This window comes from Cygnus atratus, chromosome 23 (genome assembly GCF_013377495.2).
Source record: "Cygnus atratus isolate AKBS03 ecotype Queensland, Australia chromosome 23, CAtr_DNAZoo_HiC_assembly, whole genome shotgun sequence".
In the NCBI taxonomy this organism is placed as follows: Eukaryota; Metazoa; Chordata; class Aves; order Anseriformes; family Anatidae; genus Cygnus; species Cygnus atratus.
In genome coordinates, this window is record NC_066384.1 from 3,246,068 (window position 1) to 3,383,223 (window position 137,156).

The 137,156-nt window shown below is 51.2% G+C and overlaps 9 protein-coding genes across 16 annotated transcripts; 2 read left to right on the plus strand and 7 right to left on the minus strand.

The window, feature by feature from the left end:
* Positions 1–3,359: 3,359 nt before the first annotated feature.
* Positions 3,360–6,796, plus strand: MANEAL (mannosidase endo-alpha like). Its single transcript, XM_035562288.2, has 4 exons — positions 3,360–3,825; positions 4,313–4,422; positions 4,828–4,904; positions 5,381–6,796. The coding sequence occupies exons 1-4, from the start codon at positions 3,399–3,401 to the stop codon at positions 6,015–6,017; spliced, it is 1,251 nt and encodes a 416-aa protein (XP_035418181.1). The 5' UTR covers positions 3,360–3,398; the 3' UTR covers positions 6,018–6,796.
* A 769-nt stretch (positions 6,797–7,565) lies between these two features.
* YRDC (yrdC N6-threonylcarbamoyltransferase domain containing) lies at positions 7,566–10,334 on the minus strand. The gene is made up of 6 exons (XM_035562011.2): positions 10,170–10,334; positions 9,823–10,018; positions 9,563–9,677; positions 9,098–9,217; positions 8,272–8,414; positions 7,566–7,924 (listed from the first exon to the last, which is right to left on the minus strand). Exons 1-6 carry the CDS (start codon positions 10,303–10,305, stop codon positions 7,861–7,863), a joined length of 774 nt encoding a protein of 257 aa, XP_035417904.2. The 5' UTR covers positions 10,306–10,334; the 3' UTR covers positions 7,566–7,860.
* Positions 10,335–12,002: 1,668 nt separating this feature from the next.
* On the minus strand, positions 12,003–33,576 carry MTF1 (metal regulatory transcription factor 1). The gene is made up of 11 exons (XM_035562286.1): positions 33,468–33,576; positions 32,741–33,206; positions 26,355–26,593; positions 25,815–25,946; positions 25,058–25,131; positions 23,870–24,003; positions 22,914–22,991; positions 21,260–21,362; positions 20,123–20,676; positions 19,166–19,232; positions 12,003–18,380 (listed from the first exon to the last, which is right to left on the minus strand). Exons 2-11 carry the CDS (start codon positions 33,152–33,154, stop codon positions 17,992–17,994), a joined length of 2,184 nt encoding a protein of 727 aa, XP_035418179.1. The 5' UTR covers positions 33,155–33,206; positions 33,468–33,576; the 3' UTR covers positions 12,003–17,991.
* A 1,289-nt stretch (positions 33,577–34,865) lies between these two features.
* On the minus strand, positions 34,866–52,578 carry INPP5B (inositol polyphosphate-5-phosphatase B). 4 transcript variants are annotated; one of them, XM_035562287.2, is made up of 22 exons: positions 52,233–52,578; positions 52,038–52,117; positions 51,500–51,597; positions 51,076–51,105; positions 50,194–50,304; positions 45,127–45,220; positions 43,593–43,763; positions 43,017–43,118; positions 42,470–42,584; positions 41,711–41,827; positions 40,654–40,841; positions 40,133–40,244; positions 39,910–40,019; positions 39,578–39,713; positions 38,876–38,986; positions 38,033–38,195; positions 37,644–37,879; positions 36,962–37,075; positions 36,503–36,587; positions 35,992–36,119; positions 35,630–35,741; positions 34,866–35,306 (listed from the first exon to the last, which is right to left on the minus strand). In XM_035562287.2, the coding sequence occupies exons 1-22, from the start codon at positions 52,287–52,289 to the stop codon at positions 35,182–35,184; spliced, it is 2,595 nt and encodes an 864-aa protein (XP_035418180.1). In that variant the 5' UTR covers positions 52,290–52,578; the 3' UTR covers positions 34,866–35,181. The 4 variants fall into 4 exon arrangements, with proteins under 4 accessions (XP_035418180.1, XP_050571201.1, XP_050571202.1 ...); XM_050715244.1 differs by lacking the exons at positions 50,194–50,304; positions 51,076–51,105; positions 51,500–51,597; positions 52,038–52,117; positions 52,233–52,578 and adding an exon at positions 49,274–49,357; XM_050715245.1 differs by lacking the exons at positions 50,194–50,304; positions 51,076–51,105; positions 51,500–51,597; positions 52,038–52,117; positions 52,233–52,578 and adding an exon at positions 49,274–49,330 and having other exon boundaries at positions 45,127–45,217.
* A 767-nt stretch (positions 52,579–53,345) lies between these two features.
* Positions 53,346–58,862, minus strand: LOC126913560 (uncharacterized). The gene is made up of 10 exons (XM_050715254.1): positions 58,665–58,862; positions 57,062–57,126; positions 56,865–56,924; positions 56,295–56,449; positions 56,001–56,099; positions 55,690–55,843; positions 55,431–55,501; positions 54,860–54,955; positions 54,570–54,743; positions 53,346–53,372 (listed from the first exon to the last, which is right to left on the minus strand). The coding sequence occupies exons 1-10, from the start codon at positions 58,811–58,813 to the stop codon at positions 53,346–53,348; spliced, it is 1,050 nt and encodes a 349-aa protein (XP_050571211.1). The 5' UTR covers positions 58,814–58,862.
* A 763-nt stretch (positions 58,863–59,625) lies between these two features.
* On the minus strand, positions 59,626–67,129 carry SF3A3 (splicing factor 3a subunit 3). The gene is made up of 17 exons (XM_035562207.2): positions 66,965–67,129; positions 66,826–66,873; positions 66,655–66,707; positions 66,059–66,164; positions 65,501–65,573; positions 65,012–65,103; positions 64,461–64,543; positions 63,972–64,110; positions 63,591–63,659; positions 63,169–63,236; positions 62,709–62,816; positions 62,316–62,385; positions 61,479–61,643; positions 61,259–61,369; positions 60,743–60,833; positions 60,553–60,608; positions 59,626–59,933 (listed from the first exon to the last, which is right to left on the minus strand). Exons 1-17 carry the CDS (start codon positions 67,058–67,060, stop codon positions 59,856–59,858), a joined length of 1,506 nt encoding a protein of 501 aa, XP_035418100.1. The 5' UTR covers positions 67,061–67,129; the 3' UTR covers positions 59,626–59,855.
* Positions 67,130–70,962: 3,833 nt separating this feature from the next.
* FHL3 (four and a half LIM domains 3) lies at positions 70,963–99,249 on the minus strand. 5 transcript variants are annotated; one of them, XM_035561990.2, is made up of 6 exons: positions 99,098–99,249; positions 74,523–74,707; positions 74,269–74,443; positions 73,496–73,665; positions 72,994–73,180; positions 70,963–72,613 (listed from the first exon to the last, which is right to left on the minus strand). In XM_035561990.2, the coding sequence occupies exons 2-6, from the start codon at positions 74,676–74,678 to the stop codon at positions 72,462–72,464; spliced, it is 840 nt and encodes a 279-aa protein (XP_035417883.1). In that variant the 5' UTR covers positions 74,679–74,707; positions 99,098–99,249; the 3' UTR covers positions 70,963–72,461. The 5 variants fall into 5 exon arrangements, with proteins under 5 accessions (XP_035417883.1, XP_035417884.1, XP_035417886.1 ...); XM_035561991.2 differs by having other exon boundaries at positions 74,523–74,704; positions 99,098–99,247; XM_035561993.2 differs by lacking the exon at positions 99,098–99,249 and adding an exon at positions 92,832–92,893.
* A 539-nt stretch (positions 99,250–99,788) lies between these two features.
* On the plus strand, positions 99,789–104,417 carry UTP11 (UTP11 small subunit processome component). The gene is made up of 8 exons (XM_035562289.2): positions 99,789–99,965; positions 100,067–100,128; positions 100,598–100,700; positions 100,841–100,954; positions 101,674–101,767; positions 102,054–102,184; positions 103,427–103,537; positions 104,123–104,417. The coding sequence occupies exons 1-8, from the start codon at positions 99,903–99,905 to the stop codon at positions 104,204–104,206; spliced, it is 762 nt and encodes a 253-aa protein (XP_035418182.1). The 5' UTR covers positions 99,789–99,902; the 3' UTR covers positions 104,207–104,417.
* Positions 104,418–128,445: 24,028 nt separating this feature from the next.
* POU3F1 (POU class 3 homeobox 1) lies at positions 128,446–129,603 on the minus strand. The gene has a single exon (XM_035562267.1). It carries the CDS (start codon positions 129,601–129,603, stop codon positions 128,446–128,448), a length of 1,158 nt encoding a protein of 385 aa, XP_035418160.1.
* Between the last annotated feature and the right edge of the window lie 7,553 nt (positions 129,604–137,156).

Consider the following 137,156-nt stretch of genomic DNA (forward strand, 5'->3'; position numbering starts at 1 on the left):
TTCCCTCTGTTGCAGATTTCCTGCGGGGTGCCCGATTTGGAAAGACAAGAGAAGAGCAAAGGCTGCGAGAAGGGCAAGCACCCGGAGCCCCGTCACGCACACGCTCTGCAGATGACAGCACCTCACGCAGCCTGGCGCTTCCAGGCTTTTACAGCAGGAGCTCCACAGACAGGCAATTTCTGTGAAGCCATCATTTCGGGGTCAGCTCTGTGTGGATTACAGTCCATTAGCAGTGACTGAGACAGCTGCTCATGAGCAATAAAGATACATAACCATTCCGTGACACTCAGACACCGGGAAAAATCATCCCAGCATGGGCTTTGCATGCAGCAAGCAGCAGCAGAGCAGCCCCTCCGTCCTGCTCCCCTGCAGCCTCTCCCCTGCACAGGCAGCTCAGCACACAAGCTGCCATCTGCGCCGCTCCGAGCCCCTGCGCAGCACTCCTTTATGAATGTTTTTAAGCACAGGAACAAACCGTCAGGCCTGCTGCAACGCTCCCTGCGGTGGCCGAGCACTATCTAGTGGTCAGACAGGGCTCCAGAGGCTGGGAGCGAAAGGCTGTGGGTATTGCTGAGCTCACGGGCTCTGCGGATACACCTGTACTGGCGATGTTAGCAGACGAAGCCAAGCAGGAGTCATCTAGGACAAGTGTCATTGCCAGCAGTGCAGCAGTGAAAAGCGCCCTGGTTCAAAAATTTGGGGGAACTTGGGTTTCTGGGCCTTCTGCACCACTGGGGTTTAGTTGGGTGGGCTCAGGGATGGAACTCCAGGAAAAGCTGACCCACCCTGCAGCCCCTTCGATGCCACAGGAGCGCCAAATCCCACGGGGAGCACAGAGACCCTGGCTGAGCCAGGCCACCTCTGTTCCTCCTTAGATGTGGCTGTGTTAGACCCACACAGCTCGACTCGTACTCACGTGCCCCCTGCTCAACGCTTAAGAAAATTTTGTATTTAGGTGGTTCTGCCCTGCCTTCATCTGCCAGTTCATAAATTAAATGTCACAGACAGTTTTGAAAGCCATTGAACTCACAGAGGGAGAAGAGTGACGGCAAATTCACTGGTCTGCAGATTTCCAGCCACTGTCCTTGTCCTTGGCACAAGATACAGGAAGGGAAAAGCTCTTCCCACCTCCCTGGAGCATCCCTCTCTGCAGCCTGACCTCTCCAAGTAGCCCGAAGGTAGCTATTTGGAAGAAAATGACAGCAGCTACTTGTGGGATGATGGGCTGAATAGAGCAATTTAAAATTGTCCATCAAAAGGTAGTCGCACGCGGCCCCAGCGCCTCCTTCCCTGCAGCTGGGTCTTGGTGGCTCAGGGCTGCTCAGGCGCAAGGGTCTGCCAACTGGAAGGGCACAGACAGCCACGTCCTTTACATAAGCAGATGAAAGAAATGACTCAGAAAAAAAAGCAAAAGACTAAGAACACATCACAAGTGACTTCCTGAGCTAGCTGGCTCAGCACAACTCTCCCTGCACCCACATGTGGCGGGCGTGAAATTAGATTAAAAAGTGGCCTCATCTCAAGCAGATGACAGCAAGTGAGAGGCAAAAGGGAGAACGAAGCCCACCAAGTCCCTGAAGAAGCCCAGGCAGATGCGAGCTGATGAAAAAACGTACCAGAGTGCCAACCCCAAGCATGAATCAGGCTTCCAAAGTTGTAACACTGATCTTAAAGAGAATTGAGAATTAAATGGGGGAAGTAGGAGAGGCTTTATGATCTCTGAGCCATTAAAGTACACTCGCCCCATGGTTTCCAATCTCTCCCTGCAATCAGGAGGTCCAACAACTTAAAATACAGCTGCATGTCTGTTCTAACTAATCAAACCCACAAACTGGCAAGGTAGGAGTTAAGTACCTCTCTCCACTGCTGAGTCCAGCACTGGTACAGTGAAGCATCCCCAGAGCAAATCCCACGTGTGCAGAGTTCAGGCCCCAGCAGCTCTCGTGCCGTACACCCCAACGAGAGGACAAACCTGAGGCTCCCTGTTTTACAGGATAACAGCCCACCTGAGCAGGGAGATGTCCCTCGCTGCTTTTCCAAAGCCGGCTCTGTGCCGTCTGCAGCAGTCACATGTGGCAAAGCACGAGATGCAGCGGGGACTACGACTCGAAATACCTGCTTCACACGGGATCCCCAGCAGGACAGGTGCTTGGAAGGAACTGAGGCACCAGAGGGGGGACCAGTGAGCAGCAATTGCTGGAGGGAGGTGCGAGAAGCACGCACACGGCGCTTCAGCCATGTATCAGCCATACCCGGTTTGTTCTAGGTGGTGTCTCAGTGTCGTCTAAAACATGGGACTCTCTTTGAGTCCAAGGGGAGTCAGTCAGCTGTGTACAGACCACTCTGGGCATGCCCGGTATCTCACAGCTAAGGTGTTTCTTCCCATTTTTTAAGTATCACACAGTCCAACGACTGTGCATCCAGTTCCACAGTCAATGCACACATCTAACGCAGCCAAAAACCACCTAAAGCTCTCAAGGGCAAACTCCTGGTGGTTTCTACAGGTAGCTCATTGCTACCCCTGTGCCTCCTGCAGACCACGACCCTGGCTGGGTGCCTGGGGTGAGGAAACACTGCCAGAAGGTTCCAGCGGTGTGGGGTGGCACAAGCTTCAGCCAAATAACGGATGCCCCAAACCTGCTGGGGAGCCTCGAAAGCCTGTTTCTGGTTTACAGGCAGTTGGTTCCCTCGACAGGTTTATCTCATTACTGGGTTTCCATTTAGCAGGCGTTTTATCGCCTGTAACATTTGTGCATAACAGATTCACCCAATTAAAATGTTATTTCCTTTAACAGCTCTGATAGTCACATTTCAGCGTTTGCTGGAGCGTGTTTTCCTTCCCTTCAACGAGTTTAATCCTTCACCAACCACTCGTTTCAAGGGTTCCACTCGGGAACCGGGCATGAAGAGCAGCCGGCATCCCTCCCCATCGCTCAGCAGCCTCCCCTCTCCCCCCCTAGGCCCCCATCAGCCAAAAGGCAAGGATGCGGAGCATCACAGGCAAGGACGCGGAGCATCACCTTCAGGTGCCTGGTGCCCCCCAGCACCATCCGCAGCCCCCCCCAGGGACGAGCCTCGGCCTCTCCAAGCAGGAAACCGCGAACCCCCAGCTCCTGGCACCCCGGGGCACGGCTCAGCCTCCGGTGGAGCCTCCAGGACCGGGACCGGGAGCGGGGGAGGCGAATAGCGGCCGGCGGGGGGGGGGCAGCGGGGGCCGGGCGGAGGCTCTGCAGCCCCGACCGCGGCCAACAGGGGGCTCCGGGGGGTACCGAGAGCCGAGCCGGGGCGGTGCGGAGCCGCACCGAGCCCCCCCCCGCCCCGCCGGCAGCGCCCAGCGGAGCGGGGCATCCTCGACGGGGCCGAGCCGGGTCCCCGGCACCGAGCACCGGCTCCGGGCGATGCTGCGGCGGAGGCGGCGGGGGATGCTGGCGCTGCTGCTGGCCTCTCTCTTCGTTTTTGGCACGGTGATGGCGCTGCGCACGCTCCGAGCCGCCGCCGGGCTCCCCGCCGGTGTCCCCGGGGTGGCCGAGCCCCCCGAGCCCCCCGGTGCCCGCGGGATGCCGCCGGGGGCCGCTCCGTCCTACGACCTGCACGCCTTCTACTACGCCTGGTACGGCAGCCCCCGCTTCGAGGGCCGGTACCTGCACTGGGACCACGCCCTGGTGCCGCACTGGGACCCCAAGGTGTCGGCCAGTTACCCCCGGGGGCGCCACCGGCCTCCCGACGACATCGGCTCCAGCTTCTACCCCGCTCTCGGCCCCTACAGCTCCCGCGACCCCGCCGTGGTGGACGAGCACATGGGCCAGCTCCGCGCCGCCGCCATCGGTAAGCGTCGGGGCCCCGCGGCCCCCCTGCAGCCCCCAGACCCTTTTCCCGGGGAGCCCCCGTCCCCTTGGGCCACCAGCCCCGGGGAAGGTGGCCCCCAAAACCCAGCGCGGTGCCTGGGGCTGGCAGCGCTGCGCTCACCGGGCTCTGAGCTCTGCTGGATGGCAGCGGGGGCTGCGACACACGTTGCTGCCCACCCCCGGGGGTGCTGAGATAGCCCCCAGCCCCGCATCAGCACCTCCAGGGTGCTCTCACCTCACCCGCTGCTCCTCCTACCCCCCAGGCCCCTCTTGCAGCCTCAAAGAGCTCCCGCCACAACCCCGCAGCCAACAATTCAGAGCAGGGTCTCCTAACCAGCCCTAAAACACCCCAGGGCTTCTAAAGTGTTAAAATGACACGAAACATTTACTGCGCTGCTGATGCAGGGGATGAGGAAAGGTTTAGAAAGAAAACGCATCTGAGCGAGACCCGTTGCGTGCCCCCGCAGGAGTGCTGGTGCTGTCGTGGTACCCACCTGGCCTAGCCGATGACAGCGGGGAGCCCTCGGACAGCCTCGTGCCGTTTATACTGGACGCTGCACAAAGATATGCCATAAAGGTAAGGCTCTCGGCTGCTCTTCGAGGCCATGAAACTCATCGCTCGGCTCCAGCATGAAGCTGCTGCTGTGCCTGGGCAGAGGCCCTGCTCCTCTGCTTCAGCGTTAAAAGAAAAGAGCACTTAAAATTAGACAACGGGAACCGTTTTTAAACAGCTAAATACAGCGTTTCTTTTCTTAATAATTCGGCTCCTCAGTTCACTTTTCACTCGCTTTGGTGAAAATAGTGCAAGCTCTGACTCCACCGAGCAGCCCGCCGTGTTCTGCGTGGGCCTTGAAGGGGTCCCCCGGCACCCAGGGAGCGGCAGGAGGCCCTCCAGCACAGATCGAGGGTCCTCTGGGGGGTCAGAGCACAGCGAGCGACGTGACAGTGCTGAAAATAACCACCGCCACGGTCTCTTCTGCAGGTTGCCTTCCACATCCAGCCATACAAAGGGCGCGACGACCACACTGTGCACGAGAATATCAAATACATCATGGACAAGTAAGCTTTTCCTGCAGGGTAAAGCCAGCTGTGCAACGCTGCTTTAAGCAGAAGCAGCGCGCGGAGCTCGGAATGAAATGCATCAGAACAGTACCCAAAAGAGCAGCGCACAGGGGGAGCTGCCTAGAGCTAGCCAGCAGGGCAATGCTGACCGGGGGTCATAATCAAATCCCACTTTCTCTGGCACTTCAATGCCTTGCCTTCAGAACCCCAAACTGCTTTCTTCTGTTCGGGTTTCTAAGCTTATCGCGTGCAGGCCAGCACCTCTACCCTTTCCTTCAGAAGGAAAGGAAGGACACAAACACCACAGTTAAAAAACACTCCCATAAAGGAGATAAAGGTTCCAGAGAAGGGTTCTGAGAAAGGAGGCCCCTACGGCAAGCCAAGTCTCACGTCACGCTTGCCTTATAATGGCAAAACCTGCTGAGGGCTTATCACCCGAGTCTCTGAAAAAGCTTTCTGCTCTCTCTCTCTAGATACGGATCACACGCAGCTTTTTATAAGTACAGGACCAGCACCGGCAGGAGCCTCCCGCTGTTTTATATCTACGATTCCTACTTGACACCAGCCGAATCCTGGGCCAACCTTCTCACGCCATCGGGCTCCCACTCCCTCCGCAACACCGCCTACGACGCCGTGTTCATAGCACTGCTGGTGGAGGAAGGACACAAGAACGACATCCTCTCCGCGGGATACGACGGCATGTACACATACTTTGCGTCCAACGGCTTCTCTTTTGGCTCATCCCACCAGAACTGGAAAGCAATCAAAACTTTCTGCGACTCCAACAACCTGATGTTCATCCCCAGCGTCGGCCCGGGCTACATCGACACCAGCATCCGCCCCTGGAATAACCACAACACTCGGAACAGAGTCAACGGGAAGTACTACGAAACCGCTCTGCAGGCTGCTCTCATGGTCAGGCCGGAGATAGTCTCCATCACGTCTTTCAACGAATGGCACGAAGGCACCCAGATCGAGAAAGCCGTCCCCAAGAAGACACTGACGCGCCTTTATCTCGACTACCTTCCCCACCAGCCCAACATGTACCTGGAGCTGACTCGCAGGTGGGCGGAACATTTCAGCAAAGAGAAAGAGCAGTGGCTGATGTGACTTCGGCGTTCGCCTGACTCAGAAAGACATCCCGCCGACAGAGCTGCAGCACGGAGAAGTGCTTCAGAAAAAAGCACGCGAGGAAACGCAGCCACAGAACCTTCGGCCTCGCCGGGCCGCTGAACGCAAGCAGCAACCTGCAAGTGTCCCAAGGACTGCCCAAGTCCCAGCTACGAACTCACGGGAGGAAGCGTTACAAGGAGCAGGAAATCTCTGAGGAGCAGCTGAATCTCATCTTCTGCAGATGTAGTAGAGAGGAGCTTTTCAGAGCTCTTCTGGAATTCGCAAGGGGTGCTGGCTTGTGGGCCAAAGATGGGGTTTTCCTTACGGTGTGTATGTTCGGGGACGTTTTACGTAGGTAGCTGGGTTCCAGCATGCATTTAACTTGAAGCCCCTGGCCCGCTGCCTGCCATGACCACGGATCCCTCACTCCACTAGCAACCTTCAAAAAATTTCCCTATCAGTTTACTGGTAAAAACAATAAAGATTTCTCTAAATTGTCTACTGTAGATGAAACTAAGCCATGCAGTTACATACCCTTTCGCTTACCCAAGCGCTTCTATGCCAAGGAGTTTCTGCGCTGCGTGTTGTTACCGTGGGCCACTGCGTCCAAATAACTACAGAGAATTAGAGCTGGAACGGCAGTGACTGTTCACTGCCACTACTGTATGTGCTGGAAACCGAGGCAATGCAACCATCTATACTAAAAGCTCCTGACTGATCGCTTAGTGTGCCAAGTTCTGAAAAATTCAGAAGCTGCTTTATCCCCTTCCGAACCAATGGAAAAAAGCCACTTGCAATAAAAACGCAGCTGAAAATACCGTTCGTTTGTTCTTTGAAAGAACTTCAGCTCACGGTAGCTTTCCCTTTTTCTGTCATTTAAAACACGGTCAGACCCTTCTAGATTTGCCATAAAATTACTTTATACTTGTCCATACCAATAAAACGAGAAGCAGCAGCTCTGGACGTGAAACAAGGTTCTATTCATGATGATTTCATACATGTTCTAGCTAAGCACTTAAGTCTGTCGTAAGCGATGGACAACAGTAACTAAAAATAAGCATTTGTAACGAAAACACGCAAGTTCCTTACCAGACAGCTCCATAAATTTTACTTTTCCTTGAAGAGTAAATAGCAGCGCAAATTTTCATCCATTCCCTATTCAGCTTAGCCACTGGTTACAGAACAAAATCAAGAGAGGCAGACCCACATTAGAAGATGACGACCAGCACGCTAAGAGCTTGGCATTAATCCTCGTGCTGGCAGGGAGTCAGGTCTTTCCGAGCAACACTTTTCTGGGGAGGGGACACGAATACCGTTAATTTTCAAGAGCACCTCCAGTTTCACCTTAGTAGCAGACTTTGATTCTACTTCAAACAGGGAAAAAGCCAGAGAACAACACAGCTGTAACATCACAAAAGCCCAAAAAACCTCTTTTCCACCCCTGTTTTTCTTTTGGCATAGATACAATAAACAGACACGTGGATAAGTTTTATGGGGAGGGAGGATCAGTGACGCTGTCTGCATCATCGCATCCTGAGAACAGTCCAACGTCCAAATTATTTTATTTCAGATGAGGTAAATAAAACAGACAGGTTCGGGGGAATGGTACAGCAGCGCAAAGAGATCAGCATAAATACCTGCGTTGGTTTCTCAGGCTTCAGCAGATGTAACAGTAATTAACAGATCCCCATCAACTGTCGCTCTCATTACCCCTTGTTTATTAACCTGCCATAACCCATCGACCTCATTAAACAAGGCCATTAAACGCCAGTTCCTGCACGCACAGGCACACGGTGCCCAGCTTCACCAGCTCTGCAGAGCCTCCTCAGAGTCTGAAGTCTTAGGATGACTCCGGTACCAAGCCATACTTCTGCCTCAGGATTTCAACGGTAGATTGCAGCGCACTGTGGGGTGAAACATAACTGTCAGAGAAAAATGGGGGGGGGGTTTAAGGATTCAACTGCATTTTCTGGGAGAGTTATCAGCTAAAGACGCAGTAATCTTGAACTAAGGAGAACACAAACTGCAGGTACGAGGGTGTTTCGTGTAGAAGCTTCCAGAAAGGGATCTCCCAGGTTCAGTATTTGGAGCGCTCCTTCACGATTCCTGAGTGTGCTGGTAATTAAGCTAAACAACATTAATCTGAAGGTTTAACTGCTACAGAGAAACAAGCGAAACGTGCCCCACCCCAACACGAAGGCTTCATTTCAATAAAGTAAAGAAAAAGGTTCATGTAGCAGAGAGCGCTCACCAGCCAGGTCGAATGACGGTGTACTTCCCCGACACAGATAAGTCGACCACGGTTGACCCCAAACGGCACTCTGGGCTCTGGACATCCCCTATGGGGCCTCCATCAATGACTAAGGACAACTGAGGCCAAAGGTCTTGGAATTCCTGGAAAAGAGAGGTGTGGCTAACAACCCTAAAGACGGTTTGTGATCATGTTGTAGCAGATACCACTGGGCAGTCTGGTGTCAAGGGAGGCGGTCTCTTTTTTCTGTCAGATCATCTCTTTTCCCTGTCACGAGCACGTCCCGTTTTGGTATCTGACAGCAGATTTACCTCACACATGCAGGCAAGTTACAAGAATTCGCAGATCACGAGTGCGTAGCCGCACCGCCGTTTATCAAAGAGCGCGCACACAAAACCAGCAAGACGTTTTGGACCAAAGGGCGTCGTGGTATTGTACCCATCTATCCCCTCAAGATAAGCAAAAAGACGTCTCCTCGAGTTAAAGCTGGTTCCCAGGCTGCAAGGAGCTGCACAGACACCAGTAGTCTTGTTCCACAGGCACCCCTCCTACAGCCATTTCTGTCTTTCAGATTTGGCACCCGCTTCAAAAGCGAGCACAAGCACGTAAATATCACTTTTAAGCTCCGCCTTCCACACTTTTTAGGGGGGAGATCACAGCCAGCCAGCTGCCCCACACCGCAAGTCTGCAGGTTGACTGTCACTTAAAAAAAGGAAACGGCTGAGAAATCCTTGTTTTAGTGCTAACACTGGCTTCCAATCACGAGCGCCCAGGGCTCTGACAGCCTACCACAAGAACCTCGCTTAGTAGCAAAAAAGAGCCTTACCGAAACCGTCAGCGTGCTCGCCTGACTGCTGATGTTAGCGCTCGTTAAAGCCAGGGGTCCAGAGCAAGCTCGTGCCAGCTCCCTAATAAAAGGGTGGTTTGGAATGCGAACACCAACCAGCTACGAGGAAGAAGAGAGCACAGTTATACATGCAGTCACCACAGACCATTTTAATATTGCCTTGCTAAAAGCCTTTGAGCTGAAGTTGACAGCACAGAGAATTAATATTCCAGCACCTGCTGCACCAGCTGTAATAAGAGACGTGCCTTCATGACGTAGCATGTAATGCTGCGTTGTGCCATGCTCAGGTAAGCCACAGGGAACACAGTAACATGGGAACGAGCGTCAAAAAATGACGCTCATTGCTAACCGTACTAAAAACATGTAAGAATTAAAGCTCCTAACCCTAAGAACAGCACGCCGCCCATCAAAGACACAGAGACGCGTCCCATGGCGGAGACCTACCGACGTGAAGGGATTCAAGTCCTTGTTGAGCTCTTCCGACCGCTTCAAGACCAGGGTTACAGGTCCGGGGAGCAGGTCCCGTAACAGCTCGTCTGGCACGTTCACGTGGCAGTACCTACAGAGGGAGGAGCGCGCTGAGAAGGACGGGTGAGAGGCAGCCACGAGAGCCCTTCCCCGTCGGCCTCACGCCCTGCGGACCGGTAAGAGGAGAGCAGCCGCTCCCTGCCCCAGCCCGTCCCGACCCCCGGGGGGCAGCTCACCGGTAGATGTGCTCCACGTCCCCGAGGCAGATGGCCAGCGGCTTCCTCCCGTTGCGCCCCTTCAGGCCGTAGATGCTCCGCACGGCGCGGGGGTCCTGAGCCAGGCAGGCCACGCCGTACACCGTGTCGGTGGGCACCGCCACCAGCCCGCCCGCCTGCAGGGCACCGGCGGCGGCCGCCAGCGCCTCCGCCCAGCCTGCGGACAGCGGCGGGGCCTCAGCAGGAGCCGGCCTCGCCCCCCCAGGGCCCCCCCCCAGGACCCCCTCGGGGCCCCCCCAGCCTCTCACCACCCCTCAGCCCAGGCCCGGCCGCGGCCTCAGCCTCTCCCCGCGGTTCCCCCCACGTACCTCGGGGGCTCGACGGGGCGGCGGCGGCACCGGGGAGCACCAAGGGGCTGCTGCAGGAGCGGCCCGGTCCCGGTCCCGGTCCCGGTGCCGGTGCCCCCTCCCCGCCCCTCCCCATCCCAGCCAGAGCCCTCAGCATCCCAGCGCCTCTTCCGCTTCCGACCGGAAGCCCCGCGGCGTATTTCCGGCCGCCGTTGCCATGGCAACGCACGCAGCGGCGAGGCCTGCGGGAGGCCCGGCATGGAGGCGGCCGGCGGGACCGAGCCGCGCCTGGTCGGTGGCTGCCGGGCTGAGGGAGGGACGGAGCGGGCCGGGCCGGGCCGGGCCGGGCCCTGCCCGGCTCGCCCTGCCCCGCCGTGACCCGCCGTCTCCGCCGCCCGCAGGTGGAGCGGCTGCGCGGGCTGCGGAGCCTCCTGGAGGCCCGGCAGCGGCACCTCCGGACCCGCATCGAGGCCTGCGAGGAGCTGGCGGCGGAGCTGCGGGGGCTGAGGGCCGCCCTCCGCGCCGCCCGCCGCTCGCCGCCCGCTGTAAGCGCGGAGACGGGGCCGGCCCCCGCCCCAGAGCCCCGTAGCCGGCTGGGCTGTGCTCAGCGGCGCTTCTCTTTTCCCTTTCTCGCCCCCCAGGAACCCGCCCCGAGCGGCAGGAGGGCTTCGCCTGCGGAAGAGGAGGAGGAGGAGGAGGCCGACCCCTGAAACGCCCTTAAGGGACTGCGATCTGCCTGGTCCGGGGGGATTTCTCCAAGAGTTTGACTTCGTACGAGGTCTGGGATTCGAGCACAGCTGCACAAGCACAACTAAGAGGGACTAAGTCTGCAGCTAAAGGCTCCAAAACTTGCTACGTAATGCCAGGAATAAATAATAATAAAACTCTGTTAAGTCGGGGAATGTAGCTTATTCCCTCAGTTGTGGCCTTGGAATTTGCTTTCTTGTTTTGCACTGATATCTTATCTCGCTAGATTTGCACTTAAAGCAAGATTGGGGATTGTTATCTGATGCCCTGCCTAAGAAGAGGCTAGCTGCTGCTCATGTGGAGGCCACAGAGCTTCTAAACAGATTGTGCTGGTTTGTCTCGAGTGTTGACTCTTTCCCTGAGTCCACTGTTAATAGGATCAGGAACAGTTAATGACTAACGTGATGTTAGAGAAGCTTGAAAGCTGTGAATTGTTCTGTGGGCAGTGACCCCGCTATCTCTGATCATAATGAGGCTCCTGAAGTAAAAGATGCGTGAGCTGAGATGCGTCAACAAGCCACAGGTTGCTGCCTTCGTAGGTCTGGAGCTGCCTTTCGCCTGCAGTTTTTGGCCAGAAATATTTTGCTGCACCGAAGCTTGATTCGTGCAGTCTGTGTTCCTTATAGCTGGTAACATCCTGAGGGTTCCCACTGTATTTATTGCAAAGTACTTAACAACTAACACCTTCTACTCAAGGATGCTGACGCTGCCATCTGGACCAGAGGAGACTCGCTTTTCTCATCTGTACGTCTTCAAATGGTTTGTGTTGTGTTTATGTTTGCCATCGTGAGCCCTGCCCCGAGCACAGCTGCTGTTTGCAGGAAAGGGGCTACCCAGGAGCTTGCTGTTACCAAAAGTGAGCAATTTGTAGATTCACAACAGCTGCTCTAACTCTGATCCATACCTGACTGAACTGGGGTTATGAAGTTTGTTCCTGAGTGCTGCTGGGGGGGGGGGAGGCAGGAACTGACTGGGTTAAATGCTGTTGGCTGTCAGAATGTGGAAATAACTTCGTGTCCCGATCCTCTCTCTGAGCAGGGGAAGTGCTCGCGCTCATCTCCCAAACAATGGGTCAGTACCCTGAGGAAAGACTATCGTAACACGATGTTTAAATAAGCATTTAATTAGGATTCCATTAGTATTAATATTGCTTTCAATTCCAAAAAAAGTTAATTTCCACTTCTTTGTAGATATTTCAAAGTACAATATTAACTTCATACAAAATGAGCAATTAAGCAAACACCATTATTTCACATTTTACATTCTTCAAAAAATACAAATTCATATTTACTCTTTTTTTTTTTTTTTGGGTTTTGGAGATGCTCTTCCTTTGGAAGTACTGTACCTGTAACTAACATCTTCACATTGCTCAATGTAAGCACATTTGTTCCCATGTTTCATAGTTAAATAAATTCCTTTAATACCTTAAACACACTCTCGAAAAACTGGGGTTCGTTTCTTTTATCATCTCCAAGACCGTTGCCCAGCTCCCCGTACGTGTCAAACAAAACGAAAGCAGTAAATAGCCTAAGGTTCCCCTGGGCTCCCTGGTCTGACGGTTCTGCAGATGTCGATGCCGAGGACGACTTCAGTAACCAGCCAGGCCTGAGGTTAGCACGTCCCTGCCCGCCTCGCTGACGCTAGTCAGTGCGAAATAGAACTGCAACTGCAACTCTCTCCCCAAAACGAGGGTCCGACAGAGAGCTCTGGTTCGAAAAGCAAGCGGAAGGACACAAAGCTACGCGGCGAGACACACCAGCTACTGTCGCTACGGTACTGCAAAAACATACCCTTGGTTTTGCTGAAAAAGATCGTATGAAAAAAACTTCTTGTAAGAAAAAGTAGAAACTGCATTTATTTGAGAAAAGTGTACGCTGCATAACGAACCAAATTTTGGCCAGCTTGCACACCACCAAAAGCATGGTGTGGGATTTTTAAACTAGTTCCAAGAACACACACACTTAGACTATGTACACTACTACATAAATATCCAGTTTAATTTGCATTTCTCAGTGCAGACACAGAATCCAACTTCTAGAACAGAGGATACATATCGAGACAAGACGCAAAAAAGTTAAAAGTTCAGCCCTGTCCATGAGTATCGACTACAGGTAACATTTATAAAAACTTGACGTTGCTTCCAAAATAGGGTAAGGAGAAAATAGTTTACCAATTAAAAACTACACGATCAGAAATTTGTAGGGTTTGTTAAAGACGTGCTATTTTGTTTGTTTTTTTTTGCCTTACGGTCCAAATCGGCTCTCACAATTCTGTCCAGCTAGCTCCCATTACTACCGCAAAGGACTTTCCACTCGTAGATCTCAACGCGTTTTACAGAGAAAAGTTTCAACGTCCTCGTTTTACAGGGAGGAAACTGAGGCGCGGAGAGGTTAAGTGTCTTGCCCGAGGTCACAGAGCCGGCCAGCAAAACAAGGATCCCGACACCGAGGTCCCGTCTGCTCTGCGTCCCGGCCCTGGCCGCCTCCCGTTTCAGCTGCCACCTGTGTTTCCAACCCCCACCCACCAGCAACAGCTCTTCATCTCCAATCAACTTCAAGGTCAATTACGCCCTAACGAATTTCCCCCAGCAGCTCCACAACCAGCAGGCCGCTCGTTAATTGGTTCTCCGAGCCGTGTTTCTAATCGGTGCAGGACGAGTACTGTAAACAGTTCAACAACGTTGCTGCAGTTGCACGAACAGGAGCTGGGATGACTGCGGAAGCGCCATCCTCCGCGAAGTAAGGCAGAGAAGAGGACATCGAAAACGATCTCGTGAAGACAAATTGTAAAGGTGCAACATGCCTGCTCCAGAACGGCTTGTCACTTCTGTTCACGCTCGTGGGACAGGAGAGAGGGGAGGAGGAGGGAGGAGGCGAGGAACGGGGTGGGAGGAAGGTACGAATTCCCTGCAGAAGTGACGAGCGGCTCCCCAGAAAGCGTGAGAGAAAAGGCCCGCTAAAGCACAGTGCTCTCCGTGGGATATTTGCATAGATCGGACGTTTGCTAACGATGCATAATTCCTCTCGGGTACAGGCAGGGTAGGGCAACACGTCACCGAGCTAGTCACTAAATACGCTCCATCAGACAGACACAGACAGACCGACCACGTGGGACAATGATCTTTAGCTACAAGTATTGCACCAAGTTAAGTGCTCATCTTTGCACACCCCTGTTAACTTTTACTCAGAGCAAAAATAAACTTTGTGAAAGTATATACAAAAGAAATTGCAGCAATTGGGTTAAAGATAAAATAACCTAAAGTGCATTTTAGATACCAGTATGAGGTTCTGCGAACTAGTCTTTCTGGACACAGTTAGCATTACAGAAGTGCCCAATTCGTACTTTGTTCTATATCATTCAGTACCAGCATTTAAACAGTGCTGATTTTCCGCCCCTCTACCAACTACGAGCATGAAAAGCAACTTCTACAGCCTTCAGCTGCGTGCCAGGTTTGCTTGCTTGGGTCGCAGCTTGGCCACTACAGCTACCGACGGTGGCAATTGGACCCGTTCTACACGTTTAAGCTCCTGCACCCATCTAGAAACTCTAAGTCACCAAGTCAATCCCCACAAGCCACCGAAGAGCAAATCCTTTAACACAGAACGACCCAGAGCAGTTCTGCTCTCTGACTGATCATTAAAGGCGTTTGGGAAATGCAGATTTCGCAGAGGGAGGGCACGCTGGTCTCAGAGGCTCCAGCACACGAGCAGAACACGCCCCTTTCTGGGAAAATCCGACATCTTACCAGACCTGCAACGGCAGAAACTCCGTTCTTGATTAAAGATCTTATTGTGAATATGTGAAATGCCTGGGCAACGGGGGGAGAAGGCCGGAAAACTCCCTGGCACCGAGGATCTCAGGGCTTTGCTGTGACTGACTGCCTCCCCTTGCCAGCCGCTCACGCACCTCCTCCCAGCCGAGCGTGTGAGCGACCACCGCGGCGGCACAGCGTTCGATCCCACAGCACTGGGGGTAACGCAAACGGCCGCTGCGAGACGTACCGGGTACGCGCAGCGTGGAACGCTCGGGAAAACCGGCCGACAATTAAACAACAGCAGCACGCAACTCTACGACGCGACGGGCGGGACGCACAGCTCGTGGCGGAGCAGGCTCTGCGCTCACAGAACCACGCCGCTTGACTCGTTACAAGCTCTAATGAGTTTCACCTAAATTGCAGCCCGTCTGACGCGCACGCAAGAGGGTAACCGCACACCCGAAGCACCCAGAAGTCAGCATAAACCTGGAACACGTTGCTTTTCCTAAAACACCGACAGGAAACAGTAGCTGTGAAGAGAAAGCAGCAGAGGGGTTAACCTCTAACCTCCACTCGGAAAGGATCTAAGCAGCATCCTATTGCTGCTAATTACCACACCTCCAAATTGGCTTCCAATTTCAAAGCCTTTGGTAGATGTTTGACTGATTTCTACCAGGAAGGAGTTTCTGAAGATGCTGTCTAGCCTAAATCACCGAGTTTTAGGTGAACTAAGTCACGAGTAGCAAGACTAGCGAGGAAAAATGCTTCCCTGAAGGCTGGAAAGGCTCAGGAGAGGTTGCCAAACCCCCCAGCTGTCACATTTCGGGGCACATCTGGTACCCTTGTCCCCCTCAGAGAACACCCCACGACTCCAGGGGAACCTATGTGCTCCTGCGTTAGCAGACTCTCTCACACGCGCACACACGCACGTCCACGCACCCTCAAACACCGCAACGCCGAGGGAAGGCAGGAGGCCACTCGGTGGCCTGTGTCCCCTGGTGAAGCCCCACGCACTCCAGGCGCCTCTCACGCTCCTTCAAGGCCAAGCTCTACACGAGGGAACTGCAGGACACTCATCCGTGGGCAGACAGTCCCAGCCACGCAGACTTGAGGCTGGTTTTTTTTCTGTGTTCAAAGCAGTTTCTTGCTGCCATGCAACCAAACTGCATCACAAGATGATACTGTAGGGGGGAAAAAAAAAAGAGAGGAAAAAAAAACCAAAAACCAGAGGGCCACCACCACGCTGTCCTCGAGGGTTAGCATGACTAGAACAAAACATCAAATGCTTTGTCAATCCGCATTTCAAGGACGCAGACCTTATTGCTGCAAGACCCACATCCCCTCTGTGATGGGCTGCACAGCACCGCAGCTGAGCCGACGCTCAGAGAGGAAACACAAGCAGCGTGCTTCCAGCTCAGCTGATGCCCCGAAGCTCGTCACTGCAATTAGCGAAACACCACGCGCTCTGCCCGAGTCGAGTGACACGACACGCAGCACAGCCTCTCCTCCCTCACATTCACCCTAGTGGCACAACCCTAGTTTCACCCTTCGGCGCGTAACAAGTGGAAAGGAGATGTCGGAGAGGTGAGGAGCCAGCCCCCTTCAGCCCACTTCCATCTGTGCTGTGGCAGTGCATTTGCAAGGGAATCGAAAGAGAGAGAGCTTAAGCCACTGTTCCAGCTAAAACCGTGACAGTGACGGTGGTAAGGCTACACAGAGCATGTCACCAAGGGGTTAAAAACCTCCAAATCCTCAGGGATCCTGGGGAGGTCTGGCTGCATTCGTGCGATTCTGTCCCCAGCAGGTGCAGCGAGCAGCTTTGATCAAATACAAGCAAAGAGCAGTGAAAGATCTCTAACCACTAGGAGTCTGCATTCCTAAATTTAGTGCACAGAGACGCTCCCCGTTAATTGGCTTACAGTCGTTATCTTTGTATCTCACTAATAACAACACTGTAAACTGAATAAAGACTATTTAATATTCTTTCCTTTAACACAAAAAGACTGACAGGCAAAGCCATAAAGATGGATAAAACACTATAAAATTACATCTTTTAAAATAATGCAGCATAAATAAACCATTTAGAATGAGACTGCATTTATTGCAACATTACAGGCTTTTTGGTGGAAGGGGGGTTTGTGTTTTATTTACCCTGAGTAGGTTAGAATATAGACTTTCAGTTTGATATGAAAAACTACTATGTCGTGTAACATCTTTTAGTCAAGAAATAGCCCCGTGCACAAAAGCTGGCACTGCAGTAGGTTGGAGGCAGATTCAGGCAGAAATCATATAGCTTAACAGAAAGGAGGAAGCATCTCTGGACAACTGAAGGATAAACCTCACTGAATTCAAACTGAATTTATGTCAAATCGTTCCGGAATTTTTCCTAGGTTTGTTCTTGACAAAAGATGATAGTAACCAGCAAAGGCACCATGCTCCTGATTAAACAGTCGGAGGGCTTGTTTAAGAGGATGACTCGTTTCTGAACAGAGCCAAGTAAATCAAAAGAGCAGCAGACACCGATCTGACTACGTCTGGAACTCACTGCATCCTTCAAAGAGAGGCAAAGAAAACAGACTCGTGAGTCTGAGCGAGCAGGGGCTCCAGCTGTGTTTCCGTGTTGTGAAGCAGTGTATCTGCCAACACATCTCAAGTCCTAACGAACTTAAAGGAACAGATCTATCAGGAGCACAAGCACCCCGTGCTCTGCTGAAATAAGCTCCCCAACAATTTCTGTAGGCTTTAGTAATAGCGTTAGTACAATGCAAATCCAGGCATCACCTCCCAACACAGTGATGTGACAATCACATTCCAAAAAAATTGCAGATAAATCACCTTCTACTACAATGAAACCATTTTCTGCTACAGCAATTTCCTTTCCCGGGCTCCCCTTATAGTGCATGGTTAGTATCAGACATAAGAGACAAAAGAAAATTATAGACCCAAGGAGTTGTAACAAAGACCCACTCGCTGCCAGTACCTTAAATTCCAAACATAAGTGATGTGCAATTGGAGACAAACTAACCCCCCTTTTTCTTTTTAAAATCTTTTTGCACACGAGTAACCTTAACTTCCGTGTTCACATATGACAAGCAAAAGTGACAGACAGTGCAGCCAAAACAGTTCATATATAACTTAGCTTTTTTTTTTTTTTTTGACTTTTCTTTTTTTAGATAGATTCTCAAAGATGGATGTACCTGGGATGTGACTAAGATGACATCTGTGAAGCAGAAATAAGCCACAAAACTTCCAGAGAGGAAGGAAAAAGAATCGATCCTTCAGTTTCTGCTTCTAAGGAGAAGGGTTTTACCCTCCAGGTGCAAAAGAAAATCTGGAACATCTTCATTTAGAGAAGCTGCTATTCAAACCAATTTCTTCCTCACCCTGCAGTAGTGCTTCAATTGGAATTATATTGGATGGGGTTTCAGGGCTTTGGAGGGACAGGTAGTCCGATACATCCATGGCACTTAATGTTTCAGTCTGTGAGTCTGACGGGGTAACTATCTGACTGCTCTGCCCACACGAAGGAGAAGGGGAAGAGGAAGGAAAGGTCTGAGGCTGCAGCTGGGGAGCTGGCTGCTCCAAAGCTTTCGGTTCAGGTGAGGGACATTCCTTCTTACTGGTGGCTTTGTCCTTGGCAGAGTCTCGGCAGGCACACTGACACTGGCAGGCCTCCTCCTGCTTTATGATGATGACAGGAACGCTGAGACCGATCTGCTGAACAGGGCTTCCTGAAGGGGAAACAGAGTTCAAGACACACGTAACCAAAGTGCGTAATTTCACCACGAGGAGAGACCATTCTTTGTTAGATTTGATCGTATACACCTTGCAGAAGAGATTACATGCTATTTTCTCAAGCACAACGAATACCCCTAGCAGATGGTAAATAAATAAATGAGAGGTACTCTCTCCTGATGAGCAGCCTGTACAGGTTGAACCCAGACATGAGAAGCCTGGTCTAAAGAGATCTTACCTATCTCTTTTGACTATAATTGATTTAGATTTGCAATACAATAATACTGTAGGGAAAGCACGTTATAGAACAGAACTTCCACGGCTGCGTATCATTTAGATGAATCTCGCAGATAGTACTTACCAAAAACAATTGCTGAAGAACTGATTAAGTTTACCACTTTACTGCCCATTTAATGTCTTCATTTAAAAGAACAAAACACAAATTATGTCCTTGCACTTGTCCTTTGTTCTCCTACGTATGTTCCATTAAAATCCCATTCTACTTTTATGAAATACTTATTTTTATACAGTACATCTTTTTATAAATCCTAGATCTAATTTATGGTTATCTTACAAGTTGTTAGAAAAATACTACAGGACAGGTCTCAGCACAAAGCTGTAAGTCTACTGATAACACTTAAAACCTCAGGAACATTTAAAAAATTGAATGTTTTTCTTCAAGACTTCTGCAAGCAATTAAATCACCACAAATCCTGGTTAAGCTAACATTACTGCAAACAAGCAAAGAGAGAAAAGAAGGTTCCATGTCGAACATGCTTACCTGTGTTGCCAGCTACTGGTAATGCAGTGGTAAAAAAAACTTTTTCTACTACTTTCGGAACTTGTGGCTTAAAGGAAAAAAAGAAAAAGAGAGCATGAGCCGATTCGAAACAGATTTCTACGGTTGAAAACTCCAAACAGCTACAAGCAAAAGAAACATATATATATACACTTGCCAAAGAGAACACATAGGGAAACTAATACAAAAATTAGCATTTGGCTTGGTTCTCTGCTATGTTCTGGCTATTCCAAAACTAAGAGTAATATTTCAGTAGTCCTAAAGATGGCGAGTAATATCCCTCTGCACTACATGCCTGTTAACACAGCTTGTTTTGACAACTGAATGACTGAACTCTTAAATTGCCGCGCTTGCTCATGCTGCTTGTACTTGCGGTCATTCATTCTTACCTATTTGCAACTGACAAAACCTAAAGTTGGCAACAGAACTGCTTTAAGATAAAACACAATCTTCAATATCCAGATTTACTGGAGAACCAGAAACATCCCGTTTTCCCAGAAAACATATTATCTTTATGAGGCTACATTACAAACAGACAGAGATTACAAAGTGTCTGAATGCTGAAATTTTACAGTGTCTTTTGTACTTGTCAAAAGAAACAGAATAAAAAACTTATTCTCAGGCCATATGGTGCAGTGTCCTGGATAAACCAGGTTGCTACCTTCTGTGAGAAGTCTGTCACTGGGCAAAAGAAGGAGAAAACAAGATTTCTATGCACTTGGGATTTCTCTGCATCTATTCTCTACTTATTTCTCTATTTTAGGGGCTGCATTAGTGACATGTTTATCAATATTAATACGATAAGCTTTATATAATACCGCATCCTGGTTTGGATCTTACGATTCCAGGTTTGATCCCCTTTTTTTTTTCCAAGGGGAAAGACTCTATGAGGAACAGGGATGGTTCAAGCTGTTTCAAAGCTAAGCTAGATATACTAACCATTTGTTCTTGGCTTTGTGGAGAACCAGTGGCACCATTTAATATCCATTGCAAGTTTTGCTCTCCCATGACAATGCTGGACTGCAGAATAGCGGCGCTTTGAGAAGGAGTAATTGTTATCGTTGGATTACTGGTCAGAACAGAGTTCGCACCAACAGGCACAGTCTGAACTACAGCCGGCAAGGGTTCAGTGGCACTTGGTGCTGTCGGGGCAGGTGCCCCAGCAACCACTGAAAGTCCTTGTACAACGGGCTGCGGTGGTGTCTGAGTGTGCTGCAGAAAGTCTTGGTGACTGGCTGGAAACTGTGTGCTGTGAGGAACAGGCACTTCTGGGGATTGTAAAACAGTTGCAGGATTTCCAAATGCAGCTTGCTGTGAGCTGGTTCCTATGGAGGGAGCAGCAGGTGCTGCTGAGGCTTGTAGTGCTGAATGCGAAGGCTCAGAGATGCCAAGCTGCAGTACAAGTGGAAGAGACAACGATGCTGAATCTCCTGCAGAAGGCGGAACAGCAGTGACTGAGTCTGCATGACCATTAAAAGCTTCAATCAAGGCAGCTGCCAAAAGAAACAAAATATATAAATACCTCAGTTCTCATAAGATCTGAATAAACAACCTTTCCAATAAACTTAGCAGCTACCTAATAGATTTTTGCTCAGTAAAGCACTACCACTTTTCACATCTTCAAACTAGTGCTCAAAACCAAACAATACTAGGCAACAAAATCTAAAAGAAGGTCCAAATTCAGGAAGCTGATAACACTGAGTAATACACGCTAGCTGATCAGCCCCATTAGCCCTCTCTCCAAAGCCTTTTCATCAACAGGCTCATGCAGCTACATCAAGAGAGGAAGTTCAAAGATAACACAGACATGAAGTCCAAGAGCATCAATGTCGGCACTGTACAACAGCATGTGTAAATACACGGCCAGTTCCCCTCTCACTGCCCAAGTGTTACACCATCTGTGAATGTATTTCAACACAAAAATATTTCAACACTGAAGCTGAAGTTGTCAGTTTGCTACTTAAACTTATGTGGGGCAGTAGTCTTCAGTCTGAGTTGCTGATTCAAACACTTGTACGCAGCGAGGGAAAACTGTCAAAAAACTCCCTCTTAAAATAGCGCAGCCACAATTTGTACCTGTCTGCTTAGAGTCTTCCTGATTTGTGGTATGATCTGGGCTCTGAAACATAGACTCAAAGATGCTTGCTGGTGAGATTGTGCTCAGGTCTTGTCCATGTGTCTGGAAAATAGAAAAGACAGGAAGATATCAGATAACATTCTATCCCAGGTCTCCAGAAACTTTGCACAAATCCCAGCCAGGCAACATATCAATGTCAGAAACACATTCCCAGTTAACCAGCCACCTTCAGGAAAGGTACATAGTTCAGGTACCTAGCGTAAAATGTAAAAATGATGCTTAATTTTTATTACCCAAAATCACATTTACCAACATAATGAGCAAATCCTTACAAAAATAAGTCCTTTAAAAGTCAAATATATTCTTGTCATATATACTTTGTTCAACCTTTATTTGCTGTAATACTCTACTAGAAACCAAAACGGACATTAATTTGGGCTTGTTTATTTGCAAAACCTTTTCTGGAGCAGAAATAAATAGCTCTGCTTAGATTATATCCTGAACTACGCACTGCTGTCACCCACACTGCTATCAGAACAGTATATATTAAAAACCTGCATGCTGCTTCCATGTTGAAGCACAAAATAAGGACACAGTCTCATCAGCATATAATTTTCCTCCATGTAAAATTTAAGCTCAGTCAACAGTTAACTGCAAGCAACAACATCATTACGGTAAAATCAGATGCTGAGCTTTTAAAAACAGCTTGATTTAATCACTGCATATTTTGGAAGAAAATCCTTCTCTCTCACTTGGCTATTCTGCTGTTAAGACGTCAGAGCCATTTGCAAAAAATAAGCCAAAGCTCTGTGCTGAAAGTGCCAGTAAAGTGCAATTGCTTCCTGAACAGGCTCTTCAAGTACTTACAAGTTTATTCACAGATGTGTTTGGGAAAAGATGCAATCTATTTAAATGACACCTGGCAGCTAATATTTAATAACCTAATTAGGTGACTGTGTCACTCAACAGATTATTCTATACAAGTGACCCAACTTAATACCGAAAACCAAGATCTAAACAGGAAAGACCAGAGAACAAATCCAAACAGTGGGTATGAACATGGTTTAAACATGTCATACTAGTTCTACTCCAGAGTAAGTTTTTCTTCTTCAGCAATAAAGATCTTACTCAGCTGTACAAAAACAATAGCTTGCCTTAATATCCGCTTATCTGTATTCCTGTCTGAAGCCTTCGAGAAGTGAGCTTGTCACGCTTAGTCTGGACATGCACAAACTCCCCCACTCGAACCCAAGAAACATGCTAGATAGTGTATCAACTAGTTACCTGCTTCATTCACTGCTCAGCTAGCTCTAATCCTACAGCTCAGAGCTGATCATAGCCGCATCTCTGGCACACATCGGGTAGTACTGTAATATCTAATTTGTATGTATTATTCACTTCAAATGATTCATTCTGACCAAATGTTATTTTCATACTGAAAATGGATGCTAGAATTATTTTCTTTTGTGACAGAGTAAGTCTCTTCCACTAGCGAAAGGGAAGTCTAAAGGACAGCATGCTGGAGCAAGTGAACCAGAAGCAAGCATGTCATACATATCTAATCCGTGTTCCACTCAACAGGACAGATACGTTGTTAGGAAAAAAAAACAAAACTCAAATTATGGGTGAGGCAATTCAGGGACAGTAACTCACTAGATTAGAGTTCTCCCGCAGTTCTGAATCTGTTGATATGAGGCTTAAGTCACTCAGACAGAGCGAGTGGCTTGTATCCTGTAAAGAAGAAGAAAAGAAATGGGGTTAAATATTAAACAATAGTGGCAGAAATGTTTCAAATTACTTTTTAAAGTCCATTCAATATAAGCAGAGCTATTCTGTCTACACCAATTTAGTTTTTTGTTGTTGTTGTTGTGTTTTTTTTTTTAACCTGTGGATAACCCTAGTCTCAGTTCTAAAATCTAAGGAACCATATTGCTAAGCAAAACATATTTAGCAGCTCTCAAGGATCTTAACATCTCTCACATTGCTTTACAAAAAAATTAAGCAACCTAGAACTCCAAATTAGCATATGAGCAAAGCAGCCTGTAGAATATAAAAATTCAAGTCACTAACAGTTAGTGTTTATTTTACTTCACACACTTATTACATAGTGTTGAGTGAAACATAAGAATCTACAGGGAATAACATCGTAATGTATACAACTGCCTATACACTTGTGCCAGTACTTGCTATAGTCATCCAAGCAGCAGCAGCCCAAGTGTTAATTTTGATGTGATTAAAATGAATACACAAACTTGGACATGCTTTTCTAAATAAAACTTCGTAACCAAATGCCGTGCTAGAAGTTTCAGAAATGCTGATGCCACTGCTTATTATCAGTGCACTGTAAACACAGACTATGAGAAGAAAGCCTACATTTCCACCTTGAATGCCAGCAGTTTCAGAATCGAAATTGAATTCTCAGTTCAAAAAAGAGAGGCTACCACCAGTGCCTTCGTGGGAGATGGACATCAATTAGTTACAATTTCCTTTGAAAATCTCAGCTTTAAATGTTACACCTTTAAAACAAGTTATGGACCAAATAATCATTTCACCAAAGTAAGGTTTTGTCTCTACCTAAACCAGAAGCATTAGGAAGAAGAGCTACTAACCTCAGACACATTGTTATTGGGAAGTGCATTATAGGAATGTCCTTTCTCATGACCTTTCATGTGACTCTTGAGACTATACTGTGTACTAAAAGTCTTCTCACAGCCATTACTGGGACAGAAGAAAGGTTTCTCCCCTATAGGCAGCAAAAACCAGACAAAACAAACATACAAACTTACATAAGATACTTTTAAAGCACATAGAACAGCAACAGTATTTTACACAAATACCGTTGTTTTTCTCCAACACAACTCGTTATGACAAAAAGCGAAACCTTAGCATAGGTTAAGTATCAGCAAACTCTTTCTGCACCAGAGCACATCTTGGTAAGAAAAAGAAGCACCTTGCTTTCTATACAAATTGCTACTTACGGCCAAGCCAGCAGCACCAACAGCTAACTGAAAGAGCAGTTCCTTAACTTGCTATCACAATGGCCCTATTCAAAAGACTGGGTCCCACCTTATAAACAGTCTTAATGATACTCTGCAAAACAGTCGTAATTACTATACGACATGTTGGAACTTGTATGAATAGATTTGAGAGTCGTTATAATGCCACATAACACATTCATCATTCTTGGAAAGAGGCTTGTAAATAAAAGGTTCCATTTTATCAAGTGAACTGACACAAGAACAGAACGTTTAATTCCTGTGCATCGCTGCTGACACATCTGTGAAACACGCTGATGAAATTCAAGACCTGTCAGGCATAAATGGAAGTGACTTTTCTCTGTGGTTCAGTTTCTTTGTTCTCAGCTGAAACACGAGCTGAATTTTTGATTGTCCACCCATTTTTTTTATGTTACCATTGTGCTTGATGCAGGTCATAGAGGAGAGTCAGGATATGTTTCTAGATAACTCTAGGAAAGAAGTGATTTATAGCTGACTCACTGAGTTACATCTATTTGCATAGCTGTATTCAACAGTCCTGAATGTATTGCGTAACTTAAAGAACAAAACCAAAGGGGCTAAGACTGATATAGAAGAACCTTTCTTTTTTATGAACTACATCTAGATGTAAAAAAAAAACAAAAACAAAAAACAAACACCACTGCCTGACAGGAAAGATGTGTAATTATATGTCCCTGCTAGGTTATTTTATAAGCAAGTTTAAATAAATATTAAGATTCTGAGAGTTAGTATAAACTGCACAGGCTCAATAAAAGAAAAAAACAAATCTTTGGGACTTACCAGTATGTGTCCTAACATGTGTTTTGAGGTGGTGGCTTGCAGCAAAAGCCTTTCCACAGCCGTCATGCTCACACCTGAATGAGGCATCAGGGAAGAGTTAGAATCAGGCTTCTTTCATGCATTTGTTATAACCTCGTGTCATGCTCTTCAAGTGTCACAGGACTCTGAAAGGTGGACTGACACCAGTCTCTGCTAGTACCAGGTACGTCCCTACAGCTGCTATGCATGCTGCACGGACTTATCTTAAAGAATAAAACCAATGGTACCAAGACTGGTCCCAGAAGAACCTTTCTTTTTTTATGAACTACATCTAAATGTAAAAAAAAAACAAAACACTGCCCAACAGGAAAAATGTGTAATTAAATGTCCTTGCTAGGTTATTTTATATGCAAGCAGAACTCTGAACGTGACTTTAAAAGTCAAGCATGAAGTCGTCATTTGGGGTTACGGGGGTCTCCTTCGTGGAATAAACTCTACTTCATAACAGACAAACAACAACATGTTTTAGAACATTTATCTTGGGACACACTTATGTCCAAAAAAATTCTCCCAGCTTGACTATTCCGGTCACTTGACGACAGCTTCTTCACCCACTTTTACAGATAACTAAGAGCACTCTAGAAGAAAAATGCTCAAATGCTAGTCTTCTTTTTTAATGGGAATAATTTTTCATTAATGACAGTAATAGCTGCCATTTGGCACAGGTGATCCATTACAGAAGTTCTAGAGAAGCAAAAATTGCCACCCGGCAACCTACCGAAATGGCTTTTCTCCTGTGTGTGTTCGAATGTGCTTCCTCAGGTCACTGTGCGTTGTGAAGTATTTACTGCAGCCTTCTGATTCACAGTTAAATGTTTTCCCTGTGTGAAGCCTCTGATGTGCTTTCAACCTAAAAAGCATGCAAAAAAAAAAAAATCCCTTTTATGGTCTGTAGTGCAAACCAGCCCCTCTCTGAGGCAAGCAAGCCATTCATTTAAACGTGAGGACAGGATTAAAGGCTTAATGTAAGTAATTGATATCACTCCCAAAGTCCTCACACAAATCCGAGAATTCCTTGTCTTTGTGCACCATCTTCAGTACTACCATAAAACAAATAAACTAAGTATGTTATTACAAGCTCATCATCCTGGATGGTTATACCACCTTGGTATAGCTTCTTCCCTTTTTGTGGGGTTCTTATTTGCATCTGTACTTGGAAAAATAATAACAATTGTATTCAGGCACAAACAAAAAGGAGATGTAACTTGCAAAAGAGCAGCAGCCATGGCTACGAGAGAGATACGCAGAGAACCCCTACCTGTACAGTGTATTGAATGCCTTTTCACAGCCCTGCACATCACATTCAAACGGCTTTTCCTTAGTGTGCACTCGAACGTGGATTTTGAGGCTGTAGGAGGTAAGAAAGGCTTTGCCACAGCCTTCTTGATTGCAGACAAAGGTGTATTCCCCACGATGCGTCTTTTGGTGAGTGCGCAGGTTTCCGGCGGTGCTATAGGTGCGCGGACAGCCCTCGAAGGTGCACTGGTATCTCTTAACCTGGGAGACAAAATGATGCACGCTTAATTTTTAAGCATTTCTAGAATCCAGGCAGGGTAGAACGCCAGTTAAACATCAAAGACGATGTGATAGATTCTGACTTCAAAGGTGAAAAAAAAAAAAGGAAGAAATTGCAGTTCAATCATCAGACTAATTAATACGTCTGCTGTACTACGTGAAGAAGAGTGGTACACGTTGGAAAGCAGGCTGACCTTAGAGAAGAATAGGAAACGAATAGAAGAGGGGGAACAAAATAATTCAAAATAAATCTACTTAGAAATCAATAGTTGAAAAGGGCCCAAATAGGCCACCGAACCCAGCCACTGGTCTCATATGCAGCATCTGTATTTCGCTCCGGTGCTTACAGCAGAGCTCCAATTAACGGATGAAGAAAAAGGAAGATGAACCTTAACACCCTGAATGAGAACCACAGTTTTCAAAATCTCCTACAGCCTCCATCGGACCATTTACTACTTAATTTTATCTCAAAAGCAGCCTTCGTTGTGCTTTGTTCTTCTCTTCTGCTTTTACTTAACCAGTAAATGCCTGAAGTGCAGGGACTCAGACAAGGTGCTTTCCGTCACAGGTCAGCGTCACAGATTCTCAGCCAGCTACCTCCATCGCCAGGCAGCAGTCTCATACTGAACTAGGTCTGACAGCCTTCCCAGCCTCTGCTACAGGCAGAAAAAGACCACGTAAGAAGCTTCCTGTGTGCAAGTCATCATGCTTAATTAAATCTCAGTCTCTCTTGTGAAGTAGAAGGAATAAGCCATCTGATATGCTCGAATAACCTCCCTCCAACATTAATTATCAGACTGACGGCTTTCATTTGACTGCTGCCGTTGAGAAACCTTAACATCTAAAAGTAATTACAGAGCCCAGGAGAGGGCAAAGTCACAACGGAGGAGCAGAAACTTGCAGGTCTAGTAGCGTAACGACTAGACAGGAGGAAAATCTCCCAGGACACAGTCAGCAGTCCTCTTTTCCAAGGTACAACCTGACAGTACCCAGCAGTGCTGCTTAGAAAAGGCCGCAGGCTGTCTTCAAAAAATAAAACCACAGATACTGAATTGTGGGTTGATACCAGGAGAAGTGGATGAGCCTGTACATGACCCACATAAACACGGGTTTCTACCCATCTCACGTCTCAACAACTGTCCTTCGCCTTTTGCTTTACGCATACGCCCATCAGAAAGGAGCATTTGAAACTCAGTGTTTTAGTACCGCAGCTCGGGGGGTGAAAACAAACTGACACAGGACCCCTTGACCTGTGCTCAGGTAACTTCAAAATCACTTTAGTTGGAGTCACGCTCCTGTCAGAAATATCTGGAACTTCGGTGGGTGCCATAAGCAGCAGGACACCAGGAGCACATCGTTCTTGCGTGCCTAAGAATTGACTATCTTTTAATCCTTTCATAAAATAAGTAATTTGGTTAATGCTTTGTGTAATAGCACATCAGTGAAGGAACGGGCCCTCGGTAAAAGCTTTATGAGATCTCCCAATGACCCTACAACACACTGTTTTGTCCAAAACTCGTCTCCCATTCATGTTACACAATGTCATAAGAACAAGGAGAATGGAGGGGATCTGAAACACACCACGTAGGATGCTAGCAGTTGTCGGCACTGCTGAGGACTGCATCGGTGCTAGAGGGTCCAAAGGAAGGCCCAAAGGAACAGCCCTTAGTGCTGTCAGGGGAGCCGCACATGCTCAGCGTTTCCTCTTAAGAACACGACTGCTAGACCCCAGCTCAACGACACGAGGACAGCTAAATAGCCTTCCAGGAAGCAGCGTGGTCAGACAGGACCCTGGCGTAAACACAAACACTCATTTTAATTGGGGTTAAGGGCAGACGAGTAAATAGTCTTAGTTACACCAACCTATTTTCCCTGTTTCGTAGGGTATGAAATTGTTAGGATGCGATTCAAGAAAGCTTTATAAAATGTGAGTGGACAGGAGCTGCAAAATCTCTCGTGTAGCCTCGAGCTGTAGCCTCGTGCTGGTATCACAGCTGCAGGCTGCCATTTACCTACACCTGCTTTTGATAAAACCTTGCTGTTTGGAGAACATTAAAGCAGGTTACACGTACAAGAACACAAATATCCTACCTATGACACTAGAAAGACCTAAGACTAAAGTAACTAGCAGCAGTTTTCACTCTGGGTAGCGCTGAATTAACTCCTGCCTCGTGTGTATCTGATGCTAACAGCGTATTGCTCACTGCAGGTGAGTTTTCCAGGCTTTGGTATCAATGCTCGTCTCACCACTTGACTAATCCAGGGCGAGACTTTACTCCGAACTGGAGCCTTGGCCTGACAATTGCTCAGCCAAGCAGCAGCTCTCCGTGCCTCTCCAGTCGTGCGTGACAGCTGAGAAGCAACGTTATCCCCCAGCACTGTGAAACACACTTAGCTGTCACGAAGCACAAGGGGGGAGGAAAGGAGAGCTAAAGAAGTTACAGGGGATGCAGAAGAGGGAGAACAAGTCCAAACTAAGCTTTTTGCCACAGAGGAAGAAATAGTATGGGTAACTGTCTCACAATAAGGGGCTTATTTATTAAAAACTACAGCTGAAAAGCCTTGCCAGAATAAAGGCTTTCCTTTTTCCGAATATCATCTTCTTTCAATCCTTACTACATTTCCATCTAGCAGTGGAGACTGGACTTGGTTTCTTGTTTTTCAAAGGGACAGAGAAGAGGACCTACTGTACACGTAACCGCAAAAGCTTTAAATAATTAAGAAAAGCTACTGGAGACATGATTCAGTTTCTTCCGACACTGTATTTGTTTCAAGACACAGTTTTCCTTTTATTTCTAAGGACACTAGCTACCTCGGCTGCTCCCTACACGGGAAAGGTGATGAATTCTTACGAGAACATGTAGTACGGTGTCATGTTTGCACTCGGGACTTGACAGCCTACCATGAAATTCACAGGCTGGAGCTAAACCTTTCTCCTCTGACCCACGGTTGACTCTAAAGCATTCCACTTACTACAGTGTTACTAACCCAGAAATGCACGCGTGCGACTGCCCTGGCAATGGCGTGCTGCACCAAATCCTGCTGTCAGCGCGGGCACCTACAACTGCTGTGACTGTGAACAGCACGGTAATAAAAAAAAAACGCGCGAATGTTCTTCCACACAAGGAAACTGAGAAGTTTTGGAGATCTTCGCATTCTTATCTGGTCACTTCGTATTATTAAAAGCAGCCTCGAGGGAAGGACAGTAATTTAACTGTAAAACAACCCACCCTCCAAATCAGCTGAAGTTGTCAACAAATATCAGGGCATCACAATACGGTTACACAACAATTAATACATTTGGCTGCGTGGTGAGGCTACCAAAACACAAGGAAGAGCATGGGCTGATAAAACACGGACACAAGGGCAGAAAGCACATTTTATTAGATCAAAGCGTGCAGATGACCTTCAGGGATCATCAGATTCGGCACGGTTTGTGTCAGTACTGAGGGAAACGCTCCCCTTTAGAGTGCCAAGGCAGCTGCTGGTTAACATTTTACATAGCGCGTTACAGGATATTCTCATAGCAAAAGGGAAGTAGCACAGATGTGAGCTACCTAAAAATCAGATGAGGAGTCTAAGAAGCCTTCCGAGTCTTTACATTTACGCCTAGACAGTGAGAGGAAGAGGAGAATGTTTATTAATTAATGATTAGGGACCTGGTCCCTGCGCTTCTCAAAGGAAGGCGGCGGTGACACTTCCAGTGTAACGGTGGGACTACGGCAGAGGCCTTGCAGTCCTCCCCTTTTCTCAAAGACTAAACCTTTATTGCACGAACAGGAGGACACCGCAGACAGGAGCGATGTTAAAACCGCATTATAAGCGGACAAAACTTGTACCGCAGCAGAGCATTTAATTCTCTTTTCCCATTAGGAACTTGAGCACGTCACACGAGCGTTACACACGCAGGGCGACGCGGATATTGACCACGAAGGGCTGGCGGTTACGGCAGCGAGAACCCGGGGTCGGCGCCACATGCAAGCGACGACGACAGAAAAGAAACATGGCAGCGCCAGAAACCACAGGTGGCTGGGATACGGAGCACAAGAAATGGGTTGCTTTGGAGATAAAGGCCGGGGCTGTAGCACGTAAGCTTTTTGCAGAGGACAGCGTGCTACTCAGGAGATGCACCAGAGGGAAGCTGGAAGAGGCTTAACGAAGCGTTTGCCTTACAAGCAGGAGCTAATTGTCCAGTAACCAACGAGGCTGTCAAGAGCTGAGCCTGTCACACTGACCAAAGGCCACTTACATTGCTGTTTGCCTTTAGTTCATCTCAAGTTCCAGGGATTCCCCTTAAATTCGTATTTTCTCTTGTGTCATCACTGAAGAAAACCAAATCAATGAAACTGAAACAGAAGGCTACAATCACGTGTATTCTTACAGACAATCGTGAGAGAAGCGAACTGCAACACAAGGAAGTTGAAGGGACTTAAGGGAGCGTAACACCTCCCTCACAGGTGTCTAAGACTGACTTGAAAGTTCAGGACTTTAAAGCATTTCTCTCAACCGTTAGAACCACCTCAGATGTTTTGGAAGTACCCAAGAATCGGACTGCTGGCACACGGAGCTGACCCAAAGGCGCGGGAGTTTTAAAGCTTTTTTTTTTCTTCCTGACAACTTAACAAGCACCTGAAATAATGGAAGAAAAAGGGGTTTTTACAAGATGGAAGAGATTCTGCTTCCTTAGGGCTTATTTCCGCTTATTTCACGTTATGCCTTAATTCCTTCCCCCGGCTAGAAAATTAAGCCAAGAGCTGGAAAATAAATTCAGACAAAGAACTTCACCAGGCGGTTCCAGGTCTCGCAAGGCTTTTTTAAAAGGGCAGGGTGAAGAAATAAAGCAGGCTAATCGCATGGGTAAAGTCATCAGCCCCAATTCAGCTAGCGCACACTGTTCTCACACATTGCAGATTGCAAGCTGATCCGTCTACAAAAAGAAAAGAAAATACTGGCATGACCGACACACCAGAATTAAACGCTTTAGCGGCTAAGGAGGCAGGATTCGGCAGCTCCTAATGCGAATAATAACTGAGCAAAAGAAGTTCCTTAGACTTAAATGGGTTTACGGAACAAACCTTGGTCCAGAAGTTTCGCGACTAATTGCGAAGCCGACCTCCCACGGCCACCTCTCCTTGCTGCTGTGCGAGTGCTAATCAAGGTTCCCTGCCAATCTAAATTATTCAGAGCATTCGAACCTAGCTTCCTTCCTACCAGCGGCTCGCGTCGGCAATCCTCGCTCACGCTATCGGTTACACCACCAGTCGACGCTTCTACCCCCAATCCTAGCAAAGACACTTGAACAAATTTAACTCGAAACGAGGTCCAAAAAAGTAGCAGTCAGTTGTTAAAAATGCCTTGGCGTTGCAGGCAACCGTGTATTGCTCTTGCGCCTAAGCAGTAAGAAACCTCCAAGCTTTCACCACTCTGCATGCAGGCAGAATTGATCAGGGAAACAGAATTAAAAGCAGTTTCTATTTTAAATATATAAACCCGCTTCAGCTGGTACTCTGAATTTTCTTCTCAGTTCCCCTGTGAGCAGCACAGTAAAGCTAGAAAGCAATTTTAAGTTTGGCATCTTTGGCTTCATATTTCGGCTATTTCAAATAGGGCAGAATTTAATCAGCAATTTGGATGTGCTTTGCTCAGGAACAGGGATCTCCACAGAATAACAGAGTTCACGTTCTTTTTACTTGTCTCTGAACTCAGAAAACAGTTGTACAACTAATAAAAGGCCACGAAAAATCACATACGCTACCAACGTAAATGGGTTTTTGTTGCCACATTCTCCTGTTATCTCGAGTGTCACCAGATACCAAGAAGCGCTTCCTGGCTGCTTCACAAGACAGCAGCAGGACACGAAAGCGAAAACTGATGACGTTTGCAGCTATGCTGCTGATGCACCAACCTGTGGGACACAATCACGCCTACCTGCACGGGGCACTACCGGCACTCACAGTAACAGCAGGCGCAAGGGAGTAACTCCAGAGAACTAACTGGACAGGAACCTTTAAGAACAGGGGAATCTGCCGCCTGCCTCCTGGCAGAAACGTGTTTCCAAAGCATTTGAGGCCACCAGCTAAAAACTACGCAAAACGAGCACGAAGTTCAGAAACGTTTTTGGCTACTTACTTCTTTAAGCTTGGTTTCTGGGCATTCAGACTGCAAAGTGAGCGTTGCTCCTTCGATATTTCTTGGCATAGGAGTCGAACCAGGATTTATTGTCAGGTGAATCTGATCCGGAGAAATTATATGTTGCACGTAACCCTGGGACATTCCTTCATGATCTGCTATCAAATGAAATCCTTCTTCATGACCCTCGGGTAAAAAAGGCAAGTGATCGCTACACTGTCCTTCATCCTCATCGTCCTCCAACACGCCGTGGTCCTGCTCTATGAGCACAGTCGTCCTGTCGTACACCGTCCCGGACGAGGAGGAGACCAGCCCGTTTTTATCGGCGAACCTCATCCCGCCGTCCTCCCGGCTCAATTCCTCCTCCTCCGCCTCGCAGCACAGCGCGGTGCCCTCGGGGCTGTTCTCCCCCATGGCTCCCCCGCCGCTCACTGCGATATCCTCAGGCTGGGCCGCGACAGCTCATCTGCAACGGAGGGGCAGGACGGGGAGGGTCAAGGGGGGCCGGGCCCGGCCTCGAAACCCCCTCAGGGACCGCCCCGGGTGGCGGCCCCGGGCCGCGGGCGGCTCCTCACGGATCTCCCCCCCCCCCGCCACCCCCGGGGCCTCGAGCGGCCGAGCCCCGCCGGGAGCCGCCCCCAGGGCTCTCACGGCGTTCTCCCCCCCCGCCTCGCCCCGCGGCCCAAGCCCCGGGGGCCGCCCCCCGCCGCCCCCCGGCCGCGCTCACCGAGCCCCCGGCAGCGGCGGCGGCTCCTTCCCCGCCCCGGCGGCACCATGATTCCAGCGCACTCACTTCCGCTTCCGCCCGCGCGCGGCACGCCGGGAGCGCCGCGCCCGCCGCGGGGGCTCGCGGGAAGGGGGAGGGTGGGGCCGCGCCTCAGCGCTCGGCCTCCGAGAGGGAGGTCCCGGGTTCGAGTCCCGAGACCGGCAGCGGCGCCGCTGTGAGGAGGGGGCCGGCGGCCTAAAAGGGGCACACAGAATTGTAGAGTCACAGAATGTCCCGAGTTGGACGCACAAGGGTCACCGAGTCCAACTCTTGTGTGCTTTGGGTTCCGAGAGACATTAAAGCCCACCTAGCTCACAGAATCCTAGCATCATTAGGGTTGGAGAAGCCCTCCAAGCTCACCTGGTCCAATCGCCCCCCTACCACCACCATCACCCACTAACCACGTCCCCAAGCCCCACATCCAACCTCTCCTTGAACGCCCCCAGGGACGGTGACTCCACCACCTCCCTGGGCAACCCGTCCCAACGCCCGACCGCTCTTTCTGAGGAGAAATGTCTCCTCATTTCCAGCCTGAACCTCCCCTGGCACAACCTGAGGCCATTCCCTCTGGTCCTATCCCTGGTTACCTGTGAGAAGAGGCCGACCCCCAGCTCCCCACACCTCCCTTTCAGGCAGCTGCAGAGAGCAATGAGGTCTCCCCTGAGCCTCCTCTTCTCCAGCCCAAACCCCCCCAGTTCCCTCAGCCGCTCCTCACAGGACTTGTGCTCCAGGCCCTTCACCAGCCTCGCAGCCCTTCTCTGGACATGTTCCAGGGCCTCGATGTCCTTCTTGTACTGAGGGGCCCAAAACTGAACACAGGACTCGAGGTGTGGCCTCACCAGAGCTGAGGACAGGGGGACGATCACCTCCCTGGTGTGCTGGCTGTACTATTCCCGATACAAACCAGGATGCCGTTGGCCTTCTTGGCCACCTGGGCACACTGCCAGCTCCAGTCCCCCTGCCATGGCGGGGTGGAATATCTTTGAACCATATGCCTGAGCACAAAAAGCTCCAGCTGAGGCCATAACTGGTGCTCAGCTCATCTTGTCTGTGCCTGCAGCTGCCCTCGCTCAGCACTGTGGGCATCAGCCGGCATCTGTTTTTGAAATGACAGGTTTGCAAGAAACTGTTTTTTTTCACCTTGACTAGATCACTGCCCCATGTTGCTGCATGTTCCCGCAGGGCTAGAGTACTGGGGAAAGCAAAGAAATATTCATATAGTACATCTGCTTTGCTACCACAGCCAATGTACCACTGGAAGTACTGTGGACTGGATCTGCTCCCTGCCTTTTACAGGTGTGACTGAAATCACCCTCAAATCAAGAATCTAAACCAGCCAACACTGAAATGGGGCAGACGAGCTGGAAAAAATGCACTGAGATGCTTTTATTTAAATAACAAGGACTTAAAAATTCTGAGTTTTAATACAAGTTAAATACAATACAGTGAAAATATCAGCTTTTATAGTTTTGCTTGTCTACAGACAGCTTATTTAGAAATTCAATATATTTTACAGCTTATTAACAGTGACACCTGATTCTAACTGCCTGAGCTGCATTTAATAGCAATAGATTGTACAAAATACTGTGATATTCAAAAAAAAAGCTGGTATACTGTACAAAAATATTTTTACAGTAGCTTGATATCTAAAAATCAGATTAGCTGCATCTGGAATTCACGGTAAAGTGTCCTCTCTCAAGAGGAACTGGTGGATAAATTGCTGAGCTCTCCTCTTTTCCGCTATATCAGGTGTGGGATGTCCAGGAGGAGGTCTAAGTAACAAGCCACCAAATATACTAGCTGCATTTTTGAGAGAGAAAGAGAGAGAACACCAGTCAACAGCGGGCTATCAAAAGTAATTCCACCAACCCCACTCAGTCAAAATGAGAGAGAGCCTTGTTTCAGGACGGGGTGAGATAAAGCTGACAACACGTGCATCTCTTCTGTGTCCCTTTACAACTTTTTTTCAGGCTACTGCCAGGACAGTGTGTTTCTACGGACTGTTTGATAATTAAATGCTTCAAAAGAGTAGAAGCCATGACTGCAAGCACTTTGGAGAACCGTGTTCTGTTACACAAACTGAAACCCCCCTCTGAACAGAATGGTTATTTTGCTCTCCTTACCAAGAATATTCACATCCAAATGGTTTTTCCCTGAATTTTTCAGTAGTTCTCGTAGAAACACCATTAGATATTCAAATACATTTTTATGGCATTCTGGCAGCTTAGAGATAATCTGGGTGGAGAAAACAAACAACATTTTTAGTGAAGAAATGGCAATGGCTTAGCAGCTTTATCTACTACCTGTCTGCAAACACAACAGAAACAGCTCTTAATAACCCAAGGCACATCAGTCCTAGATCCATTCTATTACGAGATGATTAAGTTTCTTAGAGCAAAAGCCTGTTATTTGTCTAGCATAAACCAGTCTGCTTCCCCCTCCTTCCAGAACAACAGAAACGGTCTCCCAGCGATGCTGGCATTACCTGGCTGCTCAGCAGGTAGTTGTTGGCACACTCCAAACAGCTGCTGTAGAAGCTGTAGCAGATGACCGGCTCTGGCAGGCTTTCCAGGAAGAGCAGCAGGGCCTCTGCTACCGAGTGGTTGCTGCCAACTGATCCAAAGATGGTTAAGGAAGAGGTGAGCACAGTATGGTCTATTTTGGTAGTATTTCTGCTGAAACATTAATCATTGCCTAGGTCTCCAGGAACTCCTGTTGTCCACAGCTTTGAGTCCACATATCAAACTCTGTTTCCACGGGCAGTCAGACACTTACATAGTTCATCAACGATCATTCACCAGCATAGCAATGACTCTGCAGAGGCATTAGTACTGATTGCAAGTAGCAGTGAAGAGCTGCATATCTCAGCTACCATGAGATGAGAGACAGCAATTTAAAAACCATGATGGAGCACAGAAGACTGATAAAACCCTTCTTGGCTTAGATCTTTTGTTTGGGCAAAGTGAGCCCTACCAGACATCAGTCTAAAAGGATACGGAGGGTATCATGCATTCCTTTGTCCAAACAGTCTCGTATTTGCTCAAATTCAGACCTGAGGCCTGGTTGCTGAAACAGGTCCTCCTGAAAAGACCACCATCAGTCAATCTCAAGGGAAATAAATATTTGGGTAAATAAAGCACTGTCATTATAAACTGGCTGGAAAAATCTCGCTAGGTTGGTAGTTATCAGCACCAATCTCACCACGAGCAGTTCTAGTAAGGCTGTGGGACTGCAATAAAAAGCAATGCAGAAGGACAGCTGCTGGTGCATACCACACAGGAAACACTGCAACTCAGGGTACTAAGATCACTTATCTCGAAAATGTCCTTTTCTTACCCTTTACCATTGGCCACAAACATCCACAGTTAGCAACGGCTGCCATTACCAGTATCTTGTCCAAAACTAAACGTAATGCAAACAAATTATTTTGCAATTCCAGCACAAGCACTGCCAACCTGCTGGGAAGCGTTGCGGTATAGGTGATCCACCATCATCCACAGCTCTTTGGGAATTTCCAGAGGCCTTTCAGCTTGAGTAGCAGCATCACTTGTTTCTAGCGGCATCAGGGTCTGAGAGAGGGGAGGAAAAAAAGGAGCTAGCCAACTTCTTGTTCAGCTCTGCAGATTGCTTCACAGAGCTTACACCTGAGAATTAATACTTGTTACAGAACTGTGCAGCTTCACTCACTAGTCTTCATACAAGACAGGTCCAACAGGCACACTTGTATCAAAAGTGCAGACAGAAAGAACAAGCTGCTCTCAAACACGCTTCATGTACACTCAGCTCTACGGAAACGTTACATCGTGCCTCACATATGCACACATCTCCATTTAGTGTGGGGAAAGCCAAAGGCTCCAGAGAAAAGGTCTACGTTTAGAAGTAGCACACCTTTTTTAAATGTGCAGGCAGAGCAAACAGTGCCTTACTGTCAGTGATCTACGTGAAATGGGTTGCTTCATCCACGTGAAGCACTACTGCAAGGTGTGAAGATGGCGCGCTAGGGAGCACGAGCTGTATCAGTATTCTCAGACTATGGACCAGGGAAGTGAAAGAAGGCTCTGTAGTAACAGACAGGACTTAACCACCTAGTTTTAAGGGTTCCCGTGGGCTCAGAAGGGAAGCTTATCTTTAACTCACAAGGTTCTGAATGGATTCTGCTGACATGTCCTGGATCGGTTCCCGCATGTAACACAGCGTATGAATGGGAGACCCAAAGCAACTGGGCAAGTAGTTTCCTGTTACAGACAGGAAATAATCCTTCCCCCTGTCAAGATGCAAGACCAAGATATCTTCAAGTTTTTCTTCTCCAGAGTTTAGGCGCGTAGCTGTTGATTTATTAACAAATAGCTCCAACTCGATCGTGATCTCAGAATCTGCCAAAACGTAAGAAAACCATACTGATTAAAAAATGGTATTAAACCCATGAGCCTGTAAAAAAGCATAACGTTGTCAAAATAGGAGAGAAAACTAAGCCAAAAGGTGACAATATTAGCTTGTTAACATGAAATGAACAATGAGGAGCTCACCTGGTAGCAGAAAGCCCTTACTAGGATTAGCTATCAGCCACTCCTTGCAATAGGTTTCCTCATCTGGTTTGCTGATAAATTCAAACTGGCAAGGCACTTGTCCATTGCGGACTGTAAACTTCTCTATCTGTAGCTGCATGTATTTAACATCCTCAAAATGGAACTAGAAACAAACGTCAATCAACATCATCAGCCAATCCCCCCTTGCCAAGCACCACCAGCAATTCCTCATATTCCCGTCCCATAGTTTAATCATTAAGCAGCAAGATATCCAGATTAACCCTCTTGCTCCCACATCCCACCTCTTCCAGGATTAAATAGGATTACACTTGTTTACAATGTACGCTCAAGTTATTTGCATTAGCGTGCACTTTAAAGCAAATGCTCCCCTCAAATAACCTCAGTGAAACCTGAGAACAAGATAGCTGTAGCCTCAAATGTCTCAGTTGCTTGTCTGTTTTAGTTCCCAATACAAAAAGCAAATGCTGGTTTTGTGACCTTCTCCAAATCCCTCAGTATTTTACATTTTATGTTTCTAAGAACAAGCAACAGCAAGGGGCACAAACTGCCCTTTTACTCTCTCACTCTCCACCTCAGAGAGTAACAGAGCTGTGCGTTTCAGCCTGGTACCATAAATGAAATTTGCCTGCACCTAAAGCAGAAACAAATATTTCAAGGATTTGTAAACAGAAAACAGATGAAAGTCAATATACTGTTTCTTCGGAACCAGACCCCACGTTCTAGTATCCATCGAACATACTTCTACCACTAGAATACACTTCTGGTGTAGGAATAGGAATGCTCAATGTGACCAGCAAGTCAGGGCAGATGAACATACCCTACCTCTCTCTGGGAGAGGGTCACCGAGGGAATGTTGGCATTCTCCATCTTATCCAGGGAGCGCACTATTTCCTCAAAGACTTTTCGATAGAGCTCCTCATTCACAACCTTCACCTGAAAAGGACACACACAGCACCAATTGGTATTTACTGTGCCTCTACGGGAGAGCTATAACACAGACTGAAACATGAAGTGGTTCAATTTTAATAGTACGCTAGCACATACAACACATTTGATGAACGGAACCGCTTGGAGCACTAATACTCTTATTCCTCCTCAGGACCCAACAATAAAGGACCTTGCTATAAGTAGCATATAACTAGCAAGAGAGGCAAGAGAGTCACCCAGTTATTTTTTGGGTGTTTTTTTTTCCCTTTTTTTTTTTTTTTTAAACCACATTCCTGGGCTGTCAATGATGTAGCATGGCTGCACTGCAAGCTGCTGTGAAAATGATCAAGAAAAAAAAGCAAAAGAATACTCATAAATTATTCTGCCGAAGTGAAGTATCACTTAATGCAACCCTAGTTTACTAAGAACAATGATTCCACCTCAATATATTACCTAGCCCACCTTACAAGCCATTGTTCTGTGTAGGTGCCATAAAAGTGGGGATAATCCAGCATGAGAGCCTCTCCCCTCCTCCCCCTCTTCCCACACACAGGACGAGGTCAGCAGAGTTATTTCCTTAGGTACAGACGTACTTACCCCAATATCAAACACAGAGCTAACTGGCTTGTGATCACTGATCTTCAAAGCCATATGGCTGCGATAGCTCAGCTGGGCAATGTTCTGCCCTTTCCAGAGTATCCGATCGCACCATGCTGGAACACGACACTTCTCACTAGGACAGAGGTAAAAATTACAGTTTCCAGGCACAGTTCAGGTGGAGTAACACTGCGAGGCAGAATTCTGCTCTCCCAGGGATTCGGTGTTTTCCTGACAAGGCCAATTTCTGCATTTTTCTTTAACTTTATTTTTACCACATTCAGTGATGACATTAGCCATTGATGTCATCACATATGAAGCAATCACTGTACCTTGTGTCCCAGTCATCGCAGCCAGCATCATATTTGTATGTTGGTTGGAAAGAAATCTCTCCCTCTGTAAAGCCTTCAAAGACCGCTTTTGCATTCATTTGCCTCTTTAGCTACAAAAGAAAAAGGAAATTAAATAAGCTCAAGCACAATTCCCATATGAGCTAAATGGGAGCACCGAGAAGGCTAAGGAGCACCTGCAGGTAGGTGAGGGAGGCATCAGTACCTGGTCATATTGGCAAAGCTCTGAAAATGCTTTCTCATCTACAAGCTGCTTCACTTTTGCCACATCCAGTTCCTCCAGCCGATAGTTGAGGTCACCCAACCATAAGATCACACTGAAAGAGAATGTAGACCAAAGCTACTCTTTCTACCTTGGCTATTTTTAGTTCCCATTCTGCATGTTTGTCACAATCTCTTACTAACTGATGATTTTACTGTTCTTCAATGACTAAATCCTACAACCCACTGAGAAGACTGATGCATATTACTGCCTCATTCCAACTTCATACAGGAAAATAAAACAAGGCCTGGAAGACTGTAAAAACATAAACGATTGCCAGAACTCTATAGATGACCACTGTCAAAACCAGGGTTATAGTAAAGCCTTTCTGACCCTTCCAGACTGATAATTGGATCGCTAGCCACCCTTCTCACATCCCTGTGAGAGAACCTTACACCCCACCACGTTCATAAGGCTCTGTCTTGCCACCTGCAGTGAATCAGGTAATCAAAGGGGAAGCATACTCATGTTTGCTAATAGTGAGAGGTGGCAAATTTGGATCCGATTGGCAGAATTGCATCCGAGAGCAGATGTCCTTGAAGTCCTGGTTCCTCCGCTCATATTCCTCCGTGTGAGCTGCAAGGTGAGAATTCACAATGCACACACTAGTGTTATGGAATTTAAACCTTATGGCAACACCACCTTTGTTACCCTGAAAGATAAAGACAAAGATGCTGGTCAGAAGCTTTTGTTCTGTACACAACGGATGAATCCAGAAATGAGCTAACGGCAGTGGACAAGCCAGAAGACATTGAGGCAGACCATTTAATTCCAGAAGAAGGAAAAGGCTGAAAACCCAATTGGTGATAATTACTTCATAAATTTAAGCCAGGAACTCATGTGAGGATTTCACACAGCAACAGAACACGGCAAGCAAATTTATAGAACACAGTTTGTAATTCAGAATTTAGTTAATACAAAAGGAAATTCAAATCAACAAGGGAGCTGGTCAGTTGCTTCAACAAGTCCTGAAACCTGTTTAGCAACAAACAAGACCTTTCAACACAGACAATAAAAAAAAAAAAAAAGTGGAGGAGGAAGCACACGGCTTAGCTGGCCAAAAACACCTCTGCCAAGTTATAGCTGCAGTGTTCATGAAACTACAACCAAAGGGCACAGACTTCATTCCAGTGATGCAGAATGGCAAGAGGCCAATAAGTCCTCCTCAAGAAAACTATAATCTGGATAGACACGTTTCTTCTACTCATGTTTCCTCGCATTAATTGCTTTGAGCAAAATCACAGCCAGCATCAAGCTACATGAGACTGGGGCCCCATACAGCCCAGCACATGAAATCAGGAAAAAGCCTTCAAAGAAGCTTTTCCCACAAGGTCTATGAGCTTTTGAGAACACATGGTGATTCCCTCTAGCAGCAGCCTGAGCTGTCACAGAGACGGGACTCTACATTTCTAAAAGCAGCTGCCTCCTTTAGCTAGAGGAATAACCACTACATCTAAGGAGTGGAGCTCCCCAGGGCTCTCCTAAGTCTCACCCCTTCTCACGCACAGTTGTCATTCTTACCATCCTCCCCATGATGCCAGTTCCCACAGTCTCAATTTCCACCTCGGAGATGTTCAAAGCAAGGTCTGCTTTCACATACAACAGCAGCATTATTCCCACAAGCCGCACAAGTTTCACCTGAAAAATAGATCCTGTTGCATTAAATACTAGAATGGGAGAAGGCACGTTGTCCCCCAGCCCAGAACAAGGGTCAGCAAAAAACAGATGAAGGAGAGTTCCAGGCTCATCCAACAGCCCACCTCGCCACACAGTACGCAGGCACTCTATCAGCACAGCACAAGAGGGAGCCAGGGACCAACACCACGGTAAAGGAAGCCAGAGCCCAAAGCAAAGGACAAAGCACAGGCAGCCCATAGAAGGAGCTTCCCTTAAACAAGCAACAAGAGACAAAGCAGACCCACGGAGCAGGAGCCAAAACACAGGCAGTGTTCCTACCAAGATACCTTCACGCCTCGTTCCACCATGCATTATGGAGACAGACATGGCAGATGCTAAGACGCTTCCTACTCACTTCCCCCAAGACAGCAGGAGCTTCATTTATGCACGGTGCCTAGCTGCTCCCTCCTGTCCTGCCCTCTGCCTTGGCACCCTGCACAGTAACACTACCTACTTCACCTTCAGAGCACTTCTGACTGAGCAAAAGCTGCAGACAATGAACCTCTGGAAGACACAGCAATTGAAAACAGGAAAAAGCAAAGTGAAAAGAGGCCCAAGTGGAAAATGATTCCACATTCAAACCTCCCCAAAAGCCCCATTTACCTTTGCATATTTGGCATCTGGGTGAAGACTATCAGTTACAGCTTTAAACCATTCTTCTTCCTTCGGTGTGTCATTGAAAAAGAAGGCTTCTTTACTCAAATCAAGCTCCTGGAAACTGCAGTAGAAGAAGAAACCCATGTGTGCACGCACTTTTTTTTTTTTTTTTTTTTTTTTTTTTTTTTTTAATAACTCCAGCCCTTCCCTCCAGGAAAGAACTAAAACAATTTATACTCACACTAAATTTGTAACTTAAAACTCAAATTCAGTTATGCTGATTTCAGAGGCAAGTTAAATGTAAAGCTAATTGTTAGAATTAAATGGAACAGTACTAAAGATTTTGCAAAACTGCAGTGCCAAAGAGTCCAAACACTAGCAGAATAACAGCCCTTTCAGGCTACGCAAACACACACTCTAGAGCTGTGCAACAGAGTAAGGCAACGCAAACATTCCTCAGCTGTGATGTCTTGACTGAACACCTCGTGCTACAGATCACAAGCAAGCAGCCAGAGTCAAGGTTTGGAAGGAAGAGCCAGAAAGAGACACTCACCCCACGCAGTAAATGTCTGGAGGCTCCGCGTCACATCTCAGCCAGGGCTGGAGGCTTTCCCTGGGTGACTGACCATTCACATTATAAGTCCCGATAAAAAATCTGCAAAGAATTCACTTTTGTTAAATCCCAGAGCTGCAAATACCACTAGTATTAGCCCATGTACTTAATAATAATTATGTAGGAGTAACTTGTTTCCAGGAGGGATTAGGACAATGTGACAAAGTCTAAATTCCTACAACGATTTAATTACAGTAGCATCTTTATAGCCTGTTTTACAGAAGGATGCACATTTTTGCATAGAGTGTAAAAAGACAGAAGAATAGAGCTGTGCAGTAGCAGTTCGAAATGATAAATTCATTGAACGACCTGCATAAATGGATTTTAACCACAGTAAAGTTTTTGTCCTGATTATATATTTCACCCAAGCTCTTATGAGCTTAGTAGGACAATTGCAAGGCTAACAGTAAACAGGAGCGAGAGAGGTGGCCAGGGGTGCACAGAATTGATGCATTTCCAGGCATAGGAAACTTACTCCCACCCCCAAAACAAGCTCTTCTCGGGAACAATCATTACCTGAAGTTCTGGATGTACGTGTAGGAATCCTCCCTTTGTACGAGCTGAGATTTAACAATAGTATCTCTTAGTCCAAACTTTGGTTCTGATAAGATTGAAGCCATGTTTGAAACCATTACGCTGGAGGACCGCACCATTTCAGTTTTCACATCAGATTTGACTTTGCTTTGCCTGGAAGGGAAAACAAAATTGCTAGATGAAGCCCAGAATAAACACACACCCTGAGCAGCTTATTTCTGCTACTGAGGACGTGATTCTCATTTACCCGTCTGTTTCACTGATCAGTGTGCAGAATAAGCAAACAAGACTGAAACGAGCATTTCTTAGAACAGCTCAGACCTCCTCTAGATAAAACCAGTTTAACTAACTGAAATAACAACCCGTTCTCCCTAAGCTGGTGCAGCCTGTTGAGTCAGGGCAGACCTTGTTCACCTGTACACAAAGCCATACACATTTCCTGCTTACAGGAACAGGGAGATGCAGATCTCATCTCCCTCTGCTCAGCCCTTCTGACCTCAGCAGAAGAATGAAAAACTGTTTGTTTTCATGGTGGAAAAGTCCCAGCTCTATCTAGAAAGGAGGCGGCAAAGAGTAGATGGGGACAGAGGTGGTTTTATTTAGTATCTTGTTGCTCTGTGATTTACTGCAGACTCCTTTTGCAACAGTAGTAATGCCACAGCTTGGGAGTTCCCACAAGCAAGTGCATGATATAAATTTAAGGTCAACAACCTACACATGAGTGCCAAGGACGGCACAGAGACAGACTTTGAAGGATACGCAGCAAGGTCCACAAAGTCCTGGGAACTGGAAAATGAAACTCTTAACATTTTAAGAGTGTATCTATGAGACATGGTGGCCCTAAGCCAATGCTCTCTGAATTCAAAACAAACAACGCTAGCAGGTCCTGTCCCACCAAAGAGCAAAATATGCCCAAATAGGGGGACTAGCAGGACTGGCTCTGAGAGGCAGTGCTGAAATTCCCACTCAAGTTTTGACAGCGTGCTTATGCTGAGCTTTTTTTCTCTCCTAGCTAGAATCTGTGATTCTCTTCCCAAAAAGTTGCCAGCTACTGCTCTAGATCCTGCTACCTCTGATGACCGCAGCTGGCACAGTTGCCAGCACCTGGAAGCAGATAATGCAGCAGGCAGATTCCTCAAGCCCCCGTGTCTGCACAGACGTGTCACGCTGGGACCAGAACGACCAACTTCCCCATGTGGTTTCCAGCTGAAAACCAGGAAACCCAGACAGAAAGCTCTCTGCAATTTGTCTTCCCCTCGACATCAAAATATCAACAGCTTGCCCACTGCAGCTCATTCCGTCTGTGCACAATCATACAGAAGCACACTGAAGTTTGGTGCTATATATATTTACTGTCAACAAAGAGCCTCTGCAAAGGGGAGGCACAGCTGGACAGGCAAAGAAACATTGCTGCCACTTTTACACCTCACTAGACCCTCCCCAGAGAGCTGATGCACACAAGTATTGCTTCAACTACTTCAACGAAAATACACCAGAAGTGAGAGGGAAACCATACCTGGGAGCACCTTTATCAGTGCTGTCATGGCTCCAGTTCTGATTAACTGCAAGTTTTTTTCCATTCTGCTTGATGCCTTCAGAGCCAACCACTTCTGGAAAAAAAAAAATCAAGTTTCACATGAAACACAAAGTGTTCTTTAACTTATCAACACACTTAGGCAAACAGAAGGGAAAACCAATGGGCAGAATATAGTTTAGGCTTGTACAGAGAAACAATGTGTCCCACAGACTCTCTTTTTGTTATCTGATCAGCTCATCTTATTTTGACAGAACTGTTTGGTGGTGACGCAGCTTCCCCTGCAGAGGAAGGACTTACACCAGCGTGCCATTAGGCCACAGAGAGCAGCAGAGCTGCCGGCTCTCTTTCAGAGCTAAGCCAAACCAGGACTGGCACCATAAAATCCAGGGCTTTATCCTGGAAATCCAGAAAAACTAAGCTAATAATTAGTTTTTTCTTTCTGGAGCAAGATGGGAAGTACAAGGAAAGGAAGAAAAAAGACTAAACACACTAACATTTAAAGGGTTTGGGCCTCTCTGCAGAAACAGAGCAAAGCACAGGAGCCCTTCCCTGCAAAGCAGTGCAGTAGTCACCATACAAACCTGCCACAACTCAGCAGAAATAAGTGCTGCCATGTAAATTCAACGTTCCTGAAGAAGTAACAGGGCAGCTAGTATGCAAATGCAGCTAAATACAGGTGCAACGCTAAACACGTTACACCATGTTAGCAAAATCTGACCAGTCTCAGCATTTGTTTCAGCTATGACGTTCTGCTGATAAGTGGCAAAGTAACAGTTAAAGCAGAGAATTTTGCATGGGGTTTTTCCTGCTTAAGGTGCAAAAACAGCAATATTAAGGCAACAATACTTCGCACACCAGTCTAATGATGACATACAAAACGTCAGCTTGTAAGATTTCTATTCATTCGGCTGAGCTTCTCCTTCCGTGAGCACTACCCAGAAAAATTAAAGTTTTATCATTGTCATAGTACACCCTCTAGGACAAGAGCACAAACCAGAAACAGAACTTAAAGTACTTTACACAAGCACTCAGAACATAAACAAGCTGACAAGAAGTGGCCATATTCTCAGCTTGGAAAACCTCTTCTGCCCAAAGAGCCCTCCCAGAATAAAGACTCTGTAAGGGGATTAACCGGAGGCTGTTTCCAGAAGAGCACATGATTCAAGCCTCATTACAGATCACACAAGCAAAGTCCTGTGGCAATGAGCAGGAGCAGCCTTTGCTAAAACAAACTCTGAAATTAGCAGTGTGCATCTCTGCTAGCAGAAACGCGTTTGGCTTCGGATGCAGCATCACCAAGTTTCAGTACTCCCTCAGAGTTCATTCAACCACAAGCGTTTCCCAGACACCTATTTTAATGCTCTTAAACAAAAGCTTAAATTAATTAAAATTAACTTAAATTTAAGTTAACATTTAAATGAACAAGATATGCCTGCTCCTCAAAGAAAGATGAGCGTTTCTCTCTATCTGCAGTTCAGTGCTGCACCACGAAGCGCAGTCCCAGTGAGCTCGGGCAGAGCCACGAATTTTCTCCATAGGCATTAAGTGCTTAATCAGAGCTGAGCTCGAGCCTCCGCAAGTTTTCCTGATAAAGACCACGCGAGGGATCTTGACAGTGACAAGAACCAACTTGAACTTTCACAGTAAAGAGCAAAGCAACCAGACAACTGTTGCTTTGGTAGCAGGAAGGGAGCAGAGGTTCATCTTTATTACCCGCAGACGCCAACAGCACTGGGCAGCAGGCAGGAGCTGGTTGTGCCGCTGCTGGCAAGGTTTGTGTGCCTGCTCAGTGCTGCTGGCACAGCTGCTACGCAGGGCGAGATGGCAAGCCAAAGATCACAGCCATACATTGTACCTTGGCATTTAAAAAAATATATTTTTGCTGATGATGTTATGTAGGATTCTCTTTAGAAAGAGATTAGCCCTGGGAACAGGCTGTTTCCTTCAGATAAATTCACATCTAGACAGGAGGTTGCTCAAGCCAGAGGAGGTCTGTATATTAGCAATCTAATGTGGAATATTTTAGCAAGATAATGACCTTATGTAATAATTGAACTGGGCACAGAAATAAAGGGCAACGTGCAGAGATAAGAAAGCAGCAGAATCAGGATTTGCAGCTAGAAGGGACTTACAAAACGAAGCCTTTCTTATTAAACGTGTGCAGCGGCGTTATAATACTGTTCTAAAGCAGTTCGATGTCACCTCTCTTCTGGATAAAGCAGGATCCAGGCTTAGTGCTGGAAGGGGGAATTAAATTAGCCTTGCCATCAGTTGTGCCAGTCTCAGCCAGCCCACGCTTTGCGTAACGAAGTGCACGCAGCAGTCCATGCGGGACGGCGCTACGCCTGGCTGGAGGGAAGTCACTTTGTGCTTTTTGCTGTTCCAAATGAAGCAAAACTTCAGTTGTGATTGTGACCGTGCACACAGATGGAATTTTAGATAAGGGTATTAACTGAAATTGGGAACATAAACTATGGACATTTAAATTCCATTATAGATTCTCTCATTCATTAACCAGCCTTAATCCACAGAAGGTACAACAAACCAATATCACCACTAGCAAATGGCCGCATTCACACAGTATTTAAATGTGATTTGATTTGCCTATGGAAGTTGCTCACTCAGTACTCATGTTCATTTAATGACAGAGCAAGAGCTAGTAATGGAAAACAGCAGACAAAACCTCATTCTATATCAATTTATATTCCAAAAAAATCCCAAGTGATGGCAGAGAGCGCTTTCTTCTTCTAACATGAGAAAAAAAAATCCCTAAACTCCTCCAACTCAAGAAAAACATAATCAAGCCTTGAAAAGGCAACTTTGTCAAAGCTCAAAGGCATGACTTGATAGGAGAACTACTTTCCAACAAGCTTACAATTCAAAGAGTGTTACTGTGCTCCAGATACAACAAAAACAAACCAGCAAAGGAACCGGCTTGTGTTTCATTCAGCATGCTTTTAGGGACGTGGTTTAGTGGGTGATATTGGTGGTAGGGGGACGGTTGGACCACATGGTCTTGGAGGGCTTTTCCAACCTTGATGATTCTAGGATTCTATGCCCAGGTCTCCCCCAGTCAGTTCTAAGCAATGAGTTAAAATGCCATGTCTGAACAGATGTTCCCAGATCCCTACCTTGGCTCAATCCAATTTGTGCAGTTGCCTGAGGTCTGAGTTACAAAATCCATCCTTTCTCTCTTTTTTTTTTAAACACACAACTGACAGCGAAATAAAAAGAAGGAACATGGGTGGCACCAAACTGCACCCACGTGAATACGAGGAGCCCAGCCGAGCTGAAAGTGGGTAAAGCAGAAACGGTTTGATTTCGATTTTGAATCCCACCCCAACTTCCAGGAATTGTTCCAGCTCTGCGCTGACTTCTAGGAATCGCCCTTTCTCACAAACTCACTTTGCAAAGGGAAAAAGCAGCAGCAGCAGCGACCGGGGGCATGTGCGATACGCATCGAGCCGGCAAGAGGAAGAGGCCGATGCCACAGCACTGAGAGCGAGGGCGAAGGCAGCAGCGCTGCGGGACTGCTGCGAGGTGCAGCCAGGGCACACGAAGGCCAGCGGTGAAGAAAGCCAAGCCTCCAAAACCTGTCAGGCCCTGCAAGCGCTGCCTAGGCTGGCAAAGGGCTGTGGTGCCTGGACGGGGCGATCCCATAGCAGGCAAAGCTCCTCTGGCAATGCCCCCCCGACGTCCTTCTCTTCGCTGCCTGCGATTCTCTGCCCGCAGAGGAAGCCCCAGAAGCAGAAGGGCTCTGCAAGACCCCGCCAGCTGCCTCCACGCGCCCTAAATTCGCTGCCCCAACCCCCGGAGCCCCCCCGGCCCCTCAGGGAGCTGCCGAGCCCCGTGTCCGAGAGCCGAGCCCTTTCCCTTCCCCTCTCAAAGCGCTCCCCGAGCCCCACAAGCCGCCAGGACCCCCCACACCCGGCCGGGTCCCCCCGGAGCCACCGCCACCGGCCGGCCCGGGCAGAACGGCTCTGCTACCGCCGGGAGGCGCCGAGCCGAGCCGGGCCGGGCCGAGCCGTGCCAGGCGGCTCCCCCGCCTCCAGCCCCGCTCCCGGCCCCCTCCGGCAGCAGCGGGTCCCGCCGGGTCCCCACAGACCCCCGCAGCCCCCGGACTCACCTCGGCGGGGCCTCCCGCCCGCCGACATCGCGGCAGCTCCGCCGCTGCCGGCCCCGCTCCGCCCCAGCCCGGCTCCGCCCGGCATGGGGCGGCGCTCGGGGCCCGCCCGCCCCCGAGCAGGGACGGGACGGGACGGGACGGGACGGCGACGGGGCCTGGGCCGCGGAGAGGTGTCTGGTGGCAGAGCGGCAGGGCCCGGGGCGGCCGGTGACAGCTCTGGGAGCAGCGAGAGCCAGCCCCAGGGCCACGGAGCTGCCCCAGGGCCCCGGAGACATCCTGGAGGTGCTCCGGAGTACGATCCGGAGCTGCCTCAGGGCCCTGGAGATGCCCCGGAGCCGTCATGGAGCTGCCCCAAGGCCCCGGAGCCATCCTGGAGTTGCTCCGGAGTCGCTCCAGAGCCTCCCCAGGGCCCTGGAGCTATCCCGGGAGACTGCCCCTGGGCCCCGGAGTGCTCCCCAGGTGCTGTCTTCCCGGCCAGAGTGAAAGGTGACGGCCGTGGGCATAGAGATTTCGCGTGCTTGTGTCCTCCTGGAGCAGCACACACCTTCAGCACATTTGCTAAAGGGGCACCAAGCTGCAGGCACAGAGGAAGATGCTGGTGGAAAAAGTGCCAGGCTGTGAGAAAAAGCAAGAAGGGGGTGAGCAGATGCAGAGCATCTGAGGAGACAGCTTGCGGTCACTCAGGGCACGCAGAATAAATTTCCATGTGGCCTTCTGACTGCACAGTGCATGGGTTGGTCACAGCTCAAAGTGCTGCTGAGCTCTCTGATGCTGCACAATCGTTACCCTTGCAAAGCGTCACAGCTCAGCACCGGTTTCAGCAGCAGAGGCTGACGCTGCTCTTCCTCACAAGCCTACAAACACAAGCCACCAGCCAGGCTCCCTGCGCCTCTAACACCGAGCACACGCAGAGCTCGTACCTGGGCTGCACCTGCTGATCTCCTGCAGGAACGTGCGCGTGTGGGAGCCAAAGGGCAATCGCACCGTGAGTTGATCGTCTTCTGAACTGATCTGGACTGTCACATCGGAGCCTGTCAATAATGGGAGGAGAAGAGCTCGTGGTGGGTGCTGCCAAGCACTCAGAAACACCCAGCATTTTCTGTACTCTGCAGCAGCTGGTGCACACATACAGACTCTATCAATAAGTCTCCCCGGGTCTTTCTTTTTCACATTTTACATGAGAACGCCATTTAAAAATGTAAAAATCACTGTTTGTAATAATTTTTGTTCCACTCATTCAGTGACAGTGAATGCATTTGGTGGCCACTGCGGTAGGTGTTAAGCAGCACCACGTCCACTGATGCCAGCCCAAACTGCTACTGCTACCAGGTGTTTGCCATCACTGCTCTGGTATCGTCCCACCCAAATGCCTCCAAGACATTTTGTAGATGTTGTCTTAGCAGGAAGATATGTAACAGTCTCTGCATGCTCCACTAACATGTGGTTTTGCTGGTCACCCCTTGTTACATCTTGTGTGTTTTGATAACAGACACAAATAGCTGTGCCTGAAAGAAACCCTGGAAGGGCCGATAATTGATCTTTCAGCAGCTGTTTAAAAATATTTGGAGAAGCGGTTACTCTGGTTGAACAGGGGTGACAACGCTGTCTGCACGAGCAGAGTAATGGCAAACAGCTCACCCAGGAAGACAAGATCCTCTTGTTCCACAGCGTACACCTACAGAGGAGTAACCTCTGTCTACAGCTCAGAGCACAAAAGTGCGTCCTTCTGCCCCGCTGCGTGCAGCTGGTGCAGGGCCCGGGGATTTCTAGAGCACTGACACTTAAACAGCAACAAAACTCACCGATGACGTGAAGGTCACTGTCAGGTATCACTGCAAAAGCAAAAGAAAGTTCAGTCAGAAGCAAAGCAACAGGATTGCTGACTACAAAAATACTTCAAGGCTGGGAAGCTCAGCAAGGTCCTCAGGCCCCAAATGTTCCCTGCAAGCACGGGGATGGGCAGAGCAGACCTGCCGGGGCAGGAGGCCGTGGGTGATGCTTGGTAGGACACAGAGCGCTCTGGATTGCAGAGCGATTAATCTGGCGGGGCCCTTCCAGCTATGCCATGTGGTTCATAAGCTTCACCAGGGATTATAAATCGAAGAGAAAATGGGAAGGGCTGAGTAGATCTCAAGTTTTAGCCAGCAGAGCAACAAAATATGGACACCAAATCCCTCCACCCCCTTCTTCAGAGGTGGTCACTACATCCCCAAAGTGCGTTCATACCTTCTTGCACTGCAAACCCTTCTCTGATGGGGATGACTTTCTCCAGCCAGACATCCTCAGCGGTTATGGCCATCCGCCGGTGACTGTATATGTAGATCCTACAAGCATGGAGCAGACACAGAGGTAATGCCTCCCCTCTGGCATCTCTGCAGGTAGGGGCAGACCCCATCCCATCCAGCAGCAGCTGCCAGCGTGGCCTCATGCAAATCCCCAAGCAACCTCTCCACCACGGACCCACTGTCCCACTTACCCTGTCATTTAAATAAAAATGTGTTCATGTTACTGGCAACACACACCAAGCCCACATCTGCAGGGCCTGGGCTCGCCTCGTTACCCGTCTGTACAGCACAGCAGGAGAAATGCCAAGGCACAACTCCTTCCAAACAGTGCTCTATCAGACCTCGCCCTGGTAGAAAGTGCTTGGGGATAGGAAGGGATTTCAGGCATTTTCCAAGGCCTACAAAAAACCTGTCAAGCTGTGCTGCAGCCTGTCCTCCTGCCAGCAGCATCCCCCTGCCCTCCCCGCTCCGGCACCTACGCGTGCTCTCCGCAGCTCTCCACCAGGCCCAGCAGCCGGCTCTCCACGCTCTCCCCAGCAGCCAGGGTTCCCTGCACAGCCTTCGGTTGGGGTCAAGGAACAGCAAACAGAGATGGGATCCCGGCGGGGCCTCCTCAAACCGGGGTGGGCCCGGAAAAGGGAGGAAAGCCAGCATCACCGCAGCACAAAGGATATGATTCGACACGTCGCTCCACCGGCCAGGGTCTCCTGGATGGCCACCGACTGGTCCATGCTCCGCGCCCACGAAGCGAGAGCCGGCGGTCCCGAAGCAGGCCCCGAAGCAGGCGGGGAGCAGCAGCAGCAGCAGCAGCCCTGGGGTGATGCCAAGCTCCGCGATGCAGCTCAGGGAGGCTGGACCAGGACTGGGACCGGGACCTGGACTGGGATCAGGACCGGGGACCGGGGATATGGCCACGCTCGGTCCCACAGAGGCTCCCGGGCACCCCTCACTTCTTGTCCTGCTCCCAGCTGGGCTCTTGGGGCCGGAGGCGGCCGAGGCCCGCCCCGCTCCCGGCCTGCCCCAGGCGTTCCGTTAACCCTTTGCTCCGGGAAGGGCCCGAGCCCAGCTGCACGCTCCCATCTCAGGCGCCGCTGTCACCAGGGGGGCGGCCACGGGGGTCACCGGGTGCTGGGGGGCTTCGCGACGCTGTCTGGAGCGCTCCCACCCAAAGCAGAGCATGGCCAGCCAGGTCCCAAAGCCCCAGGAAACACACCGAGCCTCATTTTCCGGCCCCACTCATTGAGCTTGCAAACGATTTTTACAGCTGGCCGCACGCAGTTCACCGATATTAGAGGGTGAAAAGCCGGGGAAGGGAGCGGGAGTGATGGAAAACAGCCAACAAAAGAGGGTGAGGAACTTCTCCGGGCTGAGGATGCCCCTGTGTGTCCTGAAGGGAAGGGGAGAAAAGGAGAGGAGGAAGCTTTGGGGTCGGTAGCAGGCTGGAGAGGCTAATTTCCTCATGAAAGAGGAGGAGCTCTTTTTTCAGCAGCACTTTAAATTACTTTTCGTTACATTTTCATTTCATTTCAAGACCCAGCTGGTGTGAGCCAACTTCTGAGCTCCTGCTTTAATTATGCAAATTAATTACTGCAGAGTGTGTAAGCAGGTGCTAGGAAATGTCACCAGACAAAGTCGTTTGCATACTAAACAGAGGGAAGTTTGGTCTAAATCAGCTCTTCCCCCAGCTGCAGAAGTGACAGCCGAACTCTAGCGGCTATGAAAAAAGCAGCAGTGTTTGCTAAAGCCACCGCTCCGCCGCCTGCCTTTCCCCTCCCTCCTCTGCACTCCTACAGCGGTACGGAATGGACAAGAGCCTGCAAAGAGGAAACGAAAGGAAATCAGCCCAAAATATCTGCTGCGACCTCCAAGCCTCTATCCTTACAAGAAATGGCATGGTGAATGTTGTTTTTGAAATAGAAAAAAAGCTTGAGCTCCATCCTGTTTTCACTTTCTAGCAATACGCTGCCCGCGTGGCCTGAAAAGCTTGAAAAGAAAAGAAAAAAAAAACTCGCCCCAGCCCTTGTGCTGCGGTTTGGAGGCAGCAGAACTGCAGGCGGATGGAGGCAGCCCTGCAACGTGGAAGGGGCCGGCTATCGCTTCAGGCAGCCTCTTCTCGTCCAGTCCCACATCCGCTGCGTGCAGCTCCGCTTAAGGGCTTCCGAAGCGAAGCCTTCCTGCTGGTGGAAGCACAAGGGTCCCAGCTCCGCGGGCTGGGGTCCCCCCCTATCCCCCAGGCACTCAGAACACGCCCAGTTAGCGAGCCAGGGGACAGACATTTCTTTATTTTTATTTTTGCATTTTTTTCCCCTTAAAAGAGAGCAGTGACAGAGGACAGCAGACTGTGTGCTTGCAGGAGTGGCAGCACCTTGCCCCCACAGAGCCACCCACCAGCTGCCTGTGATGCAAGAAGGTCACGGCCCGGGCTCCTGTTCCTGTCTCTGCTCTATCTTTACGCATAGAGAATCATAGATATGAAACAGGGTCATCTAAACCACAAGCCACTTTTAGCTCAGCCCCATTTTCCTGCTTAAGAAGTGGAGATGAAACAGTTAAGAATTGTGCCTAAACAGACAGGAAGTTTTAGAGCTATTAAGTACAAACTAAACACAAAGTGGGTGTCCAGAAAGGCTGCATGGAGAAGCAGATTATTAACTAGAGCAGACCCCGTGCCTTCACTCAAAGCAGAGGTTTCTGGTTTTTAAGGCAGTCTAGTTCCTACACCCGAGGTCCCTCCATCCAGCCTCCGCCGTCCCAGCAGCGTAGGGGAACGTCTTCAAGCTCTGGAGCCCCTTGCTCCTGGCACAGGGATGCAGCTGAGGGCATTGGATGGTGACCATGGCTGAAGCCAGAGAGGGACGGGACCCTACTGAGTGCAGTGGCACGGAGCAGCAGGGGGCAGGCTGTGGGGCCCCCACCTGCCTGCTTACAGCCAGGAGGGGAGCGGAGACCCCGCTGTTCAGCAGAAGGGCGGCCCCGCATGCCAGGAGCTGCAGGAGCGGGGCCAGAGGCACCTGCCCAGCACCGTTGACGTGAATTTTGCCATCCAGCTTCAGGCAGCTGGCCTTTGGCGTGGCGGGGCAGCACTCCTGGTAGCAGGCAGCCTTCACGCCTTTAGCACAGACGGGCTTGGCAGCCTTGCAGGCTTTGCTGCATCCTGCCACAAAATCCAGGCCAGTCTTCTTCATCTGGAAGGAAGAGAGACGTTAGTGATCGTGCCTGGCCTCCAGCATTCACATCGTGGGGACGCACACAGGCTCCTGGGCACAGCCCAGCTGTCCTGCTCTTACCCCCAAGGCCGTACCTGACAGAAGTCATACCCAACGATGCATCTAGCAGTGGCCTTCTTCCCCTTGAAACATCCATCCCCATGGCAGGAGAATGCTGCACAGACCTTCCCCTACAAGACAGGACCGGAGGAGACACAGTGTGCTTGTTGGTGCAGACAGCAGGACGCCCAGGACAGGAGCTGGACCTTAGGCAGCCTGAGGGCCCTTCCCAAACCCCCCCCGCTGCACTTCAGTATTTGTGCCATCTCAGGCATTTCACACACAGAGATAAGCCCTCCATCCGACACCGCAGGAAACCTCACCGAAACACCACCACAGCGAACAAGTTTCAAGCTGCCTTTTCCTTCCTCTTAGCAAGGCTTTGCAGAGATGAGCACCTTCCCCTCCCCATCGCTCGGGTGCCCCAGCAACACCCTGCACCCATGGGTGCTGTACAGTCAGCTCAAGCTGCTTGAACCAAAGCAAGTGCTGGGCTTGGGACTCTTATGGGCTCTGTCCCTGCAAAGCTCGTTTAGGATTTGTTCCCCTTTCAGAGGCAGCTTTTGTAAAAACAGCATTGCGTGGCCCTTCCCTGGCAGTACCTACATTTCGGGGGGGAGGCCGGGGGGTGGTGGCGACGGTGGTGGTGGGCGGCGTGGTGGTGGCTGGCAGGTCACCTGCAGACACGAGAGGAGCCCCGTGAGGACACAGCCCATGCGGGAGCCACTCGGGAGCGGAACCCCAGAGCAGAGGAATCGCGGCGATGCAGCCAGCCCAGCGCAGTGGGCTTTGTGCACCCGTCTCCCTCGTGTGCAGCAGGATTAACCCCGGACCCCCAGCCCGGGGGAGCCCCGCGGGCAGTTACCGTAGGAGCTGGCATTGAGCTGCAGGCAGAGCGGGGTGTCGCAGCACTCCAGGGCGCACTGCTGCAAGCTCACGCTGCTGTTGGTCCCGCACGGCTCCGCGCCGCACGCGCTGCTGCACCTGGCTGTGTAGTTTGTGCTGGAGAAACGATAAAGCTGCAATAGCAGAGCCAAAGGAAAAAAAAAATGCTAGAAGTGTGAAGAGATGCCACTACGAAGGTGTAAAAGCGACTTGACAGATTGCAGCAGAGATAAAGGAAAACAGACTTGCAAGGTCACAGCCCCCCACACCCTGTCTCGGTGAGCTCCGTACCTCGCAGAAAGTCTCGTTGTGGCAGGTGGCCGTCTCGTTGGCATAGGCTTCATCCTGGTAACACCTCTCCCCAGAGCACTGGAAGCTCTGGCAGGTGAGCTGGAGGGCGAACGCACCACGAGGTCACCATGCAGCAAAGCCTCCTCCTGCAGCACCACCATCGCCTGAACGGCTCCCTTCCACCCCAGGAGATGCTCTCAAGGGACTCCCGGCTCCCACGAGGGACCAGGTGGGTAAAGAGCCTGGTCCTGGGGCTGTAGCAGCCCGGCCAACGTCCCCCTTCCCTTTCCTTACCAGTGTTCCTTCTGTACTGTTCACAGAGGCGTTGGGGGCCACCGAGGAGGCGTTGGGGGCCACCGAGGAGGCGTTGGGGGCCACCGAGGAGGCGTTGGGGGCCACCGAGGAGGCGTTGGGGGCCACCGAGGAGGCGTTGGGGGCCGCTTCGTGCTCTGGAAAACAGAAAGTTGCATCGTGGTGAAGGAAACCTGACTGCATGCTCAGCAAGCCTGCGTTCCCTGCTGAGCCACTGCCACATTGGTCACATCGGGGTTGGGATGCGGATGGCAGCAAGTGGCAGGATGTCCCAAACGGGAGACAAACCCGAACAGGGTTTATGCAGCCAGCAACGAGGGAGCTGCAGGTCAGGCAACAAGACCACTATGGACATGTTCCGACAGCTTCTCCCTCCCCCTTCCAGCCGCATCACATGTGAGAAAGTCTTGTCTGGTGGCAAAACCTCTAGAAAAGGTCCCTCAGTGCAGCTCCATCCTACAGATTACAGCCAAGAGGGGACAGGGACACAGCCGCAGCCTTTGCCCTGCTCCCAGTGGGAGCCCCAGCTTTCCCCTGGGGTGCGGAGCTCACCTGCTGTGGCAAGAGGGCCCCAGGAGCCGAAGTGCAGAGCCACGACGCAGAGCAGCAGGCCTGGAATGGAGGGGAGATGACCGAGACCGCCAAAGGCCAAATCCAGCCCCAGCAGCCTCCCCAGGAGACCAGGAACCCATGAGAGGACCTCCCCAGGAGGAACGCTGCTCTCCCTGCCGAAGCAGGGCCCCCGTTACCTTGAAGGGGGAGGACGAGCTGTCGGTGACCTGCCATCGTCCCCACCAGCAGCCTCAGCTGGGACCTGGCAGGGAAAGGCAGAGTCAGGGCTGGGCAGCCCCAGGGGACAGTCCCACTCCAGCGGTGGCCGCTGTCACGGTGGCACAAGATCCCTGCGTCTGCCCAGCCACAGCTTGGGGAAGGAGCAGAACAGGGAATAAAATCAGGACAAGTTACATGAAAGAGGCTGTCCCTGTTGAGGGTTGTTTTTTTTGAACCTTTCTCCCTGGAAATTCTGCAGCCTTTATTCCAGACACCCAGGGAAATCCAGGTAGTTCAGCACCTCATTTTGGTCCCCGTAGTGGTAGGACATGCTCCTCAGGCAGGAAGAAGTGCCTGGCAGTAACAATACCCACCAACAGCACCTCTGAAAACCTGCAATCCGGGATGTCTCAACAGGCTCTCCAGCCAGAAGTCATCCTGCATGTAAATAACCAAATAATTCAGCACTGGAGCCGCTTTGCCGAGGGTTTGGGCTGACAGATTTTCCCTGCCAGGCACAGTCGTCTCTCCAGAGATGCTTCCTTTGCAAGCTGCTGGCACCCTCAGTACCCAGCCCTGCTCTGGGTGCTCCAGAGAACCCCATCACCGTGCTTACCGGGCATCAGGGAGCAAGAGTCGGGCCCTTCCAGTCCCGGCTGCAGCCAGAGGAGGCTGAACAAGCACAGATGGAGTCCGGGAGCTCCCTGCCCCAGGGCCGATGCCCCCGAGTGTGCTCTTTCCCGTGGGATCGGATCCAGGGCACCCCCACAGCCTGGAGAGGCTCTCCGAAACCACCTGAGGCTGCCAGCCGATGGGGCCCAGGGGCTCGGCACAGCGGCTGGCAAGCAGGAGCCCCCCGGGAGGCCACGTGCTGCTGGTTGGTGTGGTAACCCTCCAGCCTCACGGTAACGCAGATTTGCGAGCAGCTGCCAGGAGCACCAGCGTGGGGTAGTTACCGATGCTTGGCAACACGCAGCAGTCTGCTGATGCTGTTGCAAATGAAGAAGCCTCCGAGCCCAGGACGGTGGCACCCACATCCTTGCCACACGGGATTCTGAATTCAGAGGTGCCTGCACAGCTTCTCGTCAGCCAGCCCCTTGCCCTGCTGCTCACCCCACGGTTTGGGAAGTTCTACCTGTTTGGGTGCTTTTTGTGATACCCTGCTCTCCATTGTAGGAAAATCTCTGCTCTCATTCAAAATCTTTACCGGTTTAGCTACGGAAAGTGGAGATGTGACTCCAAAAAGTGCTACAAGAACTAAAACACTTCCCTCCCGTCTTATGATTTAGGCTCAGATAGCATTGCCCAAAGACCTGGCATGGCTGAAGCTTGTGTAGCAGCCACTGCGGGTGTTCATGCAGAGTGAAAGAAAGCAATGGAGGCCCTCACCTTCCAGAGCAGGGCAGCCACCCCACCTGGACCAGGTTTGGCGACCCTTACTGAACAGGGTGCTGCTCCAGCGCAGCCAGACCCTGCTCCAGGACAGGCTAAGAACCAACGCCCGTCAGACACAGCCTCATCCCGAGGAGAGCGACTTTTCCCCACAGCAGAGGAAGGAAAAAGCTCCCAGCATTGACTCACCCTGTCCGTCTGCGCCCTGAAGCCCCCGTGCACCAGCGAAATCCTGCAGCTGCCTGCGCCTCCGAGCACCGACAGCAGCTGCGGTACCTGCAGCACCCTGGTGCCAGCGACCAGCCCCACCCTTGCCAACCACTGGCTGCACAAACCATCACCCAGGGAGAGGTGTTTGTTACCTGCTGCTCCGCTGGATTTGGAGGTGCGAATGTCTCTGCGCAGCGGAAAAAAAAAAAAAAAAAAAAAGGATTTTTCAGGCTAGAGATGTCACACAAGCCAACTCTATACCAAAATGAAACCCCGCTGGAGGCGGCCAGGACTGCCACAAAGGATGAACACGGCCTCTGCACGGTGCCCCTTTTCTCCTCACTGGACTTGCAGTTCATGTGGCGGCATGAATATTACGGAGCATGTTCAGACATCTCTGCATGGGGCTGAGGAGCATTGGGAATGCTCCTAAAGTCACAACAGTCAAGTCTAAAAGCATCGGGTTCCTGCGTCAACTCTCCTGCACCGCAGCTCGAGAGAGCCGCCAAAGAAAGGATCTGTACTAGCACCTACCCAGGTCTTCCAAGTCAACACCAATGCTGGAGAAATGAAAGCAAACTGCCCACACAGCCCAACCTAAACCAATCCCAATTATTCATTCCCTGGAAAACTCCCACTGGCCAGCACCCCAAAAGGGAGACAGGGCTGAAGTAAAAACAGCAATGCAAGCCACTGAAGTTTGTTCTGCAGTGAAACCCAAAGAAAATCATATGCTTACAGCAAGATATAGCACAGGACCATTACTCATTGGCAGCATGCAATGTTCATGTGTGCTTTAAGGCAGTCAATCCTCAACATAAAAATTTCCATCAGAACTGGAAGAAGCAAAAAGTCATTTCTGACAACTCATACCGTGCAGAAAGCTTTTTAAAAACACCATAATCAAATCTCTTCCTTCCAACATACAAAAGGAGGTAGGTTTTAGCACTTCCTAAGTTAAAATCAGTTTATTTTTCAGCTTTTTTTTTTTTTTTTAATATAAAATAATGTCACAGGTCTGCGCTTCACAAGGGGCTTACTAGAAAGAGATTCTATAAAGTATCCTTGAAATCTATGATCATGCAAATACAAAATCCAGAAACTGAAGAAGAGTCAGAGCTGCTGACACTTTGCTGCTTTTTCAGATGTCAAACCCTTCACTTGGGAAAGTTACAGCAGCCCTTGACGTTTCAAGTCTTCATAGGTCTTCTTGTTCACCACATTCCCACTGGAGTCCTCGTATTCCTCCTAGAATGAAGCGAACAGCTTAGAGACAGCCGCACACAGCCTGACTTAGGTTGTATTACAGTGTTCAAATTTTAGCTCCAGCTGCATCTACTGAGCAAAACCACCTTGCCAAGGCCCTCCCTACACGAAGGTACGCAGTGGATCTACCAGCAAGCTCCAGACAAAGATCCTACCTAGACTGGGAATAATCACAAGCTGTATTACAAAGCTACATTTCCCACCGCATTCCAGTCTTATCCGGTTGCCCTTTATACTACCGAAAAACGTTTTGAGACAGAAGCTCAAGAAAAGGCACTACTGTAAGTGAACACACTGCTCAGAACAGTTCCTTGCCCTTCTCACAAAACAAAGACAACGCTGGTACTGTAAAGCAGCGTATTAAAAGATGCTTATGCAAAGAGATGGGCCTACCCTATCAGAAGGACTTTGCAATCCAGCACAAGAAGTGCTTTTCATGTATCACCAAAAAGGAGCCGTACAACTAGCAGCGCAGGCTCCTGCCTAGCCCTCCAGCATGCAAGGGATTACCTTAATTTTTTTTTCTGACAGTTACGCAAGATAAATGAGGAGTCCCAAGTATACAGGCCTAAAAATATCCGAATGCTCTGTAACATCTCACCTCTGTATCAGGCTGCCATCTCTCCGAAGCTTTCTGTAGTTTCAGCTTTGCCCACACTGTAAATACAAAGTCACACAGGATCTGAATGTTTTGGACAGAACTGGTTAATCTGAACTGGTTAATCTGAACTGAGATAATTCTTATCTCACACGTTCCCTGTTCTGTGCAAAGAAATGCCATCAAGACTTACGTGAGACCGCATCCTCAATCTGTGTGACGTTAGCAAAGTGCGCAGTGTTGGGAATGCCCAAGCATCTCATTCCATGAGCATGTCGCCACTCCTGGGGACAAGAGGTCAGTATATAAGATGGAATGCCACCTCACCCACAACGCCAGAGACTGCAAGTCTGAACAGCAAAGATCAAAATACAAATCTACCAGTCCTAAACAACACTATAGAAATATTGTTTCTGCGTTTTAGATGGTAACAAAACACTGGTAGTCAATAAACACTCTGCACCTGGTCAGGACTGGATACTGGAATTAGTGTTCAAACAATAGGGGTATAGACTACAGAAATTGGCAGAAGAGATCTTCACGTACCCTGAATATACAGTTACAACATCATGGCTCTGCAGCATCATCGCAGACACACGTTTTAGAAGTGGAGTAAGTGCAGCTCAGGTGCTCCAGTGATTTACTAGTTACTTATTAGAAAGATTATCAGAATGTAGTACTGATGTTTTTGTAGCAAGACGTTACTTACCGCAAAGTGACGCTGAAAAGCTTTGGGCCCTCGGTAGGTGTAGTTACCGCAAATCTCACAGTTGTAGTTGATGTTTAAACCATGTAATTTATATAACCAGTATGGGATTGGCTGAGAAGGGAAGACAAACAAAGATTAGGCTAAAGGGCAAGGCAGCTTCAAACAGAAGAGTAGCGTGGAGTCAGGTGAAATCTCCCACTCATCCAGCATTGACAGTTACCTTGCCATCCCAACCAAGAGGCAGATTTTTAGGATTATAAATGATTTCATTTTCTTCATCTTCACTCTCACTCTCACTGATCTGCTCTTCTTCCTCCTCCTCCCTCTCTTCCCCTGTCCGCGCTTGCTTACGTTGCACATTCTCATGAGTAAGATGTCTCTGTTCCTAGATGCAGGAAAAGAGAAAAGAATTGTTCACGCAACAGCAACAAAGTAAGGGCAAACGATGGCAATGCAAAACACTTCCCCAGTGTACAGAGGGAGAGAAACAGAAGACAGCGCCCTCATTTTTCTTTGCCCGACAACCTAAGAGCTTTTAGTGTAACATTTCTTGCATCAAATGAATTAAGAAGTTGCACTACTATGGGCACTTCCAAGACGGCAAGCCAACAGCAGCAGTCTTCATGCTAAAAGCAATTGCCCAAAACTGAAGCAAGGACTTAAGGCAAGTATCAACGCGGACAAAGTAAAAGCTTGCAATACCCAATAGCTTAGACATAAAATAGAAACTCTCTACACTGATACGGTGCCTGGAAGGAAAATAAAATACAATAAAAAGGCAGGCTTCCCCTAAAGGCAGCCTCTGTATTTGGCTTGGGACAGACACACGATACGCCTGTTCACAAAAGCTTGCAAATAACTAACGGAAACAAAAACATAACTCATCATATTCTACTTACTGACAGAAAAAGCTATCTGCTTGCATGCACTTTTAAACATTATGACTCTGGAAATATAACTGACTCTTCTGGACACACAGTCTGCGAAGGATGACCTTCCCATCACCACTATTGATGGGTCTGCAACTGAAAGCTCAAAGACAAAATAAAATTCTTACCCCAAGAACTTCTACATACTCATATATCTGAGCTTCCAGGAATGCAAGATCTTTATTTCTTTCAGTGTCTCTGGAAACAGAGAAGGAAACTTGATTAAGACCATTCCAGAACTGCAAACACCATGGGTACACTGAGCTCCTAAGGGCACGTTTGACTGGTAAGCAGGGAGAAAACAAACAAGCATTTAACAGCTCATTCAGCTGTGGGATTCGGCTCTGCTATCTCCCACCTGGTTCAGGACCATATTGTCTGACATGAAAGGCTTCTAATACTCCAGGAATCTCTCCATCACAACTACACAGGAGTGATGTTTATAGTCACTTTTCGTACAAGTGAAGGGGCTAACCAAGCCCCTTCTCGGGCCCACCCAAGAATGATCTTTAAGAGCTCACCTTTTGCTTCCTTTTGTCTTTGGATTCTTAGCAAACAAGGAAGGATCAAGTGATTCTAGGGATTTGCCTTTGGTGCTAAAAAGTCTCTGAGCACGCTCTTCCAGAGTCCTACGGAGAAGCAGGGAGGAGATGAGACCAGATCATAGTTTATATTGCCAAAAAAAATTATTTGAATTCACGCAACTAAAATATAAATTTAGCTTTTAGGAGATCATGACATTTCCTATGATCTTTGTGTTCATTCTTTTGACCAAATTCTTCTACACAGGATACTTCAGTACAACACAGTGTTCAAAACTGTATATCGCAAAATTCATTGACTGATTCTCACTGTGTTGTCTTTTTAAGCATCATAAGGTAATTCTTGTGCAATAAAGAACGCAAAACATATCCCACAAAGAAACGCTAGGCAGGGCAACCTCAAAAACTGAAAAGAAATTATAAAAATACTGTGTCTTACCCGCCACACTTTAGTCCCAGGGCCAATAAAGCTGATTTTAATCTGTCCAGCCCCAGAGAAGCCAATTCCTATTCAATAAAGTAAATCACAGTAAGAGAGAAGCTATTAAAAAAAACACAGTATGGGTGTACATCTGTTTTAACTCATCAAAAAGGGGGAAAAAAGAGTGAACGATGTTAAGGAAAGGACTGTCAAAGGTGTGCCACTGCTCACCGAAGAAGTGACAAATGCGACAAATCTAACTAGATCCCTCAAGTTACAGCCCTCTAGTGGGAGAAATTAAATCATCAACGTGAAGTTTTATCCAGAGAGCGCAGAGCCAGAAATGAAAGCTCATAAAGTAAAATTATAGAAAAAACACGAACGGCTAAACTTCCACCTGCTCAAAATTTAGAGCTAGGTGCAGAGCACTGAAAACGTACCTCCCAAGAGGAAAATGCTGAGAGATCCAGGTGGGCTCCGGCATGAGTGAGCGCACTGCTGGTTTCTTTCTGCCAAGAAAAGACACATGCAAAACCTGTGTGGCGCTGTAAGACTTGGTGCAATACAATATCCTAACCTCAAGGAAGGCAGTTCATTTCACACAGGGAAAAAAATATCTATCACTATAGCGAGCAATGAAATAACTGAAAAGGTTCAAAGTAAGCAAGTGTTTAAAAAGGTTAATTTTAAATTCAAGTTAGCTTCAAACTGCACCTTTGTGAAGCACAGCTACACACCTTGCTATTAGACTTAACACTAATGATTCACAGAAAACCTACCACAAATACAGAAGCATTCACAAGGACTTAACGACTGCTCACCGGCCAACCAGGGAAAGTTCCGTTATCCCACTTTTTCTCAAACTCGGTCTGAATTTTCCCAAAAAGTTCGTTCTGGTCCAGTAACGGCTTCACTCGATCTGTGTACTCCTGTAGGTACTCAAGAAGCATTTCAAGGTACCTGCCAGAGTAATCATTAGCACAGACAATTCCGTATCAAATTAGTGATATAACGATGTGAAAGTCATCAAGATTAGGATAGTTTTTAAACACAGGATTTCTAGACGCAACAGCCACAATGATAAAGTAAAGTACCTCTGCTGAGTGAGACCCCAATGGCTTTCCTTATTTTGATATGCTTCACGTCTCCTCAGGGCTCATCAGATACACAACTGCATTACTACAGGTCAGCGACCCAACGAGCCGTCGAGCTTAGCTGATGTAACTATAATCTTAACAGCTGTACTACTTCGGAAGCAAATTCCTTCTTATCAAGTGTCATAAATGAAGCAGGGAGGCAAAAAGGCTTACCTCTTATATTCAGCATTTTTTCTCTCTTTGGGAATATCAAAGAGTTGGTCAAATGTGGATAAGTAAGTGATGTAATCCAGTTTCTATGAACAAAAAAGTTTGAGTCAGACTTTATACAGACGCAGCCAAATCAACAACCAATTTCCAGTTACCAGACCAGGAGAAAAGCGCCAGCTCATGCCTTTATTCTGGATGGCCTGCTTAGCGCTGGGGTTTTCCGTGTGCTTTCTAACACATGGCCTTAGATACCTGTCAGTACTTGGTAGCAGAAGACTGGATTTTTACAAGGCCATCATTACATTAAGGACAGAGACAATAAATTGAAGAGAACAAGAAAGAAGAGTCGTGAAGCAGCATTCAGAATTCATACGCTGTCAAGCTGTAGGCGCAAAAAAGTGCTTTGAAATAGCTGTTTGGAAATAAACTACTTCACATTTCAGAACAACAACAAGAAAATAAATAACCAATGAAATAAGCAAAGAAAAGAACTCTCAACCTTAAGCACAGAAGACTAGAAATAGTTGAGCGCCCAGGCTCAAGCAGCCACTTACCTCTGATGATTTTAGGTTAATGTATTTGAGATAGCAATCGTGCAGATCCAAGTATCGTCCATACCCCTCCTCATCTGTGAACTCCACTAGATCTGTAGGAAAGAATATCAAGCACTTTACTATGACCTTAATATTCTCTTCTTGTTATACACGTGTTTTGGAACCTGAAAAGAATTAACAGTGTGCTAATTTATGCTTGAGGAAGATATCTATAATGCAAGCGGAATACTTATTGACACAGAGAAGCAATCAGGCATCTGGGCAATACACCAGAACATTCCCCAAGAGGGGCACCATGATTGTGGAATATTCCAAGGTGGCTACGGTTCAGAAGAATTTAAATGAAATAAGAAGAATTGTCAGAAGTAGCGTAGTAAAAGAGAAGTACAGCTCTGAAAGACGCAAGTTCGGACAGGTCACTAAATAATAACTGTCAAGCAAGCACGGTATTCTCACCCAAACTGGCCTCAGAAAAGTGTACGGACTTACTTTGAGCCTCTTCGCTCGGGTTGTCTCTGGCCTTCAACAGCTCCTCAAACTCCACTGACATTGGAACACAGATCTGCAAGAACAGACAGAAATTACAGAAAAAAGTGATTACTTCGGCTAACATCCCAGAACTAATTAATACGAAATCAAAAGAGATTGTAAACGGTAACTGGAAAGGTATCCAAAGCGTTTCTGCAACACTATATTTGCACGAAGACAGAAGCAGTACTACCCAGTCGCCCTGACTTTAGTCAGCGCTAGACAGGCAAGACTGAACGCTCAGCAGCAGGTGGCTCCCAAACTAACACACAGCGTGCAGGGGACATGGTCAGCATCTCGCATTTTCTCCTACTCATACAGATCTCACAGGAGCTTATATAAAGCCTCCAAAGCACCATCTGTTCTTGAATATTTTCATTTCTTGAATGACATTTTAATATACTTAATACTTGTGCATTAAGTCAATTAAACAGAACAGCAACAAAAGTCTGTTTATTGCAGGGATGAGGTCGAACAGACCATAAATCGGCTATTCTTCTGAAGAAGTTAACTACTTACCTCATTTGGATGCTTCCGGTGAAACTCTTTAATTTGTTTCAGTCTGTTGTAGAACTCTGCAAATTCATTTGGTCCTGAAATGGCACTGAGCTCTTCCTTTCGTAAGCTAAGAGTTCATGAAAAAAAATCAGGTTACAAATGAAAAGGAGAACACGTTTACACTCCTAGAATTTTTTTCAAGGTCCAGCGCCGCATTCTGATTACACAAAACCCCAGCGAGACTGACCGCAAAGCCTCACAAAGACAGTTTAGTCTGCTGGGCTTATGCTTGGGGGGGGGTCTGGGTCACACCTCTCACTGAAAATGCAGTAAACTCACAAACCTTTGAGGCAATTGACAGGTGGCCCAATCCAATGATATAATGAGAAGTTTACATCCTTCATGAACACATTTAATGTGAAGCCCAGGTCCTGCTCTAGCAGGTTTAGTGTCACCATGGTGCAGTGTCTCACGGAGCAGCATTACTCCTCCTGTGTCCACACCACATTCAGAGGAGCCCCCGCATTCCTCACCCGCAAACCACGAGGCAAAACACACGGAGCAGCCGCCTGCGTGGACGCACACCTCAGGCGTTCATTGCTCGTGCCGCCACTTACCCATCCTTGTCATCGTACAGGTCCCTCAGGTTGCCGCTCACTTCCATGTACCTCTAAAAAAAAAAAAAAAAAAAAAAAGAAACCCCAGGATGAAACCGAGAGCGCCACGGGCGCCCAGCACCCGCTCCCTGGGGGCTGCTCTGGCAGAGATCCGGAGCCGGCGGCACTCACGTCCTGCATGGCCCGGGTCCGGTGGTCGGAGTTGATCTGGTCGCGGAGCTGCGGGCAGAGCGGCGGCGTTAGCGGGGCCCGCACACGCCTGGCTGCCCCCCGTCCCCCCTCCCCGCCTTCCCCCGGCCCGCGGCCCCACCGTGGACTTCTTGGTGAGCATCTCCTTCACCATCACGTCCATCAGCCGCTCCCGCTCCTCGTGGTAGCGCCGCTGCTGCTCCAGGATCGTCTCCATCGTCGCTGCCCGCCCTGCGCTCCTCTTCCGGGCCCGCCGGCGCAACGCCGAAAGGCTCCGGCTCCGCCTTGGGCCTGGCGGAAAGGTTCCGGCCGGGAGGAAAGGTTCCGGCCCCCGAGGTCCCTGTGCACGGCCGCTAGACGGTTTTTTAACGTTGGGAGCCCTCCTGCTCCTGTCTGTGGGAGATCTGGGACATAGGATCACAGAATCCTACAATCATTAGGGTTGGAGAAGCCCTCCAACATCACCTGGTCCAATCGCCCCCCTACCACCACCATCACCCACTAACCACGTCCCCAAGCCCCACGTCCAACTTCTCCTTGAACGCCCCCAGGGACGGTGACTCCACCACCTCCCTGGGCAACCCGTCCCAATGCCCGACCGCTCTTTCTGAGAAGAAATGTCTCCTCATTTCCAGCCTGAACCTCCCCTGGCACAACCTGAGGCCATTCCCTCTGGTCCTATCCCTGGTTACCTGTGAGAAGAGGCCGACCCCCAGCTCCCCACACCTCCCTTTCAGGCAGCTGCAGAGAGCAATGAGGTCTGCCCTGAGCCTCCTCTTCTCCAGCCCAAACCCCCCCAGTTCCCTCAGCCGCTTCTCACAGGACTTGTGCTCCAGGCCCTTCACCAGCTTCGTAGCCCTTCTCTGGACACGCTCCAGGGCCTCGATGTCCTTCTTGTACTGAGGGGCTCAAAGCTGAACACAGGACTCAAGGCAGGGCTGAGCGCCAACAAATCCTGCCCCAAATGCTGCCAGCAAGGCTGCTTTCCTCATGTTGTGCACACACAGGTGCAGCCTGAAGCAGCCTTGAAGCCTCTCAGAAGCTCAGCACAGGTGTAAGCACCATGCCCACCCCAGCAGGACATGTGCACAAAGTCCCTTTGAGCAGAGACAACTGCTGCCGAGCATGCTGGTGTCCCCACACGAAGGGGCAGCGCACACAGCCCCCTCCCCAGGGCCACCCTGCAGCTCTGCCACGGCAGCGTGTCTGTCAGCCCTACGTCCGTGCACTGCCCTCCATGTATTTACCCTGCCACCATGCCACAGAGCCCACACTGCAGAGACGGCAAGAAGTGGTGCTTGGAAAAGTCATGGCTTTAATTATCCTCCTCAAAATCACTGTGAGCGCTCTGAAGCTCTGCCCCTGCCTGTCCCTGGAGGCAGGAGGCAGCTCCCGGGCAACGTCAGGGCTCGCCTGGAGATGTGGTGAGCACCGCGGGTGCCCCCAGGCAGGTGCGAGCCCATCCCTGCCCGCGGCCGGGACGAAAGCCTCCAACCTGAGAGCAGCTGGGGCAGCGTTACACTCCTGTGAATCACAGTCCGAACGAGAACAGGCCTGAAGGAATGAAACGTGTCCGGTCCGGTATGCAGCCTCCCTCTCCATCTGCCTTCGGTCACAGTTCTTACTCCTACTACCTGGGGAACACAGGCTTCTGTGCCCGGCAGGCTTTTGGCAGCGTGACTGCACCCAAGTGACATGATCCTGGAGGAAGTCCTCCCGCAGAGGCCTCGGCTGCGACCTTCCACTTTCACTTGGATTTTAATTACCCCCTTCAGATCCACCCTAAATGCCAAGGAGAGAGCATGCCAGTGCTTTGCCCCCACTGCCAAATGCAAAGTTATAATTAAATTTTAACTCGTAAATAAATTATTCGTATTTTTTCTACCATGCATAATAAATTACTTTAAGCCAAAAGAAACAACAAAAAAATCGGGCTTAATTATGACAGACAAACATGATCTTGCCCTGGGAACAGTCAATTAGCTGAGGCGAGAATGATCCTGATGGTAGGAATATTGTCTTTAACTACTCTCTTGCACTACAGGCTGCCCCTAAGTACGTCACTTCTTCCTCATGAATGCCTATCTAAAAATAAAAACGGAGATAAGATTCCGAACTTAGAGTTCTTCCCTTTCCCTTTGCATGAAACTTCTTCCCGGGAAAGGTAAGGAGCTGAAATCTAGAAAGGTTCCCCCCAGCCACACGGGTCTTTGTCGGGGGCTGCGGCACTGGGTGGGTGGGTGCAGGGATGCCTGGCCCCTTCTCCTCAACCCCCAGTGGCAGCACCCTTGGGAGAAGGCAGGCTCTGGGATGAGCCGTGCTGATGCTGGGAAGGCAGAGTCAGAGCAGCCGCTGTGCTTGGCGCTGATGGGGGGGACAGAGCAGGGACGATTTTCCTGCAAGGAGAGGTGGGATGGCAGGAGCAAACCTGGCTCTGTGAGCTTCTGCTGCCTCCCTACCTCCCCGGCCCTGTGCTGCGTGCCTGGAAGAAGGGACGGGAGCTGGGGAAGCACGCAGGATGCCTGCAGGGCCCAGCCCCACTGCAGCCACATCCCTACCCTCCAGCAACAGAGACAAAGGAGACCAAGACCAGCTCACCCTTTAGCACCGGCTCTCCCACTACCCCAGGACCTGCAGCAGTGGCGAGGCCATGCTGGCGCCATGACCTGACGCTGCCCGAACATGCACGCGGTTGGGAGAGGGGCGAACGCCAGCAGGCAGCTGGGAGCCGAAAAGTCTGCTTGGAAAGAGAGAGAACCAGCCCAAGGGCAGGGAAAATGAAGCTTGCAGCAAGCCTGAGCGGGAGCACGGGGCAGGAGCCGCTGCGTCCCTCTCTGGGGTGGCTGTGCCCATCGGGACGGTGCAGGAAAGCCCAGCTCCAGCACATGGATAAGGCCAGGGGCTCTTCCTGCACCCCCAGCGCTGCCTTGGGTTCCCAGCGAGGTTCCCTGCTCCTCCCCCCAGCCCCAGCACTGCTCGCCCGGCTGAATAATATTTTCATGCCTGTTTCAGACCCGCGCTCCGGGCGTCCCGGGGGACATTTGTGCATGACATCACCCTCCCCCTCCCGTAAATCAGGCACAGGGCCGTGCACAGCCATGACCCATTCATGACAGGGATAAAATCCAGATGTTCCAGCGCTACGTGCAGCTGGGTCATTTCCTTTTTTGGCTAAAAACGTGAGGCTCTTGAGGCTGACTGAAAGAGGAGCCCGGGGGCCCTTTGTACAGAAACCTTTTGTGGTTAATCCCTGGAAACAGCGCTGCAGAAACAAGGAGTTGCGGTGCTGCTGCTGCAGGACGGGCTCAGCTGGAAACCTCCAGGGCCTGAGCTGTTTGCTCGTTGTTTGAGGCTGAGCAGCAGCAAAACCAGAACCCAGCGCAGGTCACAGGGCAGCAACAGCTACAAAAATCTTACATGAAAAAAAAATAATAAAAAAAACCAACACGAGCTGCCAGAGGTGATGTCTGCAGGAGCCAGGAGAGTGCACACGCAGAGCCAACGCCATGGTCCCATCGCAGCACCCATGGGAGCTGCCGGCGGTGTGCCGGGGGATGGAGAGGAGCGCAGGGGGCCGTCGAGTCCGGAGGAAGCTGTGGCAGCTGTTAGTAAATGAAAAGGAATCTGCGGAAAATAGTTTCAGATGTTCGGGGAATAACTGGCTCCCCAGCTGATAAAAGTGAGTAATGAGCACACAGTGCTGCGGGGCAGGCTGCCAGGAGGAGACCGCTCACCCCAGCTGGAGACCGCAGCCACATCCCCAGCAAAGCCCCCCCTGAACCGGGAGTGTGGGGCGCGGGATGGGGAAGCTGCTCGGTGTAGTGGGGTACGATCCAGTGTCCTGGCTGCTGCTGAGCCCCACAGCCAACCCTGAGACAGGACAGCCTGCCTGGACGGACAGCGGGCAGACAGACAGGCACCCCAGCGGGGTGAGGGAGCTGCCATTCCTCTGTCCTGGCCCCCAGGGACTGGTACAGCCCATGTGGTTTGGGGAAGGGGAGGCAGGAGCATGGGGAGGGGGCAGCCCTGTCCCTCTGTGGGGTTAGGGATGAGGACAAGGCTGAGCAGAGCTGCGGCACCCCGTCAGGCGGCCCTGCCCCTCGAGAAACACACGGGAGCGAGTGTCACTAAAACAGTTTATTATGGAAAGCCGTAGGAAACATACAGGAGGCTGAGGTTTAGGACACTTCCTTCTAGAGACTGCTCCAAGCACCTCAAAGTAGCAAACACACAAACTCTGATTTGCCTGCATCAAAGCTTTCAAACGAGGGTTCAACAGGGATCAGAATACAGAGTTAATAACACTTCAACATGCATAACTTTTTTTTTTTTACTCCTACATGAATCCTGGGCAGGGGGGCTAGCCCCTTCATCCCGCAGCTGGTTACAAAATGACAGATATTCATGACAAAAGAGTACAAAAGGAGAAAAAAAAAACAAAAAACACAAGAAGATGCCTTCAGAGAAGCATGTGGCGGTCTAAGCAGGAAAGCAGGGCTGGGACAAGTAACCCTGAGCAGGACAGAGCAGGGGGGATGGCGACGAGGCAGGCACAAGCACCCCCCTGCAGAGGGGCTCTGGGGGGGCCCCGGGCCAGCCCAGCCACCAGGCAAGGATGGCAGAAGCCCTTGGGTGAGCTCAGGGCGTCCTGTTGTACGCAGTTAGGACAAAGCAGGGGCTTGGAGACACAAAGCCCCTCCCCAGGAGCCCCGTGCACACCGCGGATGCTCAGCGCTGGCAGGAACAAGCTGGGGACACCGTGACAGATGGAGCCCTGCGTGTCCCTGGGGCTTGGCCAGAGGTGCCTCGGGGACAAGCAGTGGCTCGGACCCATGGGCTCCTGCTTGGGCACGGCTGGGGCAGGCAGGGGCTCGGGACAGAGCGCTCCAGACCTGTGAGCGCTGCCAGCTCCCTTTCTGCTCCTAAGTGAGCGCTCTGCCACCGAGCCACGCCGAGAAAAGGGCCTGGCACACAGGCAGCAAGGTGGCTACAGAGATCCAGAGGTGGATTTCATCGGGTGACATGCTCTGCTCCTGGCCACGCTCCAGCCTTGGTGTCCCCAAACCTCCCAAAATAGGGCAGAGAGCCTTGCATGCGTGGGCGGTGCAGCGGCGCGGGGAAGCGGGGAAGGCTGTGCTGCAAAACCACCCAGGGCACGGGCTGAAGGGCCAAGCCGCGTGGACAGGGAGCTGCAGCCTTACAGCACGCAGAGCGAGGGGAGCACCCGGGGAAAAGAGAAGGCTCGGTGCTGTGCCAAGGGGAGCGAATGCATGCTGCCAGCGTGCAGACCCAGCAGCCCAGCGCTGAAGCCGCTGCTGCCGCCCTTTGCTCAGCTCGTGCCCGGTCAGACAGGAAGCAAAAGGAAAGAGTAAATAATGGGGGATCTTGAAGCTCCTTTTTTTCAACTTTATTTAGCTTTGGCTCTGCACAGAGCCTTAGCATAGCATACTCTAGCCTTCAGGGAGGGGCACAAGGAACCTCCTGAACACACACCGTGGTTCGGGGGCAGCCCTCATCTCCTACGCCTTGTGCCCGGCCCCTGAAATGCTGTCAGGGGTTTCTGGCACAAAGACCCTGAAGAATAGAGAAAGCCCCTGCCCCACGGTGTCGTCGGAGGCTCATAGGTCGCTGCTGCAGTCGCGGCACAGGATCTCATCGTTGTCAGGGATAAAGCCCTTCCCGACCAGCGAGGTGTTACAGCGGGCGCAGTTAAAGCAATTATGGTGCCAGTGACGGTCCTCAAAGGAGACATATTTACCTCCACCAAAGCCTGTGGGAGGGACAGAGCACAGTGTTAAAACCCCTGGGGACACTCGGACAAGCTGTCTGTATAGATGTGGGGTTTGGTTCATCTCCAAGCCAGCTGCACTCTGGTACCGAACACCCTGCAGAACTGAACACATCTGAAATATGGATCTCCACTCTCAGAGGGTGAAGAGGAGCAAAATGATTTCACTCCAGATTCTACTGGGCTGCAGAAGCGCCTACAGACACCTGAGCAAGCTTGTGGGGTGGAGATGTGTGAGCACCACATGGATGTGGGTGAGCTGCAGAGGGCAGCTTCACCCCAAGGAGCCCCCCTGGGAACAGCGTGGCTCGGCCACGTCCTGCCTGGAGGAAGCGCCCTGTCACCAGGACCATCCCGCTCACCTGTGATGGGCTTTGTGCAGGCACTGCACTTCTTGGCATAGAGGTTTCCAAAGCACTTGATGCAGTAGGGGTTGTCATCCTGGGAGGTGAACTGCTGGCCAGCCAGGGGGGTCTTGCAGCCCGTGCAGACGAAGCACTCCTTGTGCCATGGCTCGTCCCGGTAGGTCACTCCTCCCTTGGTCAGGGTCTGCAGGAAGAGAGAGCACACGGGTGACACACGGGCACTGCCAGGCAGGAGGTGCTGTCAGCCAGGGTGCTGGCACCCAAACCTTTTCCTGATGGGGCTTGGAGATGTTTGGTGCACAGCCCGCGTGTCCCTGACGCTGCTGGGGCTGAGCAGCCACTGACAGGCAGCAGCCGGGCCATCCAGGAGTCCCCTGTCCTCTCCTTCCAGCCAGGGGAGATGGGGACCCACCCCAGCACCATCCCACCACCCCTTCGTAGCAGAGAACACAGCCCTGGACCACAGGACGAGGGTTTCGGGCTGCCAGGCCAGCCGTACCTTTTTGCAGCGAGTGCAGCGAGGAGCAAACTTGCTCTCGTAGCAGGGGACACAGTAATAATCCTTCTGGTCTGGGATGAAGGATCGCGACCCGATGGGCTGCTGGCAGCTGCTGCATATGAAGCAGTGCTCGTGCCAGGTTTGTCCGTTGTACTCCAGCTTGCGGGACCCTGCGAGAAGAGCCGTGCTTAGAGAGGCAGGAGGGGGCACGCGCGCTCACACTGGACACAGGAGGCTGTGCAGGACAAAACGGGGTCCTGCACACCATGGCACAGGCAAACGGGGCCACGCAGATGGCTGGGGAGGAGTCCCCAGGTCCAGCTGGCAGCCACGAGCAGAGGGAGGGCTGTGGCAACATGCCCCTTGCACCAGCACAGGCCAAGGCAGAGAAGCCTGTTGTAACCCATAGCTGAAGAGGGTGCCAAAATGGCCAAGCAAAGACACTCCTTTGCCTCGGGCTATCTGCAGAGACGCACCTTCAGCCATTCCTTCCTTTCTTGTCAGCACACATCAGAAAATGCCCAGGAAACCCTTTGTTATTTCCACCCCGGCTCACTTCCCCATAAAGAAAAGGGTTAACAGACAGACAGGGCTGTGCTGATCGCACCTCGGCATCCTGCTGTCCTGCCAGACGGTGCCCAGCCTGTGCTGTGCTCTGACAGTGCAGCAGAAATCCACCTCCCCCTTGCTGCCCCAGCGTTGGAGCCTGCAGCCCTGTCCAGCGCTGCTGGAACCGGGAGCAAACCGCAGCCCTTGCGCCTGCCCGCTCCTACCTGGCATGACCGTCTTCTCGCAGGCGATGCACTTGGAGGAGAACTCGCTGCAGTAGCAGTCGTTGCACAGCAGCTCCTCGTCCTGGCAGGTGAAGGGCTCGTCGGCCAGCGAGCGGTCGCAGCGGAAGCAGCGGAAGCAGTGCTCGTGGTAGTGGCGATCCTCGTAGTACAGCTCCTGGGGAGGACAGCGAGGTGAGGGGAGGGGGGGACGAGCAACCGGGGACCACGATGCTCAGCACGGGTCCTGTACTCACTCTGCAGTCGTGGCCGATGAGCTCTTTGCACTCGTCGCAGGTGTTGGCGAAGTGGGCGTCGTAGCAGGGGATGCAGTACGGGCCGTTGTCCATCTGGATGTACTTGCGCCCGTACAGGGACTCCTTGCAGTTGTCGCAGTCGAAGCACTCCGTCATGGTGCCGGTCTGGGGGCCTCCTTCACCTGCTGGGAGAAGGGCAGAGGCGCTCGCTCAGCACCGCCTCGCGCTGCCGGGACGTCCCTGCAGAGCCCCTGATATGCCCACGGGACAAGGACCTCAAACCCTGCGTGTGGCCGACGAGCGGCCGGCCGCTGTCGGGACAGGTCGGACGCATTTCCAAAACGCCCGCAGGCGCTCAGGGCCGAGGCTGAATCTGGCCCCAGGTTTCCGCTCGCGTTCAGCACCCGGATCACGTAGGCACCGAGGCACCGCCCGGAGAAACCCAGACGCGTGGGCAGGGGGTGAGCTTCCCGCTGCCCCTCTCCTTGCTGGGAAGCAAAGGGTAAAGGACGACCGAAACCAAAAGATTTTTTCTGCAGGAGAAGTTCTGATTTAGCACCCAGAGCGGGCCCACGTGCACTCTGGGCACCGCTGTCACACCAGAGCAGCCACCGTGAGGGAGAGCCGCCTCCCGGCCCCCTTTGGAGACCCCCGTGAGCTGCCAGCACGGCCCCGCACCACAGGCAGGATTCCTGGGGACGGCTCGCGGGCCGATGCTCCGCCTGACCTAGCTGTCAGCGTTTCCAGCGCTGGAACTTCTCCAGGACTTTTTACAGCTGCTCCGTGGGGAAGCAGAAACCGGGCTCCCCGCGCCGTGCCCGGCTACGAAGCCACGTCCCAGCAAAGCTCTTTGCACATGTTGCTCCAGCTACAAACCCTCTTCAGGGAGCAGGCGCCGGGGAGGACGGGTGTTTTACAAGCCAGGGAGGCGCTCGGGCTTTGCAGGCAGCTCAGACACCGCGCGCTGCCCCGCTCTCCCCCTCGGACGAGCGGCGCGCAGAACAACCGCGCGCTCCTTGGAACACCCTTTCCAGAGCCAGAGCACCTTCCTGCTGCCTGCTTTAACCTGGTTATTCCTAAATATGGAATTCTCCGCTTGCAAATTCACACCCTTCTGCAATACCAGCTCGCTGTCAAGTGTAGACAAGCCCAGGGAATTACATCTGAGCAGTCAGCGGCAGAGCCGCACGCTGCAGCTTCCTCCAGGAACCCCCCCCCCGCTCCAAGAGGAGCTGCGTGGCCCCGTCTGCAGCCCCGTGCCCGGTGGGGCCGGCAGCTCCCCGCCACCCCGCGCCCCCCTCCCCGAGGGTCTCCCCCACGGCAGCGGCCGTCCCTTGATGCTGGGAGGCCCCCGCGGGGCAGGAGCTGATCCAGACAGCTCTGACTCAGGCAGCGAGCTCCCCAGCGCTATTCTTGGGCAAGTTCCACGGCTCCCAGCTGTTGTCAAGCCTGGTATGCGCTGATAGCGCTGCCGGGGAATAAATCTGGTGTTCCCACATGGCTACGTGACCGGCGGACGGGGAACAAAGTCCCCGTTCAGATGCTCTCGCTGCCCAGCTGCCGCCTGCCGTGGGAGCAGCTCCGCGGCCCCCAGCCGGCCCGGGCAGCTCCCAGTTTGGGACTGGGACGGGGCAGGCGCTCGGGGAGGTTTGCCCCAAGGAGCCCGGTGGGTGCCGGTGCCGGCCCCGTTGCCTCGGCTCTGCCCTCCCAGCACCCTCCCGTCACGGTGCCCACGCACGGGGGCAGCAGCTCCCGCGCCCCCCGGCCGCGTCCCACCGCCGCCCCGCTTGCCTTCGCTCCCTGCAGCCACCCGGGACCTTTCTCGCTGGCGAAGAATGAAAATTGAATTACCACCCTCCTCCTCCCAGCCCTGCCGAGGAGAGGAACTTTCCAAGGTGTGTCTGTAATAAAAGGGCCTCTAATAAGCACTCCTGCCCTGCGAGCCGTGATACCGCCGGGGCTAGGAGCTACCGTGTTTGCTCAATGGGCTGTGCTATCTCCGTGGTCCTAAAACACGGGGTCAGAGGGCATCAAAAAACACCAGGGGAGGAAAAACAACTGGATGGGAGAAGCCTTGGTGAGATGGACTCAGCTCCCGAGCGCTGCTGTCCCCAGCCTGGAGGCCGTCCCTCCCCGTCCCCAGCCTCAAAGCAAGGCACCGAATTTTGCTTAGGGCGGTGGGGGCTCCCCCAGCCCCGACCCACCCTTTCGAGGCAGGTGCTGCTGCCCCAGAAGTGTCCCGGCCCCCAGCCCCGCACGCACCCTCGGCACCCAGTGCCGCCCAGCAGGCCCCAGGCGAGCAGCGGGTGCACAAACACCGGCCCTGCAGCACGACCCCCGCTCCCCCCCCGGCAGCTGAGCGAGTGCTGTGACCAAAAGAGGGCTTAAAAACAAAAGTGACAGGACAGGAACCTTTCAGTCCCAAATGCTGTTTGTCACCCGGGCTGCTCTCAGTGCCAGCCCCTGCTCTGCCACCGCCAGCTGGCACCGCCGAGCCCCTGGCACCCACCAGCAGCACTGGGGCAGCGCCCTGGGTGCCACCCGGTGCTGCAGGGTGCACAGCACCGAGCAAACACAGAGGAGGGAGCAAGAACTGGGCAAACCTTCTGAAAGTGATAATCCTGGTTAGCCCCTAAAGCATCGTCCGAAGCCACACCTTGCTGGCAGGACGCCTGCTGAAGCCCCTGAACTGGGAGAACTGGGTGCACTGGGAGCAAAGGGCTGCTCCGCAGGGTACTGCTGCCATCCAGCTCCTCTCGGGCTGTGCTCGCCCCTGCTTTGAGCGGATTCTCCCCAAAACCAGTCTGTCCCTGTCGGTCCCTGCTGTCCCAGCCACAGGGTCTGAGCGGGCTGGGGGTGCAGGGACCGTCAGCAGAGCCAGCGCTGAGCATCGCGTGGCTGAGGCTGCCGTGAGAGCACACGGGATCGGACTCCGCGATGCCCTTTCCAGAGAATAAAGACCAGCCCCAGGAAGTTTGATCAGAGTTATTTGCGTTAGATAAGCTGCGAGGAAGCAATCTGTTTGCTCCCTTTGTTCTGGTCGCGCATGCACCACCGGGCAGGGGTGTCAAACCCCTGCCCCACGCCAAAGCAAACTGCATCTTCACCCCCGCGGACACGGCACTGCTGGGGACCAAGTTCAAGGCGAAGGGGAAGGGGAGAGGAAAGAAAGAGAGCAAAGGAGTTGTAAAAACCCCACAGTTCTTACAAATGGGGAACTTGGAAATTGTCTCCTTTCATAAAGAAAAGAGGTGGAGTTTTTAAAATGCAGCTTAAAAAAAACCAAAACACTTTAATTGATGCTCAGATTTAGCAGGCACTTCTAAATATAGGCAGTCACTATGCGTGCTAATTAGCGTTTGCTCATACCCTGCAGCCCGCACCACCCTGCAAACACTGGCAGCTAGGCTGACTAAGTGACGCCTGCCACTGCTAGCCAAGGAGTTGCCCAAATCGAGGGGATTCCAGCTGCAAAGGGAGCTTTTGTTTGCCTGTCGCAGGACAAGCGCGGTGCCTGCAGGACCTGGTCCGTCGCACACGGGGACGGTGGAGCTGGACACGGGGTGTTCTCGCAGCTGTCTCACTGTCTAAGGGCAAAAATAACAACAGATATATGCTTGCCAGCTGCCTGCCCGTTCCTCCTGACCGATATAGCTGTGCTTATGGAGGGAAGGAAGTTCGGTTCCTCTCCTGTGCCCAGGAACAAACAGCTTTGGCAACAAGAGCTCCTCTCACAAACAACATTTTGAGTGCGCCGGGATGCAAACCTGATCAGTCTGGAACAGAGCTCGGAATAACTTCACGTATGAGAAAGGTCAGCGATCCGCCAAGGACACGCAGCAGAGGCCACTTTCTAATTAGAGAGCAGCGTGCCCGTAACACCGGGCCTCTGTCCCCGCCCGTGGTGGCACAGCAGAGGCTCAGCGACAGCCCCGGGAGACCGTGACATTAAAGTCTACGAACCGGGGTCCTGTTATGCAAAGGATAGGGCCAGGGCCAGGCTTTCTGCTACGTGTAAACCCTTCAGAGTTTAAGCAGCCTTCGGGGGTAGTTCCCACTACCAGGAGCTCCTTCAGCCCAAAGGCTCCTGCGGTCGGCGAAGCGAGCGCCCCGCGGTCGCTGTCAGGTCACGTCCACGAAGCCATCCTAGAGCACAAGGCTATTCCAAAGGAAACACTTAACCTTTCCAGGGCGCAGGAACAGACCTGTCTTTGACTCTGTGTGTCAGGTTCCTGCCTATCCTCACCTCCCCCTTGTGCAGTCTCACTTCACACCTAAACAGACACGCGGCCCTGCGGGACAGGCTCCCCATGTAAGGACGAAACTGTCCAGGGAGGAGGCTTTGAAAGACGGTCCTGGGCGTGCTTCAAGGTCAGAAGAGGGGAAGAACGCTTTTTGTTCCTGCTGGCTTTCCAGAACCATTACGGGTCCTGGAATCCATGCGAAATTGTTTCTGCCTCTCGCCGGCCCTAAAAGGGAAACCAGCTGCTCGCTCAGGGGAGCAGCGCTGGCCCCTGTGTTATGCTGCGAACCGAAAACCTTCCCCTGTCCTGACACCGCTTCTGCAGCTTCATGGGGCCGTGTGGGGCCGGCTTCCCTGCACCAACTCGCACCACAACCTCCGCCTTTGCCCCCTCGCTCTGCTCCCAACCCGACGAGCTCCAAGCCTGGCACGGCGGGAGCAACATCCCCGCCTTTCAGGCGAGAGGTTGGGGGAAGCTTGCCAGGACGGTGCCGAGCGTTTTGCCAGGGTAAGGCAGCCGGATCCAGCCTGCCCACGGGCAGTGCTGTTGCATCAAGCCTTCCCCGCCTGCTCCGAGCACCCCTGAGTCATTTCCTGCCCGCGGCTGCACCTCCGAGCTCCCTTCCAGCCCCACGGGCAGCCCAAGGGCACGGCGGCGAGGAGCAGCGTGCCTGCAAGGAGGCAGGAGAGAAAGGGAGCAGCCGGGCGTACGGCACACGGCCGTGCCCTGGTGCGTGTCCGTGCCCGACAGAGCTGCAGCACCTGCCCTGGGCTGTCGTGGGCTGCTCTGGGCTCTGCTGCAGATCGATCGAAACGGCTGCACCCCGTGCTGCACGTGGAAAAGTGTCGGCAGAATCCTTAGCTCAGCACGGCAGGCAGCTTCTGAGACGTCGAGAGGAAGCAGCAGCAGAAACTGTTAAGGCAGCTGGCAAGGCACGAGGGCGGCTTCGATTGTTGCCTGATTTTACTACAGCCTTAGGACGGCAAACTGAGGTTTCTGAGCGTTCAGAAAAGATCTGAGGTGCCCTCCATTCAAAGTGCCAAACCACAGCCCACGGGCTCATCCCAACACATCAAGATGTAGATCAAGATAAGAGCTAGAAGCCCAACTGTCCCCAACACGGTCTGATCTTACCAGAAACTCTCAGGCACCGGCAGCCCTCACTGCCCAGAGGATCCCACTGCGCAGCCGCGGCTGGGACATCGCGCCCAGCCCCAGCTCAGCGGTGGCAACGACCCCGTGGTGCAGGGGACGGCCACCACCGCTGTGCCACGCTGCCTGCAGGCAGCAGGAGGGTGCCAGGAGGGTGTATGGGGTCCGATCCTGCCTAAACGCAGCCTCCCAAAAAGGGGGGAGGCTGAAGAGCGAGGTTACACATGCAATGTGAGGAGAAGACCTCAGAGAGAGAAAGCCCGACGCTGGTAAGCACAACAAGAGGTGTCCCTGCCTCCAACACCAGAAAGGAAGCATCTGTGTCATTTTATACGTTACTGACGTGGCACGCTGTGCATGCCAATTTTTATGGTCCTTATCAGCATCGTTCCACGGAGGCGGAGGACAAGGGACGCAGGAGGTCACCTCGCAGCCAGCTACAGCAGAGGCATCTCCGCAGCTTGCAGGAGCTCGGCACCGTCTCCAGGAGGCCAGGCTCCCTCCTGTGCTTTCACACTTTCTTGCAACACCAACAAGAAGCAAATTCTGGGAGCAAAACGACCACTGCTGCCTGATCTAAGTATTTGCTGGGTTCTGCCAGACCACATACACTCAGAAGACCTGGAAAGCAGCAACGATTTCTTAAAGTTTAAATTAAATTTCTGAATTACACCATAAATGATGGGCCAGATCTCCCAGGAAGGCCAACAAACTTTAGAGAGACTGCACGCCGAGTCTCCTGTGTGTGGGGATAGTTTTGGCCGTGAGGTGCTTCCAGACTTTCCAGTAGACCTGGCGGGGTCTTCAAGAAACCTCGGTACCCCCAGAAGCGAGCTGCTGTGCCCCTGGACAGGACGTGGTGGGGAAGCACAGGGTCCTAAGGAGCTCCAAAACTCTGGTTTCAAAACACGAACGAGTTCGTAGACCTTTATCCCCTGGTAGTAAATTCCTCGTTCTTTCTCCAAAGATAAGGACACACAAAACAAAACTTTTCCTATGTGAAAGGAAACCTGCTGCTAGCAAGTCAGGCTCTCACAAAGCAGCATCCCCATACAAGGTAATGGGACAAAGCTCCGAGCTTGTATTTGTACACACTGGGACATTTGTCCTTTAAAGAAAGAACCTTTTTAATGAGGCCACATTTGCAAGGGATTCCAACTTTCCATCCCACCGTGGAAAAGCAGGCGGGATTGCCCATCTGAGATTCAAACTGCAATTTCTCAGGGCCAGGACCTTGTTTTGCACTTGTTTTTGAGCTACTTCTGTCCCTCTCCTCCCCAGCTTGTTCCTATCAGAGCAGGCCCACTGAGCCCAGCCGCGAGGGGAAGCATTCACAGGGCTGAGCATGAAGACCTGGGGTTTGGAGGCAGGGAAAGAGAAGATCCATCCCAGTGAGAATCACCAGGCTTCCCGGGGGTGCCCACCCTCACTGCATCTACCCACCTTCCAAAACCCGAGCAGGGACAGCAGAGCGGGCTGACGAGGAGAAAGGCAACACCCCGTTCAGCCCTTCCTCCAGGCTTATTTTCTTCGGGGAAAGTTAATTCTACCAGGGTTAAAGAAAGAGGCTCGAGAGTCCCTGCTGCAGAACCAGAAAATGAAAAACTCTGCCCAGGAAGAAAGGAGAGAACAATTTCAGAGCTAGAACTGTATTACTAAATACCTGTAAGGATTAATTAATGGTAATTAATGGTTGATTAATCCTCACAGATGTTTAGTAATACACTTCTAATTGTATTAGAACAAACTAATGGCCCTGATAATCGTCCTGAACAAAATCCTGCCTCTTCAGACAGCAGCTTGGGCTGAAGGCACAGCTACCAGCAGCAGAGCTGTTGGGATGCCTTCAGAACAAGCACGCCAAGTCACTCTGCTGACATGAAAGCTGAGCGTTTGTTTAAGAGATCGGCTGTTAATTTGATTTAAAGTCATATACAAAGTAAGCAAATTCTGCACATACAGCAGGAAATCAGGAGTGGAAACCACTTGGGCAGCTCGGACCCGTCGCGCTTCAAGCTGGCCACTTAACTCCAGGAAGAAGTCCAAGAGCAGAGGAGTTCGATAGGAACACAGCAGAAACTTCTCCCCAGCCAAATCAAGTCTCGTTTACCAGCTGGTGGCTTCAGAAGGTGCCAGAGGAGATTCTGGCAGGCCTCCCAAGAGGTGTGGGAGATGAGAGACGGCCTGGCCCGAGCTCCCCGCCGCAGGTACCTTCCCCTGCCCTGCGCAACACCGACCGAGCAGGAGGAGCTGCTGGCAGCAGCAGCTTGCAACGAACACCGCTGCTGAAGCTGGTGACCGGCTGCAGGACAGCAGCTGCAGACATGGCCAGGGTGACCATAATTGGAAGAAAGGTGCCGGCGCCAAGTTTTAGGGAGCGTGACCGAGCGCGGGAGCTTCGGTGCGATCAGAGGAGCGGGGACTCACAGCCCGGGGAAGCGGCAGCTTGCAGCAGTTCTTCAAATGGAGCAAGGAGCAAGCGTGCAGCTGATTTCAGCGCTCCCGCTCCCTTCTCCCCTCGTTGCATTTAAGGGAAGGATATGTTACGGTAACTGATATCAAAAATGTGCATACTGAGCTTTGGGCTTTCCTCGTTTGTGGCACAACCGGCGCACACTGCACCGGCTCAGCAGCAGCACTGCCAGCGTCGGGCTTCACCACCATGCACAAAACTCCCAGCACGGGAGCATTCACAACTCCTGTTTGCCCGGGGAGCCTCAGCCTCAACAGCACCAGCAAAAACGCCATCAGCAAGGGGGTGCCTGACAAATCCCGTCTGCAGAGTCCGCCAGTGGCAAATCCACAAATTTCCTTGTTTTTCCTTTTTCAGTTAGAAAGCTGGGCGAGAATAAGGAACGCGTTTATTGCGCAGGGCTTTCAGATATACTGCGGACACCATACGTTCATAGCCATCATTCTACTGGCAACAAACAGCAATGCAAGGAAGCAAACAAACCCTAAAGATAGTCATCGACCATACAAAACAAATTAACGGGCAGTGGCTGGCCTCCAGGGCCCAGGTTTCATACCAGGTCTAGGCAGGAGCTAATCTGGAAAGTGCCTGTTGCTTAGAGGTGGATTAGTTTATCTGTGAACCTTCTTTGCCCTTGTCATTAGAAAGTGATGGACAAGAAAAGGTGGTGGGAAGGGACCGTAACTGGATGAGGGTTCACCAAGAAAGTCATGAAGGGAGTATATATAAATGCACACGAAATTGCAAGCTGTGTGCACGGCGCCTCATGTTACCGCCCTGCTGCAGCATGTTGTTCTTGTTCTGTGCTCTGCAGCCTCATCCCACCACACATCGCCGCGATTACAGCCCTGCACGAGGAACAGGGCCCCCTGCACGAAGGCAGCATCCTCCACAAAGCAAACATATAACAATCATGTGCCCACAAAGAGCAAACAGGAAAACACGCTCACGCCACAACCCCAGAGAGAGCTGTGCTGCTCGGAGCCCAGGACGTCCTAAATCTTCCAAATGCGGCAACCCAGGGAGATCTGTAACACCCTGGCGGTGACAGAAACAAAAAGGGAGTCCCAGAGAGAAGGCATGTTGTTAGGATTATTATCTAGCAATGAAAGTTTAATTTTGGACTGAACTGATTTATGCCCATAAACCCCAGCACGCTTGGTCCACGGCCGTATAAATGCCTGACGGCTCAGCCAGCTGCACGAGCTGAGGACTCCGGCAATAACATTTCAAAATCTCTTTTCGCCCCATGAAATAAAGGTCATAGCCAGTACACGAGAATTCAAACATGAAAGCTTGGCAGGAAATGACTAAGTGCGCGCTGCAGCCAATTTACCTTCGTCTTAGATCTGCCCAGCACACAAGGACCTTGCAATTCAAACAGGCATCACAGCCTCCACGCAGAAAAAAGAATCAGACTGCTCTAGTTGCTTGCTTTGAGGGTCAGTGCATCTCAGCACAGATATCACTACAAAATAAAAGAATTCTGCTTTGTTCCCCTAAAGTTCTTCCAATTCTAGCCTTATGCTGCAGTTTGAACTTTTGCTTCCCTTAGAGACAGCTGTTTTGTTTTTTTAAATTGAGGCTGAAGCCACTCTTATTTCTGAGCAGATAAATCATTCAAATCGGCGTTTACGAAGCCTTTTGTAGTCCCTGAATAAAAGGTACCTACAAGATTACACCTCTGTTTTGCACACAGAGGCAATCGCGGGGCTGCTTCGAGCTTGCTTCTAAGCAAGCATGCACAGGGGCTTGTGGACAGACTGCGCGGGACACGTGCAGTCACGGTGCACATTTTGAGCAAACGCGCTGAGAAGCAGACCTGTGTGTGCTGAGCCCAATCCCCTATTAACTGTCCTCTCCAGAGAGCCTGGCAGCTCTTTTGTTGGTTAAGGGTCAGCTCAATTTCATTTGTTTTCCTCTTGTTTTAATAAACAAAGTAACTTTGACATACAGGAGCAGGAAAAGACACATAAAACAGACACCTTTTATTTAATGCATGCCTATTACTTAAAGGGCAATGTGAATTTTTTCACCTAATTTGGTCAAAATATTCCCTTTTTCAGCTGAATCCTTGTCTCCCAAACCCCAGCATTTGTAGTTAACAACCAGATATATAGAGGAAGGTAGCCTGCACTGTGACCCCTGCAGTTTTGCCCTTTCAGGGCTCTCCACCTGCATGCAAAATCAACAGAGTGAAGCCAAAGTCAGCAAGGTGACAGGGAGACATTGCCGTGTCCCTCGTGTGCCACGCAGCTGCCCTCCCGCTGTCTCATCACCAACCGTGGGCCTCTTTGCCTCTGCAGGATATCGTATGAGAAATAAGGGCAGCCTCTGCCTGGAGTCCTTTTTACAGCTGCTGGTGTCCCTTGCAAGCAAAGGCAATTACAGCCCTGTAACCCGCAGCATGTGAGCGCTTCTAAATCTGGGGAAGGACTGAATCCTGGCAAAGGCAAATTGTCTCAGGTTACCGTCCCGAGAACTGCTTGCTCGTGGCCCGAAACACAACTAGGATCCCCTGTTGCCTGGGAGATGCTGCGTGAGCCAGCTGCAGCCGTCCAGCAAAAAGGCAGCGCTCTCCAAGGACAGCAGCTGAGCCCTCGAGAGAAGAGTCAGGCAGGGGCCGTAGGAAGAGGAAGATCTCGTTGAGCCACTATCTTGCCAATGTAGACGTGAACCAAGTTTCTACCTTCTGCGGCTAACGATTTCTCTGCTAGGTGATCTGCTCCTTGGGTGCCACTTGTGTTTACCACACAGAGCTGGTCACGCACTCAAGTCTCCTTGGTAAATTCTCGCCGACACCTTTCCAAATTTCTCTTAAATATTGCACATCTTAAATTACAGAAACCATCGCTTGTAATTATCATGTATTTTACATAAAATCTCTACCTAACGTGTCATTGCAAGCACTAAAAGGAAATTTGCAGAAAGCTACAAGCTTTACAGTTGCTGCCCTGCCGTGCTGCAACAGTTGGAGGTACAGAGTCTTTGGGGGTACCTACGAAAGGGAAACTTGCCACGTCCAAAAGACTACGTGGGCACAAATGCTCACAAAATCAGGTGTGAGTGCCTTTGTGTCACGCAGCTAAACGCTGAGTTTCCAATATTTTGATGAGCCCACCTCAGAACTTGTGCCCACCGCTCTGCAGCGCTTCAGCCTGCACAACCCCGAGCACTGCTGCTGGCAGGCGGCAGGGCGAAGCACATGTGCTGACCGCCTGAAAACTCAGGAACAGATGAAGAGTGCTCCTTCACACACAAAAGCACCCATGAACAGTAAGTAACAACAGCAGAAAGCCCCTGCTCCAGGCCCGTGGCTCATTCACAGAACCTCGTCCTCCGATTTAAGTCTGGGATGTACGAGGAGAACTTTGTGGAACAGATTTGCCATGGGTAACAACGGAACAGAAAGGTCAGAAGCGTAACTCTCAGAAGCCCCTCTCACCAAGGCTTTCACGTAAAGACCAAGAAGAGTTGTTTTAGCCCCTGCAGCAGAAGACACGAAGCAACGCCCCATTTCTTAGCTGCAGAGGCGATGCCCCCCACTCATTCACTGAAGGAAGCAACAGCAAATCTCTGCCTAGATTTAAGGAGTTTCCAAAGCTGTTTGCACGTTCCTGCGGTTTGAGGATCACAGACTTCCCTGCAACAAGGAAACACCGACACCCGAATACCCCTCCTCTGCTCCCCTAACCCAGCAGACCCAACCTGATTTACCGACTATTTGCCCCAAACCGGCAAACCCAGGGAAGCGAAGCCTCAGAGCGGTTCTGTTACCTTGCATTGCTGCCTGCGATGGATCAGCCCAAATCCCAGCCCAGGCAGAGCAGCAGCAGCGCGAGGGCGGCTCTCCGGCTGACTCCCACCGCAGACAGTCAGAGCAGGTGCGGCGAGCGAGGGGCTCTCGCTAGTAAATCATCACTTCGCCAGCAAAACGCTCGAGTGCTTGCCCAGAAACAAAAGCAGTCACATCATAAACCAGAGGGTGACATCAGCACAGGGATTGCATTTCCTACACAGGTTCAAATTTCATTGCCTGTGACTGGAAATTGGACTCTCACGATTTGAGTTACTCCAAGTTTTCACGAGAGGCACAGGAATTCCTGATTCCAGTTTGTTAAATAAAATTCACTTCCAAACTCTCTTTATTTCTCAATGACCTGACGATAGAAGAGAACAACCAAGCAACACTCCTAACAGAAAGTCAAATGCTAACAAACACCATTATTAGCCTGACTTCCCAAGCCAGGTGCTAACGAAGTGAGCAGCCGAACTTTCACTGGAAAGGGTCAGTGCTATTCCAACAGCCCAGTCTGAGGCACAACTATTCAAAACCTCTAAACTGCCCTTTCCCATTCTTACTCAGAGTTCTGCTCTGCCTCTTCTTCTAAAATTAAAGCTAGCAAGGATCTGAAAACACACATTTCATCATTCCTTGGTTGAGTCATTGTTTCGGAGCATGAAGCATGATGCACTCTGTGCTTACGGCCTGACACCTTCCCCAACCTGAAGTGCGTTTGTGATTTTCCACATACAGCTCTTCAGGCTCTCCAAAAGCAACACATCCAAGACTTCTATACAAGCCCAATGGGCCAGAATTAATCTTCCCGTGAGTTACATGATGTTTGCACGGGGTTGAGAAATACTAGAAATAAAAGTTCCCTTGGCTGAGTTAGATGCAACACTGTGTACTTTCTGCTACTAATGACTCTTTAGTAAGTACCTCTATTACCCCACATATTCCAGATCCCTCTGATTTAGCCATCACAGCAATTTTCTTGGTAGAAAAGTGTTTACTCAGTTAAAGGTAGCCACTGAAATGCCTTAAAATTTAATTGCTGCCATTTCTCTCTGAAAATTTCTAGGTGCTCGGAAAAGAGGCAGGTAATAAATAATACTCACCCAGGACACAAACTGAAGATTAGCTTTCTTTCTTTAGAAAGTACGTTAGCTCCTTGACTCCCTATTGCAAACAACACAAATATGTATGATGATCCAGTGCAAGACCATAAACGTAAGAGTGTTCAGTTTCCACAGACCTGACATCCCGTACATCTCACAGGATTTTTGCTTCATCGATTCCCTAACAGCTGCCACCAGCAGAAACACTACTTACCCTTACAACACCTGCAGGGCAGGGAGTTATTTCATCTCCCTCCTGGGATTTGCACCTCGGAGGATTTTGGCATAGGGCAAACCTGGCAGAGCTAAAAATGGAACCAAGATCCGTGTCCCTGGCCAGTACTGAAGCCAGAAAGCTTCTTTCTCCTTCTGAGATGCAGCAGCCTGGAAACTCTGACGCCCACTCACGCATGCTACAGACCTATGTCCAAACAGATCTCGCAAACGGAACCCTTTGTGAGAAGCTGGGGAGAAAGAAAGGAAGAGGCGGACAGACCCAGTACTGTGCAGTTGCAATGTACAGTTAATCTGCACCCTAGATCTTTCACCCAAGCAACACCGTGCCTTTGCTAGTTGCTCCTGGTGTTGAAACTTTGGGCTTTCAAGGTGAAAAGCTGAAGGGCAGCAGTGGAGCACCCAGAGCTACACCCCAGTTCAAACTGTTAATTCCTAAGAACAGAAAAAGCTGTTTCTGCCTTAAATGAGGGCGGTGGAATTCCAAGGAAGTCAAAAGCCTGGCAAAAGCCAGAAGTTTAAGCTAGTACTTGGGATCATGACCCTGACAAGCGTGCTTGGTCACAGAGACAGTCCAGGATCTGCTGCTGCTTGATTTTTTACCATCCTCGCATCATATGCGCTGTCTAGGAATACTGCCATCAGCTGCAGACCTCAAAGAGGATTTTTTTTTGCCGTCAGCCATGCTGGTTATGCCTTCCAGATAGACATTTGTATTATTATACAGTTTCTTTTGTTTCATTAGAAGAGCTAAAACAAAACCGACATTTCTCCCCAGCAGTACTGAGCTAGTACGTACACCATTTTCGTGGAAAATGGCATGATTTGCAGCCACCATCTGAACAGCAACAGAAATTACCTACCCTCTAATATACTCACATGAGGGAAATCCTGTGGGCTTGGATCATTCGAGAAATAAGGCTGCCTTAGAGTTACAGGAATAACACATGTCCAGAGTGGGCTACTATCTGGTAAAATACGGTTTGAAAAATCAACTGCTAATTGTTTCTACAATTTGCATTTTATGTTAAAAATTCTCCCAAAGACTTCTGGAGCCAGAGCTCAGTCTGGAAAGGATTTTTACGGTCACACTGTAAACCCACAGAAAGCAGGGATCTAGAACGGAAACAGGTCATTACAGCTAAAATACTGATCCTGGGTTCTGCCTGAAACAGCTGGGATGATTTCTCCAGTTAAGCAAATTACTGTAACTAAAACCCACTCTGATATTTAAAGAAATTGGGAGAGATGCTGAGTAGTCACTCTTCTTCCCAGATAACAAGATAAGAACCATATTAATTGAGGAGTTTCTAAGTAAGCACTTGAAATTTAGGTAAGCAAATTCAAAATATCAAGACCATATTTACATTCTGGGGTAATAATTAAATATTTAATATCTTGTGGTTCCAGTATTCTAGGTTTTTCTATGCACCAAAATATTTAGTCATGTAAAAAACATCTGTAGCAGCTGGAAGACATTCGTTTGGCCTGCTAAGATTCATTAGTTTAAAAACACATAAATAAAGTGCTCATTTTATTTCCAAAACTCTAACACTGCTTCTTTCAGTTCTCTTAGGGTGCTTGGTGAATAATGCTTAAGCAATCTTCTCAGCAGGAGGTATTCGATACCAGCTTCACAAATGCATACAAATATCTGTTAACTAACTAAAACAAGTCTTGAATTTAGGTTAATGCTATTCTGTATTGACTAACCCAAGTCTCAGAGCAATATGAAAACCAGCTTGCAAATAGTTTAATCCCTACTTTTATTTTTTTTTTCTCCTAGGCTCCCAAGTTCCCAGTGCCGAAATCTACTTTTAAAAATCACTGACGAAAGGAAACTTCTCTTCAGAACTGGGATTCAGATATCTATGTTACGGGATTACAGAACACAAGCCTTCATGCATGCCTTTTCTCCCCCAAAAGCTCCCGCATAATCTTAATACTTTTTTAAAAAAATAATAAATCAAGTTGCTGAGATCTTAAGAGAGAGATGAATTCAGCTTAGTACACACAGGGATCACTTTTCTGGGCAACAGTTTGCAAAGGGTTATATATTGGCCAGCCAAGTTTCTTTTGCTGGAAGATGCTGAGGTTTTAGCAAAGTTTCTGCAGAGTATGCAACAGTATTCGGCATTTGCTCAGCTAATGAGTTAAATCATTGCAGCTCTCCGATGACTTGAAGATTATGGGTGTAGGAAAGGGTACTGCTCAGCGAGGGGAGCTTTCAGCAACCACCACCAAACTGCGGTTAAAACAGACACCAATGACTCTATTCAGCTCCCAAACCTCAGACAGTTTCCATTTTCTCAATAACAAAGCATTTTTGTGGAGTGAGGTAAGAGGCCTCCATCTGCCAGGTCTAACTCCGCTAAGATTGCTTCAGAGCCCGGCCGAGCGAGGGCTGGCCGGCCCAGCCGGCGTCCCTCACACCAGGACAAAGGGACAAAGCTGCAGCAGGACAGACGTGGAGAGCAGCCTCCTCGGGACCGTCCCACGAATTCTGCTGGGATTTGGTATCAAAAGGAGCCTCAAGCGAGCTCCAACCAGCACACAGCTGGCGAGTTCAAGAGGCTGAGGAAAGAGCGAGGCTTTTCACTGAGGATGGGCTGAAAGAGGCAGGAGGGAGCCAAAGACAAATGGCTGCTGGTGTTTCGGTGCTCAGCAATCCATCACAAAGTGTCAGAAGCACAGAGCGTTGGGATTTAGAAGCGAACACAGGCCTCTGAGCACGCGGTGTGGGATGCAGCCTCCCTGCGGGACAGCGCGGCCCGAGGGCCCATCCACACCTGAGCGGCTGCTTGTCCAAGCCAGAGCAGTTACAGCCTCGGAACAGAGGTCAGGAGGGATTTGGGGTTTGTTGTTGTCTTGTTTTGGTATTTGGCAGCCTGCGTGTATCTTGGCATCTCAGCTGCAGGAACACCAAGCACCTTTTGTTTGAAAGTCAGCTCCCAGCTCCTCTGAAAATCGGGCCATTTATGTAGATGCAGATAAAGACACTGCCTCCTGCCAGGACCCCCCCAGCTCTCCCCTCTCTTTAATTTGCCACTTGTTAGTCATCTCCCTTGCCACTCTGAGACTCAGCTCCAGGTCCAGCACATCCCAACCGCCCGCCCTGCCAAAGGATGAGCGAAAAAGCACACCACAGCCTCGGGCTCCCTCGTGCAATAAAGGTAAAACCCTCGGAACAGCACGGAGATGAGGCCAGCTGGAAAGAGCTTGGAGGAAAAGTGGCTACACAGCACGCAACATCAGGAAAGGATCTTCATGGAGTATGTGAATCTTCTGATCCGTTTTTGGTCCCTGCATAACAAAGTCTTTAAAAAGCAATGCCACATATTCTGCCAGACACGACAGCAACTGGTGCGAATGGATGACCTGTGACTTGGGCAGGTCAGAACATCCAGGACCCAACTGAGCTTCAACTTTGGTAAACAGCACTGCCAAGGGCTGTTATTCACACCTCTCGGAGGCCTCATTCTGCCTGTGTGACAGAATGCATACAGGTTTTAAGAATCACAGTTCAGAGGGATTAGGAAACACAGAGAATCCATTCCAATTGCATTATTTCAGTCTGGTACATCAGGTTTTATATTTATGAGGACAACAATAAAGATTCCCGAGCAGAAACTGCCCCAAAGCCATTTTGCACAAATTTAACTGAAATTTGCAACCTCCAGACCTGTGCTATTACTGCAATACAAAACAAGAATCAATGGGGTAAAAACAACCAACAAATATAAAAACACATGGAGCAACTGCAACTTTTCTCTCAACTCACCTGCAACCCAACTTGAGCAACGTGCTAACTTGAGAAATTTCACTCCCAAAGATGCCAAATTTCTAACCATTAATCCTTATTTCTGCAGATCAGAGACAGCCTCCCAGCCACGCATTGACACAAACCAAGGAGGAGCTTTCTAATGCCAGAAGATATGGTGTATGCTTCCAGCTCTGCTGCTACTTTCCTGACTGGCTCTGCAGAACTTCCTTCCCCCCTAGACGTCCAAGTTTTCCCACCATCTAAAGCAAAGAATACAACAGTTCAGTTGGAAGGGACCTTCAAGGACCATCTAGCCAACTGCAAAAAGGCAGTTCTTCAGTTGGTTTTGTGAAGGACTTTGCATTCCTGTAGCTGTTTCTCCTGTAGTTTTGAAAACGTTAACGTTGATCTCCTCGCTATCTAGTTTAATGCCAGGTACCCAGCTGGATACCTGGAGAGCCCAGCTGGCAAGCAGCACACCATCCTTTCCCAGCCATGACAAAACATCTCCCAAGCCAGCTTTCTTCCTGCAAAGAATGCTGATGTCACATCTCAAAAATCCACACTGCTAATACGAGCCCCAGCGCGAGGTCAGCCAAAGAGGACTTCCATCAGAGATGAGCTCTGCTGGAGAAGGCTCCCTGGAGATCGTAAGAATAGCAACTCAAACCCAGATGGCAACAACGTGCAGCGCACATCTCCAGCAGACGCAGGCACGGGGCAGAGGACTACGCAAACTGACCAAAGGCCACCCCGATTTCTGCCATCTGCTAGCTAGATGCAGAAGCCTGGGCTGAAGGCCTTTGGGAAAGGTCAGGATAGGCTTAAAGGCTCTCAAGATATTGCTTTTGTTCTCACTATTAGCTTCTCAATTCCTTTGTTAAAAGATACGAATCTCTCTGTAAGGCGGTTATTTGGAGCCAAGAGTTTAGATATTATTGCAAAACATATGCTTAAAAGAGACTGGAAATGATGTTGGCAGTGTTACAGAGGGGAGTGAAGCGCAGCTTTGGGTCAAAACAAAAAAAAATAAATCTAAGCTAGTAAGCAATTCCCATGTGATAGTTTGGAAGAGCCAGCAAAAGCTTCTTCTAGAAAAAAAAACAATACTGTGAGAACGAAGCTAACAAGAGCTGGCTCTTGGAAAAATAAAAAGGCCAGTAATAAGCCTGAGTATTGCCAACAGCACATATTCAAGAGAATCTTTCTGGGAAACCGGCTCAAGTCATTACGCTGGAAAGCCCTTAGGGACTAGGGACCTTGAGGCTAAATGCTGGCAAATTGCTTCATCAGTTAAGCTGGTCCCAGTGTTTTCTACTGCGTAAGAATAATTTGTTTTAGCCTACAGGTCTCTACAGAGCAATGGGTAAATTCAGGCTGCTTCCTCTGGGAAGGGAAACAAAGCACTCAGTGAAACCCTGCCCATGCAGGACGTTTTTAGGTTTCCCACCATCACTGACAACCTTTCAGCCCAACAGCCAACCCAACACACTCACGCTGTTGGCTTTGCTTTACTCCCTGTGCCCCTCGGTGCCACTTACCTGGGGGGAAAGTCACCCGAGCTGCTTCTGCCAGCTCGCCACCAGAGAGCTGTCGCCACAAAAATGCGATGACTGTGCCTCCACAAAAGCATCTTCTGGAGACTCATTCACCCAAAATGGACGTAGTCAGAGCAATTATTCTGATGTAGCTTGTTTTCCAGAGGAATAAGGAAACCTTGCTTTATCTCTCCATTTCAGAGAGAGATTAGTTAATACATCAGGAAAGAGATACACTGATGCAGAGAGATAAAGGCAAGGCTTTTGTTTGAGGTCTTCTATTTCCAGTCCAGTTACTCACAGTTACAGGAGCATACAGAGAGCACAGAAGACAACAAATGTGATCTCTAACACCAGCAGAGAAAAATCCTGCATTGGCAGGGGAAGTCAAGGCACTACCTAATGACCTCCCTCCTTTTCCAACCCCTTTTCTGATTCACGATGCCTTCTTCCTTCCAATTGACCTAAATAACATGTTCAGGCAGCACTGGAAGTATTTCCGCTTCAGACTTCAATAGCGGCAAGATCTCCACATCTGGAAAGGGTATTTCTCAGGAAAGTCACACCACAGGTGGCTCAGGAGTGCTTTTCCCAGGAGAGGAAGAGAAGCACCCTGTCTTGCCTCATTTCAGCAGTAAGACTTCCTTGCTGCAGGAGAACAAAGGTTGCCCAGGAGCACAGCAAACACACGCTATGCCTGTGCCCAAGCCCCAGCTAATCTGAACAATGTGGGCAGAGGATTCAATTACCTCATTTCCAGGTGTGCTGTCAGCATGAGCCATGACTGGCTTGGGATGAAAGAGGAGAAGCTGCTCCTAGCTCTGGACTTGTCTGCATCGTTTATGGTAATTATTGCCCAGCAGCCTGTAATCCTTTAATGTCATATCACTCTCGCAGCCCTCAGTCTCTCTAGAACCTTTTGATCACCACTGCAGAAGAGGCTGAAGGCCAGAGCGCGGGGCCCACCAGAGCAGAAGGCGTGCCAACCCAGGCCGCAGAAAGAGGAAGGCAAAGAAAGCCATGAAAAAAGGACTTGGGTGATTCAGTCAGCTTCAGAGCTTCAGACACAAAGCGATTACATATGCTAGCAGCATCCAAGCACTTAAAACAGATGCATGTCCAAACAATTAGTCTACCCGTCCAGCTGTTGACTTCAGCACACCACCTTTGGTAACATAACAGAGCATTCAACAGGAATCACAGGAATTCAACAGGGGAGAATCCAACCCCTATCACTACATGGCTGTTTCACACAAAGTTTTTTTGATCCTCTCCAAAACTCATTCTTTATCACAAGTTCAGGCACTTGGGATAGCCGTGCAGGTATCTCATGTCTTTGCAGCCCCCCCGCAGATAACTAATCTCAATGTTACCTCACAGCAATGGCCTCCACAGGCTGTGCACCGAGTAAATGAACAAGTAAAAAGTCAATTGAAAATGGACTTGTTGTCAACAAAGAAATGTATTGTGGGGGAATACAAGAAAGGGCTCTAAAGCTGCACGGACTGCCCCACGGACCCTCGGCAGCCTGGGAGATCATTTTCTTCTTTAAAGCATATGCACAGTTCTTCTATACAGGAGGTTGTACATGATCTGCACCACCTCATTTTCGGGTAATTGAGCTTCAAAAACTAAAGGAGAAAACAAGCAAGAAAAACGCACATGCCTTTGTGCTACAACACGACTGTTTAGTCCATAACAGCTAGTCTGTATCTGTTATCTCTACATTTTTTATTAGCTCATGTTTACTTTGGCTGCACATCCAAGCAGTCATTTAACCAGGGTGAGAGAGGAAAATCTTGGACTCTCAACAATGGCCAAGCAGTTTAATCTGCCACTGGGGACAATGACTTGACTCCTATTGGTGTTTAGCACTGGCAGGGTCAAGTGTAACATGTGGTGAAGGAAGCACTAGGGAAGCAGATCTGTGGCCATTCCATCAACACTGAGCTTTTCCTTAGCTATTCAGAGGTCCCTTTCCCCTCCGAGAGCAGAGTATGGCTCCAGCTGCCCAGTCACCTGCACCAGCTTCTCCACTCGCTGGATTTATGACTTCAGGGGCTGCCAACAGCTCCAGGTTGGATACAGCACATTCCTCTGGCTTACAGCTTAGATGTTCAAAACTCAGTTAGGAAGCTGTTAAGATTATGTCCTTGGCATCGGCCACCAGGATGGTGCTAGGAGCTGATTTATGTTCCTGAGCAGAACCGGCACTGGGCAGGCTGGGCACAAACATCACCCAACTTCTGTCCAGCGATGATTCCAATCAGAAGGGGCTAGAGTTAATATTTATCCATGGTGCTGATTTAAGATTTTTTTGAATTCGTATTTGAGAAGTTCATAATACTTTACATACGAGAACTCTGTAATTTGCAAACCTGGAACCATCTACAGTAATATATTCAGAGCCATACCAGAAATGATACGAGTTAACAGTCAGATTAACCCAGGCCAAATAAAGTCAAAGTGAGATTGCACTAACCACAGGAACATAAAATTCAAGATCTTTATTGCATTGCTACTTGGATTCTGTGTTAAATCATTTCTAAATAACTCTTGATTAAGAGTTTTAACACAATTAGCTTAAACCTAACAGTCATGTCTTTCTGTTTCCTCCCAGAGTAACACTATCTCAGCAGGCTCTTGTGGAGTAAGGGTAGAATCACTGGTGAAGACTGTTCTCCATTTAGCAAACACCAACAGACACCAAGTGAGTCACTCGGCAGAGGCAATTCTGCTAGGATGAAATACAGGAAGGTGGAAGCCATGTGGCATTCTTCAGTTTCCCCTTTCCTTTCACAATCAGACCCTTGATATTTTCTTCGACAGGAAAACTGACACTCCCCCTCCCTGTAAACTGCTGACAATCGCATTTTACACCTGGCAAAACCAGTGCAAAACGGAAGGAAGAGAAAAAACAAAGAGCAAGGACTTTTCTCAGCAGCTGCATCTCCCCAGAATGGCACATTTTTCTCTCCAACAGTAGCTAAAGACACACTCCTTCTTCATGGACAAAGTCTAGTAACTTCACATTAGTCATTACGAGAAATGCCACCTCTTCTCTATTAAACTACAGGACGGAGCATGCTGCAGAGTTGCCAAATGTGGCTGCAGCACACAGGTCCCGTTGGAACCAGCAAAGCTCGTGCAGCTGAACCCCTTTGCTTGCAAACTCTCAGCCCTTGCATTTGAATGTCCTGTCCTTTAAAAGGAATCCTAAACTCTTGGCAGTAATCTGAAGATTAAATACTGGTAAAGTTCCTCTGCCCCCTAACAATCGGTCTTTTCCCTTTCCTGGCTGCAGCTGGTAGCTATTGTTATCGCTGTTCTCTCTGTCTTTTCTTTTACATTTGTTCTGATGACTTCAACAGGCAAAACATTAAGCTCTCTCTTCATTTTTCCAGTTTGGGCCTCAAAATCACACCGACATCAGCAGAAATACTCAAAGCCCTGTAAGGAATGAGGGGAACACAAGCTGTGGGTAGCAGCTCGTACTCTTGGCTGGAAAGCTGAGCACAAGAGCCAGTGCCACCCAAACTGCTTTCTTGCTCGACCACACTGGGTGCTCGATAGTGGGCACAGCAGTGGATGTCGACCAGGGATACCAAACACCGGAGAAGTGGCTTCCTTATATGAGCAATTACCAGAAATTATGAAACTGTTTGTCCAGTTAAGAAGTTTGGCTTCTATTCAGACCAGGCAGCCAGTCAGTCCCCGGTTTTCTGTAAATATATATGTTTGTCTATGGAAACTTTCTGACATGAAAGGTGAGGCAGAGGCAAAAAGGTTTACACTCACGTCTCTCCTGAGGCTCCTGATGCAATTAGGGTTCTTCAAGCATGACCTCATGCAAGCTCAGCACAGCAAAAATCCCGCAGACACGAGCAAGAACCCCAGCAGGCCACCATGAAAACCTTGTGCATCACTGCTGTGATTACTGTAAAAGTCCTCTTCTGGGGAGAGGGGAGCAGGAACGACTTGAGCACTAAGAATAACCAATTTATTCCATTTTCTTGCTGGTACTGCAGAAAACAGCAGGCCACGTAACGGCATCAGCTGAGCTACAACTGGGAACTCAGCAGAAAGCATCTCGCCTCATAGCACAAGCAATAGTGCGAGTCCTGGCTGTGAACTGAACCAAGTGCTCCCGAAAGTGGTGCACTGGGAATTCCAGTAACTTGCCCACTGAGGAGATTTTCCTAACTCCATCATTTAAGGGTTCACTTCTGTCTTGAAGCTGCCAGGTCCAAAACCTATGAGAACATCACTGAGCTTGTTCCCCTCAGAAATCTATTGCCCGTTGAACACTGTCTACAGCCACACAAGGCTGTTACTCTACAGGAAAAAAAAAAGTGTGTGTGAGCAGGGCAACTGCAATGACATGGGCCAGGAAGGAGACTCCTGCCTTCCTTCCCCACGAGGACCTGGGAGAGCTGAGCCCTCCAGCTGCCGGCTGTGTCCTCAGCCAGCGTGGCTGCTTCAGAGCCTGTTCTAAAACGAACTGCAGTGTAAACAGGAAGCCGAGCTGACAGCAGACGTGCTGCAGATGGCTGCAAATCCTACAGAGGGAACAGCAGTGACCTCCCATCCTCCCCAAGACCAAGGAACCAGCCTGATCCTCAGCGCACAAGTCACTGCTCAGCTCTCCGGGTGCTATTTCAAGGCAGGGGAGGTGCCCAGGTTTTCCATCGAGAGGCACCTAAAAAACATCCAGAATGGAGCAACAGTGGTGCCCCAGCAGCTGGGGCCAGGGAACTGTTCACAGGGCATCCCAAATTCCATAGCAAGATATTTCCGAGCACCACCCTGCCTTCAGTTGTGGCAAGGCTATGTCACCAGCCTTAAAAGTATATAAAATTACAGTCCTAGCTGGGTAAGAATTAAAGTAACGCTCACGACTCTGTGCCTATTAAAACTTCTAAGGAAGAAGCTAGCAAGAGAAGGAGGAAACCCTGAGGTCTCCATCCTAGGAGAAGGGGAAAAAATGGCACAAAAATAAGACAGGAGAAATGGCAGACTTCCCCTTTTCTGCCATCCCGCTGATGGCCTGCCCATCAGGAAGTAAAACCACATTCTGATAAAGCAAACTGGGGAAATGAGGCAGTTTCAATGCCTTTGTGAGCAACATAAAAATATTACTTGTTTCAGAGGCAGATTTTTAAATTCTGGAGACTCCTGAGGAAATATCCAAGAAAATTCTTCTCAAAAGTGAACAGTAAAGGATCAGTAGACTATCACACAGCTGGGAGAGCTACAGATTTCTACCACCTGGTAGAGGGGTCAGAGAAGTACCTGTAAAAGCTATCTTACCCCAACTTCTCCTAAACTGTCCATGGGTGGCCTGTGCTGCCACCAGTTCATCAGACCTAAGGTCTAGTCCAGAGCGGCCTTCCCCATGCTCCTATGACAGGTTTTCTGATTTGGAAACATTTCTTTACAATTTTCAAAACAGAGAAACAGTGAACGTATTAAATTCAAATCCAAGTAGAGAGATCTCAGTATCAATGCCTGCGCTATGGAGATAAGTAACCACCAGCATGTGCCACCTATTTCAGCTTTGAGTCAGCGCAGAGTAATTCCTCCCAACACGCTTTAACCTAACTGTAAAGTACCTCCAGCATTTCCATGCGTTCTCATGAAAGAGACAAAGCAATTAATGTAACCGCAGGTGCAAAATACCTACACAGCTCGAAACCAAAAGAGAAAACCTTACCTGCAAGAGAGCATATAGCCATCTGAAACCAAACTGCATTCAGTAAAACACATTTTGCAGCGATGCTGAGCTATTTTTTCAAAGCCACAAGATGCCAGCTGTGACATTTGAGCTTTTGTTTAAGAAGAAAAAAGCAAAGGCTGGAGAAGCCTTACCCCATACCTACCCTGGGACTCCCTGGACACACAGCAACCCGTTAGGGCGTGCTGAACGTTTCTCTGCGCTAAGCTTGAGCATTTGGTTTAACTTTACTTCAGAGTTTATTGGTCGGGTAAAGTTTCAGAGCTTTAATAAAACACAGCTTAAGCACTGCAGCTTTACAGTCTGGGAAAGAGGCACGGCAGAAAGATTTTTTTTTTCTTTCAGAAAACGGCATTCGCTGTGCTTCCTCGAGCAAACCCGGTGAACATCTCCGAGCAGGATCCACCTCGGGCAGGGGCAAACCCAGCCGGGGTCCCGCGGGGATGCTCGGTCCCCGTTTTCCCCCCCAGCCCTCCCCCGGTGCCCCGGGGCTGCCCGTACCCCCTCGGAGCCCCCCCGGCCCGGTTCTCCCCACCTGCTCGGCGCCCCGGGGCCGCGCTCGCTGCTCGCCCCGGCGATGGGCAGGCTGGGCACGGCTCGGCTCGGCTCGGCACGGCTCCGTATGGCTCGGCACGGCTCGGCACGGCTCAGCACTACTCCCCAGCCGGCGGCGGAGCCCGGCACTGCCCCGCCCGGCTCGGGGCGGAGCGGAGCCGAGGGGCGGTGAGCCGTGCCGAGCCGTGCAGGGGGCGGTGGGCTCGGCGGCACGGAGCCGCCCTGCCCCCGGTTGAAACCGGCAGGGATCAGCCACGGGTGCGCCCCACGGCACCCGTGGGAGCCCCCCCGGGGAGGCGGAGGGAGCACGGCGCTGCCGGGAGGTCCCAGCACCGGGGGGATGCCTCGCGGAGCCCCCCGGACCCCGGCTCGGCCCCTCCACCGGCGTCGCCCCCGTGGCACCGATCGCCTGCAGGGCACCGGGGATGGCGGCGGCGGCGGCGGCGGCGGGGAAAGGGGGGAGTGGGGGTGGGGAGTAAAGCTCCATGCCCCGGCAGCGGAGAGTTAGAACCGGGGGGGCTGCAGCCATCACAGCCCGAGGGCGAGGAGTCCCGGGGGGGGGGGGGGGGGGCACTAAACGAGCCCCGGGACCGGGCTGGGCCCGCACCAGAGGAGGCCGCGGGGCCCGGGCGGGCGCCGCTGTCACCATGGAGACGGCGCCACCGGCCGCCATTACGTGACGCGTGGAGCCTGCGGCCTAGGCCCTGCCCCGCCCGCTCCGGCTGCTCACGCGGCCGCCGCCGCCACCACCGGGTTCCCGGTACCGTCCCCGTCCCCTCTCCGCCATGTCGGCCTCCTTCAGGAAGGCCGCCAAGTCCGGGCAGCGGCAGCACCGCGAGCGGGCCCAGGTGAGCGCCATCCCCCCGCTGCGGGCCGCGGGGCTCCGGTGCGGGCCCTCGGGCTTCGCTGCCGGCGGCCCCTTCATCTCCTGTCCCGCTTTTCCCCGCAGCCCGCCTCTCGGAAGAAGCTGGGGCTGTTGGAGAAGAAGAAGGACTACAAGCTGCGAGCAGAGTGAGTCGGGGAGAGCGGGGAGGGAGCCTCCAGAGAAAGGGAGCCCCCCAGGGTAGGCGCTCCCTGAGGGCTGCACCATGGCCGTGCCTGGCCCTGTCCCGAGCCCCCCCCCCGCAGGCGGTGAGACGTGTGGAAAGGCCTCACGCCGTTATCCCTGCAAATGATAAAAGAATTACAAGCGTTGTCTTTTCTTTTTAATGGCTGACCCCGCAGAAGGTCCAGGAGGGCTAAGCTGAACAGTTGGGCAGCATGTGCTTGTTATTCCTCCAGCACTTGCTGTTCAACACTGTTCATTTCCAGCTTTGTTGAGGAATAGGTTATGAGGCTGAAGTTGATTGTTGGTGTCCAGCTTGGTACAGGGAGCCTTGGCTGTCATATCACGGTGCTGAGCATCGCTCTGAGGGACTCAGCATCACCTCAGGGAATGTGGACATGGAGAAATGCTGAACTGCTCTTTCTTTTTTTCCAGTGACTATCACAAGAAGCAAAATGCCCTCAGAGCACTTCAGAAGAAAGCTCTGGACAAGAATCCCGATGAGTTTTATTTTAAGATGATAAACACACGGCTCAAGGTAAAAAACTACCTTCAGGTGGGATTACACTGCAGCTCCAAGTAACAAGTTATGTTTTTTAATTTATGAATTAGTAAACAAAATAGCAGACTTACCTTGGTGCCATGGAAGTTTAAGTGCTGTGTTCCATCTGTTTTTAGGATGGAGTTCATGTAATTAGACAGCCAAAGGATGAAGTGACTCCTGAACAGGCAAAACTGATGAGGACACAGGATCTTAAGTATGTAGAAATGAAGAGAGTGGCAGAAGCCAAGGTAATACTTCACTTTTTCAGTTTCCATTTTGCCCAGAATTGTTTTTTTTTTTTTTTTTTTTCCTCCTTTGGGGAAGGGTTGCTGATGGTGATGGATATTGTGTTTATATTCAGAGAAATGTGGTTTATGTAATACTGGAAACAATAGATGGAAATGTCAGTGCTCAGTGTATAGAACCTACAGAAAACTACTAAAAACTATATGTTATTATAAAACATGGCATTTTTAATGTAAATTTCAGACACTAAACATGTACCTTGCTTCTCATCTACATAGAGCTGAGGATTATTGTTGCTGAAGCAGGTAGACAGAATCAGGAGAAATCTGACTTCTGTTTCATGCTGTAATGTTGATCCATACACTATCACTGCAAATAAAGAATTAAAGTCAGCTTGGAATATTCCTTCTTATCTTTGCTAATAATTTCAAGGTAATTCTTGAATTGAAATACTTTCAATTTTGTCTGCCATACAGATAACTTACTGTTGTTTTGAAAATTGGTTTGTACATATTTGGTTGGGTAATATCGGAAATTACCTTGACTTGAAAAGAGGACATGTATATAAGCCAGATGCATTTAATTTTTTTTTTTTTTAAAGAGTATTAGAGTATTCAGATGCTTGTAAACTTGAGAAGCAAACAGGAATTCACTTCAAGGAGACGACATTCACCTTGTTAAAATGTTTGGCAAAACTGAGGTTACCTTTTCTTTCCTGCAGAAAATTGAAAGGCTGAAGTCCGAGCTCCATCTGCTGGATGCTGAGGGGAAGCAGCCCAACAAGCACGTGTTCTTTTTTGATACTAAAAAAGAAGGTAAGATTTAAATAGGTTTTATTGGATTTTTTGTTTCAGGTTGTGTGAAAAGTATAAAGCAGTAATGTTCTTTCTTTATGCTGTTAATATAAAAGATTTTATTTCAGGAATAATATTTCAGGTGCGCTGTAAATTGTTTTGATATCTAGAAGACCTCAGTTCTGCAGGAGCGATGTTTCTGGGGCTCTCTTTGCTGCTGACTGTACATAAGCTACATGCTGGGAAGGTTTGCTGAGCATCAGTCCAAGAAGTCTGAGTTTATTCCTATTTTTTTTTTTATTTATAGTTGAAGAGTTTGATATTGCAACTCATCTGAATACTGTTCCAGAGCTAGTAGATAGAGTCTACAACCGACCAACCATTGCAACATTGCAGAAAGAGACACTGAAAGGAGCTACTGATCCTGTCCATTTAAAGGTAGTTTGTACTACCCACTATTTGTATTGTAGTCATCTTAATGTTTTTTTTTTTTTATATATACAACAAGCACTAAGAAGGATTCTTTGGACCACTGTGCAAGAGAAAAAAATTGTTGTCTTTCACCATTTTTTATTGGTGAAACAAGGCTGTAGTGGACATCACTTAACCATGAAGAACCTGGAGACTGCAGTCGAATCTTCTCCTGGACCAATATGGAGAACTTGTTCAGTTGAATCCCAGCTCACTGTGGATTATAAGTCAAGAGTTGTGAAGTTTGGGCCAGAACAGCGTGGTATATACTTGAGGTAGTTTCCTACCTCCTGCTTACACAATCAGCTTTGGTTCTAATGTTTTAATATCACAGCACTTCTGTCCTAGAAGTAGCTAAGCTTGGCTTTAACACTATAAATACATCTTAATTAGTTTAGATATTGGGCAGTTCTGTAAGCTGAAGTCAGCATGTGTAAGGTAAAAATAAACTTGTCTTAAACTGCCGATTGGTAAATTTGTAACCTGTTGTTTTCTGAATCAGATGTCAGATAAACACCCTGTGGTCCCTTCCATTTTGCCAACTTTCTTGGTTTGGCTTGTCAGTAAAGCAGTTGGACGAGTTGTAGGCTGACAAGTTTTCTCTTCTAAATGTCTGAGTCATATTGTAAGCATGTTGGGATCTGTTCTCCTTAATTTAATTACTTAAATCACACCTGCAATAATACCATTTTTGTGCTGGGAAAACCATCAGCGCTTAGTAGGTAAACATGATCAAACAAGCTGCATTTTGGGAGGCCTCTGTGCAATTTCTAAGCACTTCAGGAATTGGTCTCTGGTCTTTTTTTTTCCACTGAATAAACATTTGTGGCTTTTCCTGATGGAGTTAAATGCTGTCTTGCACTCAACATTGAAATTAAGAGGAGTTATGAAACTGAAATTCCAGCTGCTTACCAAATGAGGTTCTGCAGCTAAGTTAGAAGATGTGTGGTGGGGTTTCTTTGCTTGCTTTTTTCTTTAGCTTGGACTTAGGAGATTAAAAAAAGTATGAAGAACGAAGTCCTAACTAGAAAACATCTAGTATGAGAATCAAGATGTTATACAGTTTGCTGAAATCCAACCACAGAACTAAAGCAGAATTGTTTTATATGGCTGAAATGTAAAAAATGTTTGTGAGGTCTCAGAATAGGTCAGCTGTAGACTGTAGCGTCTTGTTCCTCTCTCTTAAAAATGCTTCTTTTTCTTCTCCAGAAATTAGACCAGCAAAGGAAGAATCAGTATGACCTCCTGAAGCAGCGCATTGAGCGAGAAAAGAGCATGTTCGTTATTGCTCAGAAAATCCAGACTCGTAAAGATCTTTTGGTGAGGGATTTAGCTGGTTCTTTGGATCTTTTGTTAAAGTCGCTAGGTCTAACTGTATACCTGAGTTTCTTTCATTTATACCGATACTTCTAGGTAACTCCTAAAAGTAAGCAATCTTCTTTTATCATGGAGAAAGCAAGGAGATGATTCAATGAAGCATTCCGGTTGTGACATGTCTAATGTATTTGCTAGTCCAGCTCTATCACATCAGCAAGAAAAAAGATTCAACTCTTGAAATGATGTACAGTCTCTTCTAAAATACTCTTCTTGTTGTCACCTCTCAAGTATTAAAAAGTAGCAGAGGGAAGGAAGCAGTTCTCTAGGTTACAAGATCTTAAAAACCCAGTGACCAAAAAAATTATTTGTCTCAGTGGGGCTTGCTGTTCACTGGTGCTTGTGAACAAAACAGATTGTGCCTGACAGACTAAAGGCAGAAAGAACAGATGGAAATATAATTCCCACCTAAACAGTGGGAAGTGACCATTTTTCACTAATGACTTGTCAATCCCAGACAGGGACTTTAGGATTTTTTTTTTTCCCTTCTTACGTGACAGCAGATTGAGTAATTTTTGTTTTTTCTTCCAGGACAAAACTCAGAAAGTAAAGGTGAAGAAAGAGACAATGAATAGTCCAGCTATTTACAAATTCAAATATCAGCGGAAACGTTAACCATTTCCTTGAAAAATTACACCCAGTCTCTGGTTAGAAAGAGGATTCTCCGTAAGAAGAAGTACTGATATACTGCCAGTATCAGTTTGGTTTTCATTGCAGCCTAGTGCTTTGTTAAAATAAATTACTGTGGGCCTGCAGTAGCCATAAATATATTTTATCTAATTAATTGATTAATAAATCAAAGAGTTTGTTCTCTTGGTATTTACAATGGGAAGCCACAAGAGGTGCCTAACTGTTCTAGTAATATGTACCATAAACAATCTTTGAAAAGTCAAGGTCAAAATGAAGAGTGGGAGATGGGCTGCACACGAACAGAAACGGCGTTCCAGGATCTGTTATTTCCACATCTTGGGCCAGTGGACCATGACACGGCCAAAACCACAAGATTTCAGAACAGCTTTTTTTTTTTAAAGCTATCTTTTCAAGCAGGTTAAAGTTAAATTATCTTTCTAATCACTATTTTTGCCCCACATCCTGCTTTGATTTCTGTTTTGCTTTATCTATCTACACAAAGTATTTCACCTAGGAGGTGAAAGGCATTGCTAAGGGGGCGTTGCTAAATTTAGGCACCATTATTAGCCAAAGACTTCTGGAATTATGCTAGAAGCAGGGAATTGCCTCTTGCACCGTACAGAAAAGAAAAAATTCAACCTCTGTGAACAATTTCTGTAGCTGAGTGCACATTTACCCATAGCTGTGATTATTTGCTCCTGTACCTTGCAAGAGGGCAGTGCCCACACACCGCCAGATTTCAAGTGTGACTACTAAGTCTGAACAGAGCAGCAATACTGAGATGTATATGTACGGAGACAGTACAAGAGCCGAATGTAGGACAAAAGTTTGTCCTGTTTATGTTACACTTATTGCAGTGCTGGTAGTTAGAAGGGGGGGGTTCAGCTGAGAACAATGAAGACACAGCCTTGAGTGTCCTGGAGCAGTTCAGGCAAGTTAAGAGAGCCTGGGCGTAAACATTCCTTTTCTTATCTCTCTCACTTGTAGTACAGCTGCCAATAATAAGCACATGCCCATGCAAGATGGTCAGAAAAAAAGTTCTTCTCAAGCCCTTCCCATTCAGGGGTTCTCCAATCTTCCCTTAGCTAACCATGACTAGCTTTTAGGTGCTGAAATACAGCTTCGGTGTGGCAGCAGCAGATGTTGTTGCTGCCATTGCAAAGATTCCAAAGCTAGCGAGAAGTGTGGGGTAATACTTTTTTTCCCCAGGGAAGCATTCTGGGGAGGGCTACGCTTTGCTCTTAAAAGCAGCTAGGGCATTTCCATACGGAACATGAAGTTTCACTGATAACACCATAACACGTCTAGCATCGAGCAGGAAAAAAAAAACCACAAACGCTACGCCAAAAAAAAAAGTTTCTCCTTTTCCTCCCTCATAAGAAATCGCGCCCGTAGGAGAGCTGCAGAGCTTTTTTTTTTTCCCCTTTGAAAATTACGTCCCGTCGTTGGGGGAGAAAGCGAAGGGAAGCAGGGGGAGCCCGGCAGAGGGCAGCAGCGCCCCGCGGCAGGGGCCGGGCTCCCCCCGGCCACCGGTGCCTGCTCCAGCAGGTGCCCGCCCGGAGCTGCGAGCCCTGCTCCGGAGTTAAGGGAAACACCTTGTTCCTGCTGCTGCTGGCAAAAGAATAGCCGGGTTTCGTTATTTTAAGGTTTCTAGACTCCAAGGCTACATAGAGCAGCTAACAGAAGAGCAGGCTTAGTTTCTTTCATGATTATTTTTTAGTAAACCTGAAGATTTTATAAGCATAATTTCTTGACCTTGAAAATTTAAGTTGCCAATATACAGAGGAATGCAAAAAGCAAGAGGAATGAAAAGCACGGTAGATTAAAAAAAATAAAATAAAGCTCACCTATGGTTTTGGGACTTTTAGTTGTTTTGAAAATTTACACCAAGGTCCCCAGTACACTGGCTGGGGGTCTTTGAAGTAAAATCTTTGCGATTTAAGTGAAGAAGCATTTGATCCTTATCCCTGATTAATTTTACCTACATCGAGAGAGTTGCTGAAAAGGATGAGAAAGGCAAATAACGATTCCATGGGAAGACACTGAAGAAATTGCTGCCAGGCAGGAGCTGAAAAGCAGCAAGGGGAAGAGGAACAGCTGATGCCCTGGTGCTCCAAGTGCCTGCTGCGCTCTGATCCCCTCGGTAGACCAAGTGTTGCAATGGGCACAAATGACCTAATCCCTGGAAGAGAGCCATCGCTTCCCAGTAAAGGGGTGAGATATTATGGGATGTATCAGGTAGCTGTGAGGCTTTGAGCAGTCCTCACCATGGCAAATCCTAGGGTGAGTGCCATACCGCTGGTTCTGGAGTGAGTCCTCCTCTGCCTGCCAGCATGCAGGAGTTGCAAGCTTTTGGTAAAGATGCAATAACTTCATGGTCTCTGCAGGATTTGCAGAGAAAAATTGGTGCCTGTTCTGAGTTCCTTTTCCCTGGGAAACTATGAATGTCTTAAAAAGAAACTCCAGCACTGTTACATCTCAACAGACTTCTTGCTGGACCCTGACTCCAAAAGCCTAGGTACAAACCCAGCCACCAGCAGAGCAGCTCATCATTTTGTGGTCACAGACTGAAAGGAGATGCTGGCTCCTGTGTATGAACACATCACTGACTGCCTGCAGGACTTTGTGGATGCTGACCAGAGAGCTTCCACCTCAACAGATAGGTCTGACCCACACCTACTGCCCCACAAAGCCTACCATCATCTTTTCCCACCAAAAAAATAAACAAAGAGCAAACCCAAAGTTCTCTTATAATGACAGACATCCAACGCCTGTCTTTGTGTTTCACAGCAGTGCTGTAGCTCAGTGTCCAGAGAAACATTCAGACAGTTACTGCTGAAAATGGCATCACAGATTAAATGCCATCTTTTGGTGCCAAGACCTTTTTTTTCAGGCTGCCAGAGAAAAAAAAAAGTCCACGTATCAGGCAGGCAATACTAGAAACATCTTACAGGCCTATCGTGAGACTTCATCTGGGTCACAGTATGCAGGCTGTCCAGACTACAGCAAGATTAATTCACACTGGGCCAGATGAAAGAGCTGCTAGGATGCAGAGGGGCAGTGGGTATGCCTTACAAACAGGACTAGGTCTTGGCTCTTTCAGCCAAGCAAGATAAAGGCAATACGTGTGCCTTAAGAAGCAAACAGCATGAACACGCGTATGGCAGTGAGAAGACCTGTCACCAACACAAGTGTGTAGGAACTGCCCAGGAATAAATTTGGGTTGGAAATTATGTTTTCTCAGAGTTCTGGAAAAGCCTCTGGATAAGCAAGAACATCATTCGTGATGAGGGCTACGGGACACAACTGCTTGGGTCAGCCACAGGCCCAGCAGCTCGCCCCAGGGAGCGAGCCCTGCCCTACAGGTCACCCACCAGGACCTCGCTCCTGATGACACCCAAAGCCCTCAGCTTGGTCCTCCTAAAGCACTAAAATGCTTCTGCAAGTGACTGGGAAGAGCTGGTACCTGACCCAAACCCAACACCTGGCCCAAATCCTCTGCCCACGTGGCCACAACATGAGACCTGAAGAACCCCATAGGTTCCCACCATCCTCTAGCGGGGCTCCAGTGGGGAATGACCAGGACAGCCCGCAGCTATTTTCTGCTTATGGTAATTATAGTATCAAAGGCCAAACCAACAGGTTCTTTAGCAAGGAGATTCCCTGCAGCTTGCAAGATACAGATATCAAAATACCCCACAGATTCATAGCCCAGGTTCCAGGTGACTCAGGATAATATTGTGCCGTATAATAATTTCGTGTAATTCCTTGTTCATGCTGAAGAACTCAATTGATAATGACTGTCTATAAAAGTTAATAGCAGGCTACATTAAAATGCTTGTAGGATTATCTCTAGGCAACTGTAACAGTATATTACTAGCAGGAGGCCTATCAGCAGCCCTTCAGCTTCAAGGTTTGTTTCCCAGAGGTCCCAATTTTGGGGCCTGGAGCAGACTGGGGAGCAGCATGGTGGGGTCTCTGGAGCAGACGGGGGAGCAGCATGGTGGGGTCTCACCCTTTTCACGGCAGCAGAGCCAGCAGCCGATGTGCCCGTGGGGCTGCTGATGGCTCTGTGACAGCAGTGGTGCTCTGCAGCATCCAGAGGGATGCTCAGACCCCAGGGCCCTGCTCTGAGCTCCCAGCAAGGAGGCTCCCATCCCACCACCCCACCATCCACACCAACCGGCACATCCCGCGCAGCATCACCCACCTTGCACCCAGCCACCAGGCAGGATGAGGTCCCTCGAAGCTCCCACACTTCGAAGCTGTTTGGCCCCACGCCCCATCCAGGTGCTGCTGTTGCAGGATGGTGCTCCAGGCGCGGGGACGTGGGCATCCCCAGCTGGCAGGACCGGCTGCCCCGACTGCCACCAGGCTCTGCTGTCCCACGGCAAGGTTCAGCTGAGGTGACTGGCCCAAGGGCACCGAGGAAAAGAAGGTGGAGGAGCTCCTCGCCCAGCAGGAGCAGCTTCACAGCAGGGAGTGGGAAGAACAGGATGTAAATCAGGAAGGACTAATTGCTGCTCCACACAGCTGGCCAAAACCTCTCCTTTCCAGAGGCTCCTTGCCCACCCGGGCCATCCCTGCCTGGTTGAGGCATTGCCCCAGTACCTGCACGCAGCCCCCACGTCCCTCCCCGAGTTCAATTACAGAGGGGTTCACCTAAATACAAACCCGCTGCCTCTGCTGGGAGAAGCCCAGCATAAGAACAGGCCAAGTGCTTCCAAGGTAAAAACAGCAAATATTTGCTTTGCCTTCTCTACAGTTACGTACCAGGAGCTTTCAGAGCCTCGAGAGAAGCCAGGTGAGCAGCACCGCTCTGAGCAGGAAGGAGCCCATTATTTAGTGAGAACACATTCCCAGGATGTCCCTGGCTTGGCAGACCTAAAGACTGAAATAGTAAGTTAGTGCATATAGATCATCATTTACCGAAGCACAAGCCCTGATGCACCTTTCTAGGGAAGCTCTAATTTATTATGCATTGTCATTAGCTGCAGCAGGCAGCAGGGCCTTCATTAGAGCTAGAGTTAAGGTCTGTTTTGGCTGCCTCATCAGCATCAGTGAACCGCGTCCCTGCGAGGTTTGATACAATTTAATTAACCTAATTAAAAGCTCTGATTGCAGAGATGATTGGGGTAGAGCCAGCAGCAACTGCATATTTATAACGAGCTGGAAGGTGTGGGACTGGAGCCAAATGATATGCATCTCTAATGAGCTGGTGCTATTGAAGTGTGGATTTGGAACACTAACATTTATTTTTGGCAACAATGGCCAGTTTATCTTCATGATAGAAACGATCACAGCTTGATCGCAGGGAGCAGGGAGCTCTGCACAGTGCTCCCCGGGCCTCTGCAGCCGAGGGAGCCCTACCCCAGCACCCCCTGGCCTCCAGCACGCTGCAGGCAGCCCCTCGGGGTGCACTAACCCCTAACCACAGCCCTAGATAAGGCAGGTGGGAGATGCCAGCAGGATTCCCATCCCCGCCACCAGGCTGGGCTCCCGGCACAAGGGACCCAGCACCATTACACCAGGCGCCCAGCAACCCCATACCCAAATCCTCTGCAGAGCACCAGCACCCAGACCTCAAGCCAAGCAACACCAAAAACAAACAAACAAACAAAAAAAACCAAAACCCTCTCCCCTACACCTTACCTGATCCTAGCACCCAGGGCAGGGGCTTTAAAGCTTCTGCTGCCCTGGCTGATTGGGCTGCTGGGGCTGGTAAGTGCCAGCACCTGGCGCTGCTCCTCCCAGGAAGTCTGCGAGCTCCCTTTCTCCTCCTGTTTGAAGACAGAGATGTGGGATGTGTGTCCTGGTGGGGGCACCCTGCCTGTCCTTGTCCCTGGTGCATGCAGCACCTGTCGTGTTCCTGGGCATCGCTGCTGAGCCAGAGCCCCTCTGCCCCTGCGGGACAGGCAGCGAGGTGGGGGCTGAACTCCATGGGTGCCCCTAGCACCCACGTCCCCAGTGTGGGGTCAGGGTGCTGCGGGATCCTGGGGTCAGCACGCCCCGTGGCAGCAGCAGGCCGTCCCTCCGAGGCTGCCGAGCCACTTGGAAAATTTGATCCACGCTAATTATGCTGAAATGAGCCCTTCTGATAACGAGGATGAAATGGAAGCATAGATAATACTCATCTCTGAGCGCCATTAATCTTTAAAACTGGAACAATAAGTGAAAACACTGCGGGGCATATGAAGCAAGGTGTGATTCACATCTGCTCCTCCGTGGCCGCCGCCTGATTTATTGGCGCGCGGCGGTTTTCCTGCACAGTTTCAACAGCGCTGCATTACATAACACCATGGACTGTTTTGCTTGCCTTTATCAATCAAAATATCTCCTCCGTGTCCTTCTCCCCGACCCAGCCCGGGAGACCCCCGGACAAGCTCCCCAAGACCCCCGCAGACGCCTCCCTCAGCCCAACCAATGTCCTCCTGGGACAGCAGGGACGAGGTTCCTGCGCTCCCCCTGTCCCCTGCCACCCCGCCGTGCCACATCTATCTTCATGTTTGACGCCTTTCATTTTCAGATGGCTCTCTCTGGGATTTGCTTTCTTTTGTTTAAATTGTGGATTTGCCGCAGTGACCTTTTCGCCGGCTCCGAGGAGAGGTGGGCAGCAGCTTCCCATGGCAGCCCCACGAAGTCTGCTGACCTGGGGCTTTGAACAAGTTCAAAGCCTTGCTTGCCTCTGCATTTTGGCCATAGCCCTCAACAGAGCCTTTAGATGGATTTTTTTTACCCGCTTGCCTGGGTAGACATCATCAGAGACATTTCCCTTCTCAGGCTTTTTAATATTTACACTGACTTTGTGAACAGATAATATATTCCACTCTCTGCTGCCTTGAAGAAGCCGGCGCTCCTTCTCGCAGCGCAGTCGGGGGAAGCGGTGGCTGCCGTGCACAGGCTGCCCTGGAAGGCCAGGTGGAAAGGTCTGGGGGGATGCAGAAGGCTCTGGGTCACTTCTGCATCCCATGGCACTGTCCTGGGGCAGCCTTGCTGAGCCCCCATCTCCTGCTGCAGCGGAGAGATGCTCCTTAAAACCTTTCCCCAATAGTGGCTCAGCCCAAAGCTGATAGTCTGGCTAGCTGGAAGACAATCTGAATGCAGGCTGCTTCTGAAAACTGGCCCACAGATTCCAAAGCACCTCATAAAGCCTGGCCCTGGCCATAACCACGCTGAGATCGTATGGATGCTTTCTAAGTGGCACTAAACCAGGAGGGCAGCCAGCAGCTCGCAGCCCAGAAGTGTCATCAATGTATTTGCAAATGCTCATCCATAACTTCGCTGATTCCAGACCATGAGTCCAGGAGGGATGGCCAGATCCTGCCCGCTGATCGCCAGGATGCTGCGATCAGCTGAGCTTCACCCAGGGAGCAAAGCTGAGGCCAGCAGCCTTGGCAGGACTTTCACCTCCCTGGGCTGCAACGCTGGGGGAGAAGTGCCGAGGGAACGATGCCACCAGCACAACCGTGACCTCCAGGGTGGAGAAAGGAAAGGCCTCTCCAGTGCTTGGCATTTTCACTTGGGCACAATCTCCTTCCTCGCCTCTAATCTGGTGAGCACCTCAACCACAGAGCCGCGTGAGCAGGGCACAGCCGGGCGCGGTGGATGGAGACTTCAGGGAACCACTCCCCAACACAAAAAGCCTCCGGGTGAGGTACAACATCCCATCCCACCAAAACCCAAGCTCACTGGGGCAAAAATCCATCCTCACTTTTGGAGACAACAGGACAGGGCCCCACGGCAGGAGATGGGCTTGCTCTGCCTGCCTGCTGTGGGCAAGGCAGAGCTCCCTGCTCCCTCGCAGTGCCACAGGGCTGCTTGATGAAGAGGAGAGGTCCAGGTGGTCACAGAGCCCCTGGCCAGGTGGGATGGCTGCAGAGGTCCCCATGGTGCTGCAGAAGGGACCTGGGGGCTTCCGCAGGGGGCAGGTGGCCCGAGGTGGCCCTTAGGTGGGCCAGCGTGTGACAGGCGCGGTGAGGCGCACAGCTGCACGGGGGGGGTCACATTTTTTCAGTCCTGTGTTGCCCCAGCAAACAAATGTCCCAGGATGCAGACAATAATGTTTTTATGAGACTCTAAATTCTAGCCTCAAACGCTCTTTGTAGTGGACTAATAGCCAACACGTGGCCCTTCGTCTCATGCTGAACTTTTGTGGTCCTGCAGGGGAAGAAAAGGCCCTGGTGAGCATTTACACTGAGTACTTTGTTCTCGCAGATTTGTAGAGCAGAGAGAATAATGTATTGAGACTCTCAGCCCGTGCCAGTTTGGCTTCATTTGTCCTTCTGAACTTGCCCTGAGAGATAATGTTTCCTTCTAATCTGCTGCCGTCCACCTACAGCAGGGACCCAGCGAATAATTCCCCCAAACAAGCCTTTATTCTTAAGGCCCTATCTGGCCCTAACCCCTTCTCCCCCTTACAGAGTAATTGTTGTGTTCATTACATGATAATAGCCCGAGCTGTATTCCAGCCCACACTTGCCATGGCCACACAAACGAGGTTCAGGCCGTGCCGCTTTCAGGGGAATGCTGCTCATTTGGCATTATTTGAAGGAATGTGCCGGGCATCCGAGCACCAGGCATGCTCTCCTCGCCAGCCTGCCTGCGTCAAATCGCCCGTCAGATGCGGCGAGAAACCAGCACAGCCTCCAAAGAGCCAAGTTTTTGTTTTTTGTTTTTTGTTTTTTTTTTTTCCACACGTGATAATAAATGACTGTTGTACTCCGGTGGGAAGGAGGCCCAAGGAAGAGGAAACGCGACTCGTAAGTCTCCAGTTAATGTAACAAATCTTTTCTATTCTTTCCTGCGCAGGTACTTATGTCACCCTTTCACAATGATATTTTAATAAGCCTGTGTAAGCCTCACAAATTGCCCTTTATATCTGTAGGAGATGGGAAGCTCCAGGGGATGAGCAACGTACACAGCGAATGCACAGGAAACCCATTATCCCGCCTGCTCCTCCAAGTTGCTCACTAGGTGCAGCCGAGAAGGGTGCCGGGGCTGCCCCTCTGAGCACCCCAGGGAAATATCCCTGGAAATATCCTCTGCTGCAGGGATGTTTCAGCAACACCAGCCCCGGCTGTGTGGTGCCTCGCTGGACAAAGCTGAGCCAGGGGCAGATCCTGTGGCCAGGCGCTGAGAAGCGGCTTTGGTCCTGGCTCTGCTCATGGCTCAGGGTCACCCTCCGATACCTGCCTGGAAGGCTGGGGAAACATCTGCAGTCACATCCTAAAAGCCTAAACCACGGCGTTTTGGTGTTCCCTTGCTGTGGGGAACCTGCCTACAGCAAGGACCGACTGCCATTTACTGCCCCCTAATGAGCTGGTGGCACCGACACGTGCACGGCATGCGAGTGTCACACCACGCATCCCAGCTGCCCAATTACTTGGGGTGCAGGGTGAACACCTGCACTCGTACCCGTATGTGCACACACGTGTGTTTAGGAGCGTGCAGGCAGGGGATGGGTGCTGGGCGCAGCCTGTGCGGGCTGCTCCCAGACTGGTCTGTGTTGGGCAGGGGGCTTCTCACCAGGAATTGAAAGAAAAAAAATTAAAAAATAATTAAAAAAAAAAAAAAAAGAAAACACCAAAAAAACATGTTAATGCACAAGCACACGTGTGCAAAACCACGCAGGGATCCATCACACGTGGCCACACAAGATTTCTGACATCGCAGAGCAGTGGTGAAAAAGCACAGAAAGGCACAGGTAGAGCATTGGCTTCCTCAGTCTGTGCTCAGCACCGCAGCCCCTCCAAAGCTCTGCCTCCCCGAACCTTCCCCTCTGCACAGCTAACCCCTGTCCCCGGGGACGAGCCCCTGCCCCACTGCTGGGGCTGCTCCCCAGCCACAAGCAGAGCCACCGGCGTGCTCAGGACAGCCTGTTCCGAGAGAGCGGGCGCTCCGAAAACCTGAGCGGGATTGGCAGTGTCCGTTGTGTATCACGAGGCTGGGCTGCTGCCAAATTCCTCTGCACCCACTGCCTCCATTAAATGCGTCAATCATTTCTTGGCAGCCCGAGCCCCGGCGAAGAGTCGAGAGGCAACTTCAGACGGTTGGGCTGCTTTCATTAAAAGGTGAAAAACACACGCTGAGCACAAGCAGAGGCTGAGCTCTGCCTGCACTGAGAGCAGGGCTGCGGAGCCCTTTCTGCTGGGGAGGGGAAAGCAGCAGCAGAAGGCAGCCCTCGGTGCGGGCAGGGGCTCGCAGCATCCCCCGGGACCTGCTGTGGCATCCTCCCAGGTGGCAGCACTGGCAGCGGGGCCCTTGGGAACAGAACAGGAAAGTCCGGGTGACTCAAAGGTTCCTGGCATGGGCGCAGTGGAGCCAAGTGAGAGCAGCTGGAGGAGAGCCTGCGGGCAGGGACCCACCGGGGCAGCTGGGGACAAGGGGCTGGGAGCACCTGTGGGAGGCCGGGGGTCTGGGGACAGGGCCACCGGGCAGCGATGAGTCCTGCGGAGCTGAGAGCAGGAGCTGCAGCTATTCCTGGTCCAGAGGGAGAGAAGAAAAGGGTGTTGCAAACCCCAGCCACTGCAGGTGGCCTCAGCAAGTGTACAGGGCATCGTGCTCTGCCCGAGGGTTGGGGTCCTTTGCTGCCACCAAGCCAGGGCCAGCAAAGTGCCCCCCTACGTGCCCACACTGCTTCCCAGGGCTCCCTGTGAGCCCCTTTCCCAGGGCCGAGCCCCCACACATGGCCGAGCGCCGTGCTGAGCCCACCCCAGCAGCGCTCATCTCCACGCCGGCTGCTCCTCATCCTCCCTTTGCCTCTTCCTCCTCACGCGCTCACTTTGATCTTCCCTCCAGGGGCTTGCTGCTAAAAATTAACATTTCATGGATGTTGCTGCCCGTGGCTTGAGCAATGACTTTCCTCCCACAGGTAGCAACTCGCACAGCTCCCCGGGGACCCTCGTGCTGTGAGCTAAGCCCAGGGGCCAAAACCCTGCAGGCTCCTCGCGCCTCGGTTCGGGATGGGCTGGGACCCGTGCCTGAAGCTGGGGAGCTGTGGCCGTGCCCCAGTGTCCCGGCTGTCCCAGGGCACGGGGCGTGAGGACAGGCTGGGAGCCGGGCGAGCCCAGCCTGGGAACTGTCCCCTCTCGGTCCCGCCGGGCGTTGGGGAGGGAAGGATGCAGCGCCCGGGGCCGCGGGGTGGGTGCAGCAGGAAGTCGGGCTTGGCGAGCTGGGTGTGGAGCATGTGGGGATGCTTGTCTGGGCTCCCGGAGCATTTTCCAAACACTTTAATTACAGTGATTTATATGGCAAAAGTGTGGGGGCGAGAGCTTGGGAAAGGCATTAGCAGGTTTGTTCCGAGGCTCTAATCAGAGGACGGTGATGTAGGGCGGCGCAGGGGGATCACGCTGGGGCCATACATTTACCTCTAGCTCTGCTGGCCTGAATTGTGGCATCAGGACAAGTTTGGAGGATGCAGAGCCTTCCTGCCGTGCCAGGGGTTTGCTCACTGCATCTCTGAGACCTCGGTGCAACGCATGCTCCTGCAGGGACCAGCACCAGGAGCACCACCAGCACCCTGCACTCGTCCCCTGCGCTGCTCCCCAGGCAAGGTCTGCAGCACCAGGGCTCCTGAGCCCTTCCCCACCACCAGCTGGGCCGAACCCCCTTCTCTCAAGCCTCCATCATGTTAAATAAGTTCACGCACACCCCAACCCCCCGTTTGCTGCAGCGTCCTGGCGACAGAAACAGCAGCTCCCCAAGCCCAGCAGCCGGGAGAGTGCTGTGGGGCTGCAGAGCTCGCTCTGAAACCTCAGTCCCCCCAGCCTGGCTTGCTCCAAGGAGACTGTCACTCCTCCAGCATCCTAATTACTCCGGAGGAAGCACGAGAAATGTTGGGCTGCTGTCCTGGCTGGTGGCAGCAGCAAACAGCCTGGCCCTGGGCGAGCCACAGCCATCAGCTGGGCGGCTCTGACCCCCTGAGTGGCCACTGGGCACAGCCCCGGCAGGGTGGCCGGAGCCCACGTCACCCCTGCTGCATCCCTGCTCCTTGGCCTGCTTTCTGATAAATAACCTTTCCCTGTCCTTTTTGACACTGATGTTTATTGATGGCTGAAATCCCTCGCAGCACCGCGCATCCCGCGGTCACGGAGCCGGCTCTGCTCGCCCGAGCTGCCCACGGCCTCTCGGACACGCTCGCTCCCAGATGTGTCGGGGTGGCCGCTGGCAGCGTCTCCCAGCGAAACACAGCACCAGGGACAGGGTGAAAAAGAGAGCGCTTTAAATAACCCTACCCCTGCTTCCCGAGGCAGCGCTGGCTCTGCAGGCAGCGCTGAGCATCGCCAGCCTGGGCACGGCACCGCTGCTCCGCTCTGCCCGGCTGCACCCTGGTGGCACGGGGCTCACCTCGGGGCCCAGCTCTGGTTGTCCTCAGGGGAAAGAGCAGCTGAGCCTGTGACATGCCGTGGTGCCGCCATCGGTGGGGCAACCAGGGCAGGAGGCTGCAGGCCAGGGCTCTCCCAGCTGGAGCACGTCTGCACCACAACTGCACAGGTGCTGGGCGGCGAAGCACCCGGCCCCACCTGGGCAGGAGTTGCTGATTAAGGGCTAAGCAAGCACTCTCCTGCCCAAAGCTCACGTTCTCTCTTAATTGAATCCGATTGATTGAGAAGCTAAAAGCAGCCCTGGCTTGGAGCGTCGCAGATGGTGCCTGGGAGCAGGGCAGTACGTTGAACCCTTAAAAGCATTGGCACCAAGGGCAGACGCAGCCTTGCTCCCTTAGAGTGCCTCCTGCATCGTTATTAGGAACAGGAACCAGCAGCAGGGCAGCTCCAGGGGAATATTATTTATCATCCTCGAAGGCTGCACAAACAACCTCTTATTCTTGCCCCCTTTGCCCTCGGTGGGCGGGCTGCGCTCCCACGGAGAGTTCAAGGGAAGGAAGTGTGCATCTGCGGGGCCGTGTGGGGGCAGCCGGCTCTGAAGTGGTCTGACCACGAGCCCCCGCGGCCGGGCACGGCGCCCGGCAGACCTTCAGCCCCAGCACGAGCTGCGTGCGAGTGGTTGCATCCCCTGGCAGTGCTGGAGCGGGGCGATGCAGGATCAGTCCCACCACAACCAGCCCTGCAAGGGAAGGGGCAGGTGCTTGAGGTCCTTCCAAGCGTGGGGAAAAAGCCCCTGGGTGCTGCTGGCGTCCCAGAGCGTCGGGATGCAGCGCTGGGGCATTGCCACGCTGAGTGACAGCTCGTGCTCTGCAAAGTGTGGCTCTGCTGGTGCAAACGCCAGGTCCTGTGCACGCAGTGAGCCTGGCAGTGGGACGCCACCAGGCTCCTCTCCTGACACTGCTTACCCCACCACTACCCAGCCTTTGCTCACCTTGCACTTGTCTTTTCCATTGCGTTTTTCAAGCTTTCGGTGCTGGCACCTCCGCAAAAGGAGGTGCGTACTTTATTAACTCTGCTACTTTCTTCTCCACTAATTAAAATCAAATCATAACTAAGGCACGCTGCGTACTTCGCAGCTAGAGCAGCCTGCTTTCCTGCTCTGCTTTCTGAACTCTTCAGCAGTGAAGAAATTTGTTTCACGTGCTGGGCTGAGCACGGTGCAGCCCCATGGAGATGGGGGGTGCCCAAGATCTGGGGACCCCATGCTCTGGGCTCCACTCCTTGGGGCCGTGCCAGGCTTCCCCAGCTGAGAGGAAGGGCATCAGTGTAGCACCCGCACAGCTCGCATCCCTTGGGCCCTGAACTCATGAGCCAGAGACTGTTTGCACCCATCCTGCACCCAGGGAGAGCCCTGGCCCATCAGGGCGCTGCTCACCCAGTGGTGCCTGCGCGTCAAGAGAGAGCCCGAGGGTGCTGAGCACAGCAAGAAGCTCAGCTCAGCATGAACCTTGCCGTATGGGACCTGGGGAGAGGAAGGGGTGCCCCAGGCCAGCCCCCACGCAGCATCCCCTTAACAGAGCCACTACTTGGGATTTTTTTTTTTTCCTTAGGGAAGAGGTGGAGTTCCTGCAGAAAGCCAAGACTTCCCCCGTGGCCCCTGTGCCGGTGCTGGCAGGAGTCATGTTTGGAGCCATACATCATCGATGGAAGGTACCTAATGATATATTGCCCTAATACATCGCCATGGCAACAGTGCTCTAATAATGTATTATTCTAATGTGTTACCCAAGCGCACGTTCTTCCCCGTGATGTATGGCCGGGATCTCTGTGCTCTGCCAAGCCCAGACGCGACAAAGCTCTCCTGACCGCCACGCGCTGTCCCCAGCGCCACCGCCGCAGGGGACACACTGTCCGCCCCGGGGACGTCCTGGTGCTGGCACCATCCTGCACAAGGGGGTTTGCGGGGTGTATCGGGAAACAATGAGGTGCTTGCTCCCACCTCTGTGGGTGTCCTCGGGAGCATCGCAGGGCCCAAGCGCCCTGCTGGGCTGCCACCATCACCCCCCGGGGCAGAGGCACAGCGCGGTGCTGGTGTGGCTGCAACGCACGGCCCGAAACACATTCCTCTCCTGGCATTTGGAAAGTTCAGCAGGGGAAGTGACGGCTGGCTTGTGCATTTCTCCGGCCCCTTCCAAGGTAGCGGGGCCACCCAGCGCCCCGGGTTCGCTCATTAACAATGAAAATACCAGCTGGAATTCTCCTGCTGCCCGCGACAGGGGCAGCATTGTTTCCAGTTCACACTATCTTTTTGACCATTCAAATGCCATTAATTCAGTCACCCCAACGCGTAGGACAGTTATCCGAAATGTTTTCCCAAACAGCTCCGTGACTATAGAGCACCGATTCATGGCATTGCTGGGGGACATCTGTGCGGAGCGAGGCGCGGCGGCGAGCTGAATGCGCCCTGTGTGGAGCCTGGATTCCGCGGAGGAGCGGGGAAAGCCGGCGGACAGAAAGGCTGAATGAATGGCAGGAGAAATCATTTCATCTATGCAAATCCCTGCCAAGCTCCCTGCGCAGCTGCCGTCAGCGGGGAGCTCAGCCCCGCCGCGCGGCCACGCAGGAAGATTTTTGTTGTGCACCGAGCGGCTGCGCGAGGTCCCGCGGCCCTGCAGCTCCCCAGCTGCTGCCCCCTGCGTCCGCTGCACCCGCACTGAGACACCCGGCCCTGGCAGAAAACCCCTAGACAGTGAAAGCTAATTACCGGCTTAAAGCTAATTACACCTTCCTTGGCCGTAAAAGGAGCAGCAGCATTGCGTGGCTCAGCGCTGGCTGCAGTGATTAGAGCGGCAGCAGCAGCGGCGATGCTCTGGGGACCTGGACCGAGCCCCGCAGGGGCCTGGCTGCCCCCTAGGATGGTGACAGCTCCGCGCCCCCCCCTGCCAGCAGCACGGGTGGGAGGCGGAAAGGAAAGCGCGAGCGGAGAGCGAGGGCTCTGCAGCCTCAGGTCCCGCGCAGGAGGCTGAGGAGGCGCGATGCTCGCCGGGCTGGAGGTGATCCTGGTGAAGGGACAGCGAGCTCGGGGGCTGCGGGGTGCTGTGCTCATCCTGCCTGGCACAAGGCAGCAACTGCTGGTCCCCAGCCCTGGGGTCAGCTCTGCTGTGGTTGCCCAAACCCACACCAGGACACGGGGACAGCGTTGGGCCAGGCACTTCATGCTGGATCAGGAATGTTTTGTTGGGCCCGGCACTTTGGAAACCCAAACCTGGACACCCAGAGCAGGGTCCCCCCGGCACAGAGCAGCCCAAGCATCCCACCCATCCCACCTGGGGCTCCACCACATCCCCCCCCATCCCCAGCTGCTCCCCCCAGGGCCGACTCCCACTGTGTCCCCACTGCTGAGGGCTGCAGGAGCCCTCCCCGCGCCACCTCTGTGATGCTCCCGCGCTGTGCCTGGGCAGATCCCAGCCTCTCAGCACTCCGGGGGGGGGGACAGCAGTGACAAATTACAGCATCTGCAGCAGAGAGAAAGGGAAACCGAGGGACCAGAGGAGGAATGATTGCATTATCAATAGCGTTTCCAATAGCTGATGGATGAGGGCACCCAAACGATTTTTAAGGTTTCAGGAGAAGCCTTTCCAAATGGCAGCGTGAAGGCAAAGCCTGTTTTAATCCAGGGTGTCCTGGGGGACTTGTGCAGGGATGTGCATGGCGATGCTGGCCGCAGGCAGCCCAGGTGCTCAGCACCCTGCTGCACAGTGGCCGAGAAGGGACCTTCCCCTTGTCCCATGGGGACAGGAACAGCCCCAAGAGCTCACAGAGGGATGCACACACTGACACGTGGCTTAGTGAGACTCTTCCAAATTTCTGAGCTTGTTCCCCACCAGGTGAGTGAGTGCTCACTACGTGGTTTCTGGGGAAAAAACATTCTTTTTGGAAGGCATCTGAATGCTGCCTACCTTCTGCAGAGAAAGCCTGCTGCTGTCACCAAGACTAAAAACGGGGACCATCAAGGAAAAGCTCGCCAAATTTGGGGAGCTGGAGTCACAGAGCAACAGCCATCCTCTTTTAATGAAATGGAAAGATTTCCTCCCAAAGGCAGGCTGCAGCCACCCGCCCCTTACGGCGATGCCCCAGCCCCACGGTGCCGTGGGTCGGGCACAGCCGTGGAAATGCTGCTGTGGGGGAAACGGCCCCGCAACATCGCTCTGTGCTGAAAACCGGCAGGTCTCCAGGCTGGGGTTTCAAGGGGTAATCTGTAGACTGAATGTTAATGAATATTATTGTTATTAGCTGGAAGGGCTGCGCTGACTTCACTACGCTGCCAATCGCACATTTTTTTTTTTTTTCTTCCCCCCTATACGAAACGGAAAGGGCAATTCCAGCCCAGCTGGTGATTCAGGAGAAGCAACCTAAGGTGTATGGGCACAGACGATCCTCACCGCATCCAGCCCATGCCACTTGGCCTCAACTGCTTCAAAACCTTGCTCAGATCTTTGTCTCACCTGGGTCCCGGCTGTCCTTCCTCCTGCAAACCCACTGTGCTTCGTAACCATCCCTGGCCCTGGTGCACCGGAGGGCAGCAGCATCAATGGGATCTCTAATAGCATAAATCATTTTATTTAAGCTAAAAAAAATGATTTTTTTCCTTTGAGGAAAGAGGCAGGCAGGGCAAACCCTGCAGAGCCTGCAGCCCCATCCAGGGAGCTGGGGCTCGGCTAGTGGGAGCCCATTTGGGGGAGCACTGCTCAGGGAGCAGCAGCGTCCCGGGGGGAGCCAAGCGAGGGTGCTGCAGCAGCACCAGCCAGGGCCCCGCAGCCCGGAGGGGCCCCTCGCCCTCCCCAGAGCGCAGCAACCCACCGTGATTTATGTGGCACTCGTGCAATTGATGTGCTTTGTGCCTGGGGACAGTTAAATGGTAGCTCTGTCATTAGTTTAAGCAGAGGTTAAAGGTGATCAATAACAAGGGTTTCATGCCCAATTGATCACCCCTCGCTATTTATTTCTGGCTTTTGCTTTCCATCCCGTGGTGCTTTTAGAAATAGTAATTAAAGACATAACAAGCGTTCCACTAAGCAGAATATCAAACACTCTGGGTATCGATCCCGCACGCTCCCCACGGTGCTGCTGACCTGTGCCCGTCCCCAGCAGCAGCTGGGGGCTGCGAGCCCCCCCGCCTGGGGGCACAGCGTGGTAGAGGGCACGGGGATGGGGGCATTTACCTGCAGAGCGGGTCCGACCTTTTTGTTCCTGCAGCACCCAGCTGTGGCCCCAAATCTCAGCCCCACGCTGCACCCCGGCACCCCCAGCTCCCCCCAAACGTGGCACCCAGATGTGAGCCACGGTGAGGGGCCCGCGGGCTGGCAAATATTCAGGGACAATTTCTGGTTTTGTCTTTCTGGTGACTGTGGCCATTTTCTGGGGGGTGGCAGATGTCCCTGGCTGTGCCTTCAGCAGGGACGGGGAGATGCAGGCAGGTGGGACAAGGCTGCTGCCAGCCCTGCACGGCTCTTCATGGCCCGGGGGTGGGAGAGGGCAGGGTGCTGTGCTACCAGCACAAAGATCGAGGGAGAGAGAGCCAGCGGTGGGATCCTTTAGGAACTAGGAAGGTTCATATCACAACTCACCATGCTAGGAGCTAAGCTGCTCCAAGGAGCTGCACAGTCTCACTGGAAAATGAAATTGCGTGTTGCTGCTGAGAGTAAATAGTCATCTTGAGAAGAAAAAAAGAGGTCAGAATCCTTCTGTCAGGAGCAAATCCCCTTCGTGTTTCCATGCCCAAGAATGAGAGCATGGCTCTCACACCCACCTCTGGGCCATGCAGCGCAGGAGGGACGCGGGGCTGCAGATGCCCACTGCTTCTTTTGGCTGCAGGCGCATCCTCCCCAGGGAGGACGATGTGCAGGCTGCTCTGCGGGCACTGGTGGGCTCAGCACGTGTCCTCCATGCAGTAGAGTGCGGGTGACTCTAGCTCTGCTCTCTGAAGTGACAACATTCAAAGGAAAAACCCCACAACAGAAAACCCCGCATGGTTTGTGGCCTGCACCACGAGACACAAGGTTTGCCTGTGGTGGAGGTCGGCCGGGTCACGCTGCCTGCCAGGCACCCAGCTTCTTTCTCCTCCGTGGCTGCAGGGACCGGCAGCAGCTGGGCTGAGGCACAGCAGAGCCCTGAGCATCACCCAAGGGATCATCAGCACCCCATCGGATCCCCCCAGGCTCTGCAGCACAAGTCGGTGCACCTGATCAGGAAAGACATGATCGTATGTGCCCACATCAGGAAAATAGAAGAGGAAAGCAACAGGAGATCTGGGAGCTCTGATACCCTGATCCTAGAGGAGTCTCTGCTGCTGCAGGTCCGACCACTGCCCTTGGGACTGCAGCTCTCTCACTGCCCGTGCTGCTCTCAATCTACTTGAAAAGCCATCACTTTTGTTTCCAGGCTTTTAAAAGTGACTGAACAAAACTTTTCCGCTGTATATATGTAATTAGAGACACCTGATGCAATGTCCTGACTCTTTAAAACCAAGCCTGCAAGTGACTGCAAAAGATGCAAACGTGGGAATCTCACCTTCTCTATTTCCTAGAGTTTTGTCCGGCTGCAAATTTAAATCCAGCGCCATCTCAAAGCTGCACGAAGGGTGAGCAGGAGGCACTAATACACAGTGAGCTCAAGGCACTGAAAAGCCATAGGATTAATACAGAAATGAAAGACTGCCCATTGCCTTCCTCATACCTTGCAGTGATCCCCTGGCAAGGGGCAGACACTTCCACAGAGCGCCCGACAGCTCTGGTGCATGCTCACGACCTCTGCAAGGACTTGTGGGCACTATTTTGTTCCCTTTCCAGGCACCCAGCTGTGCAGGATACGGCCCCCAGGACAGGGAGCTGCAGAGCTTCAGCTCCCCACAGCCCTGCCTAAACCCAGTGACAAAAAAGCCAGCTCGGAAGCACTGCAGAAGAAATACTGCGCTTCGGTGTGCTGCCTGCTGTCCCTTCTGTCCCTGCAACCGCTGCAGGGATTAAAAAGCAAGAGGACTTGGGAGAGCAATAACCCAGCGGAGGGGTCGGGGTGTGCCAGGCTCTGCGGGGCTGCAAGACCTGGCGTGCCCACGAGGAAACCCAGTGGGGTGCTGGAGGTGGGACACAGCTTCGTGGGGCAGGGTGCTCCAAAACAGAGGGAAAATAATAAAAAAATACCATTAATAAAAATACCTTTAAAGTTTGGCATGGACGGCGCTCCCCTCTGTAGCAGGTGCTCTCAGGTGCAGGAGCCAGGGCACCGCACGCTAACACATCCCTGCTCTGCGCCGCTTCCAGTGGATAACATTCGTTTTGACCAACCCCAAAAATAATGCGATATCAAGGAGCATGAAATATTCATGAGGCCTGATCTAACGTGCACATTAGATGTGGCGTGCAGCACCGTGCGCCCTAATGCTGCCTCTGCAGCCTCGTAATCCCCGTGCCCGGCGTGATAGGCTGCGCGGAGGAGCCAGCTCTCATTAGTCCTAATTGAAACAAGGGGGAACTTTCGCAGGCGAGTTTCCATGAATCACAAAGGCAAACATCTGCTGATGCGGGGCTGCCCTTATTTGTATTTCTGTGCCCAGGCGAGAGCCGCGAGCACAGTTACGCTCAGCAGCAAACGACAAGCGGGAGCGATGCCGGGCGCCCGCACATCAGCACTGCTCAGCGCCGTGGGGTTCAAATGAAAGGCTTGGGGAGCTGCTGCCCCGTGCCTTCCCCAAACGCACCGTGGTGCTGGGCAGAGCCCGTGCCCTGCTCCTGCAGGTCGTTGGGGCTGCCCCTTCCAGGCGGCTTTGCCCAGCCAGGTCTGAGCAGCGCTACGAGCATCAGCCAGCCCGGACGCTGTCCCCTGCGGGCACGTAGCCGACACTGGGGGCTTACAACAGCCCCCCTGGGCCCTGCCTAGAGCCGATCAGCTCCTGGGCGTGTTCCCCTCCTGCACCCAAACCCCCAACATCAGCCCCGGTTTGTCAGCCGGGACGGGCTCGTCTCTGACACCCGGCTGCAAGGAGCAGCACGAGGCAGGCAGGGAGCTGCGGATCCCCCACGGGCACAAACCCCTTTTACTGCCAGTACCCGCGAAGTAACAGCACCGACTGAGCCTTCCCGGGGCTGATCCAGCTCCAACCAAGCAGCGGCAGCATTAGCGTTGAATTAAAGCGCATGCAAACATCGGTGGCGTTAGCACAGAATTAAAATATACGCTCGAGCAGGCGGTGCTGAAATCCCTCCGTGCAGGAGAGCCAGCGAGCAGGGATGGGCCGAGGTGGGAACAAGCTTCCAGGGCGCTAGCGCCGATGCTCCACATTTACACGCCAAGAGATGAGCTCCCGCTGCTGCTTTAGCTACTCGGGGACAGTCTGCACAGCCGGCTGCCATCAGGCTCTGAGCAGGTTGCAGTGAGCAGAGGAGACTGGATTCTGCTGAAAGCATAAAATGAATACAGCATCAATAATTACAGGAGACCGTGCCTAGCAAGGCAAAGTGCTGGGCTGAGTCCCTCCCGCAGTTCTTACAGGACAAGCACACCCTGCAAGTGGCAGCGGTAACGGTCTAAGACAAGAAATCTTAGAACCAAAGTGGATTTTGGCACGCCACAACCTTTTCTTAAGCACACAGGAAAGCCGAGCAGCAGCTAAGCACCTTCGTTATGTTTATAGATATATAAATAACTTTCTTCTATATATACCAGCTAACCCCCCCCTTTTAAAAATAAAAAAAATAAACAGTTGTCTGCTGAATATTGCCTGCCTTAGAGAAAAATGCAATTTCCTAAAATTGCTCATACCCAGCCTAGGGCAGAGCAGCTCCTTGGCTACTGCCTCACCTCAACAGATCCCAGCCCTTGCTTCCTGGCCAGAAGCTGGGCAGGGGGGCTCAGGGCACGGCCGCTTGCACTGCAGGGGACGGCTTCAGCCTGGTGCAGAGCAAGCGAGGCCGAAGCAGAGCCCCCATGCACGTGCAGAGCCCCGCGGCTGTGGAGAGCTCCCCATGGGGTTGCAGGCAGCAGCGCCCAGCACTCCCGGTCCTGGGTCATGAATGCGCAGAGCTCCCCTGCCCTTTTCTTGTCCTACTTGGAATATTCTGCACATCCTACTTGGAATATTCTTCAGTTTTTTTGTGCATCGCTAAGCAGCTCTTTATACGTCTGCTTTTCCTTCATGTACCAACAGCACAGTCCTACCTTCATGCACTTGGCTCCTGGTCCAACCGTAGAAGCTCATACCTTCACTTCAGTGAGATAAACAAAAATATAAAAGCAAAAAAAAACCAAACACCAAACAAGAAAATTAAAAAAAAAAAAAAAAAAAGCAACTCTCCCTCCAGTAATTGCTATTTAATCCTTGACCAAGAAAACTAACAAGTTCTCCTAAGTGAGGCGAACCTTTGGGGCATTTGATTCACAGAGTGGCTGAGCACCGTGGCGCTGCACAAATCAGATGTATGAAGTGTATTTTATTTTTGCTGCTCAACAGCACAAGAGAGCTAACGCAGCGGGGCCGCCAGCGCCTTATCCAATCTGACAAAGCGCACAACCCAAGGGTGCTCGTCCTCCCCGGCACTCACAGCGCATCTCATCCATTACAGGAACACGATGTGAAAACTGACCCTTCCCTCCCAAGTATGGACGTGAATCCTCTTTGCCAGGCAGGTTGGTTCAGAGAGAGGCTACTGAAATCACTCCTAGCCTAGAAAAGCCGTACACTTACTCATTCAATGCAAACAAGAGTTTGTTTCCTTGAAAAAGAATAAATATATAGCCTTTTGTTTGGTGGTTCTTCCTTACAGCCCAGCTGTCACAGAGATTCTTAAGGAAAGGCTGCAGAGTTGCAGCGTTCCCAAACATCGAGCACAATGGGCTGTGTGTGAAGCACACAAAAGAACAGCTAAGGGAAGATTTCAGAGTTGATAATAAATTTAAATACTTTCTCGACGCATCAACTCAAACCCTTAAATTCATGGAAACATCATCACACTCCTGTACTTTTTTTTTTTTTAAAGCAGAGTGTTTAATCTAAGCTACCGCATACACTCAGCGATTTAGAAATTAGAAAATGTTCAGTAAACACAGGAAAACTTTTAGAATTCAGGACTTACTCTAACAGCCCTACAACTCTGTGCTTTTATAGGAAAAAGTCACATTAGCAGGAAAAGGAGTCAAAAGGAATCAAAGCCTGAAACAAACCTGACAAAACATGCAGTGCCCATCGAATCCTTCACGTGCGATTTCTGGCTACGCTCTGCATGCCAAGGAAAAGTTGTTAACGCGCTGACCTGCAGCACTGGCCAGCTGATTTGTTCAAAGTCAGCCACTGCTTTCCGTACTTGCAAGCAAACAGGGTTTAACGAAAAAACTGCTCAGAGTGACTTTATTTTAAAATCTCAAAAACAGTTTACCAGAATTTTGAACGAGCAACACTTTGTATTTTTGAATGGTCCAAATGCAGAATACCTACAGTGAGGGATGTTGAGAACGCAATAATTCATAACATGATCTACTGCAAATGCGTTGCTGCTTACGGAAATTTACACACAGATACACCCCAAAGGCACAGAATGCAACAAAACCAAGCTGTAGCAAACAAAAATTTTCATGTGGAGATTTTAAAGCATAAATTACATTTGATATGTAAAAAATACATATATATATATATCTGAATTTATACACAGGGTTATCACTAGGAGATCCCTTTTCAGCCTGCTCTTTCACAGCATGTACTTCATACCAAGGGTCGAGCAGGGAAACTAGCAAGTGCCAGACCATAGGTTAAGTTCTCTGCTAAATAAAAAGAAAGCATTTGGTGCTTTACCACCGGATTTCAAAGTATTTCCCCAGTGCAAGAGCTCTGCATAGGCACGTTTCAAAAGTTCTCCCGACACACACAAAACACCGCCGGAATCAAAGGACCCGCAAAGGCAAACTCAATCCTCACGTGCGACTTTTCTTGGCGTCTGCTGCAAGAGAAGAGGTTAAGGAGAGCTGCGAGCTGATCCTTCCACAAACAGAGAGCACGGCAGCGACATTTTCAGCCTCTCTTGGCGTAACCACAAACCAGCGGGGCACGAAACCACAGAGGGGGGAAAGCGGTGGCATCGGAAAACCCCAGAGCGCGCTTGGGGGTGAGGAGAGGGAGTCTTCTTCGCTACCCCGCGGTGCATTATTTCGGTGAGCAGTGGGGAGAAGTCACGCTTCCTGGACAGCAAAAAGTTGCGGTCGGGGCAGCGAAAGGCTCCGCACGCCCAGCACCGCGCATCCCAGCGCCGCGGCCGGCCGCTCGCACAAGCGCCCCGACGGAGCCCCCGGGGAGCGGGGGGACAACGGGGGCAGCCTCAGGACAACGGCGACACCTCGGGGGTCACCTCGGGAGCCCGGTCCCGTCCCCGCAGCCCGCAAAGACGACACGAGACCGGTTCCTGGGTAAATGGTTTATGTAAGTAATAAAATATTTACTATAACATAAATAGAAACGCACCCTCGCAGTCTACAGTGGTTTTTGCAATAGAGATACAAACAAAAAACCGAAACCAAAGGGGAAGGGAGGGGGGCGTGGGGTGGGGGGGGGGAACGAACCGAACCTACCAACGGGAGGGGCAGAGCTCCGCGCACGGTTAGAAAATAAATAGAAACGGGCCGGGAGCGCGGCGCGGCGCCCTCGGGGCGAGCCCGGCGGCCGCAGCGGGGGCTCCGGCGGCCCCGCGGGGGAGGGAATAAATTAGAGATCGCAAACCTTTGGCTACTTCTGCTGCGGCCGGCGCCCCAATAAATAGCGCTGCGGGCGGGCGGCCGGGCCGGGCCAGTCCGAGGAATAAATTATAGGGGCGGCCGCTCCCGCTCCGCCGCCGTCGGGGCTCGGCGGCGGGGCCGGGGCAGTCAGGGCACGGCGGCGGGGAGCCCGTGGTGCAGCGGCGAGGTGTCCGCCTGTGCGTAAACGTCCTCCATCGGGGGGTGCGGGCCCCCGGCCGGCGTCATGCGCTTCTCCTTCTGCCGCCGGTTGCAGAACCAGACCCGCACCACCTCCTTCTCCAGCTGCAGGGAGTCCGCCAGGGAGGTGATCTCGTGCGCCGAGGGCTTGGGGCACTTGAGGAAGTGGTTCTCCAGGGCGCCCTTGACGCCCACCTCGATGGAGGTGCGCTTCTTGCGCTTCCTGCCCTGCGCCGCGATCTTGTCCAGGTTGGTGGGGCTGCCCGTGCTGGAGTCCGTCTCCTCCAGCCACTTGTTGAGCAGCGGCTTCAGCTTGCACATGTTCTTGAAGCTCAGCTGCAGCGCCTCGAAGCGGCAGATGGTGGTCTGCGAGAAGACGTTCCCGTACAGGGTGCCCAGCGCCAGCCCCACGTCGGCCTGCGTGAAGCCCAGCTTGATCCGCCGCTGCTTGAACTGCTTGGCGAACTGCTCCAGGTCGTCGGAGCTGGGCGCGTCCTCGTCCGACGGCTCGGGCGGCCCCAGCGGCGGCGGCGAGGCCGCCAGCTCGTGGCCCCCGGCCTCCTCGGCCCCCAGCGGGTCCCGCAGCCCGTGGTGCAGCGCGGGGCCGGGCGGGCCCAGCATGCCGTTGAGCCCCCCGTAGGGCTGCGCGTACAGCAGCGGCTGCCCCGACGGCGGCGACATGGGCGGCAGGTGGTGCGCGCCGCCCTGCGCCCAGCCGCCCGCCGCGCCGCCCGCCGCCGCCTGGTGCACGAGGTGCGGCCGGTGGTGGAAAGCGGCCGGCGGAGGCGGCGGAGGGGGCAGCTCGTCGCGGGGCCCCCCCGGGCCGCCCTTGCCGTGCTCGGCCGCCGCCAGGTGCGCCCCGCCGGGGGGTCCCCCGCCGCCTCCTCCTCCTCCTCCGCCTCCTCCTCCGCCGCCCCCGCTGCCCCAATCCGTGCCGGCGCTGGGCAGCCACTGGTGGTGCGGCAGCGCGGCGGGGGCCAGCCCCTGCAGGTAGTCGTGGTGCATCATCTTCTGCACGTCGCGGTACGTGGCGGCCTGCGGCAGCCGCTCCCCGTCGGGGTGCAGCAGCGCGGCGCCGCGCGGCAGGTACTGGGCGGCGGCGGCCATGGCCGTGTGCGCCGCGCCGCCCCGCGCCCCGCTTTAGAGCCCCGCGCCGCGCCGCCGCGCCGCCGCGCGCCGGCCACGCCCCCCGCGCCCCATTGGCCCGCCGCCGGCGCGCGCCGCTCGGCTATAGGCGGGGGGGCGGCAGGGGGGCGCGCCCCCCGCGGGCCCGGCTGCTATTGGTGGGAGGGCGAGGGAGGCGGCGGGTGGGATTGGTGGGGGGGCGGGGCCTGCGGGAAGGGAGGCGGGGGGGGGGGGGGGGGGACCGTGGGAGGGCGGCGGGGAGGAGGGCGGGGATTGGAGGAGGGGCGTTCATTCATGCCGGGCGGCTCGCGGCCACGTGGGGCGGCGGGGGGCGACGGGCGCGGGGCTGGGGAGGGGCAGGGCGGGGCGGGGCGGGGCGGGGTAAGGCGAGACGGTAGCGGGCGGGATGGTGCTGGGCAGGATGATGCGGGACGGGGCGGGGCGGGGCGGGACAGGCGGTGCTTTGCGGGACGGGGCGGTGCGGGGCGGCATGGCGCGATGTGGTGCGGTGCGGGACGGGGCGGCAGAGCACGTTATAGGACGGCACGGCACGGTGGGGTTAAAGTACGGTACGGTGCGGTGCGGTGCGGTGCGGTGCAGCGCTGCCCGGTGCTGTGTGGGACGGTCCTGTATGGTACCACCTGGTGCAGCACGGCACAGCACAGCGCGGTGCAATATAGCAACCGTATGGCATGGTCCAGAACGGTACAGTAGAGTACGGTTCAGTAGAGCACAACATGGCACGGTGCAGTATGGTAGAGCGCAGCACAGCACTGTGTGGTGCTGTACGGTACGGCCTGGTGTGGTACCATCCTGTACGGTGCTGTATGGCACTGGTGCAGCACGTTACGGTACAGCACGGCCTGGTGCTGTACGGCACGGTACGGTGCCACAGCATGGGGCCACACAGCACCGATGGCCTGACCCAGCCCAGCCCAGCACGCTGCAGAGCCCGCCTGATGCCCCAGCTCACATCCGTGTCTGTCACCTGCCGTGCCCCCACTCCCCCCAGCCCCTTTTCCAGCCCCCAAGCTGGGAAGAGCCCCTTGTTCTGGAGGCACGTCACTGCCCTCTGCCAGGAAACCCCCTTGTCCCAGTGCACAAAGTGCCGTTTGGCCCAGCACCGGCAGGTATCTGCGGCTGGGAGAACATCCCCAGCGCGGCTGCCTGCTGGTTAACGCCGCCTGGATCGCAGTGCCGAGGGCAGCCCCCGGGCCCTGGGCAGGTGGGGGCTCCTTCTGAAGCTCCTTCCCCATCCCATAAAGCACCGAGGGCCAAGGGGAGAGGATCCGAGACCGTTTGGGTGTCACGGGAAATGTGGGGCTCAGGGAGGAGAAAGGAGCAGCCTCAGAGGCAAGTCCCTGAGCCAGTTTGCGGGTTGGCACGGGATAAAGGGTGGAGGAGTTTGTGGGAAAAGACAAGGACAACAAGCAACGGACGTGTCTGGCGGTGCTGGGAGAGGGGCAAGGGACACCTTAATTAACCCAGCTCCAGACTTCGTTTGGGGCTCGAGGCCTGAAGTGAATCAGGATGGGCACCGGGAACATTAATCACTTCTGAAAATTAATCTCTTCGCCTCCGTGCTCCCATTTGTAACATGGGAGCAGAGACGGTGACCTTTGCCAAGGGCTTGGGCGAACAACGAACCTCCGGATCAATACGAGTACGAGCACCACATGTCAATGGCCACGTGCTGATGCCCCGCACCCCGCCGGGGGGACGCCTGGGCACGGTGGTCCCCGGGGCTGCCAGACCTGGCAGGCTCCGTTTCGCGCCATCCTTGCCAAATTGGATAAGTTTGGGTTTGAACGTGAGCGTTTTTTGGCTGTGATGTGCAATCGGTTCCTTTCACTGACCCCAGTACCTCCTCTCAGGTGTACTGCCCTGGGAAGAGGCAGGACCTTGCAGGACAGATGGCTTCCATAGATCACAGAGCACATTTCACTAGGAAAATAATGCTCTTTTTTTTTTTTTTTCATTTTTTTCCCAGGGAATCCTTTGCAAACACTGCCTACATCTGTAATGAATATAACCCTTTCTGATGATTCAGTGACATGCTGTAAAATATCATACTTGGATAAGCATTTTCTGTGTATTTTTTTCTGACCCAGACTCATATTCATGTCAGCTCTGCATGATGCAGTGCTGTAATATTCAAATTTTTGGTAGCCAATTGCTCTTGATATTTATATCCATTTTTAAGGGAATCACAATGAATAAATGTGCCCAGCTCTAACTTTATGCAAAATAAGCTGTGCGTAAATCAGTAAATCATTAGTAGGAATTAATCACTTCCAACGGCTGAGGACTGGATCTCCTTTCAAACTCCTGTTTACGTGTTTCAGAACTCACCAGAGGAGAAAACACAACGTGTGATAACTTGGGTCCCCATCGCAGCCCATTCAGGCAGTAATAGTGGTTTGTGCCCGATCAAACGATCTTTTCAAACCAAGGTGTCGGGCACAGACTGTGCTCTGGGCTTGTTTTGCTAAATAAAAGTTGAATTTAGAGGCTGGAAACAGCAAAGAACAGAGGAGGATGACAAAATCCCATTTAACACTCTCCTCTGTAACTCCACCTCCAGAACTGAGAGCCAGGTGGCAAAGTCTCTCTTTCGTAAAACAACGGGAAGGAGGCGAAGGCACAGGGGAGACGTGACCCTAAGTCGAGCTGCAAGGGAGGGGGTGAGAGGTGGCCACATAAACGCCAACTTCCAGGGCTGGACGTGCCTCTCGGTGTGCCGTGTGGCCCCGTCCCCACGCTGCTGCGGAGGTAACGCTGTCTGAAAGGCTCTGTCGGTATTTCAGGAGGTTGAAAGAGCTTGTGCTTTTTCATTATTACATTTATTATTTTTTTTACAGAGCTTTTCCACAGCTGTATCATCCCGCAAATCCCTGCAGGAGGGCGTCCAAGTTTTCTAGCAAAAGGCAGCTCCTTCATTATGCCTTACCAGGAATATTGGCATGCAGTCCCTTCCCTGTTCAAGGAATAAACAACCCCATGGGCGATGTTCGATATTATTCATTCTCTGTGTGACTGTGACAGCATCAGAAGGCGCCTACCTAATGCAGCTGGAACTGCGCTGGGGGAGGATGGATCGGGGCGAGCTGGGCGCGCGGGGAAGCGGTGCTGGGGGTGCTGGTGGCAGCACCCCATCCCCATCTGGATCCAGGTGATGGGGATGCTCAGGCTTGCTGCTGCTAGAGAATGTTCCATGATGAGGGACCGTGTCGCACCAGGACACTGCTGGGAGCCCGTCCCCAAGGAGCCGGAGGAATTCTCCCCATGGGTTTTGTGCAGGAGGTGCTGGTTCCCCCTCCGCTCTCCTCCCCGTTTAGGTTCAGCTCCCGTGCGGTGCCAACGGGATCTGCGAGGCTTGGTGGTGCAGGGCCAGTAAGTGAGTGATAATTTAGTAAGTGATACCTTAGAAGTTAGTGGCTGAGACAACAGTGATTTTAATTACAAAACTACTGAGGAAGGGAAACAGTGACTCGTGGAGAATGGTTGATGCAGACGTGCAAGGCATGCTCACCACGGTTAGCATGAAGTGTATATGGTCCTGTAACCATCTGAAAATTGTCCATAAAGAATTGTTCTCACAGGGCCAAGATGAATGCAAAAAATGCTGTTGTGATCTTTTATTGAATCAATGAAACTTAGATTAAGCAGTCACTAAATTCCTATTTACACAACAGACCTTAATGGCTCCAAAGGAAGCACTCAAATGTATTCGACAAATAATCCCTATTTATGAAAGCCCCGTAATATGCATTTACATAATCCCCACTTTAAAAAGCTGTATCAGCTCTAAAGTTCCTCAGCTCAGAGATATGCCCCGGGGGATTAGAAGCACCAACCAAAACAAAGGGAAAGAAAACGCACGCATGCACACAGCCACACGAGCACCGAGATCCCCGCGCCCAGCGGGGCACCGGGACGACGTCCTGGCCCCGTGCACACATCCGGGAGCGCGCACACGGCTCTGCGGGGGGCTCGGCCTGATTTTGGGCACACACAGCGAGTCCCTTGCGGCTTCCCGATCTTTTTCTTTTTTCCCAAAAAATATTCAGTCGCTTAATCACATGTGCCCGCTGCCCCAAAGAAACAGCTCGGCTGCTTGAATGGCCTGGGAGGGCCGTGGCAGCTTTCGGAAGCGGTCGGCTTGGCGTGGAGCCAGCGGGCCCCAGGTTTTATTCATCCTCGAGAGGACCGGACGCTTGCTAATATTCCCACGTGATGGATGGGGCATTTTGCTGTCGGAGGTGCTGTCCTTGAGATAAGAAGTATGACAGGGCAGAGATCCGCACCGAGCATGTTAATGCCGCTGGAGGGTTTGAATAAAGAAGAGCCGTGCCTCACTGTGGAAAACAAGCCGGCCCTGAAATGCTGATTGTCCAAAAGGAGTGCGGGTTTGGGCTATTGATTTGTTACCTTCTTTAATTTTAGTCTGATGAGCAGCCGTCCGTTGTGTAGGAGCAAAATGCCATGGGGGCTCTTGTTTGCTGAAACGGGAACGTCACAGTCCTGGTGGCTGCTGAAGTACAGACTGGGTTCAGTCGGGCTAAGAAAGGAGAAAACACAGAGCAGAATTCATTTCCAGCTTCAGAGAGATGCGAGCGCTGCCAGTACGTTAACCATGTGTGTGTGCCTTTTGTTTCAAACTCTGTCATTAGCATTTATAACACAAATAAAACTCACGGAAATATTGGGATTTACCTGCAGTGAACACCACCATGCCGGTGATGGGGTTTTATCTGCAAAAAACTGCCCTCCTCCCAAAGCTCCCAGCTTGTCAGCCAGCTCCTAAGGTGCTGCAAGCCCCGTGCCCGGAGCAATTGCCCAGATCGCCCTCACCCATGCCCGGTCCTTCTCCAATAGCCAAATGGGCTTCTCCTGGTTTGCCAGGGCAGGGCAGGTCCCGAGCTCCCCTTTCTTGTTCGGCAGGGGCTGTTCCTGCCCTCCTGGCCCCAAAGCCGCCTGCGCTCACCCCTCGGGGAGCCTCCTGCAGGCAGTGGGCAGTTCAGTGCTTCACCTCCCAGCTGAGTGTGGGGGTAACGGGAGGGCTCAGCACCCGACTGCAGGGCACCAAGCATTTCTTCTCCAAACACAAAAGCTTGGGGATTCTGCTCAGCGGGTCCCGAGCGCCGTTCCACCTTAATAATGGAGCTTGTGAGCGAAGGTTTCCATTTAATGAGGCTCTTTGCAGTTTACATAAAACAACCACATGAATAAATACTCAGTTTAGAAAAGATAAGACCTGGGGATGAGTTTGGCGGGGGTTCAGCGCGGAGGATTATGCATACAGCAGATAAAGGTGCCTACAGTCGTGCCGTCACTTGATCTTGTCAATCTGAAACCACCTCCAACATGGAGAAGCAGCCCGTGCTCACCGGCGCGCGACGGGTAACGGGAGCTGGGGAATGCCCACGCCTGGACCCGGCTGACCCCAGGAGCTCTCGTGTCCCCGTGCCTCCCCGGCAGCCAGCCGCGAGCACGGCCACTGCAGCAACCTGCACAGAGCCTGCCGAGGGAGGGGAATCGCACAGGAACCGCTCACTTTCCACCTTCCAAACAGATTCAGCGTCGGACACGTGTGTCCCTTTCGTCTTCCCACCCTGCGCTGATTACCCTAATGCTGTGTATTTTCACAGCTGGCCTTCCCGCAGCGACAGGCCACGCTTCCCAGGCTGGCTACCCAAACAGTGATGTTTTTAAAAATGCTCAGATGTTTTGAGAAATGCTCAGCTGCAGAAGAACGGGGAGGCAGATATTTTCTTTGTGGCGAGGCTGAGGTGTGAGGGTTGGGAGCTGAAGTGATGAAACCCTGCAATTTTGTTGTTACTACAAATTATGCCTTGTTTAAACCCTCCTCCTCAGGTTTTGATCTGTCATACCGGTACTAATCCATATATTTACGCTGTGCCAGTCTGGATTCAAAGTGGTATAAATTCAGCTCATTGCCAAGACCGCGAGCCCTCCCTTGCTGCTGCCGGCACTGTCACTCTGCCACTGTGTTGGCGCTTTCTGTGACTCATCAGTGGCCCTCTTTTGGTAACTGAGGAGGGGGACAAGGGTTCAGCAGGAAGGAAAGCATCCATTTTTAATGAAACTCCGTTCATGTGCCTCTGGAGAACACCAGCCAGCCCTCAGACCACGCATTACTGCTTCCCCTGCCCGTGCTCCTCAGTGACACTCAGCAGCCGGGGGGGTACCCTGCCCGGCTCCTCACTGGATTCCCCTGTCCAAAGGGAGGGAAATGGTGAGCGACTGAGGCAGAGGATCACACCCAGGTCAGCATGGTGCTGAGCACAGGCTGTTTGGTAAGCAGGATGCCACCACCAAGTCTCATCGCTCCATGCTTCTTTTTGAGCCAAGCTCAACGGCGAAAGCACCAAACTTGGTCAGTTCCAAGGCTCATCCTCCAATAAGTCACCCAGTCAACCTGCTTCGGTCCTCCCTTTGGCCTTTTCCTTACCCGTTTAAATTATTCTCTTAACCTCTACCTTCTTCAGTCCTGTAGAGAGCCCTGAGATTACCGGGGGTTGCACCACAGGACCAACATAACAGCCAGACGTGCAAGGTCTCACCTGCCAGACAATGCAAGGAGGTTTCTTAAGCAAGCAGAGTATCGAACTGAGTGGGAAGAGCAGGTGCTGCAAGAGACAAACCTTTCTAGCCATGATGCTGGACCAATTCACACTATTATGTTTGGAGAGGAGGATCTGAGGATGAGGAGCTCGCTGGGTGCTTTGGCAGGATGCTCTATCGGTGAGTCACTGCTCTGCTGGAGCCGCACCAGCCCCTTGGCCAGACAAGCTCTGCTTTCATTAACTCTTTCCTGCAGGAGAAGCAGAAGCCAATTAATTACAACATAGACTTTATTCCATTAAACTCCTCCAAGCTCCAGGGGAAGAGCCTTAAGACTCCACTCTGATCCTGTTGCCACTGACGCCAGTAAAAAGCTCTCCACAGACATGGATGGGAGGAGGCGTTAATTCCACGTCTGCGCTCAGCCTGGAGCACGGCCACACTCGGTGCCGGTGCCGTGGGGGAGCCCTCCAAACACGATCCCTCTGCCCCCAGCCCCGGGGAGATGCGTTGCCTGCGGAGCCACTGCTGCTGCTCCCAGCGACAAGGGGCCGAGCGGCCATCCTCCCCGCGGCCACACGCTGCCGTCACCAGTAAAACCCTCCCGGATCTTATCCTAAGCATTCCTCCTTCTGCTCCCCACAAAGACAGAAATCAAAGCTCTTCACTTTCCAGTTTGAATGGACTCTAATTAATTGGATTTTGAAAGAGGGATTACCAGATCCGCAATGACAGATCCCTGCTCGGTCCTGTGTTCCCAGAAGAGAAATCACTCCCAACAGGGACTACATCCCAGCTCCACAAGGCTGCCTGTAAGCGGGCAAAGCTGAGGCACGAACTGTTCCTCAGTCTCCCCTTCAGGAACTATTTGCTTCAAAGAAGTCAGAGGACCGAAAGCAGGCTGTCTGTGTCGTGTGGGACTCCACAGCTGACAGGGCAGGAGCAGA

Excerpts from the sequence above, each read along its gene's own strand:
- UTP11 (XM_035562289.2), top strand. The coding sequence starts at position 99,903 with ATGTCGGCCTCCTTCAGGAAGGCCGCCAAGTCCGGGCAGCGGCAGCAC. Across the intron at positions 100,955-101,673 it reads AGAGAGTGGCAGAAGCCAAG|AAAATTGAAAGGCTGAAGTC; the intron begins GTAATACTTCAC and ends TCTTTCCTGCAG. Across the intron at positions 101,768-102,053 it reads TTTTGATACTAAAAAAGAAG|TTGAAGAGTTTGATATTGCA; the intron begins GTAAGATTTAAA and ends TTTTATTTATAG.
- SF3A3 (XM_035562207.2), bottom strand. The coding sequence starts at position 67,060 with ATGGAGACGATCCTGGAGCAGCAGCGGCGCTACCACGAGGAGCGGGAG. Across the intron at positions 66,874-66,964 it reads TGCTCACCAAGAAGTCCACG|CTCCGCGACCAGATCAACTC; the intron begins GTGGGGCCGCGG and ends CTCTGCCCGCAG. Across the intron at positions 65,104-65,500 it reads CCCGAGCGAAGAGGCTCAAA|ATCTAGTGGAGTTCACAGAT; the intron begins GTAAGTCCGTAC and ends TCTTTCCTACAG.
- POU3F1 (XM_035562267.1), bottom strand. The coding sequence starts at position 129,603 with ATGGCCGCCGCCGCCCAGTACCTGCCGCGCGGCGCCGCGCTGCTGCAC.
- LOC126913560 (XM_050715254.1), bottom strand. The coding sequence starts at position 58,813 with ATGGTTTGTGCAGCCAGTGGTTGGCAAGGGTGGGGCTGGTCGCTGGCA. Across the intron at positions 55,502-55,689 it reads GCTCAATGCCAGCTCCTACG|GTGACCTGCCAGCCACCACC; the intron begins GTAACTGCCCGC and ends TCGTGTCTGCAG. Across the intron at positions 54,956-55,430 it reads CCCGGCCTCCCCCCCGAAAT|GGGAAGGTCTGTGCAGCATT; the intron begins GTAGGTACTGCC and ends CCTGTCTTGTAG.
- YRDC (XM_035562011.2), bottom strand. The coding sequence starts at position 10,305 with ATGCTGAGGGCTCTGGCTGGGATGGGGAGGGGCGGGGAGGGGGCACCG. Across the intron at positions 10,019-10,169 it reads CGCCCCGTCGAGCCCCCGAG|GCTGGGCGGAGGCGCTGGCG; the intron begins GTACGTGGGGGG and ends CGCTGTCCGCAG. Across the intron at positions 7,925-8,271 it reads ACCGTCATTCGACCTGGCTG|TGCGCTGCAATCTACCGTTG; the intron begins GTGAGCGCTCTC and ends TTCACCCCACAG.
- FHL3 (XM_035561996.1), bottom strand. Across the intron at positions 74,444-74,522 it reads TCATCGGCCACGACTGCAGA|GAGCTGTACTACGAGGATCG; the intron begins GTGAGTACAGGA and ends TGTCCTCCCCAG. Across the intron at positions 73,666-74,268 it reads CGAGAAGACGGTCATGCCAG|GGTCCCGCAAGCTGGAGTAC; the intron begins GTAGGAGCGGGC and ends CTCTTCTCGCAG.
- INPP5B (XM_035562287.2), bottom strand. The coding sequence starts at position 52,289 with ATGGACCAGTCGGTGGCCATCCAGGAGACCCTGGCCGGTGGAGCGACG. Across the intron at positions 45,221-50,193 it reads GATCAGCAGGTGCAGCCCAG|AAGTGGTTGGCTCTGAAGGC; the intron begins GTACGAGCTCTG and ends TTTTTTTTCCAG. Across the intron at positions 40,245-40,653 it reads CTCACTATTAGCAAACATGA|TGTGATCTTATGGTTGGGTG; the intron begins GTATGCTTCCCC and ends ATTCTCTTTCAG.
- MTF1 (XM_035562286.1), bottom strand. The coding sequence starts at position 33,154 with ATGGGGGAGAACAGCCCCGAGGGCACCGCGCTGTGCTGCGAGGCGGAG. Across the intron at positions 26,594-32,740 it reads CAGAAACCAAGCTTAAAGAA|GTTAAGAGATACCAGTGCAC; the intron begins GTAAGTAGCCAA and ends TTTGTCTCCCAG. Across the intron at positions 22,992-23,869 it reads CCAATAACAATGTGTCTGAG|GATACAAGCCACTCGCTCTG; the intron begins GTTAGTAGCTCT and ends TCTTCTTTACAG.
- MANEAL (XM_035562288.2), top strand. The coding sequence starts at position 3,399 with ATGCTGCGGCGGAGGCGGCGGGGGATGCTGGCGCTGCTGCTGGCCTCT. Across the intron at positions 3,826-4,312 it reads GCTCCGCGCCGCCGCCATCG|GAGTGCTGGTGCTGTCGTGG; the intron begins GTAAGCGTCGGG and ends GTGCCCCCGCAG. Across the intron at positions 4,905-5,380 it reads ATCAAATACATCATGGACAA|ATACGGATCACACGCAGCTT; the intron begins GTAAGCTTTTCC and ends CTCTCTCTCTAG.